At 37.1% G+C, this 120,090-nt stretch overlaps 4 protein-coding genes across 7 annotated transcripts; 2 read left to right on the top strand and 2 right to left on the bottom strand.

Annotated features, from left to right (window-relative positions):
* Positions 1-15,079: 15,079 nt before the first annotated feature.
* On the bottom strand, positions 15,080-46,588 carry LOC139139802 (transient receptor potential cation channel subfamily M member-like 2). 3 transcript variants are annotated; one of them, XM_070708732.1, is made up of 17 exons: positions 46,435-46,588; positions 41,217-41,308; positions 38,017-38,067; positions 37,389-37,511; positions 36,478-36,534; positions 35,796-35,964; positions 34,077-34,229; positions 33,826-33,922; positions 30,298-30,529; positions 30,025-30,153; positions 28,042-28,185; positions 26,868-27,104; positions 25,322-25,505; positions 23,650-23,746; positions 18,533-18,828; positions 17,295-17,387; positions 15,080-15,982 (listed from the first exon to the last, which is right to left on the bottom strand). In XM_070708732.1, exons 2-17 carry the CDS (start codon positions 41,250-41,252, stop codon positions 15,918-15,920), a joined length of 2,163 nt encoding a protein of 720 aa, XP_070564833.1. In that variant the 5' UTR covers positions 41,253-41,308; positions 46,435-46,588; the 3' UTR covers positions 15,080-15,917. The 3 variants fall into 3 exon arrangements, with proteins under 3 accessions (XP_070564833.1, XP_070564836.1, XP_070564835.1); XM_070708735.1 differs by having other exon boundaries at positions 28,051-28,185; positions 46,435-46,582; XM_070708734.1 differs by having other exon boundaries at positions 41,217-41,345; positions 46,435-46,544.
* A 2,594-nt stretch (positions 46,589-49,182) lies between these two features.
* Positions 49,183-59,555, bottom strand: LOC139139799 (uncharacterized). The gene is made up of 6 exons (XM_070708720.1): positions 59,059-59,555; positions 57,792-57,849; positions 55,964-56,104; positions 51,915-52,057; positions 50,408-50,486; positions 49,183-49,697 (listed from the first exon to the last, which is right to left on the bottom strand). Exons 1-6 carry the CDS (start codon positions 59,461-59,463, stop codon positions 49,468-49,470), a joined length of 1,056 nt encoding a protein of 351 aa, XP_070564821.1. The 5' UTR covers positions 59,464-59,555; the 3' UTR covers positions 49,183-49,467.
* A 4,495-nt stretch (positions 59,556-64,050) lies between these two features.
* LOC139139798 (galactosylceramide sulfotransferase-like) lies at positions 64,051-70,045 on the top strand. The gene is made up of 3 exons (XM_070708719.1): positions 64,051-64,237; positions 66,844-68,499; positions 69,109-70,045. The coding sequence occupies exons 1-2, from the start codon at positions 64,092-64,094 to the stop codon at positions 67,928-67,930; spliced, it is 1,233 nt and encodes a 410-aa protein (XP_070564820.1). The 5' UTR covers positions 64,051-64,091; the 3' UTR covers positions 67,931-68,499; positions 69,109-70,045.
* A 22,991-nt stretch (positions 70,046-93,036) lies between these two features.
* Positions 93,037-116,735, top strand: LOC139139797 (phosphopantothenate--cysteine ligase-like). 2 transcript variants are annotated; one of them, XM_070708717.1, is made up of 6 exons: positions 93,037-93,220; positions 97,149-97,237; positions 98,765-98,895; positions 101,682-101,890; positions 106,812-106,997; positions 114,791-116,735. In XM_070708717.1, exons 1-6 carry the CDS (start codon positions 93,062-93,064, stop codon positions 114,959-114,961), a joined length of 945 nt encoding a protein of 314 aa, XP_070564818.1. In that variant the 5' UTR covers positions 93,037-93,061; the 3' UTR covers positions 114,962-116,735. The 2 variants fall into 2 exon arrangements, with proteins under 2 accessions (XP_070564818.1, XP_070564819.1); XM_070708718.1 differs by lacking the exon at positions 114,791-116,735 and adding an exon at positions 108,625-108,844.
* Positions 116,736-120,090: the final 3,355 nt, after the last annotated feature.

The following is a 120,090-nucleotide window of genomic DNA, read 5'->3' as shown; positions in this document are numbered from 1 at the left end:
TACGATGGTATACATCAATTTTAATTAAAATGCTAGTTCGCCTCTCTCAATCAAGCATAGTTTTAAAAATCATTTACAATAAGAACTGAGATACGTGAGCTTTTAAAGGTAATTTTCACATGTTAACAACAGTCCAAAGAATTCTCTACGCATGAGATACATGGAAGCTCGAATTTGCACATTGTATCATCAGTGCAAGTACTTTCAATCATGGCAACCACTTGGGTCCCGCAAATGCTGCTTGCAGATTTAATGATTTTATTCCTTTTGTATTCTATGATAGGTTTTTCTCGAAAAACTTTGGCCAGTGTTTGATTGGCTTCTATTATAGAAAAAGAGAAATATCTCGTATCAAACAGGATGTTATTCTTACAAATTGTCAACGATACGTCATCGATAAAGATGAGGGGAATGACATAAGAACAAAACTGGTTCACAACGACCTTCAGTCCTTTCATCAAAACCAGGCGAATCAAACAATGTCCAGTAAACAATGGGTTATAATAGAATTCGATCAAAGACTGGCAAAAGGTTTTTTCCACATAAACCTATCATAGTATACAAAAGGAATACAAACATAAAAGACATCGAGTACGAAGATAAAAATTAACACGAACAGTCTGACCAACAACCCACTCAAAGTTCACACCACAACATAACCATACTGGCATCTCTATTTGCTAAACAATGGCTACCATCAAACTAAAACAGTTAAGACGAATCACTCTAATATGTAACCGTTTTTTCCCCGGGGACCCAGATCACATGACACGGGTCAAAGCACTATCGATTCACAGGTGTCTCGCCATGTTTCTCCATATCATAAAACCACATTGATCGATTGAATATACCGCATCACTAACAAAGGTAGAAAACGATGTGTGAAGTTGCCCTCACTTTCCTTCATATTTTGTTTATAATTCAAGTATGCTGAATCCAAATCTACTTTATCCAAATTCAGTTTGACTTTTCAAATGCCAAAATAAACAGACTGTTAATTAGGCAGTGGGCAAGGCATAATATTTGGATATTAATGCAACATCATGTCATCAACAACATATGCCAGCGGAGATGTAAAGTAGAAACATTAAGAACCTGTAACTAGTGAGGATTTTTTTCCTATAGGCTAGGCAGGTGAAATTGAAAATTGAACACCCTAAATTTATCAACGATAAAATGTGAGTCCCTTTCAACAACATCTCTTTCCAGCAGATATTGGCAATTCACATATGATGTCCAAAAATAAATATTTTTTCGAAAAATTAACATTAACTTTATGAAACTATGCATTCAAGAACAATGAAAAGAACAAGTCATTGTGAATGACATAGTCCCCGCCGAATATAATTTATCAATGTGCAACGGTGAAAATGTACAAATGTGATCGTAACTACTGTTTCCAAGTCCAGAGGCGCCAAAAACGAAAATCAATATTTCCCCTTTCTCTTTGAATAGAAGTGGTGACGTATGCTGAAAGTGCCCTATGTTCATTTAGACAAATGCAATCAGAACATCGAAAATACACAAATGGCTATAGAGGGCGCTATCACATTCAATCTTTAGTGACTAATTGATTATGTTCATAGTGTACTGATTCGGGAGCACTTGAATGTGCCTGTGGTATGCTGGCAAAATAATTGTTTTGGCAAGGTAAGGTTTTGTAGTAGTATTATAGAAATTGAGCCAAGTATATTGCAAGTATTTGTGGATATTTTTCAAATAAAGAGATCGTACAGGGCGCTATCACGTCTTATCTTGCAAGAGTAGCTGGCGATGTGCTTCGAGTGAACTGGCTTCGATTGACTTGAATATGCCTGTACAATGCTCTTAAGTGAGACGGGCTCCCAAGGTTTTGTAGAAGACGATAAAATTGCAGTAAAATACATCTGAGATAGAAATCGGCATAAAAAGTACCAATTGTATTAACGTATGTTAATGTACAAACATGCATTTCACTATACTGCATATGTGTATAGAATATATTTAAATACATGGTCATCAATACCATCACCACCACCAACAACAACAACAACAACAACAACACAGTTCTGTCATCATGAAAAACAATACGTGTCATTGATTATGCAATGTAATTAAAGTAAGAATGAAAAAATCACAACAAAATAGCTGCCTGGCAGCCACATAAGATCGTACCATGAAGACATTTGGCGTGCATATGTATTTCATAGTGTTTAGACATTGTGCCAAGTTGAAACGAAATTTGTCAAGGCATGTTTTAGTTATAACTATGGACATGAAAACATTGCAAGAAAATGGCCACCTGGCGGCCATATTGGACCGTATCATTAAGATATTTGACATTTTTGCCAATTTTAAAAGAAATTTTCGAGGCTTGTCTTATTAATTTCTCTTGACATCAAGAAAAATGATTATACAATGGCCACCTGGCAGCCATCTTGGACCATACCATGAAGACATTTTATGTGCTTATGTAAGTCATATTGTGTTGTCCGTGTGCCAAGTTCAAAAGAACTTTGTCGAAGCAGTCTCAGAAAGGGTTCTGGACATGAAAAAATCGCAAGAAAATGACCGCTTGGCATCCACAGTGGATGAAATCACAAAACTTAGGGAGCCGTCATTATCTCAAGCCTGGGGGTCGGAGGAATATGAGGGTGGTCATTAAAAATGACAACTTCAAGGGTGTTGCTCAAAATGTGGAGAGGAAGAAGGAGGGGTTACTCAATTTTTTGTGCAAAATAAACTGAAACACCTCTCAGATTGCACCATTGCACACATTAATTTCTCAAAATTTTCGATGCGAGAGGGGGAGACACCCCCTCTCGTGCTTTCACTCTTGGGGTGTTCTAACATTTTCACTTGAAAAAGACAAATTGAAAATACCTCTAAGATTGCATCAGACTCCACCATTGCACACATCAATTTCTCAAAATTTTTGCAGGATCTAGGACAAAACTGAACTGTTGTGTATTCATCCTTTATTATCACAGAAACATTTTAATTGACCTCAGTTCAATAACCATTTTGACGTTTAAACATACCATATTGAGGCTTTTCATTAGAAGCTGGCAGCTGCAGAAATGACAAAAAAAGGTCGCAGATTTTCCATTCCTGCATATTCATTTGTCTTCGCTCTCTGGCAAACTGAGAACTGTTTTTCACAAAATGTATCGTCATTGTTTGGTTGTTAATTATTGTGATTCAAATACTGATCATGCAAAAAACGTAATAAAAATAACAGTGTTCAATGTCATTTTCAAACAGTTTTACCGAGTGCAAAATAAATTGAAACCCCTCACATTGCATCAGACTGCACCGCTGAACACATTAGGGACGGACCATTAGATCTTGGGAGGGGGGTGGTCAAAAACAGAAAAAAAAATTTTCAGAGCAGAAAGTTAGGAAAAAAAAAATCTTCAAACTAGTTTGCAAAATAAAAAAAAAATAAATAAGAAGACAAAGGCGTAAAAACAAAATCTGCAAAAGTCTTTAAAATTTTGAATTTTTTTTAGATTTTACCGACAGGAAGCAACTTTCTGTATTTTTTAGTACATCCTCCAGGCACATTTTAAATTTTAATTTATACATTTAGAGTGACTGTATCCCTTATACTGGAAGTTGTTATTATCTTATCTTTTCAGGACTTTTGTATTCTGATCACTTGAAAATTATGAAATTATAGAGCCTGTTTTCTACTTGTTTCCTGCGTACAAACCAAGCAGGTACACTAGGTAAAACATTGAAACTATGGTATGGTTGTCAAGACAGAAAGTTGTATTTGCCTTTTAAGATCAAGGTAAACAGATGCAGGCCACATCAGTTTCATTTTTTTCACAGCATTTTTTTGCAATGATGAATGCAAGAATGGGTGAACAAGTAGAAACACGTCAATAATGATAAAACAACATATCAAGTCATTATGTATTATTTTGCTTTTAAAAAGGCAATTTCAATTCTTTTTTCTCAAAAGACAGCCTCAAAAAAACAACAGCAACACATGTTTTAACATTCAACAATACACTACGTAGAATGCCATCTATCCAACAAATCCCACACAAAAACACACAAAAGGGTTGAACTTTGAAAGTTTCTCGATAGCAAATACTGAATAAATCTGCATGAATAATCGTTTGTGTGTAGCAAATTTCAAAGAAATTGGACAAGCCCTTTCAGAGAATACAGATTTTTGACCATGAATAACATAAATTGCCCTAAAAAGACATCTATACACATCCAATCAATTTGGACATGCCTTACAGAGAAATAGATGTTTTGCTCAAAAAAGGGCAACAATTGCTCTAAAAACACAAATATGCAAATTTAACTATATTATTTAGCTTATTTTAGCTTCTCAGCTTGTCAAAATCAATTGTAAATCATGAGATATGCATGATGTTTGGTGGGGTGAATGTAGGCATTTCACCACGCAGTAGAAAGGGAAGCAAGGAAACCAAAATAGTCAATTTTCAAAACTATAGGAAGCTACTGAGGAGCAAGAAGACCATGTTTCAGAGGAAGATGTGTAATTCGAAAAAAATGCTCCGAAAGTGCCACCAAATAACACCATTTTTATCTCTATTTTTCAAAAGCTCCAACAGCAGGAGGGGGACACCCCCTCCCCCCCCCCAAAAAAATACTCCCCAAGTGCCACCAAATAACACCATTTTAATCTCTATTTTTCAAAAGCTCCAACGGCAGGAGGGGGACACCCCCTCCTGACCACCCCCCGCAAAAATACTCCCCAAGTGCCACCAAATAACACCATTTTAATCTCTATTTTTCAAAAGCTCCAACGGCAGGAGGGGGACACCCCTCCTGACCACCCCCCGCAAAAATACTCCCAAGTGCCACCAAATAACACCATTTAATCTCTATTTTTCAAAAGCTCCAACAGCAGCAGGGGGACACCCCTCTCCTGACCTCCCCCCCCCCCGTGACCGCTTGCGTGGCCGCTTGTGGTGCTTGGCACCACATCTTTGCCCTCTTTATCTTCAGACAGCGACGAACTAAAAAAAAATTATAAATCTGAAAGTTTAATCTGAAAAAAAAATTTGCACAGCTAATCTCAATTGGAAATAAAAATTTCAGAAATTTACAATAGTAAAAAAAAAAATTTCACAATTTCATTGTGACCACCCCCCCTCCCAAGGTCTAATGGTCCATCCCTTATCTCAAAATTGTCCACGCAAGATAGGGGAAAGCCCCCTATGACACTCCCCCCTCAGCCTCTCGCGTGTTCTCTCCCTGTACTCTCAAATTCTGCCCAGTCAGATGTCCTAGTGAAATCCCTGTCATGATACCCATCGAAATTAAACAATATAATATATGGTTAAATACTGGTTATAGCGTTAGCTTTCGTATCTGCATTATTCTGTTGTGAGTTTGAATTTCCCAGAGTTAAAAAGAGGGTTACTGAAATTCATCATGGTTGGCAGGGAGTTACTGTGAATTGCTTTGAAGCATTGGCATTAGACGAACTAGACATATTGTCTAAATCGAGGTGTTGCCAACACTGTCAGGTGCAATTAAAAGCTAAGCGGTAACATGAGTCGATCATAAAAAATCAACTCTGCAAAAGTTGAAACATTGTTTAGCAGGAGGTCAGACGTAGTCTAAACAAAACCACCACATATGTCTAAAGCACTGTCCAAGTCTTATCACTTGCTTTCAGGTGTAGTTGTTTTGACTACATCTGACCTGCTGCAAGACAATGTTTCAACTTTGGCAGAGTTGATTTCTCTGTGGTCGACTGGAATTACTGCTCAGCTGATAATTACACCTGACAGTGTTGGCAACACCTCGATTTAGACTATGTGTCTAGTTCGTCTAATGCCAATGCTCCAAAGCAATTCACAGTACTCGAAATTTCGGTGTTTCCCTTGGAATTCCTCCACCCCCTGTCGTTAATAATAATGACTCCCTAATCGACGTGCATATGTATGTTTAGTAGTTATCATTGTGCTAAGTTTGAAAGAAAATAGTGCCGGGCATGTCTGAGATATCTGCATGAACGCAATGACTGACGCACCGACGGAGCCAATGGACTTCATCCGCGTGGACTAAATTGCGACTGTCAAGAAATATTACAACATCTTGAAAAACACTTTAACGACTGATACAACATGCTGCAGCAACAGCCATGCATCCAAAACAGACAATGTTACCTAAGCAATGACACAGACTTCACCACACCGGCGCGTCGGTTGTCTTTCGCTATAAGGCGTATCGAACCCGATTCTTCTACAATGTGAATTTCATTTCAGCAAATAACTTCTTCGCTTTGTCTAGTGTTTTGTAAATAAAGGTATCGAGGGATGTATAATTTTGATTTTATTGTATTTGGTAATGAAATGTTGAAGAACTTAAGTCGTACGCTGTTTTGTTATGGCTATCTTTCGTCATATTTAATTGATGGTGGTCCTGCCTAAATTTCAAAATTGAAGGTGTAACGTATTCTCCAATATACGAATTGCCTAGCGTTAGTGTAGACCCTTTCCATGTGCTTTCAGTACATAATATGTACTGTTATTAAACTCACTATTAGAAATCAAAACAGAGGATGACCTTTCCAAGTTTGGCACACGTTCAAAGATGATTCCGTTATTTTATCTGTAATGAGCAGAACTGCTCCAATGTTGTGAAACGTTTACTTCTGGCCACGGTCAGCCTTTTTATCAGACTCCTGGAACGGACGAAATTGGACGGTTTTAAAAGTATTTTTGCTTGCTTAGGTTACAGATATTATTTATAGCGCGGACTTTGCACACATTGCAAACGGTATATCGAGAGGCATCATCATACGTAATGTCATTTGGTCAAAATATGAACATCCGTTGACAATCAAAATTCGTCACAAATCATCATCACATATACACCAACAGCTGACACAAAGGCTGTTTGAGCTCAGCAAACACTATAGCCGTTTATTAGAGTGTCAAAAACGTCGCTCCCTCTGATATCAGTTTGCTCAGAGTAAGCCTGTCTTCTATAGGAGGTGATTTATCATACAGTATGACAAGGTATCGAACGGGAGGTACAAAGGCCGGAGACTACTTCACTCCATGTGAGATCAGTGTACTGTCCAAGCCGCATAACCTACATTACATCATAAGCTGAATGTAGTGTCCTCTTTTGTAACCGATGATGTCATTGCGACGCAGCATATTTTGCCTGGCCCCATTTGAATATTAGTGAGTATGTAGAAGGTTGACTCAAGAGAGAGAATCGTCGGCAATATCACTGTAAGATTTTGCGATGCGCGGAAAAGTCCTGTCGTTGAAATAAATATCATTTTAAGTATGTCGGTGACAGTGCTAGGCAAATTTTGAGCATCTTTGTACAGAAAAGCGTAACCCCGAATGGCATTTAGGTCATTATCCTCCATGACCTTGAGTTTAATAAGTTCAGATTCGAACTTTCGAAAAGGTCAATCATGTTTACTACATGTGAAGATGCTTTTACGATAGCAATTAGCACATCAACAGAAATATACTAGATTGTTCTGATATCTTCTGGATATAATCATTTAAGTATAAATACGGGACGGTACAGATTTTCAGACTAGACTTTCGGGATCACTTCAGTGATTTTTCAAGACTATTTTGGACCTTCACACTCACGCTGGATTTATTCTGTGAACTATACAGGGACCACCCTCAAGCCTGCAAGCTAAATGACTTCCAAACACATCAGTGTACCTGTCTCCACCCAAATATGTAGACTGTGCGTTTTTTGTCGTCAAAGCTGAGATAAGTAGCCTGTAAAACTTTTATAGTTTGTACTTTATCACTTAACTTAGTTATTAGTTTTAATAAATTGTGTATAAATCTCGTGTTTGGGATTTACAATGTAGTCTTCATGACGTTTACAATATTCTGACAAAAAGTGTAAAGTTTCCATTGTAAACCTTTAAACTCATGCTATTTCCTTCGCAAAAACAATAACAAAATTATGACAATATTAACATTTATTTCAATTAACTTAGTAGGGGACTGGAGTTAATTTGTTGATAGAGGAAAACTGCTACAGTACAACTCCGTGAGATTTCTTTGAAATTAACTAGACTCTGTATCAGGGTCGTTTAATGCTATCGGCGCCACCGTCAATAAAGTTATATATCTTCCAAAATTTTAGGAGAGGACAGGAAGGCACCGCCACTTATAAATGAAATATAGATTTTATAAATGAATTATCAAAATGCTTGCTTATCTTCTAGGAGACTGGAATGTGTCAGGCCCTTGTCAATATAGTGCGCGTCTGATTCTGTGAAATGATAATGCCATGTTTTACGGCCCGCCTTATCATCATCAATTGGGCATTAGGAGTTGGCGTTTTACGATCATAAATAATCTGAGGGATCAGTCGTGTTTCACTTATTTCAAGAAACTTTATTTCAAACTTTATTTCAAGAAACTTAAGCAACATTTGCCTTGTCTTTACAGTAGCAAAGTCATGAGTGGGTTCCTAAAATTCTGACGCAGGGAGTGTTGAATAAAATATACGATTTGTTTACACCATAAATCTTCAATTAATGGTTAGTATGACTGATGGAATTTTTTATTTACTTTTATGAATACTAGTCCCTCTGCCATAAATCTGTGGGCGTGTCACATTATACCTACCTTATCCGACACAGTGTTTTGCATGTTCTAGGAGGCATGTCTCCACGCCTAGGATTTAGCGTGCTCAATAATTACTGATCCCTACAATCAAACACTGTATGATTTCAGATAAACAAACTACGCAATGGAATATATAAACATTTTAATGTATGTTCAGCTGGTTCGACTTCGGCCACGATTCACGTAAGGATTATGCGCAGTGACCTTCTAAGCCTAAAATCTGCATGACTGCTGACGTTATTCAACTATTTTATATGCGTGATCGTTTTAATGGTAAAGCATGACCTTCTGGACGATAGAGATCCGCAGCAGTATTGGCATACATAACAATTGTTTGATGAGTAATATGACAGAACCCCATGGCCGGTGAGTGCAAGCGCGCCGTACTAGCGGTATTTGCACGAGTGCTGCGGTGTATTCGGCGGCAGTCCTTTCACGAGCGAAGCGAACGCTTTTGATTTTTTACATGTTGAGCTCGAAATTCTTCTAAATGATCGATACAAATAACAGTTTGAAGATTTTTACGGGAAATTTAAGAGTAAGATACGGCAAATGTAATTTGTCGAACGATCAAATATCAGTGTGCACTGTGGCACACAAGCGCTCACTGTTATCAGTAGCATGTAGCAGGACACACAAGCACAGAATAAACTGCATGCAAAAGTGACATTCTATTGTAAACAGGGAATACCCGCGCCGGTGAGAAAACTACAGGCAAAAACGACTCTGAAAATGTCAACTATTTAATTGGCTCCGCTGCGCCCGCAGTTACGTGTGTTTCGATGTATGATGGCCGCCGTGGTACGGGGTACGGCGGCCACCGTGCATTCATGGAGCTAGAAACGGACGTCGCCCGTTGTCAATGTATTTGCTTCGCTGACAAACAAACTGCTCTTCCGGGTACTAAAAATCATCCTCACACTATAATAAGTACATGCAATTTTCTTTGTCGTAGTTTTTAATCTGTAATGTCATGCATTTTACTATAACGAGCATCGAACAAAAGTGAAATGAAATCTTGTAGACGGCATTTTTTGTGTTTACAAACAAAAATAGTTCCGGGTCAAAGTTGGTAAATACTCATTAACATAAAGGTATATGGCATAATGTTTTTGGTATTGCACTGCAGTGCAAATACCGGTAGTACGCGCGCGCTTCGATGCAAGTAATCTGTGGTACATATGTAATAATGAATAGAATAAAAAACTAAATAAAAGTTGGCTAATTTTTCAAAGCAAACATACTGAAGATCATGATGTGACAATGATTTCCAGTCTTAATTTCCAAAAGGAAGTGAATATACCATATTTGAATCCAAGGTTATGGTGCGTTCGCCCCGCTGTTGATCTCAGTCGCGGTGTCTTTCCCTTGCATGTGCACATTCGCCTCCCCGAAAATATGTTTTTGTATAAAAACAGCTTTACAGTGAAGGATGTTAAACTTTGGTGTGTATGCAATCAATCATCATCTGGCCACTGGCTCGCCTTCATATGAGGGACTGTGCTTGGAGTTCACTACAATTTGACGTAGGATTCGATTGAGAAACTGGAATCACCTGGATGTGTGCATCGTACTGATCGTACACGGATCCGGCCGTTGGACTAAGTCGCGGTGTCTTTCCCTTGCACGTCCGCTTTCTCGAAAATTTGTTTTGTATAAAAACAACTTAACAGTGAAGGACGTAAAACGTCGAAGCTACCAGTGCACGTGATGATTTGATGCGCGAAGACGCTCTGTTAGCCAGTTATTTTATTAGTTCTCAAAACTAGTGAAAAATATTCCGCGACACTCATCGATTATGTCTCCTCGTCGTGAACGCCCTAAGAACTTGACCGCGACCCTTTGCTTGATGCATTGGGTAGTTGAGTATACGGATTGATAGATTAATGTACCAAAATATAGACAGATTCACGCGACTAAGTTGTCAAGTTCTTGATAGCTCACTGACGTTTATAGCCGAGAGGGCGAAAGTCTCAGGCCCAAGCAGCGTGCGAAATTCACCCTAACCCAATGGCCCGAGACCAGCTATTTTCATGCCGGACCAGTAAATCCGGAAAGATGTCCTGCTGTTCCAGAAGACGCGGGCCAGTAACTTTCACTATATGGAAATAAGTTTACCCAAACGTTTTGCTAAGCTAAATACCTGACAAAATTATTGAAAGATACGAAATTTATTCTTTCAAGATTTTGTAAAACGTGAAATTCGCAAATAAAATCTGAACAGACTGATCGGTACATGTACTGCATCGAGGGGAAATACCTTACCTCATTTTTTCTCGCGAGGGTAGCGCTATTCAATATGCTCACCATTTGTTAAGCATGTGTTCGGTTCGAAATCTCATTGTGGTCATAAAAAAGTCATTGTTCAGCGTATCGACCGTGTCGACTAGGGTAGACTGGCTTTCCAGGACACCGCGACGTTGCACTTTTATATGATGTCGGACATTCACAACTACTAGACAACACAGTATCGAAAGTAGAATTGTTTGGTCAGATATGTGAGTTGGCGAAATCTCCAATTTAGGATATTTACCCACCGTTTTAGACAAGTCAAGTATCGTATAATTTAAGTTAGAGTCGGACTACAGAAGTCGGGCTTGGCCAGACCGCGGGGCCAGATCTGTAAGGTATTATCCCAGATATTGACAAGTATAGTATCGTCTAGTATTGAAGTTAGAGTCGGATTGAGGAAGTCGGGCTTGTCAAGATCTGTGAGGTTGTAAAATCTCCGATATATTATTGGATATTTACCCGCGATTTAAAAGTCTACAATCAACTAGTATCGATATTAGAGTTCCGAAATCGCTGATAAACGTCGGCGATTTTACATGGACCAGACGTGCCCTAGACACAAGGCAAGTCATTCTAATATCGATATTAGAGTCCCAATTGCCGATAAATATGAAGTAAATATCTGTGATTTCACAGATCCGGCGTGTCGAGACGCAAGGCAAGTCATTCTACAATTGTCTAGTATCGATTATTAGAGTCCCAGAAATCGCCGATATGTATCAGCCTGAGGTAAAATATCGGCAATTTAGCAAACCTGGCATGCTGCGACAAAAGGCAAGTCACTCTTGTGTCCTCTAGTATCGATATTAGACCCGATATATAGATTGTTATGTATGACATAAATATTTTGGACGTCAAACTTCGATACTAGAAAGTAAATGTCCGATATCTAAATACTGCTAAAATCGCGCCTTCATTGTGATTTGACCTTGATGGTCATTTGCCTTGGTCCGAAAAAGATTACATTTTTGTGGTCCGTCTTTTAACGTGAGTTTCGACACTTCAGTATTTTTTTCTTCATCAGCTACCCTAATTGTTGTATTCCTTTCCTTGGATTTGATGATAGTCATCTTCCCTCAAAGAGGAGAAGCCAGAATCGTTTTTGAAAGAGTGTGACTCCATTTGCGCTTGATCCGGTGTTTGTGGTGCCAAAACTTCTCCAACCCTGATCGGAGTTCTGGACGCTTAGCTTTTTCGTTTTGGGACACTAAACTGAAAGCCCACGCTAAATGTTAGAAATTTTTGTTATGAAAGGCTGTTTTAAGAAATAGAAAAGTTTTATGTGTTTGTGCTTCACCTTTCACTGATTTCATATGTTTTTTGGCACTGACATCAGTTTCCCAAACTTGGCTTTGATAGTCATCTTCATTTGCTTTCCTGAGAAAGAATTAATAGGCACAAAAAAAGTTAATCTGATTAAAATCAGATGTAGAGTACGGCGACGTCTCTGTACTTGCGCGGTTTCTCTTGCTGTCGCCTCTCACTACAGTGAGAGGCGACAGCAAGAGAAAACCGCGCAAGTACAGAGACGTCGCCGTACTCTACATCTGATTTTAATCAGATTGAAAAAAAGTTTGATGTTAGGATGTTGAAGTGGTGTCTTTTTATTTTTTCAATCAAATGTGCTAGCCCCCCCCCCCCCTCCGAGCGCGGGTAAAAAATTTGCTTTATATTTGGATTTGACCTAAGGATCGAACCAGTTGATTTTCTTCAGGGTCAGTGATATTTTTAAGTTGTTGGTCCGCTTGGCAAGTAGAGATTTTGTGTGAGTTTCGCACACTGGGCCCAAGGGAGCATAAGCATTGTGCAGTAAATTACATGCTTTCTGAGAAAGAAAAGCCGGTTTCCTTTTTAGCTACTGTGCAAAATCCGGCTTGACTAATGTTCTAGTCCTGTTTCCGAGAATAACTTTCGAGCAGCGTAGCTAGTATTGTTGAAGTCAAGATGTCCGAATCTTCCGTGTTCGAAATGCTTCTTGATTTACAGAGAGAATACTCGACCGTTCTTGCACACGGGGTCAATTGAAAATTCAAAGCGAAATACCACGGTGTCAAATCTGCAGCCACGGTCGAATTCACCGACCGATAACCCCGCTCATATTGTCGAGCACACAACCGAACGGCACATGATATATCGCTTTATTATTAAAAAAAAGACTAATACCAAAGTGATGTATATCGCAATTGATAAACTGAACAAGCTGAAGGCAAACATCGAGTTAATAAAGCCTTTTCCATTCTTGTTCATGTATGTATGTGTCGGTATGTTGCCAAATACAGCACTTGGTGTTCTAAATTGATGAAGACCACTGATATGATAACATCTGGGACAAAGTTATTGTCAAAATAATCAAGAAAATTGCTGTAAACTGGATCATTTATGGTGGACATAAAAGAAGTATTCATGTTTAATAATTAACTTTTTTTGGAAATTTACAACCTGATTTGTTCATTACTAGCCTTCCCAAAAGTGTGCCACTTGCAGTCCCTGGAATCCATACTTTCTATGGCCACTTAATTGTAAAATCCCCTAACCTCCCCTGGAAGTAAATTCTGAACAGTCCCCGAGTTTCATGTATTTTGTAATCCTTAGACTAACTTTCCCTTTGTTCTTTACTCTTACATGTGGAGGATCGAGGTACAATTATACTGTGGTCTTAGGTAATGTTAAAAATCAAAGAAATGATAATTGTTTCTGATGCCGACACTTTTGTCTGCTTTTTTGGCATGGAGCACTGTAAATTCCCATTGTGTCATCTGTATACAATTGCAGACCCAGGAACAAATCTTACCCATTGAACTTTCACTTCAGAAAATTGAACGACCTAACAAATGTATAAGCTGTACGGAATGATGGTAATTGAATAGACGGTCAAAAGATCAATGCGTTGATTACAAATGCATAAACTCGTTAATTGAAATCCCATATTCCTTGATGTGCATCTATTTCTGTTCATATGTATTCACTTTATTGTCAGTTTCCATCACTTTGGAAAAATCAAACGGTATTTACCAAATCACAGCCACTTTTTGCATTACGTAGGCCTACCTTAGTTTTGCAGTTCTTAAGTTTGGCGATTCACATATCTGTTCAAAAGTAGAATTAGGTTTATTTTCTTCACAACGGCATGTTGCAGGGACTACAGTTAGATGACAAGAAATATGATGAGTTAAAGGTGTGTTCCCGTCCTACATTTTGAGAGTCATCATATATAAATGCACCTAACCCTTTGATAATTGCGCAGCTCACACTAGTTCAAGCCCAAATAGCTGAGAGTTTTTTGCATTATTTTATTTTCATGATATTATGTTCAAACCAATGTGGGTTCGTGTAAATGTGCTAACTGAAAGACATGTATAGAAGTACCATTGCTCACTAATTTGGACCATGCCTAAACGTTTTAACAGGTTAAGTAATAAGCGGGTGCCACACTCATAAAATGGTGCACCCAACGGAAAAGTACAACCAATGCAGTATTTCCTGCACATACACATCATGATCATAAAGGAAACAAGCATGATGCCATTTACTTGAATGCACAACACACGATGGCCAACATTTTGTTGTTGTAATCTTTATTTTCTCTGCCACATGATTAGCTTGATTTGTTTTGCAGGAAATCTAAAATGATGTTAAAACGTTTGAATTTACAATTTGCCACTTTCGACACTTTATGACAGTGTTATACACTTTTTCACTATTGAATGGGTCTACTTTCTTATTCAAAGAAAACCCTTGGATATTTTGAGATCTGTTTATTACACATTTGCAGCTATTAGGCTTTAAGGGATGGCCAATTTGATTTCTGGGGAGGGGGCTGGAGGATTTTCGAAAAAAAATTGTTGCCGGTAAAATGCTGGGAAAAATGTCTTTGCAGAAGGGTAGGAAAAAAATTGCTTCCAGGAAGACTAAAACAATTTGCTGTGATGTACCCTTTGGTGGTAGACCAGCACTCAGTGGCAGCATTTTTGAATGGGTATCTATCTAAGAAGCAGAAACCTCTTCTCAGTAGCATGAATCTTGGTCACTCTGTGTGGAGCTGACCGCACATGAATGTGTACTTGTATTCTGCTGCTGCACTCCCCAACTGCAAGGCTGTGCTATAAATGCAATGCTGCCAGTGTTACAATAAACGTGATGACGATTGTCAAGTCTACAAAAGAGATTGAAATCAATAAACAAATAAATCTCATAAAGCAGTAACACTTTATTAATAGATGCAATACTTTATTAATAGATATATGTCTAATAAAGTTAAATATTTTGTCATAGATTTTACTAGAAAACAAAACAACTGGTGAATGCCAATGTCATTTTGTATGCCATCTGATCAGATTATTTCATGATAAAGAAAAGAATATTAATCTCCCATTCATATCTGAGTAAATATGTATGATTTGTGATATTCATTTGGTGTGTAATTGCTTTAACTCAAGTTTTCAGTCTCATTTGTTGACATTGGATTGGTGGTACAATGACTGGAACTGTAAAGGATATTCTTTTTTTCAATTTAGAATAAGAATCATGGGTCATTGTGCAAAATATGATACTAGAAAAACAAAACTCTGAACATCTACAGATATTTAAATTTCAAAATGGCTGTCATCCCTGTGTTAACTCTATGGGGAAATAAATAAAAATGTTCTTTTGCTACACCAAGCAGGTAAAAACCTATCCTTATAATATTGTTGAGAAAGAGCTATAATTGCCTGCTACAATATCGACAAAGAATACCCTATCTGTCTGACATGCGATTCCAGTGAAATAAAATTTCAAACGAATAGTAATATAATCTATACAAGATTCTAAACAAGATTTACTGAAGGGACAAAATTAACAATGCTTTCATAATAAATAGCAATACTACTTAATCTATATTTTGTTATCTATATTTTGTACGTCTTGCGTTTATAAATGTCCCATACATGAATTTGTTAATTTGTACTTCCATCTTTCTACCAGCTCCCACATGTTTGTGTCCATCCACACAGGTACAGTAGAGGCCAATTTATTTCTTCTTACTGTTTATAAGCTTGTTATCTTGCTTACCCTCACCATGGTTTGCGTGTCTGGTAAAGTCTGATCCAACTCTAAAAATAGAACATTCAGTATTTAATAATAAAATATTAATTAATAAATCAATATTTTGAATTTTTAGCATGTCTTATGTAACGACCGTCAGTTAAATAGCTGCATAGGGTAGCAACCGAGATGTACATCGTGTTCTGAGAAATGTTGAATCTTAAAAGTAGCATAATCAGAAAAAAATGTTTTGTCCTTTGATAGAATAGATCATGCAGTTGTGGCAAGGAAATTACTAGTCCCCATACAGTGCACATCCTAAGCTGGATAAATTCATAGATAGTGCTTTAAACTCCGGAGCTGCTAAAAAGGCAATAACAAATTACTGCAGTGTTTTGGGAACGCGTTCCATGTTATGGGAGTAATTTTTTTGTAATTTTTTAGAGTGTTGCAAAATACCAATTTACACAATGAGTTTTTCATGGGAAATAGCCGAGTTGACGCAATTAGGACGTGTCCTCAGAAGTAAACTTCCGATATTCAGCTATGGCTTCTACTATACTACGGCGCGGCTGTTACTAGGCGATAATCCTAATAATTATCATGGGTAACTATACATGACTTGATTAGCTTTTCAAATAATTTAGCTATGTTGAAATTCAAGATCGAAAATTTCTTATTATTTGCCTTCCGTTTCAAGGCGTGTTATTTAAGCGATGATTCTCAAATAGACATTTTCTGCCTCAATATAGAAAGAAACAAAGTCCTTAAGACTCAAAATAATTTGTCAGCTACTACTGTGCAATAGTCGTCTACAGCTGATATTCCGTAATGCGTTCCCTCTTAAATAAGACGAAGCAAACATCCGATCTGAGTTTCATATGGTTTATTCTAATATAAGCATGTCTTCCAGAATGAGAATGAACTCTCTGAGAATGATGAGAACGTTGTATTGAGAACGTTCACGTGTTGAGAATTTCCAACTTTAACTAATCAAGCAAATATTAATAAATCTGATGAGAACTCTGCGATCTGTAGTATGACCGACAGCGACACAAGGGGGCGCTATTGACTCCGAACTGTAATACATCAACTTGAATGCAAAGTGAGCAGTCACAAAATGATTGTTTACAATCTGCATATTTCGTAGTTTAGATGTAACTATCGGGTTGTCGCTATTCAATATTCATGTCACATTGGAACAGTTTCAAAAGTATGCAAAATAAATTAACGCATGAATAATGAAGTGAATCGAATAATTTGCAGTGTTTCGAACACACGCTACGGCGACTTGCACCGAGCACGATCTTCGAGATTTATTTGAGACAAACTGTGAGTGTGCAAGCAAAACCGTACACTTAGAATGTCTTGTCATCTTACCTTCCGTTTTTTCCAAAACTATTTGCGATTTACGTCTGTTTTTCATAGTAAGATCAATAAACCGATCGATATTTTCACGAGATGTACTTTTGCCTGAAGTTAAAAAACATTCCACGTGGTATTTAGGTAAACTTAACGATTTACCACTAAGATCCATAATTGAAAATTAAAAAGTCAAGTATATATATATGTCATAATTTTGTACCAATAACATTCAAAAAACATTGTGTTGACGGACAAGAAGATGGAAATGTATTATTTTACAATTAACCCGAAGAGTTGAAAATTTAAACAGCCTTGACCAAAGTAAATGCTTGTGTATAAAGCATTTGGTTGATGAATAACATAACTAGCAGTATAAGACCAAGAAAAATAAAAAGTTTGTTTCTCATCCTACACATATTGCAAAACTGATGCTGTGATGCGGTATTTTCTTCTCATTTTTGTTGTTCTTCAACCAATTACGTGCAAAAAAATACAACATAGGAATGCATACAGAGATAAATGCACGGCAGTGTTGCTTTGGTATTTTTGTACAGCAATAGTTCTGTGCTTTGACTTTTAGTGGAGCAATGCACAGTTTTGACAGCTTATTATAACAGTGACATATGTGTACAGTTCTGAATGGAATGTTAGTCAGTTATTTGTTTACAGTCCTGTTTAATACAGCACTGTGTTATGCACTATCGTCGCGTATTTTTGCGGCTTTTTTATTTCCTCGTGAGCAGAAAAAAAAGGTTGACGCGGCGGGTCGGAATTGACGCGGGCGAGGATGAGAAACAAATTTTCAATTTTCTTGGTCTGAAGAGTATAACCGTGTGTGTACGTGAAAGATGTACGTGAATGGTCAACTTCAAACTCGTATAAAAATCACGAGGTAAATTCAGGATATTACCTCTTCAATTCCAATTATATCAAATCCGAATGCGTAGAGTTTTTGATCTGCTATAATGCATAAATAACCACGAAAAATCAAATGAAAACAATTGAAAATGATACAATTTATATGCCCGATAATTCCTCGTCCAATACCAATAATTGAATTTGTCTTGTTGTCACTGAGTTGATTCTTGCAAACTTAAAATGTAATAAACGATTGCCAGAAGTCATAGTTTGACATACACAGTGAAAAAATGACTTTGTTCAGAATTAGCTGTCAATCGTTGAGTATTATCATTATTATAACAAATACTTCTCTTTCCGTCAAATCTGAGCTCAATAATAGTAGAAAATCGTACCAATTGGCCATGAATCATCCAATGATGTTTTAACACTTTCGCTTAGCGTAGGCATCAACACTTTCCCAAACATTATAACTTTGCCGAGAGTCCAGAAATATTGGCTGTTGGGCTTCTTGTCCTGAAGACGAACCCATAATCCGTAAATAATCCATACCATTGGACGAATTATTAACCATTCTAGAACATTGAAGGGTATTGGCAATATTGGAAAAGCAAGATATTCTTCAACCAAAAAACATTCGATGTAGCCAGCAACTTCTGAAGATTTCTTTGCTATTTCAGTATAGCCTTGGCTGTTGGCATAGGAAAAGCAGAAATATTCAAGATTAATAGCATTTACAACGAGAAAATGAAATGAATTATACTGGATGTTGATGAGGAATAATTTGCACTGAAACTCATATAAATTGAACGGACACAAGGACAAAGACGGAAAAATGCAGATATGCACTTGGACAACTCCAAGTAATGTCACCTACTTAAAAAGGCTTACACCACTGTGAGAACTTGAAATAAAATGACGATTTACCTTGATACTTTTGTATAAACGAAAAAGATTTGAAGGATACGAAATCCGTCGTGGCATGAGAGATAACTCTACGTGAATCCAAAATAAAAACAACAAAAAGTAATGTTTTGGAGATGGTATATTGTTATGTAGGTCATTTCCCAATGACCGCATTAATCTGAAACATTATGAATGTCATTTTTACTACAAGTGAAGATATTTTTAGAACAGTAATTAGTATATCAATGGAAGGTCTAGAATTTTCCAGTGTTCTCTGGATAGCCTCCTTTCAGTGTAAATACGGGGCAATACGGGGCGGTGTAGATTTCGCCAGACCTTGGGATTTCCCAACAAGACCTTCACGCTTGATTTTGCTCTATGAGCTCTGTATGGTTCAAACCCACGTCAAGCCTGCCGCCAGAGGACTTACTTCCCCACTCGTCACTATCTGTCTGGGCTCAACTCCTTGGAATTTTGTGTCATCCCACTTAAGTACAGTAATTTTTGTACAGTTTTGTATTTTCGCCCTAGATTTAGTTATTAGTTTTAATAAATCGATTTTACAGAAAATCGCTGACTTAACCGCCTTTTTCTGTCGTAACATCATCTCAAGAATAGGCGAATTTTGCATTAAGGCTTCCCTAGATAGGGCCAAATTGTGAAATGAGGCGTCTAAAATGAAAAGATATCCATGCAATTTGTATTGGTATTACCAATTACTTTTACTCTCTATCTTCGTGAAATAATGTTTTATATAAACTGTCGAGTTACCGGGATTCATAAATACCAATGAACAAAAACAAGAAGAAGATGAAACGTTAAAATAACTAGACAATTGGTAAAGATTTTCACCGAATATAGGAATTTCGGGTCGAAACAAAAAAAATGATATCTGCTCTGTTGCTTTATGTTTCCATGACGACCATTTTGAGATTGAACGTTTCAAATGTTATAAAAAAGTCATTGTAAATGGTTTTATTTGCAACGAACATTGCAAAATCAGGGTTTTTTCCTCTCACGGTAAACTATACTGTCGTCTATTTTGAAGCCATTAGTTTCAACAGCACAGCCAATTTAGTTTTTGTAAACGAGAATTAAAAGAAGATTAAATTTATACTCAAATTTTACAATTATGGTGATCTTTTGTGTTGAAACAAGCAAAATTTATTTCCACTTTTCTGTTTTGGTTCTATGGCACTCACTATTTTGGGCTCAAAATATCGGCTTTCCGAAATACAAGTGAAAATATCCTTGATTAATATGAAAGTTCCACAAGAACGAATTCTGAAGTAGCAAAATACAAAACTGGTCTCTGTTTTCATGATGCAGGTTTCCATGGAAACCAGTGCACTGATAATATCAGCTTTTCCAAAGTCATAGTATCTAGCTTGAACTGCTACAAAACGACTTATTAGACTGGTCAATACAAGCCAATACGGGGAATTTAAGGGGCAGACCAACCTTACTTAATACGGGGCCCTAAAGGATTACCTATGCTGGTGTTTTAATGGGTATGAATGAATTCTATACACTATCAGTGCAATGTGAAGAAAAATTGGGTTACCATTATTTAGTTGCTAGACTTGAAAATCGTTTTGGCTAGTGGAAAATTAAAGAAGCAACATACATTTGAAACTCCCCTAATCACATCAGAAACTCTTGAAAGTTGGTCAAATGGTGATTTTATTACTTGCATGTGCGTGGGTTTCAAGACCTCTGGGATCACTCTGATTAACTGGCGGAAATGAAATTTTGTCAAGATTGCTAAGACTGGGAAGCCTATTTGTGGGCGACTAACAAGTGACTATCATATATTCAGGAAGCTAAAGATCAGGTGCAATGATTTCAGTATGACCATCTTGAGATTTTTGGTAGCAAATCCGTAAAGCATGGGGTGCGCAGTTTAACGTAGCTTGCGGGTAACGCGAATATTCGTACTGCGCATCGTATCTGCGCACGCGTACGAACGTTCTTTCCGCGAGCGTTCTTTCCGGAAGTGGTCTTTTTGTCGCGATATAGCATACAATTACTTTGCGGTGCGACTTTCAAATCTGGTTTGTCAAAACAGTTCACACCAAGATAGCAAACTCTGTGTAACAGGCCCGTTTTAAGTGTGACAAATGTGGGATTATTTGCAGTATTTAAGTGAACTAAACTTTATTTAATACCTATTAAAAAAGTTTCGAATATATCAAACTAAACAGGGATCTGTCGCTAGAGGGCGCTTCAGTGTAGCATTTTTTGTATTAAAAATGCCCATATCTTAAAAAATTGTGCGGTGACCCCCATTTTTTTCGCTTGATTCGAAATCTATATATTGTTGGGCTTAATTTACGAGAGTTTAAAGAAAACGTAGATTTCAGATCATGACATTTGTAATGAAAATATCAAAATTTGGCCAAACTTTGCTCTTTTTATGAAAGCACAATTCATGGAAACGTTGCTGTATTTTCGAATATTTTCAAAAGTAGATCACAAAACTAATATATTACAATACAGGGACTTGTGTTGTATAAAATCCGTCAAATTGCTTTTACTTTACTTCAGTTTTATTATTCAATAACACTAGTTAATCGAATAATACAACATTTTAACCAATTTCAGCGAAATGTTTTCGGGGGACAACGTAGAGAACGCCATATCTCCAAAATTTGCATGGGGACCATATTTTTTTATTTTACTATTTAACATATCTATCCCAGCTTGACATCTGTACAAAGTTTCAGAAAAATCCTGATTTCATTTTTTCTTACCAGCAAGCCACCTTAACGGACAGTAACAACGAAAATATAAAATTGTGATTACGGTCCGCAGTTAACGGACAGTAACAACGAAAATATAAAATTGTGATTACGGTCCGCAGTTGAAGAGTAATCTGAAATGCACGCACTGTCAAAGTTGCCTGACAATCGATACAGTTATTCGAAAAGGTGAAGGCTGGACTTCAGCTCAAGTTCAGATGGGCATATTGTCAAGCTTGAACAGCCAATGAAGAGGTTAGATTCAAAAGTATAAAAATACGCTCCCTTGTACCATCTTTGAGGCCATGGTTGCATAGTCAAAGGACTTAAATCTGACAGTCGCAAGGTCGGCCAATAGTTAATCACCATTTCAGCAGCATATAGTATGAATGGTTCGGTTGTGGAGAAGTTGGTCACTTTCGCAATGACTCTCCAAATAGTAAGACGGCTACAATCACCAAGAAGGAAAAGGTTACTTTTTCAGGAGAGTTAAAAGACAATGGATTCAGAGACCCAAGTGTGCCTAGGCTTTAACTAAAACGAAGCAACAAGCCTAGCAAATGAAATTGACGCCACACTAAGGAACCCAAAGCAAGGTCATTACGTGTGACTTTTTTCTCAGAAAACACAAAACTTCCTACAAAGCCTCCTATCAAACATTGATAATTTGTGTATCAACCTCACAAACTATTGTCCAAGGAGATATACCCAATACCTCTCATCAGAGAGAAGAGGATCAATCCTGTACCATTAATAAAGAACAATATGGCAGAATTTTGCAGTGTCCGGGATACCTGGACACAGGTCAGTTGGAGAAGTCCATGGCATTTACCTTGAAACAATTTAGACTTTGAACCTGTTCATTCTACCATTCCTGAGACATCACTTGAAATAGAACTTGCTCATGATTTTTGGAGGAAAACGAAAGCATGTCATCAATTACAACTTATCTACTTGTGTCAGGCTCCATGTACAATGTGCCAATATTTCTACAGGAACTGAGGTGCATGAGGCTGCATATTAAAGCTTAATGTCAAGAAAGGAAATGATGAAACAAGAATACGATATAGTGTAAATCCAAAAGCATATACAACATTGGGGATTGTGTCTACATTCTTGACACTGCTACACCGAAGGGAGGGTGTAAGAAACTTAGTGTGCCCCTATCTACCCCCACCCTCGTTTAAAGGCTCATGGAAAGCCCTAAAATAATTTGTATAAGGTTAAATAGAAAAGAGTTTGAAACTGTAGTAGTCTATGAAGCATGATGTTGGGCAGGGATAACACACTGCTAGACCAGATTCACTAATACTAGGATTGCTTAATGGTGAGAAGGTAATGAGGGTCCTCGTAAAATGAGATATTGTAAATGTGTAAAAACCTAATGAAGGCACATTGATGATCCAATGTGATAAAAGTTCTGATTGTTTCATGCGTCTTGTGTTAAGGATGAACCATTATGGAAAAGGTATATCCATGTGTGTTCACATGCTGTGTCAGATACGATGACTTCTAATTTTCTTCCATTCTGTTCTATTCCAGTGTTCTGGATTTGGATATGGCTTCTATATAGACAACGTTTGGCCGTGTTTTTGATAAGTGTCTTCAACCTTACCATCGTCGCTGCAATATACTTAACACTCACCAAAGTTACGCTTTGAACTTTTGTCCCATGCAAATTACACATATGTGTCCGTGCAACAAATGTTACGTTCTCTTTCGAGGGCGCGAATGTTTGATACGTTTCTATTATAAATTCAATCGTTAATAACCTTACACACGTTGAATTTTTCGGTACCTCATCGAAAAACGCATCTCTGTTCTCCTACTACATCTGCTTACTATAACTTTAATAGTTCACTTACTTGAAAACGGCAATTAAAAGGTTTAACAGCAGTATGTTTGAGATCAACATATAGACAGCTGTCAGCATTTGAAGCATATACGGGTTTGTCCTTGTTGCTGGAAGATAAAATAAGTATTCTTGAATATATTTGAATTTGCTCTGGAGATTTACCATTATTATATCTAAATGAGCTGAAGATGTCAAAAGAACTAATGCTATGGTAATATAGCTTTCCTGCACATGCGTGACTCTCTCACCGATAGAGTGCAATTCAAACTTATGTCGGGATATAAAACTACATACTCCGTATACAAGAACGACTCCGTGGCATTTTAGGCCAACCATAAAATATTTCGATGTGCAAATCAGAGAAAAACATGATAAATTATGTCTAAATTGCATTTTGTTACGGATTTCAGACCTAAGGAAATGACGTTTTCAAGCAATTTTTACATAAACTCTGCGAATTTGTGAAAGAATTCGAAACTTTAAATTGTGCGAGGTGCGCGATACATTTTGCGGCCAGGAATTTTCTAGTTTGGAAAGAGAAATCATTTGTGTGGAATCGGCTACAATTGATGTTTACTAATGTTGACTAGCAATATTGCGCATGGAGTAGTTGCTCTGGTGTTCTGTCTTATGCTTGCAACAAAATCGAATATTGCAATTTGATACACAGCCCCTTATTTCGGATATGCGATTTCCGATATTGGTTTTGACCCGACCATGTTTATATTTTTAGTGATGGTCCCGTCTCACTTAGACTGATACATTTTAGACAAAACATCCGCCCGCGCCTATATTGTCGACGGTTTTCTTAATAGCTGACGTCTAAAAAGTGCACTTCTTCCTGCCGTAGAACGGTAGTGTCTTTGCTGAGGCTGATCTGAAAGTCTGGCACAAGGACCTCTATGGATCAAAAGCTGTACGTCGATGATAGTTACAGAAAGGCAATTCTTGATCCCGGGAAAAGTGAAAAAATAAAGCAAGACAAGACATCGAGCTGTAGCTGCAAATCAATTACGAGTTTATTAACCCCCATCAATTAATTATTTTATTCTGAATAAGGAACACATCTAGCTTAAAGTAGGTACCCCGAAACTTTGTCCACTCTGTCACACGCAAATCCATAACATCTCTATTGGGATAGGAGGGGCATGGTGACCATGTATCATATCCTTTTCGGAAACAAAGCAGATTTACTCGTTTGTATAATTAAATATGCCTGACTGAATAAAGCTTATTATGTTTGGCATAGCCGTCCGACTTGTGACGCAAGGTCAAGGTCAACATTAAAAATGAAAAATTGACAAATGAAACTTTCTGTTCTACACTAAGTTTCGATATTCGATTTATTCCAAGCATATTGTAAAGCGATGGTCTTTGCATCTTCTCACTTATTTTATGCGAACAATGCATATGGTGCTGGATTTCGAGACAATACGAGTTTAGTTCTCTAATATCATCATCAAATATAAGCTGGCCGCGTATTGCACGGCGTTACATGTAAAATCCGATGCTGGATATGCCAACTCTAAAACGGCAATCATGGAAAGAAATATAACGATATTTCAGAATTGCTTCTTTGATTTCGACATAAAAATTCGGTTGGCCTGAAAATGCCAAGGATTTGAAAGCCTCTGAATTTTTAGTTGATAAAAGGTTTGGAAAATCAATGATGCTTCACTAACCTTCAACATCTGTAATCTCCTCCAATTGTATTTCTCCATACAATTGCCAATACGAGAGTCCCAGCATTTCCAGTGAACTTTTCAAGGATATTGCCTCATTTGGATACAGGAACGCGTGGTATGTTACCCCAAATCCAACGACGAAGACACAAAATATGAATATGAAAGGCGGAAGATCAGGAACCTATACGTGGGATATTACATATTTGTATTTTAGCCTGCAAATATTCGGTAACCTAAGGGAGAAGGTCATGTCAATCTCTTGCATATCTTGGCATAGTTCAGTACGCCCATTAAATGAAGATAACGATTGAATTAACGAACAGAAATATCATTAACTATACACTGAGTGTTGCATTTACATTAATCTTGAGATACCTCATCATGTCATTTAGAGAGCGCGTAAGATCAAGATGATAGTGCAATTATGGCAGTTGAAATACTATTATACCGGTATGTTAGGAAACGCTGGACGAATGACTGCTGTTAAAGTCAGTGCAGCTTAAACTCTACAACAACAAAGACGTTTTAATTGTGTAAAATAGCCACTTTTAACACTCTCGGATTAAAGGTCTGTTTAGCGTTTCTGCTGGCCTATATAAGTACTTTTACAAAACTGTGCTTGAATTTTACCATGTTTTGATTCAAACATGCAAAAAATTTACACTAATTGTACACTCATTTGTCTTTATGTCTCTCAATACTGTTACTCTTCAAGATATATATATAAAAAGTAGACTCTGAGGTTCCAAAGAGCGTCCAGCTTATGATCATTGTTTTTTAAGTTGGTCATCCAAAAGTCTTTCGAAACGCACAAAAATCTCCCTTTACACTCTGCAAAGAAACTACGTTGCGAGCTGTGTTGATTTCGGTTTTGCGACAAACTCATAACAACTAGATGTAGAGAGGTTTTAGTCCCAAACAACAAAAGAGGACAGCAACGAACAAGGTCTAATTGACGTTGTTGACATCTCATTCTAATAAAATAGGCAACGCTATTGCGTTCAGTCAGTTGTCATCACTGTCAATGACGTACTATCAATAACAAACGCTTTCAGTATTAAAATAGTCCATAAAGATATACCCATTGGGGAAGCTGACGACAATTGCAAGATTTGGTGAACGCGTACATTGAACAAAACGAGGGAAGGGCACGTGCTGTTATCCATAGCTCCAAAATTGTCAGTGGATAAGGATTCGTAGAACGCTATTTATCTGATAGATGAACGGACAGTGATATCGGTAGTATAAGGCACTCAAGTAATTGTACAAACTCGGGGTGTCACTGTGGAGCTGCAGACAAGGACAATCGCTTTCAGAGCTACATAGCACTGGGTGTTTTCAGTATACTAGATACTGACGAATGAAGAACTAGCTTTTTCTGAGACCCTGAAGTGTATCCATTCTATGTTCATAGTATTTTGTGTCCTGTAACAGACTTTTCAATGGCTTGGATATATCTTTTGATTCAGTGTTTTGCGCTGCCTGTTTGCGATACTATTTTTTTGTTTGATACCTGTAGAAAGGGAGAACAGATAAAACTTACCAGCATCATCTGTATCATACTAACTTTCTTGCCCATGTAACGATGAATGGCGGAAAACTGAATTAAACGGGTATACATGGCTATAAGAGCCAAACAAAACACAAATTTTGTCCAATGAAGATGATCAGCATCAAGGGTAAACCGTAAGATGACGCCCAAAGCGTAGAGAGATATTATTGTCCAGTCAACGGTATTCCACTTTGAAAGGTGACTACTGTATAAGCATGAGTACAGAAACTGAAACACAAACAGCACACAATTTTCAGGCAATAGGTACTTCGAAAATGGTGAACACCGTATACTTTGCAATCAACTTGATAAGAGTTTGCTTTGAAAAGTTTTACATTATTCTCTTTTACAACAAAAAAATAGGGTGTCACTTCACAAGTTTGTAGGATTTGAGAAGTCTTATATTTGATGCCTTGAATATTATAAGGTTATTCACAAAATACCGGGATTTATGTCAGGGTATATCGTGCATCAGAGGTATTATCAAAGACGCGTAGCGTGGAGGACAATACCGTAGCGTACGATGTACGAGGACATAAATCCCGGTATTTTGTGAATAACCTTCTTATTATACACCTTTATTAGTCCAATGTTACCGGGGGAAAATCAAAATTGAAGCGTTTTTTTGATTCCCGTCGCGCACTGCACTGAGCGGTCGCGAGCAGACTTGAGACGCGTTCAGCGTGTCCCGGTCCGCTAAGCGTACAGAACGAAATTTCAACCCGCGCAGCGCAATGCACGCGGTAGAAATTGTAGGTCAGTAGCATAATTTCCCCGTGTTGACGTAAAGGTGTTTTGAGGTCAAACGTCAAATAGCTTCCAATAACACCTAAAGCTATTGTACTCCGTGTCAAAGTTATTGGACTCTGCGTCTTCTGATACCGAAATTTACTGTACGACAAAACTCCATAGGTTACAGACGCAGGTGTATAATAGTGGTTTATATTTCTCGGTAGAGTTATTTTATTACTACGTCAAGATGATCTAACTTGGTACCCAACATGTAACATGGGTAAGGCTCATATTCCTTAGACAGCTCTCCGGAAAGTTGACTCACACAAAACCAAGATGAAGGTATCAAATGGCCTGCTTACAATGGATCTATTTGAATAAAAAACGTTTCATAGATGCACGGTCATTAAAAGTCAATTTTGGGTGTAATTACCTGTCGTACCTCTTCCACAGTCATGCCGACCATCATCAAAAAGGCAATCTTTTCATTTAAACTGACGTGCCTCCAGTTTTCCACATGATGGAAGTGTGTCATAAGAAAGTTACTAACCGACACGATAATAAACAAGTACACTAGCTGGAAAATATAAAAAATAGGATAATTCAATGTTTCATAATTAATTTAATTGATATGCCGTCTCATTTGACCGATTGTTTAAATATGGATATTTTAAATAAAATAATTATTGTATATTATCATGGTAGATCTTCTTTTCCACTCTGTAACACTCGAAAACTCACCTCATGGGCACTGGTCATACTTGACACAGCTATACATGGCATGTCCAATACAATATTTGTGTGTACATAAAGAGAACGTGGCCAACTCCAACTCCCCGTCACCTCTATCTACATGTATGTTAAAAACCGCAGTTTTCATCACTCTTACATATCACTTTGACATATCTCCACACCAGGACTGATGACTGATAAGTCGTAAATCAAATATAACTTGTCTGGCAAATTTCGAATGGTAGCCTATAGCTACATGAAGTTATCACTAATGAAAAGTAACCATACATCTTAAAATTTAGTTTCTCGCAATCTCGGCAGTTTTTAATATCGTCATCTGTAATTGTTAGTGACAGATAATTTTTTTCTGTTACCGTAGACTAATTAGTATAAACTATGCCAACTGACATGGTAGAACAGTATTATGAGCGCTGACGAACCTTTCAACTGTATGGTTAAACTGATAACCACGCCGGGCAACCACATTTTAGCTTCACCTCTGAACCTAGACGACTCGGCCAAATTTATGTGGTCAATTATCATCAGCGAGTCGCTCATTAAAGGTAGCAAGTTACTGCCAACTCGGCTTGACTTTGTGTCGGATTGGTAGAGTCATCAAGTCAAGCTACCACGCCGAATGCCAAGCATGAGAATGAATACCGAGAGACGGTTGGGGTGTGACGTTAATTGAACAACCACCGAGCGTACGAAAAAAGATAAATTTTAAGACTTCATATGACATTAAGAGAGATAGCTTCACAGGGCATCATTCAAAGTGGGTCAAACGACAGATATTTGATCTGAGAGTTCGATCATTACTTCTACAGTGGCGACATGGCGAACTGGATTGTGAGAGTTCAGTGCCAAAATCGAGTGCTCGTGATGTGTTAATGGAGTGGTCACATATGGCTTATATAATATATACGGATAGTTTTCAATCGGATTCGAACCCACAACATACGGCATCAGTCGCCTAGCTGAGAGGCCAGAGACAGAACCAGTCGGCTAAATCTCCACTCCCAAAAAAGAGTGGTTCAATAGCCGGCTAAGTTGTTACATTTTTCTGACTGAGACCGCTCAACACGTTGTAGAGTTCGTGAAGCACTCACGCACGCATGCTCACTATCATACATCGCACATACACACTACATCGAAGCGAAGAAACGAATTTCATCGCTTTAACTGGGCGAACGATAACCTCGGGGACAATTCTGTCCACCAGCAGTGTTACCAACCCAGGATAGAAAATACGGATAGTTTTCAATCGGATTCGAACCCACAACATACGGCATCAGTCGCCTAGCTGAGAGGCCAGAGACAGAACCAGTCGGCTAAATCTCCACTCCCAAAAAGAGTGGTTCAATAGCCGGCTAAGTTGTTACATTTTTCTGACTGAGACCGCTCAACACGTTGTAGAGTTCGTGAAGCACTCACGCACGCATGCTCACTATCATACATCGCACATACACACTACATCGAAGCGAAGAAACGAATTTCATCGCTTTAACTGGGCGAACGATAACCTCGGGGACAATTCTGTCCACCAGCAGTGTTACCAACCCAGGATAGAAAATACGGATAGTTTTCAATCGGATTCGAACCCACAACATACGGCATCAGTCGCCTAGCTGTCTTTTACTGTATATACAGAGATATTTTATTTTGTGTCTGATGATACACTCACCACATACAAAGTAAATTTGAATATAGGGGCCGTATAATATGCTTGCCATCTCTTATCATATCTGTACCATGGGGTGTCTTCTTTAAGTTTCAGGACACAAGCAAAGATCGGTAAGAGTGCTATTAATATCTGTAAGATAAAAGTGACAATTAATATCTGATTTACATCTTTCCAGCGGAAGTGAAACTAACGGATATACATGTAAATGTAATCAAAGGCAAGATTTGAACTTGCTGTCACATATGATGCATTCCTTTAAACATACATACTTACGCGAACATGAAAATATTTTTCTTCATACTTCATACCGCCAGCCCATGTTTCATTCAGCAGTTGTACAAAAATATTCTTGCGAGGATTTTTCTCTGCAGTGAGGCAGCTTGATTTGACTAAGGAACTCTCCTTTCCCCATTCACGACGATAACGAATCAACATAGACTGTGTGTGTATTTGACGTTCGTCGAAACATACCCTTGTGGCGTGGAGAGCGATGGACTCGTAGAGGCTGAAACATGAATAATAGTATTGTCGCCACTGTTTAAAAGTGTTTCCACTGTATGTATTTAACTAAATATGCCAATCTTGCATTTCTGAACTATTGAAAATATGTTAATTTACTTTACTTCCACACTCACACATAAATAAATAAATAAATACTCGATAGTAGTGTCTGGTCAGAAGTTCTCACTCCTTTACTGAATATCCAAAGCTGTTACTACCAATTTTGTCATTTCATCACAATTAGTTAAAAATACCGCAATTATACGGTGTCGCTCAAATTTGATCAGAATGGGTATATACCAGTATGGGTTACCAATGGTCAACAATGAATGTTGTTTCTATCTGTTCAGTAGAGGAAAATTCTACGTTGATGTTATGGCAATGATTTCTGCACAGTACAACCAGAAAAACAACAAGAAATATTTAAACCAGAAAAACCAAGAATGACAAAAGTAATTAAGGTCTAACTTTAGGTACTGGAGGTCAACTTTAGCAACATGCATAGCAGAAACAAGCCCCTCTTAGTTTAGTATAAACGGTCTTCCCCCATCTACTGTCTATGGTTGCAGCTGGTCTGTTGATATGTAACAGTTCATAAACAATGACAGGAAATGAGTCAAGATCAGTGGAGTTTGCCTGTTTCTCACTGGTATGCATCCTGCACATTTGCAGGATTTCACTTTTTCTTATCTCATTTGCACATTTTTGACACTGATGTGTTCATTTGAACAAATTTACATCTCAACCCCTGCATCTACCTATACACCAAATACTGAGATGGTAGCTTTGGCGGTATGGGAGCCTTTGTGTGTGATGGACATACATCCGCACATACCCACAAATATACAGACATACAGACATGCAAATCAGATGCAAATGAACTGATTCAGCTTATACGATAACCTCACATTGGTACACCAAATGTGAGCTAAAAACCACAACGCCCTTTATACCAAATAGGAAAATTTGGTTGAGTATGTTATAGCAGAGTTTCGTTTACATTGAGTTGGTTTGGGGACAATTTAGTCCTAAATATCAAAAATCCGGTGTACAAATTATCAAATAGATGTGAAATAGAGGTTAACGTTGTATCCTTAGCTCTATTGTGACAAGTGTAGAAAATCAGCTATAGGCTATGTGATTCATAAATACAATTGACAAAAACAAAGATAGTGTAATATCATAGCAAACACTAGAATCATGTTTGTTGCCATTTGTATCAAAGATCTTGATCTCAGTGGGGTGTGTGTATAAAAAAGCAAGGGCTTGCATTGATACGAGTTGAATCTGTACGGAACCCCAGCCACAGCCAACATCCAATACTGTGAATTTCTTAGTGTGCCAGTGCGTGCTGGAACTCTTTTGAAAACGTAACAATTTCCATCTTCAAAACAAACCAAAAATGTAATCAATTAAATAAAGTGAACATCACTGCATGGAAGGCTAAAGTTAAAAGTGAAAGAGTTGCAAGTTGTAGGAATTGCATTATGGTTAATAAAACGACTATTAAGAAAGAGAGTAAAAGCATCTAGACTTCACAAATTACGTAATCTAAACATGTCATACAATTTAGGTCGTGATAGACCTTTCTGTGATTAAACAATCAACATTTAACCAATCAGTTGCCAATGGCTCCAAAAGTTTTTATGTGTCTGTCCGTGAATACATTTTGTTTTTGGCTACTCATAACTCAAAACGTTTTAAACTGAAGTCAACGCAGGTGGATTAAGTAATATATATTTCTTTCGCCAACACATCTCGACTTTGCAATACTTGCTGCAGTTCTTGGGACACTATCCATCATATACTCGCTCAATCAACTGTGGAAAAGTATTCAGTGGTGTAACATGAAGTCATAAAAAGAAAATGTCTAGCATATCCAGCCAAGAAAATACAATGAGAAATACTGTAAAAAATTGGCCGACCAGCGAGAGATAAAAAAATTGTTAAAAGGCTGAGGATAAAAACTGCAACAAGTTAAAACAAATACAGTAAAAAAATGACCGACCAGCGGGAAATAAAACACTTGCAAAGCGCAGAGAATAAAAATGCAGAGAATAAAAACGCAGACGTTTCGGGTGCAACCCTTCGTCAGTACTGACGTTTCGGGTGCAACCCTTCGTCAGTACTGACTACTGACGAAGGGTAGCAGCCGAAACGTCTGCGTTTTTATTCTCTGCGCTTTGCAAGTGTGTTATTTCCCGCTGGTCGGTCAGTATTTTACTGTATTTGGTTGGCCAATTTTTTACTGTATTAATTTTTACTTGCTGCATTTTTAGCCCTCTTTTGAGGTCGTTTGTAATTTCAATGAGAAATACCTACGGCAGGGGAATGAAAAATTACAAGTTTGCAATGCTTGAATTTTATGCCACGCCTTCTCAGTGTATCGCAACACAATGGAATGCAGACGTAGTCGCCAGACCCTTGACCCTTACCTCCTCGCTAAGACTATTAATATAAATGGCCTACTTTGCCTCGGTTACCGAATATGCTTTAGCGAAGCAATGGGGTTTGCAAAGCGTGACTTAGTTACGCTTCCGTGCCTGACAATAACATATATGTACTTGCTTAGGGTTCGCAACAGCAACGATCCTCGATACCATGTGTGTGTGTGCATTTATACTAACAATAAATTAATACTAAGCCCGTGACATATATTATTATGTAAGGATTTATCTTGACAGAATACATTTAATGGAAAAATGTAATTATACACTAAAATATTTATAGATGCACTGCTCCTGTGATATGTTTTGCGTTAAAATATAAGCAACAAATGGCCATGAATCTAATGGATCATTTCTATTGGATCTCAATAGCTACAAAATATCCGCCAAATGAGCGTCATTGTATGCTGATAGCCTGAGCATTTAATTGAATTAATTAGATTCGTTTACCCCTCCCCCTTAACGGTTTTAATCATGAAAGTGTGTAAAATGGCAGCATGATGGTCATATTGAATAATACCAACTTTGAAAAGTATTAGTGAAAGTACATCTTATCATTGGTTTCGGAAATTTAAACTTGTAACAAACTGATCATGGAAGGCACAGCTACACTGTGTATGTTGAGCTATACATAAGACCAATTATATGTGAAAGAAATGATCTACAATGATGTTTATCACAATTTGCAATGAATAACTTGATATTGATAAGTCTAATACACCAGTCAGTTCTAATCCTCACTGAATACTTTTGTTCATGTAACTTTATTAAATCCCTGCGTGCATAAGGACATGTTACAACAACAGGCGATGTATGAATGCTGGAGGTAAATTGAGATGTCGAAATAACTTACTGGGCAGTGTCTCCAAGTTCAGATGACAGAGCTGGGGAGTCGTGTACTATTCTAGCGGCAAGTTGGTTAAGAAGTCCGTAACCCGTCAAGCAAGCACCTTTCAAACAAAATAAAACGACAAATCTCTGTCAGAGAGAATATTCTATAACGAATAGAGCTGGTGAAGTGGAATTATTTATCCATTATTTTGTATTTGATACCCATTCAGGGAAATATCAAGGAAAAATAAAGGAATCAATTCTCTATCTTACCGATGATAGCAGCTATTTCAGTGGATTTCCAACCTGTTTTCAATATTTTCAGTGCTATAACTTGTCGATTGCTGATCAATGCCCAAAGAAAAAGGTCTCGTGCAGGGTAGAAATCTTTCAAGTCAGGAATAAATTTCCTCAGTAACAGGGTACCTGTAATTGAAGGAAATACATCGTGCAATCTGCTATTATCATATTGATACAAAATAAAAAAACACTGTTGTTGCTGCTATCTGACCTGCCCTGTTTGACATCCTGATCCTGTAACACACAATCTATGACCATCACAATCTATGACACAATCTATGACCATCACATGTTTTCAACCGCAATGGCGTACTACCATTCCACGAGATATTGAACGGAGACCAAATGTGCTTTGCCAGTACAGAAGCATACCATTGTCACATTACTCTGAGTAACAAATACACAGGCATGTAATATTCATTGTGTTTTCAATCAGGTTCGAACTCACAACGCACGTCACCCAGTCACATGGATGGTAACAGACAATGGAAATAAGCGTGGCGCTAAAGATGATTAACACTGTACTAGGATAGATTGTGTGTTTTGTTTTGAACTGCTGTTAACCTGGGGCACGCCTGTCCGAATTGTAAAACAACAACCAATTTTTTGCAACACAACGAGCAAGAAATCGTAATATATGTTCTATATTGTTAAACTGACAGCAAAAAGAAATGTATTTATTTTAGCTTTTGATCATAAACACATTATTAATCAAACGTTCGAGGAGAGAAGACTTTTAGTCGTTGAAAGCTACATCACTTTCACTAAAAAAGGGTTGTCTATATGAAAATAAATTTCATCAATTTGAGTATTGTCTCGTCTTCAAACTATCCGTGATATATTCGTTCTCAATCTGAACCTTGTCTGATCTGTCAGTTGTATATAATAAATTATATCATGAAACCGCATATTGATGGCACAAATGCAGCGATATGATTGGTCGAGACGCGAAAACAACCTTGGTAAATTCGCGATATACCACGGCTAGCACACGCGCGAGCTCTCGGTAAAAGCAGAACTCCTTTTTTGACGTTCCATGCCAGAATTTTAATATAATGTTACGATATAATAGCAATAAATCACACCCAGCGACGGCATACCACTCGATTTTGACCAGCTCACTTCATATATTAACTCTCTATCGCTCGTGTATCGTGGTCAAAATCTCGTGGTATAGCCTACCGTCCCCGGGTGTGCTTTATTGCTTAAGCAAGTGATACCAAAATAACTCTCAACACTTGCACATTTCTACATTAAAGGGACAAAGTCGGCCATTTTTCATGAATTTTGTTTGATACGAGATACTACTTAATATATTGCTTGACATGTTGAAAGATACTGAATGAATGGGTGACGATGCATATATTCAACCCCGATTTTAGACACGATACATGAAACCATCGCGAAATGTAATGGTCATGACCAATAAATTCATTTTCGCGATCGTTTCATTTAATTTGTCTAAAACCTGGGTCGAATATATGCATCGTCACCCATTCATTCAGTATCTTTCAACATGTCAAGCAATATAAGTAGTATCTCGTATCAAACAAATTTCATGAAATATGGCCGACTTTGCTCCTTGAAGTAGTTTTCAGCCCTGTGCATTGTTGAAGGCCTTGCCTACTTTAGACTACTTCATCTATTTTCAACGAAGACTTCAAACAAATGCAAAATTAATAGACTCTTTACCTATATTCATCTTGGATTCATGCCTTTTCCAAGATTTATACACGTTTCCAAGATGTTTTCGCTTCGGATACTGCATAGGTAGTAATTTACAGATAAATTTCCCGATCCATTGCAGAATTGGACTTTCGACATGTTGTTTAGTTCCATTCGACCTGTTATTTCCATCTTCCTGTTCCCAGTAGCACAGCATGTAGTGAGAATGGAAGAAGACATCTTGAGATGAGTTTAGACTTGGTTCAAGTCGGTGACTTTCTAAAAAACTAAAATCATTTGTACTAATTTCTCTTGTGTCTCTCCTATTTCAGTCAAACCCTGTTTGGAATTTGGCAGGCCAGGTCTTCCTAGCCTACTTTGAGTCTGCGCAGTAGTGAGTTCGTTTCCGCCGGATTCGTGTGATTATAGCGTTCACCCCACTCATCGCGTTCACCCCACTCACGCATTTCACATGAAAACAGAACGCAAATCATCGTGTTCACCCACTCAAACATTCACAAATCACAGACTTGAACCAAGTCTAAGATGAGTATGGTAATGACTGTTTAAATTGACCGTGTAAGATCCATTTACTTTCATAAGCTTAGTGTCATCACTTTCTTATGAATTAACATGCGTAGGTTGTTAGATGTAAACTCTATTAACAGTCACAGACGTCTGTAAAATATTATCAGCTTGCTTGACTCACCATTTCAATATGTATCTTCAAATATTCCAGCCACGGTGGACAGTCCTGACTTAATACCTGCAATAAAGCAAAAATGTAATATAATCGTGTCTTAAAATTAGCAGATTAGAACAACGCACTTGGCTTCTTATCACAACAAAAGTGAAGGTCGAGTGGCTGTTCATTAACGTAAACCTACGGCAGACAGAACAAATTGACAGCTGAAGCGAAGCAAATAAGATCACCTTACTTGTGAGCTATAAAAGTATCTGAACATTCAAATACAGCCTGTCGACGTGTGTATTATTGTGATTCCGACTGTGTAAATAGTACAGTAGAAAAATGCGACAGTGATCGGCAAATTTTTGCAACTTGCATACTACTTAAACGTGAACTTCATTAAACGATTAAATTGAAGCTAAATTGTACGGGGCAACTGTTTTGAATAGGTTGCTAAACAGCGCTAATTTGAAGTTATTAATATGGATATTGCATTCAACCGAGTTTACTTATACGTATATGCACATATGTTATAGTATGTCGTATTTGTGCCGTCTATCTTCGAGAACATTGTTAAGGAAAGTAGAAACAACATGCGTCTTGAGCAAGGTGTATGAACAACAAGACTGTAAAATTGCAATAGTTAATTGTTTCACATAACAAAATGAGAAAAGAAAGTGAAATATGTGCTTCTTGTAAATTGTTTCCAAAACACATGAGGACAGTTGGCTAAACTTTTCCGCATTGTTTTCTGACGGAATACAGAAAACATATACTTTTGACATCGATGTGTGTATGAATTGTGGTGGAGGTAGATCGGGTTGCCTGAAAGGAATGGCCTTTTTTCTTTTTTAATATGTCCCGACACAGCCGCCCTTCGATATCGATAATTTTTTTTAATAAATTTGATTTTCCACAAAAAGCACACTTACATAGCAATATAATTTTCCAAGGTGTGCTTTGAAGTCCTCAAGGGTAATTTCTTCCCAATCAAAATTACATAGTATACCACCAATATCATCCACATTGTTTTCCCGCAGAGCTTTGCAACATTTCTAAAATAAAGCAGAAACATATTTAGCAAAGGGGCCAATTTAGTTTTACAAATTTAATACGTCATATATACAACTGTAATTTTACGACCATTACCCTTTTGCGTACAGATATTTTTTTTCGGAATTTTGAAAACTTTCATGTTTAAATTTAACATAAATACTAATGAAAAAAGTTTCATTTTCAAAATTTGACAGAGAGAAAGCAGCACGCTTTATCAGGCTTCTTAAAAACAAAATCGAAAAAACATATGAAGAAATAGTAACGCTTATATACGTGTACTTAGAACAGAAGTTTGCATATTACGGCTATTTCAAGCAATTTGTTTTTATGTGTGACTTTTTTCTGGATTTTAATAAAAGAAGACGAATCCGTTATGTGAACTTTATGAGTTTCCAAAGTTATTCTTGGCGGGGAATAGACAATAGTCGCTGTTGATCAGAAAAAAACTAAATACTAGTGATACTAGTAATAAATAAAAAAGAACAATAAAACAAGTGACATTACCTTCAGTTGTTGAACGTCATTTACACTTGTTGACACATTGATTTCGGACATCTAGAAATTGAAAATCAGGAAAGAGCCATCATGCATCGAACAATTTGCGTTACACTGGAAGTATTGAATGGCTTTTTTATAATGAAATCCACATGTACACGTATGTCTTGCTATGAGAAGTGAAAGCATATATACCACGAAGTTCTTTGAAACTCGTGGAATATATATGATCGACTAGCGAACTAAACCTCCACATATCAAATGAAAATACTTTTTTCAGTTGGTGTACTTGACATTTCAAAACAGTAAAAATTTCGAGAACATCGAGATTAACAGTTTAAATATAGACTGGGATTTAAACCTGCACAGATACTAAAAGCCTTAATATTTAAACATCTTAGAAATTGGAAATTATACACATGCAGATAAGTGTTTCCTCGACGAGACATAGGTATACAAATCGTTACTCAACTTAATATTTAATAATAATATTTATTTCTTACACGCACTACACATACGTCTCAGTGCGATTTACATATTATAAAAAAGAAACAAACAAATACTAAAACCAGCAACAGCAATAGAAGAAAAGGAAAACAAACAATGTCAAAATCTATCAACACCTGTACCATTCTCTTTCAATAAACAAAAGACGGTGATAAAAATGTAAAAAATTAATTGATAAAAATAAAATAAAACAAAAGACTGTGATAAAAAATCATTACGAAAGCAGCAGAATAAATTGAAAATCCCAGTTAAAAAATCCCAGTTAAAAAGTCCCAGTTAAAAAAACCATACAGAAGATGATGATCCTAAAAACTCAATCACAAATAGCACTGATTAAACAGATGAGTTTTTAAAAGACGTTTAAAACAGTCCACAGATCTGGCGTTGCGAATCACTGGCGGCAGCAAATTCCACAGAGCAGGTGCACAAACTGAGAATGCTCTCTGCCCATATGTCTTATTAAAGTTTCCATGAGGTGGCACCAACCGCAAAGAGTCAGCTGATCTGAGATCTCTCACTGGGGTGTAAATTTCAAGCAAATCGATTAAATACAGTGGTGCGAAGCGATGAATGGTTTTATAGGTGATTAAAAATTTTGAATTTGATGCGAGCACCAACTGGCAGCCAATGAAGATCAATGAGAACAGGTGTGATGTGATCGAATTTCCGAGTCCGGAGACGAGACGAGCCGCAGCATTTTGAAGTGATTGTAGGCGATCCAGCTGAGTCTTATTAACACCATACAGGAGACTATTACAATAATCAAGCTGAGACGTAATGAATGCATGAACCATCTTTTCCGTTGTAGGTTTGTCCAATAATGGCGGATCTTGCCAATTCTAGATAGTGCGAGAAACCTTTCCTGCAGACATGGCTAATATGATCAGAAGCAGAACCGTCGTTGTTGAGTTTAACACCAAGATTGCGAACTGAAGTGGACGGGGCAATATCAAACTCGCCTATCCTAAGGCTTGAAATTTTCACCGCATCTGATCTCAGGCGTGACGAAAACTGAATCACCTCTGTCTTATTGTCGTTGAGAATCAACATATTGGATCTCATCCACCTGCGAATTTCATCTACGCATATCTCAAGAGAAACTTGCACTTCATCAGGTCTCTTGCACACAACATAAATCTGCGAGTCATCCGCATACAACATATAGTTGAAGTCATGCTTGACAATGATGTCTTCAAGTGGCGCTGTATACAGTGTAAAGAGAATTGGTCCCAAAACAGAACCTTCGTGGACGCCATATGTCATATTTGTGCTGGGTGATGTAAATAAATCTATCTTTACACGCTGATTACGATCGTTGAGATAGGATTAGAACCATGATAGAGCTTTACCAGTGATGCCAAAACGGAATTGAAGTCTGTGAAGGAGTACATTATGGTCAACCGTATCGAGGCAGCAGACAAGTCCAACATGATAAGGAGAACATCTTTCTTTTCGTTGAGAGCGAGCATGATGTCATTATGCACACGCAGAAGGGCAGTCTCTGTGCTGTGGTGAGCGCGATACGCACTTTGGAACTTGGTTAGCAGTGAATGGTTTGCCAGGTGAATGTTCAATTGTGAAGCAACAACCCGTTCAAGTGATTTTGATAGAAATGGCAGATTTGACACAGGACGGTAGTTCCTTAGACTGTTTGGATGAAGGTCTGGGTTTTTCAGCAATGGTCGAATGATCGCAGATTTAAAATGACTGGGAACGACACCAGATAATAGTGATGCATTAAAGAGATGCGTAATGAACGGTGCAAGAACAGAGGCGAATTTCTTGATATAGTTTGTCGGGAGGATATCCAGATCACATGATTTTGGAGCTGCCCGCTCAATAAGAGTACGGACCTGATGCACGGACACCTCATTGAAATTTGGTAAATTATGAGATGGTAAGGTGTTGCCGGTGTCGGTACTGTAACTAATGAGGCCTTCACGAAGTTTGGCAACTTTTGGAGTTGAAATAGCTCAGGAATCTAGATGGTAGTTCCTTCAATGGAATCTCACTGGGTAGAGCTTTAGCGTTGATAGCTTTCGTATCAGATAATTCAGAGACGATCTTAAACAACTTCTTGTCATCTGTTTCTTGGATGCGAGCGCGGTGGTAGTCGGCCTTTAATTCGTCACTTAATTTTATCCCAGCAATTTTCTTTGTCAGTTCGCTATGTACTTGCAGAAAAAGTTTTTATTTGCAGAATAGCAACACTTTGAACACGTTATATATCAAGAAACATAAACTGTCGTCTTTCATTACGTCAAACTAAGTCTTTGTGCTGATTTTATAAGCATTAAACTGGGATCTATCTATTTAATGGTAACTTGACAATACAAAGAATTAATCATATACATAAACACACACACATACATACATAAACACACACACATACATACATACATGAATACATACATGCATGCATGCATGCATACCTACCTACCTACCTACCTACCTACCTACCTACCTACCTACCTACCTACCTACCTACCTACCTACTACCTACATACATACATACTACATACATACATACATACATACATACATACATACATACATACATACATACATACATACATACATACATACATACATACATACATACATACATACATACATACATACATACATACATACATACATACATACATACATACATACATACATGCATACACATACGAAAGTGTATTGTGTCTCCAACCTACCAAAATTTCGCCTTCTTCACCCCGGTTGACATCCATCGTTTTCTCAGTGTTGTATTCAAATTAGTTAAGTTTAATTTATTGATCTTGCATTCCTGTAAGGATAATTTATCTTGAATGGTCAGTTGAAACCTAAGAAAGATTCGGAAACGTGACATTTACCGTTGTTTATTTCCTTTTGCAGTCAGATCGCACGGCCTTCATTTGCACGTTCGTGTATGCAGCAACTGTTTATTTTCAAACGGACGGCTATAGGGCAGTTTTCATGAGCATTTTCAACTTGATTTGTACAGCATCAAAAGCTGTCCTGCCAGGTGAATGAGTTGCAGAAGAGGCCCCATTTCTTCATTGTATACATACAATAAAGTAGTGTGTAGAATAGTTTTTGACGTGTTTGTGGCCATATGTCATTGCCAGCAATATGCAACTAAGCATGTAAGTACAGAGTGTTGAAAATAGTGACCGATTAATATGTGACTGCAAACTTCTACTCTTAAGTAACATTCCTGCTACACTGCTCATCGACGAAGCAGTCGCTATGACAACGTTTTTTTCCTGTACTCCTCTAACTAATCGGACTAAGATTATCATAGCATACGATTTAATGCTACCTTATACGACCTTAATGGGGTGGTGCCTCTAGTACGTTACGCTGACAAGGTTACGACTATATTTGAGTTTGTAACTAATAAATAACGACGAACCAAACCTCTTGTCTACTATACCATCGTTTCTTTTGTTTGTTTTAAAGAAACATGTGCTCTTTTCATTATTATAACTTTGATGAAAAAAACATCAAATAAAAATAAGTTTCAAATGACACCGTTAAAGTGATATTTGTTTGTAAAATCAATAATTATCAGCCCTTTTTTGTACACTGTCAGTAATATGGAGGTCCTGCACACACAAGATATGCAATTTCACCGACAATGCGCCCTGGCATTGTGTCCTCGTCAGAAAAAAAATAAATTTAAGTGTTGGTCGATAAAGATATTTTGTGCATTATAAATATATTCAATAGTCTTAGAGACTTTATTGTTGTTATGGAGACAATGTACCGTATTTCTGACTGTATATGGCATTGGAGACAATACTGAAATCATAAACTTTTCATTTTCGTCAAGTAATATACCATATATGCTTTAGCTTAAGGTGTATACATTGCACAGCTCCTTGGATACGGTAGACCTTGTAAAACTTTTAACGACTTTTGAGTAAAGTACAAAAGCTGGTGAGGCGATAATTCTCGGAAAGTATATTAGTTACTATAAGATCTTCGTAGATATGGAAAATGTTGTATCGAAGTAATACTCTTTTTCTAAAATGATGAGTGACTGAAATCATGGCCTTGACTAACAACAATAACTTGAATAATTTAAGTCCGCCGCACACGAGAAAAAATAGCTGAGCAAAATTTCATTCGAGGCTGTTTGCTCAGTTAGTTTACTCTCGTTTGCGGGTGATTTTTCGTGAGTTTTTTCTTCCTCTCGAGCCGTTGAGCAAAATATACAACATGTTTGATATTTTTGCTTCGCGAGGCAAATTCCTTACCGTGTGCGCCGAAGAAAGTGATTTTCCTCAAGTCGCGCGTGCGGAGGTCACAGTCATGACAGTGCAAAATGATCGCCTGCAGCCTGGCCCGAAGCATTGAAAACAGTCCCTTGTGGTTCGATAAACGGCGAATGCTGTTAAAATACACGGCAGACAAGATAGATTGGCCTAGCTGCCTAATGCGTACAGCGGTCTTCGCTGTGTATCAACCGACTGTGTTTTCAGTGCTGCGGGCGGTCATTTTGTACTATGATGTGATCTCCACATATACGCGCTCAGTCAAAAAGACGAGAGGAAAATCCCTTTCTCCGGCGCACACGGTGAGGAATTTGCCTCGCCAGGCAAAAAATATATATACAAAAGTTGAATATTTTGCTCAACGGCTCGAGAGGGAAAAACTCATGAAAAGTCGCCCGCACACGAGAGTAAACTAGCTGAGCAAACAGTCTCGAATGAAATTTTGCTCAGCTAATTTCTCTCGTGTGCGGCAGGCCTAACCGGGTTACATAAACTTTGTCACTTTCGGCCAATCTGGACGACTGTACTTTGCTAATAGGATATGTTTGCCTATTCCGGACGCCAGGTACCACCCCTAAACAGTGGTTCCAGACGAAATTATTTTGAACATTTTCTATTTGTTCCTTCGACCTGTTGAATTGTTTATGTGCACTGAACTATAATGATTATTGGTCCTTTTTCGATGCTTTATTACATCAAGAAATGTTTCACTTTTGAATAGAAATGGACATTGTAAAATTAGGGAAGAATTGGGTCACAAACAGCATGGGAGGACGTTAACCTAAATATTAGCATAGGGAATAAAAGTTTGGTTGGATTGATAATTGAAACCTCATCCTTTTGTCCAGAAGTTGTCATTTCCAACTTATGGCATGAATATTATCAATATCAATTTGATCTTGCTGACTCATTTCCCCAATAAATAACGACATAATGAACGAGGATCAATACTATTTTGCATATTGTATAATTCAACGGTGGCTTGAGACGAAAACATCTGCTTTATTAGTAACGCTTTTGTTCAGATTGGTCCAATTAAAAACAGTTCATACCTGGCTATATCTATACACGTGGACAAGTCTCACTTTCATTTGGGTCGAGATCTCGTGAAGGATGGACGTGATGCACTTCTCTGACATTTTGAGAGGCGAATATGACGGTAACGTTGAGCAATATTTTACAGGTTTGACCTTCTCCAGTTTGACAGTGTCTCCAAAACTTAAGACTTACAGGAAGATTTCAAACCAACAAAAACTCAAACCTATCAGATTTTGCCGAAACAGTTCGTGAAGAGATATTGAATGAAATTGAACGTTACGTGTATATAGAAATACTAGAAAATCTACAAATTGGGGCGTCACTATATGGGATTCGTAGGGTTGCCACAGATATCAACGTACATTACTAATATGGGCATAAAAAGTCATGAAATATTTGTACTCGTTATACAATCTCTTACTGCAAATATCGAACTGAGTGAGTTACGTTTTGGGTGTGTTGTTTTGTCCACGTGGACGCTCAAGTTTAGTAAAGACGATATATTAAGGAGTCTACAAACGATGGCATTTGTATTTGTGTAGAGCGTGATTCAAAACATTCACCATGACATTTTCACAGTTGTAGTCAATTAAGATCAGCAGCTTCGTCCAAGAAAACTGTGTCCTAAAATTACACCTGCTCTCCAGTTTATGAAGATGGAATTTAAGGTTGTTATACGTCTCGTCAAAACAGGATGCTGATGACCGAGAGCAAAGATTTTTATGATACTTCCTTCCAGACCCCTAATTTTTTCTAATCAAGTACCTTTCAAGTCGGTGAGGAAGCCATTCTTAAATATCTGAGATGTCTCCGATGAACATGTACATTTTCTGACACTTCGGTAGTTTCAAATTCTTAAAAAGTTCTTTTGACAAACCATAACATTTGAAAGCCATAGAAACAATATGGTTAATTTAAGTTCTGCAGATGTTCACGTGTCAAAATTGTTTATGGCTACGCGCTTGACAAATGTTTAGGGGAAAAGTGATAACAGTTCGTTTTATTGAAAATAAGATCGAGAAAGAGTTGTTAAAACCAAGTGATAATTTCCATTTCCCTGGCCAATTTACAACTCAGATGATGCCATGTCAATACAGTCAGATTAATCACGACCATTTATGACTTGCAATCAGCATACAACGAGAGAAGTGAGTAGTTGAGATATTCTGATAACTTTTCGATATAAGGTACAAAAAATAGAGGTTTCAAGATAGACCTTTGAGGTACACCCGATGTGACAAGATCCAATGATGACTTTAACACTGGGTTCGGAAATCAAATCTATTCACACAAAATGTGTAACTGAGAAAATAGATTCGCATTGCTTCTGCATAAGGAAAATAATTCCATGCATGATTGACAACAGAAACGAATTGCTGTTACAGTAGAGGAAAAACAATTGCTACCATACCAACTTCCTCTATTCCTCGGGAAATCAAAAAGAAGCCTCTAATTCCAAAAGTTTGGTTTTGCAGGTGTTGTTTCAGCAAACCCTATGACCGAAAAATAATATTGTGGAACCCTTGCGCACATGCACCTCACGTGAGGCCTTGGTAAAGAAGGGATTATTAAATTCAACTTTGCTGACGACCAAACTGGACCTCTGAAGAAAACCAACAGAAACGATAGCAAGTTACTAACTATTACGTTCATCAATATCTTGTTCTAAACATGATCAATTTATAACCACTGACCTTTGACCTGCTACTGTGCATTGGCGTGTGCCCATATTGGACTACAGGACCAGAGCCATTCTGAGTGGAGCAGAATTTCGTTACTATTCCCAATATATATTTTAAAAACTTATTTTTAAAATATTTGTACTCTCAGTACTGGTATGAAAACAGACTGGTCGAGAAAGAAAAGGCTCGCTGTATAATATTGCTGTTGAAGCACAGATAGTGCTGGTGTAAACAACAGATATTTGATGTCTTGCTAGCTTCTCCTCTTACTTCCCATTCAAAAGAATGATGGATTGCATTTTGTGCGTCCTGCAAGAATCAATGCACTATTAGCTCTTACTTTATGTTTCTATTTTGTTGTATGTATGCACTGAAAATATACACACTGCAATTGGCCCAAGAGTAGTATGTACGAGCTTCTTTCGTACGTGGTGGCTGTTATTGAGCCGGCCTTGATTTTCACTGGCGAACAAACTGAAAGATCCGTTGCTGCAGGACACTCCCTACGCGTAGAGAGCGTCCTCGAGCGACGGATCTTTCAGTCCATGGAGAAACACTGCTGGTAGATTTAGCATCACAATGCCGGGTGGTGTTTGTGCAGCGATTATCTCAGGGGTCAAGATGGACTTGTTCGAAGGACGGCCGTGGGCATCTAAATATCAAAACAGAATAAATTGAAGGCATAAACTTCAACAGACTCGCGCTACTTGGTAGGCTGTTGCAAAGTCAGTAACTGCTACCGAATAGCCAGTCGACTGTGGGCCTGTCTAACACTTGCTTGTTCTCATTTACATGTATGTGACATTAACTTTGTCTGCAGCTTACAGGCGGGCAGTGTAAAATACCTGATCACTAACACAACAAGAAATAAATAGGCGAAAGCGAAATGATGTTTGCCAAAATTAAGATTTGAAACGGAAAAATTAACTTACCCGCGTTATTGGTCGAGTAAAGAAGTGGGAGTAACTTCGGGATTACAACCTTAATAAGACCACAGTCTTTCCCAAGACACTCTCTGTTCATGTGTACAGTTTCTCAGTCAAGTCACAGACCATGGAGGTACGCACCTCTATGTCACAGACCAAGGCTCCTTGTCTGTGGTCTAGCGTACAGAAAGGCTATTTTGTACGGCCTTCTGTTGTAAGTTTCTCATGCGTATCATACCCGGAGACAAAAAGGGGCGACCATTGAGCAGAGGGGGCTGGATAGTAAACACTGCAGATATCATCTTATCCGGTAGAAATTGTTGTCCGCGCCATCACCGGGAAGTCCACAATTGCTGCTCTAAGGCACGTCCCTTCATAATCCGTGTCTACAGGCAAAAGTGAAGTGTTGAAGACTACGTCACGAGAGGAGCAATGTGTCAGCATTTCTTGTGTGTCCTATTACGATGATACTAAGACCCAAAAGAGTAGCGTTGCTCTTATTTGGCATGCTATGTATCGCTCCAAGAGCCGGAAAACGCTGTGAAAAGTTTTGTGTTAGTGAGCGAATACGTTTTGCAAAGCCTCCCCGCAACTAGAATGGTTCTTACCAAATGAGAGCAGTAAATCATAGAGGTAGCATTGGACTATGCGCAGACAAAGCTTTTAAATTGTAAAGGATCCAAGGCGTGAAAACAGAGCATCTATTGAGCAAGGTCAGCACCTAGACTTACAAAAGTTTCATTTAAAGTAAAGTTCTTCTTTAGGGCCCCGCATGAAGTATACAGTGAAATAAAAAGTAAAGGGAAGAGTGATTGATTGAAATTCTTTTTGAACTTAATGCGCAACTGTTTTTCTTTCTCTTCCCTTTTCTTTTGTCAATTCTTCTGTTCTTGCAAAAAATTTAGGAGAGCATAAGCTAGAGTATTGGTAAAAGAGTGGACAGAACTAATCGAAAGAATACGAATTCTTATTGTCCTGTCTTTTTTTGAAATAAGATATTTTAAAGGAAAAAATATTCTGCAACAGCACTACATACAACATCAAATATTACAGAGATAAATTCTCATCATTTTTAATGGCATTCTTATATGTATTTGATACTCTGAAAAAATTAAATTGTCTGTTTTTTTCTTGTTGTGTTTTTGTTTGTTTTTGCATAATGAAAACAGTGTTACGCGTAAAGCTTGTTTGCAAATGAGAAAAAAGAGTGCACAGTATGGAAACACAAAAACCATAAGTAAAAGACATGTTAAAGCTATGTTTCACCTACTTTCCTAATTTTAATAACTTTTATTGAAAAAGCAAAGAATACTTCGCATATGAGCAATGTTCATCTCCAGCGCACGTGTACGATGTTTGCCGATGTCATAACGAACTGGAAAGCTTAAATGGCAATGATATTATGGATTTATTACAATTTGGTAGAAGAGTATTACATTTATATTTATTTTTTATCATTATATTTATGATTGCTGTGTTTTTTACAATCATGGTTGGTGTTTATTACATCAATGGTTGGTTTTTGTAACATTATGGACCACATGACAATCATGGTAGTGTTTTATTACATCAATGTTGGTTTTGTAACATTATGGACCACATGACTTGTATGGATGCAATTAAAGAGGCACTCCCACTTTGTAACATTTTGAAAACACATTTTTTTAATGCCAACGGTCGATATTTGACTTGGCGACTGCGCGCGGATCGCGAGATATCGATAAAAACATGTCATTTCCCGAGCGTATTTTTCACATCCCGAAGTTTTACGATCGTTCTAATTTTGACTCGAAATCCCCCGAAGGTTTGTTGTTGTGCTGATTGACGATATTCTAGGAAGTCTACAATAAGTTCGAACGACGCAATTAATTTACTTCCCACTGCAAAGACTTTATATACAGCATTATGCCTTTACCTCAGGTAAGTTTTTAAAAAATTCTCCTTAGTTTTTGTCGTTTTCATTATTCTAAATCGGTTGTATTATATTTTTAACCAATACCACATAAACATCAGTTTTTACATGTCAAATATTAGCCGCCTCCGATGACTACATTTTGTCGTCTGCCACACAGTACGCCGCGCGCGTGGTATGCGCGCGTGGTATGCGTCTATGCATATCACGCGGCGGCCGCTATGTATCAACCGCACGTAACTGTGCATGTCACCTTTGCCAATTCTGGTGGAATCAGCAAAATTGTTTTCGTTTGTACGCCTAGTCAGTAAGACTCGGGTTTCTCCCACAGGCCATGACCGATCACCGACGCCAGTGGTACTGTGGCGTACAGCAGCGTCAGTGTAGACTCGTACTCCATAGCTTAGTTGACAATGGCCCCAGTGCCGAACGTTCGATGTTCGGAAGCTGAATTTAGGTGGGCCACCGGAATTCAAACTTTTACTTTTTTGAAGACATGTTTTTATCGATATCTCGCGATCCGCGCGCAGTCGCCTCGTCAAATATCGACCGTTGGCATTAAAAAAATATGCTTTAAAAATGTTACCAAGTGTGAGTGCGACTTTAATACAGTTATAGTTGGTGTCACAATTATGGAGATTATACATTTATAGTCTTACAACTGCATCGACAAAGTGTGTTGTCAATTTGTCATTTTCACCACTCTTGGTTGTCCAGAAAGCTACATTTGCCCAGGGTTCGTGGTTATAGAATCAAATCAGCATTTGGTCAACGTTGTATTGACGAAGTATGCGATGTAAAATACTTTAATTCGGAAGAATAAAAACAAAGTCAAGAGTATGAACAAGATAAAAACACCTTTATTATACTTTTACATACATATAGCTGGCAGTAAAGTTAGGCAGTGTGTGTATGGCAATGTTTGATTGACACCGTTGTTAAGTTTCATTTCATCATCTCGAATACGTAATTAGCAAAAGGCCTAAACGATGATGCAAACGAAGCAAACTACGACAAAAAAGTCAACAAATATTATTCAAAAGACTAAAAAATCATGAAAGCTTATCTAGAGGTTCCACAGTATAACATTGTGACAGAATATAATCAATGTATATATTTGCTAATTACTACCCATCATCACTGACCAGATACAGTCCCATATACGTTGCATCTTGGCGGCAGTCTAACTTAACCTCGTCACTGACAAGATATACTTTCATATAAATCCTGTCTCCTTCTCTGAGTCTAAACACGCCAGCGTGAAAACTGCTGTAATAATACTCGGAGTTGTCCCTTCCTGCTTTGGTACGTCCACTCTTCATTAAATTGATAGGTTCTGCAGTATATGCCATATTTTCTTTTGAAGAAAAAAATATCATATATATGATTAGGTTAGCTTGGATATGTTAAACGTTTGAGTTACAGCGATGCCATAGAGTTAATCGTTGTCTCTTACATGATTGTGGTATCATTTCCAATTTGTTGTTTGATTTAAAACAAATTGCTCGAGAAAACCGATAATCATCGTCATCATCATCATTATTATTATTACAGTAAAATTAAGACTATTTTATCAAAATCTTACATGATGTATTTCATGTGCTTTATCCGACGGCTGACACTTTTATATGGTCAATATAATATGAACACAGATTATATCAACTATCTACAATATGATAGAGTTTATACCAACTTGTTGTAATTGATGTTTAGCCTTTCTACAATATAATAACTTCATAAAATCATACATACATATGTTACAAATATTTTTAGTGATTCTCTACCATGAAGACGTTTCCTCATGCTATAAAATTACCTCGCGTCAGAGTCAGAGGCGTTAACGGTGCTTGCGTAATATCAAATACAAAACATCAAATCACTATACCTCTGTGTTAGGTGATTATCTTTAAAGTGGAGAAGCATAATTGCCTATTCGGAGCACGTTGCTCAGTCACAATGCCCAATAATCCATTGAAACAAAATAATCGTGTTTTCTAACCATAAATTTTGGTTGGCAACTTTTCTCTAGAACACGAATTACTAATATGACAGAACTTCAAGCCTTACCAAGTACCGTGTAGTGCAAATATTCAGTGATGTGAAAATCCCCTTTCTCAACGTCACCTCGTTCATCTCGGAAGAAAGCCTATATTTATCAATTAAAGAATAAATATGTCATGAAATTTGCTATTGCTGTATGTGTTCCAGCAAACTGCTTACGGCTAGTTGTTATTTCATAACAATGACAAAAAAATTAGATGTAGACGGCAATACAGAATGTGACATCTGTGCGATTATAAAAGGTCGCCTGTGATTTATTTTATTTTCTACGGGGAATTTCAAGCAATGAGACTAAGTAAATTAAGATTCAGAGACGCAAGTATATCCGTGTATCAATCTTTCTGAGTGACTCATGACATCGAGAAAGTACAAAAGATTTACTACTTCGGTAAAGATCAAATGTCGGCGGGATTCAATAAGGGATGAGTTATTGAAAATTTAATTATCAGTTTTGAGTATCTGTCGACACACAGACTGCGACCTTTAGCTTTTATATGATTTTTAACAAGAGTTACTGATCTTTATGGGATACAATTTCATTTCTCCAACTGCTGCGTGGGTTGAAACCCCCATGGGAACGAATAGATGAGCCACAGAGCTGCCTCGAGTGACACTCAACGCTGCTTTCGGTTCCTATCCCTTGACAGTGATTTGCAATAAATTTATTAACCAACATTAAGATGAACCTTTAAATGAACTATGAAAAGAATATAACGCTTTCAGAAAATCGTGTGAAGGCTATGACTATTTACATGGAAGGACCATGCTCATATAGCTGACTCGGATATCAGATCTCAATGACTTGATCAAGCACCTCACACATGAAGAAAATTCTGTAGAACAGGCCATGAGCATTTGAAATGTTTGGCAAATACATAGTAAGACAAGTAGCATTGAATATAGGGATAAAGTAAAAAGAATCGATATAAAGCAAAGCCTGGGTTAGGAGAAAGTCCTCTAATCGTGAAGGTTTAGATCTCAAAGAATTCACTTGTATGAATTGTCCTTATCTTATTATTTTTTGATGATCAATGAAGTGTATGACGTGTCAATTTGAGAGTAGCAGTATATTTGCTACGTTTTTAACAGAGTTGATACAGAGTGTCAGAAGTGTATGACGTGTCAATTTGAGAGTAGCAGTAATATTTGCTACGTTTTTAACAGAGTTGACACAGAGTGTCAGAAGTGTATGACGTCAATTTGAGAATAGCAGTATAATATTTGCTACGTTTTAACAGAGTTGACACAGAGATGACAATTGTTGTACCAGGTCACAGTCAGTCTCTGGCCACAGTGATAACGTTGCGCCTGTGTATGGAAGCATACAATGCATACAATATAAAATATGACGCCGTACGATGGAATTTGAAATCACGGTGTTTTTCTCTGTTGAGCTAAACTCCCACTGTTGAATTATATCATATGAAATTCGATTATTGACTGTTTGTTTAGGCTTCCGAAATCACTTTATTTTGTCGCGGTCAATATCTGAACAAAAGTAAACTTTGCTCACCTGTGAGTAGATATAGTATAATCCGGATTTTGGAATGATTATATCGAAGTCGTCGATTCCAACATGAAGGCTGAAGGATTGCCCGTATAGCGATTCCCATGGTCCCACTTTAAACTTACCTGTTTCATTCCGGATTTCCATGTCTAGAGAAAGAATGAATAGATACCAACAAAGGAGTTATTTTCAAAAGTTATAAACAACATCATTTATATAAATGCTTGTCTTTTAATCGCGCTTGTTGCCTTTATGTATTCAGAGGAAACTTACAAGCTTGTTCGCAAATGAAGTAAAAGTACACGGGGCATGTCGTATAGCGTATTGCCTTACCTCGGCCAAAGTTGCCAGAAATTGCTCATTTGCACTTTGCGAGCGTAATTGGCAACAAGGCGATATGTTTACATGACAGATAATACATATCTTGCATTCAGATATAAATGAAATAACTGAAGAGAAAGAAAAATGCGCAGAATCACCGTTAGTTTCACAATATTTTGTACGCTGAAACGGCTTTTTGACGTGTTGATAAAAAGTAGAAGATCTTAAGTTTTATAGATATTCATTTGACATATTCTGTTTTATTGATGTAGAGTACAAATTCTCCTCCCGTGTTGTGTGAAACTATTGCAAATGTTTTAATGATCCGACGACGTCAATTGGTGTCGTGCTGGGAAATGTATAACATGAAATGTAACCCATGGTATGTGATACCAGGTTATAGTATGACCGTGTAATTAGAAGGAAATGCGTCATATCTAGCTACGATGTAGTCATCTCGGTCGACCTTCAGCTTTAACCTTGTATTGCAGTCGCTTTCTAGCCAGTAAACGCTAAGCTATCGAAAAACGTTAAATATAAAGGGAATGGCCAATTAGACCTGGGAGGGACGGTCACTATCGGTAAGAAGTAACTGCAGTGACAGTTGTTTCAGATTATTAAGAAGTAAACCGTGCTTGCTCTTGAAAACACTCATTCAATACTGATGGTGAAAAAGAGGTTTCCATAGTTTCTCGGTCCGGTGAATCCCTTCGACGTTTTCTAACCAAATCTGTGAATGTTGCGGTATTAAACGCCGTTCTAACTACCTGCCCCTATGGTCCTATCAGCCTCCTCTAACTATGCCAGCTGCCAACTGCTCTGTGACGTCAAGATTCGAAAGCTCTCTCAACAAATTGAACTGGGTAAAGTATAAGTGTCGTCATGGTGACTAACAATATGGCTAACTATTTCTCACACTGATTGTGACATATAATCGCACGGCAGGTGCGGTCATCGTGCCTCGAATGCACAATGCCCGAAATCAGCAAGTAAGGATACTTGGTAGTGGATACTCATAAGACCTCCCAGCGTCAGCTGATCATCGGGCAAAGAAAAGTGATGTTTGAGATTAAATGAGTTTGACAACGTTGCATATCAAACTCTCGTGTGAAAATAGCCAGAGTTTGAAGGTGTTATGCAGACAACAAGTTTCATAGTTTTCACAATCAATCAAATACTTTAGATTTTCAGTTTTTCTTTATTATTCTCAAGTCATCCGGCCCCGGGTCTCCTTGCCAAGAATCATGTAAACTTTATTACATGCCTTGATGTGAGTGCAAATCAGTGCATTGATTTGAATAGGAACATCCGGGGAGTTAGCGGGCCGTGTGAACGATGTACTGACCGATTTCCATAGTTTCTCGGTCCGATGAATCCCTTCGACGTTTTCGACGTCAAAGTAGACGGTTAACGTTAGATGTAAAATACCCAAGCGTGCACTGCTATTTTGACTCTGTTTGATGCTGGTCGATAATGGTAAAATTGTTTGAGAATACCTTGCATGTAACTAAATGTTATATAGCGTTAACTGTGAAGAGGCATGTAATAAAAATATTATTGCCTGAATACATGGGTTTATGTGCCCTCGCAGCAGGAGATAATTTGCCCTCCTGGCGTCAGGCATATTGTCACATGCTTCCAGGCACGTAAGTCCATGTATTCAGGCATAAGCTTTACTGATTCTGGCTTCAGCTATATTCCCTCCACACCATGCGCTTCGGCCGATCCTACCAGATGGGTGGATTTAGGGACCGTTCAGTTTTTACGGCCGGGGGGCCCCCGGCAAAATCCAGGGGGGGGGGTTCATCGTAATTTTGGAATCCGCAAAGGGGGGGGGTCATCGCTTTTTCACTGGTAGGAAAGGGGGGTCACCACATTTTCAAAAACATAATACCAACAATAAAGTTCACTTTATGCCATGGCCATGATCCGACCCTCTTTACCGGCGGGCCGCCTCCGGCGGCCCACTACAATAAATGGACTTTATGTAATACCCCATGGCAACCTTACTGTAAAATTCCCAATTGAAGCCGCGGCTTGTATTAGAAACATTTTTAGGGACCCCTGGGATCACGCACTGAATAATGGTAATGGCCGCGCACCTTCAGCGGCCCTGTCCAGTAAAGTCTACTTTATGCAATAGCCATGATCGACCCTCTTTACCGGCGGGCCACCTTTGGTGGCCCACTAGAATAAAGTTGACTTTACGTAATGGCCCATGACCCTCTTAACCGGAGGGCTGCCTTTGGCGAACCACTCCAATAAAGTTTACTTTATACAATGTCCATGGACACGAGTTGTCTATGGAAATGAAGTTAAAAATTGCCTTGCAGACGTCGTAATTATCAGAAGTTTCAATGGATGTGGCTGAGAAGTTTGTGCACTGGCATCTCTGCTACATGAATAAAGTGCGCCGCGTACCGGAGTTCAAATCCAAACCATGCGAGTAAATTTGACATATGGTTTTGGTTATTTTTCAGGGGGGGGGTCATCAAGTTTTTTTCGTCGGACAAAAGGGGGGGTCACCTTTTTTCACAAAAAATGCAGGGGTCTATATTGTTTTGAACACCGGCGACAAGATTTTGCCGGCCCTCCAGGCCGTAAAAACTGAACGCTCCCTTAGACAAAGTGCAGTTTAATAAACTGTAAAGTGATTGAATTCGTATCAATGGTTAACTATGTCACTGTAATCATACATACTTCTATTACTGTGATATTTTGTCTCTAATAAACAAAGTTATGGAATGGATAAATCTTCACATATCTCAAAAACAACTGTCATAATTCAACAGATTGAACCGTTGCTATGGTCTCAATTTCATCTACCCTATCAAGTTAGACGGTTATGACTGTCGATACAGCCACGTAAATCACATAAAAGCTGCACCTGGTCTCCCTTTCACTTTGCATGTATGACCTTTTGACCTTAATGGCGTGATGTCTTCGTGAATGTGGAAGTTGAAATGCTTGTCGCATGCATCAGTCCATAATACGCAAACAACACAGGTAAATTCCCCGTCAGTTCACGTGAGGAACACATTGAGCCTATAGGCATAAAAACAGTACACATGGAAGTCGATTGCCCTTGTGTCTTTGTCAGAACACATTGCCAAGGGTTTCAGAAACTATAGCAGAAGACGTGTTAATGAGTATGTCGTATCCCTTAGGTGAAATGAAAATATATATAATTGCAGAAATATTGAGTATAGTCAGTATGCTAGAATTAAAATAATATTATTAATATTATGCATGGCGACAGGCAGTCAATGCAAGAGTGGATATTTATGTATACAGACCTAAAGACACAGATGTAAAGATAAATAAAGATGAATCAATGGCTTGATTGATTGATTGATTGATTGATCGATAAATAGACTGAGTTAAGTCATTACTGTCTGTGAGCTACTCACTAGTAAGAGAGGAGAAACAGTGAAGCAAAACTGTAAATACTGTAAATGTAGGTCAAGTTTAGTTGGTGTCCGACAGCAATAGCGTATTCGCAAGCTTCAAGTTAATTATACAATCTACATTACACTGCTCGTTGTCGTCAAATGGGAATTTTTTCATAACAAATATCTTACAAGTATCTTACTCGGGGAAAAGAGCGAACACTAAAATGAAGAAAACAACAACAACGCATAAATTTACGTATACCCTAATTATGTATACCACAGTGGAAAAAGATAGGGATCGAATCTCCTGGCAACGAAAGTGAAAACATGAAGAACTCTTACTTGCAAAGAAACCTTCAGGTCTGCTGGTCAGATGAACAGCAACAGGAAGACCCCTCCAGGGCAGCTTTGTGAGTCCGCTATGTGAATGGTTTCCAGCTATCGTTTTGACGATGAGTCTCTCTAATGCGCCAAGAGTTACACCTGTGATGGGTAAAGACAGCGTACATTTAATAGGAGGACGGCATTGTTTTCCGTTTGTATGTGATGATGTAAATTTGAGATTGGTTTAATTAAGGTCGTAGTTGACTCTGGAGGTAATATCTCTAGCAGTCTAGTTTTTCATGCCGGTTAATTTCGATATTTTGAAGTGTTCACGAGATTATGTTTCAGCCTTTCTTCGAAAAAAGTGTTAAAGAAACTTTAATTTGATGAAAAGCAAAAGTGATATTAATCTTACTGTGGAAGTAAATGATCTATAAAAATAAACCAGTATTTGCGCCATCAGTTATTTTTAACCAATTTGTATACCATTACCTTTCGACCTGTAGATCTATTTGCATCTTTAGAATGACCAATTACTAAAGATTTATTTTTATATAATTTCAATGTATTTTACATGTTTTTATGTGTGTCGAACGACATTCACACCTGTACCGTGGTTTTGATCAAAATAAGAATTTTAAATCATAATCACGGGATGCTTTAGCGACAATAGAATGCTTGAGCGTTATGTTGACGTCACGATCGAGATTTATATATGAATAATTACTTTTATCTGGATGTATTTTTGTGTATTTTTCGCTGTGTTGCTGGTTTTTTTAATGTGAATTCTCCTGTCAGTTTGTTTACGTTATAACTGTTATATATTTTTCGTTTTTGTATTATATTTTTATTTTCAAACGAACCTGTTATTGGGGCAACCTGTTGGTTCGAGATTAAATAAAATAAATAAAATGATAAAATTAGTATGCTGTATATCAGTCAGTCTGTGCGTAATGTCACCTATTGACCTAGTAAAATTATCTGGTACGTAGTTAATAACTGACAACACACTACTTTGCATAACATCACTTATATTTCATCGCTGACATAGTTGTCAGATATACGAAACGCAAAGTGTTTGAACCAGATAGGCATATTGCATTCATTGAGGAACCGTGTTTTATTGATTAGCGACCTCTGAGCTATTTCATTTACAAACGGGTTTTTTGGTCTACTATGTTCCATTCAGATCTTTTCCCTAACGCTGTGAGCTTTTTCCTGGAAATGGCTGTCTCTAAGTATGGAAATTTCAAAAAACCTTACGAATGAGTTTTGAGTAGTATTGGCTGTATTTGTCCCGCCTCAGGTGTTGTGAGGTTATTCGAAAGGAATTCGGGTTGCAAAAGGTCGTAATTTGACATAGTGTAAATATATCTAAATATATCTCGCGAACGCAACCTGTGGAGATATATTTAGTAACCAAATCTGCTTCCCCTTCGCGGAGTAATTTAAATTCTTCTTCTGTGTTACTTCTATAAATAGAATCTTGAGTTACTTGGTTATGCTAAGTGTGTGTTTTTATCAGGAAACAGCGTAGTCATTTATTTTGCTTAGTAGTGGAGTTAGCGTTAAAAATACTTTGAAAATCTAAAGTGAATTCAACTTAATGTAAACTTAAGTTTTATGGATAAAAAGTGGTACACATAATGTAAACCGTAAATTTTACAACGTACAGTGACTGTCATCTGGTAAGCTTATTAGCTGTTTCGGTTGCTGTTTTGTTGAATAATACGAAAATCCCATGGACCATCAATATATATATATATATATATACCGCTAAGGCATTGTTTTCTTTTTTGATATCAGACAAACAGTAAAATTTAAAATGAAAGAATAAGTTGCTGACCTTGATTGTTTTGCATGTTTCTGCGACGTCTTTCTTCGTAAATTATTTTTAGGATCTCCTGAAGAAATACATTAAAATTATGAGATTATATTGAAAGAGTGACTTCCTCAATTACAGTGCCATTACTGTACCTCAAGATTCTATGAGTAACCACCGCACGTCACATTTACAAATTTTATTTGTAAAGAAAAGTGTACCTCTGTGCGTGCTTGAGCCGGCGCAGGTTAAAATTAAGAAAACTTAGTTGTACGATTGAAAGACGTGGGGTCAGAACTATTCATCTTTGAGGAAAAATCTTTGTATCTGTGTCAAAGCAGCTTGTAAAAACAGGAAGCCACTCACAAAGGGGAAGTGAAACAACACTGTGCGGGATTTGTTTATGAGACTATAACTTCATGAGTCGGTCCCTTTTGTAACCGGAAACCAGAGCTCACATGCAAGCAAACGTAATTCCAGCATTTCTAATGAAAAGCCAGGCACCAATACCTATGTGTATTGCAGATTCTTAATCTTATCAAATCACTTTATTTCACTTTGCCACGGCATTTGAAGTATAAATCAGTTAGGGCACCTCTGGTAGCAACAAACAGATTGTGTAGCAACCGACACCGTGACCATTGCTACACATTGAGATTTGAAATTTCATAGAGTCAATCATTATGCTACCTATGGAAAAATCCTTAATACTTTGTTGTCCTTAAAACTGTCCAGTCAATAGGGCTTTCTTGTACCAAATGCTGTACCAAATTAAGTAACTGTTTGGAAAAAATGCTCATATTCTTTGGATACGTCTGAAAGAGTATCGAACATTTAATATGAAGGTAATTCACCTTAATGCAGACTTCAGCTGGTAGCCTTATCACTTGACCTGACAAAGTCTATCAACATATATAAAAAGCATGCAAAACATGAAATAGCATATTAGCTAAACTTATATGGACGCTTTGCTGCTCAAACCAGACACGAACTAAGTCTAAGTACACACGAAGTACAATTTCGAACACTGGAAGTGTTGTCGCCGTGATTCGTCACTCAGAATTTCACATTAGATGCAAGATTTGTGTTTTCGGATCATTTGAGGACAACAGTTACTGCAATAGTGTGACTCTATTTTCCCTCTGGAGGACAGTGCAATAGTGTGACTCTATTTTCCCTCTGGAATGACAAAACCCTGCTTACCGTCCCGTCCATGTGTTATATAATTAGGTCGTAGGTAAAATTGAAAAACTGAAGTGATGATTAGCTCAGGTGTTAATAAATAATTTACCATTCTCAGTTGTTTTAGTTGCTGCTCCGAACCACACAGCTCTTTCGAGGCGATATTTGCATCACTGCCACGCTTAACGCTGTTTTGATAAATTCTGTCACGATGTACACCATCCTCTTCGTACCACTTCAATCCAACGTCATTAATGGCGCCCACATTGCTTCTTCTTTGTGTTTCTATGCGATTCAGTCCATGAGTAACTACGCCATTCATGTCCTGTATGGCTGCGTCTAAATCGGCGACATCTTGCTGAAACTTCCACACGATCATGCTAAAAATGTAAGGGTAAATTATCAAAACAACTAACGTCTGTATTGAAAGAATCACAATTATGGTTGATGAAGATACGTCTCTGAATCTTTGCGTTACAGAAACCATGGTGACTGGGGAGGAGGCTGCTCCCATTTTCGTGTACGCTGGCTTGACTGTGAGAGACAAACAGTCTTTCAGTAGCACGCGGCGCTCTACATACACCGTATTTGTTAGGAAACTTTGACCTGTTTGTTAATTATTCACAAAGATAGGTCGGCAGGCTTCTAACAGTGATGTGTGCGGTGAATCTCACTATAGAACACAACACAGGAATTGGATTTTCCCTTTCTACTTTTTCAATTTTCATAATGTGTAAAATTACACGTAAAATGATATTAATTTATTAGACCACAAAAATACAGCGCTATATGTTTAAAAAGAGTAATATTAGCTTTATGCTAATGAAAGCCACCTCTGAAGCTTGAAATATGTGATATAAATCACTGATATTTTTACAAAACATTTCATACATTTGTCATCCAAAAAGGCAATTAACTTATACATCATGGTATTGGTTCGTTCAAAGCATGTAATCTTATGATGTCAAGAATTTTCTCTTTGTCATAGAAATGTAGATATCGATGACGTAGCGATGTTGAATATCCAATTTATTATGAAATGTGAAGGCTTGAGAAAACGTTTTTCAAGAGCAGTGAAACACTGTATTTCACAGAAACGTTTGGTAAATTTGACATCGTCTCGTCGCCCTTGGTGCAACATCAAGCAATTGATTGAGTTGATTATGTATTCTCCCTAGAGTGACACTACTGCTAAAATGTTTTTTAAAAGGCGAAATGGACAAACTAAATTCATTTAAATAGACTTGTTCTATTTCTATTGTTTTAGGAGTCAGGAACCTCTTCCCTTTGTAGTGTGGCTCTACAGTCTTGTTAATTCCTGATTCGTCAAGTTTGTTGATAACCCCGACCACTCTACAGCATCATCGATAAGGCTGCGTTCATAAAAAATGGTGGGGGATTCGAAAATTCTGGGGATAGCAGAGTGCTCTGCCTACAGGGGGTGGGACCTGAAAATAATTTAGTTCCAAGCATTTTGATGTTATCCAATGGTTCTGATGTTAGAAATAATTTAACAAAATCTATAACTATTTTGTCGCATTGTATGCATTTTATCACGAAAAAAAATCTAAAAAATTTATGAATGCAATTAAATTTTCATAAAAACAACAAGTTTGGCTTGTTGTAACGGGGCAGAAGCTGCAACTGTTGATATTTTTTTTATATTTCTATGCAATGTATCAGGTACAGTTACTTGCTGTCTCTCTACAGCGTGCTGAAACACAAAATATTCAGTCTGTCAACAAAGCCTGTATATCTAAATATTGATGATAACTGAATTAGAGTCCAGACTGAAAGTCATTTGTGACTGATATAAATGCACAGTAAACGTATAAAGACTGTGTTGAATTCTGGAGAGCTCAATATGCTGTAGGGAATAGGACAAGAACGCAGTTATATAAACTGAACCAAAATATTGTCAAAATTATCAAAGTTAATAAAGCCACTGCCCTGCTACTGCCTACATGCAGTGTCACTGTCACTGTACACGCGATTCTTTCAGTCTCAATCACCATTTTTGTGAACGCAGCCTATTATTGCCAAGAGCTGTTGATATTGCTCTCCTTTAATACTTTTGTTGGGCCTTGTACTACGTGTTGATGATGAAGTCTTGATAAATATCGGTACCAATGAATATTCATCATCGTTCCAGCGATAACACCTACTAAGGGTTTCAATAATGTTTCTTACGGTGAGGCCTATTGATCATTTAGATGGAGGATATTGCAATTGTACAATGTGATTGAAGCGAAAAGTTATGCAAGTGTCGCCGAGTCATCTAAAAATCTTCATACCATAAACCCTTTGTCTGGTGACACACCATTTATTATTAATTTGCAGCAGTACACTCATTTTGTCGACCCGCTACTATAAATTATTGTGCAAAGTTTCTCCAATAAATGACAACAAATACTTAACGTAGTTAACATTACATGCTGAAATTTGTACCACTGATTATTTCATTCAGTGACTTCTATTTCCTATACGTGTTCCAATCCGATATGGTGGGCTATTTCATGTTCAAATGCGCCCCCTTGAGTTGTGAGTAGCATAATGCATGTGCTCCGATATTCCCTATGCTATAAATGTCGCTCAACTGTCAACGACGCCAATGTTATTCATTAGGCAACTATCCATCGCCTATCAATTCTACATTTTGGTTTTGAAAGTTCTACAAAAAGCGATGGCCTGATACAAAGCAGTGCTTGAAGAAGAATTGCCCATGTTTCAATTTTTTGTCCTTAAAATACTTCTTTGGATTAAATTCTTTAATTGTATCTTCAAGTTCTTTTTAGACAGTGGTGTTGCTGGGGATGAAAGCATTTCCAATCAGGATATTTTATTTGTGTTTGGTCAAAACATATATTTTTTCTTTAATAGCACTCGTCCGATAGCTTTAAAATTTGCTCTCTATTTCTTCAGAATTATTCTCGTTTGCGTGAATGATGATGAAGTTTGCATGTTTTCGATATAATTTTACTTCCCAGCTTCGCATATCGATGAAAACTCATGCTCTTAAACTGCACGTCAGATAACTGAAATTTAGAGAGGTCTGCATATCCATTTCATGTATTCATTGACAGCGATGATAAGGTTGATGTATGGTTTTTGGTTAACTCCATATGCCCGTTGTGATCACATTTGAATCGTATGAACTTGATTGTGTATAAAGCAGATATGAGAAAAGGATGTTTGTAATTATTTCATGTACTCTTCTTGTAATTTATATTTTTGTCCTGTAAAGTTGCTATTTGGGCTGGAGATCTTTCAGAACAAAAAAGATATAATTATAATTTTCATGATAAAAAATCAAAAACAAGTGGTACCTGTAAACCTCTTTCTGATTGGTCAGCTGCTTTGGCTGATACGCAGATTTGAATGTGATCTCCTATAGTAGTAGATCTGATGCAGTGAGGCGACAAGAACAAGATCAGCACAGACGAAGCAACAGTGGAAACTTCGCCATCTCTGCATCTGATTTTGATCAGACTGCTCATATACGTGTTTCGTGAGTGTGCTTAGACCTCAAACATGTCCCTGACCCCAAACATGTCCCGATATTTTCAGTGTCTTTTTAATTCCAACCTTAACTATTAAGTATGAGCAATCAGTACGACTTCAAAACACATCCGTACATCAAAAGCCATGTCTTCAAACGAGTCCCTTAATTTTGTACTGGTATATTTTTGAAAAACAGAGGTCCTGTTCTCCGATAATTATGTTTCAGCCCCCAATCTTATATTTTCACATTAAATAGCAGCAATCAATGTAACTTCAAAAATTTGCATGTCTACGAGGGCATCTCTTTAAATGGTAGGTATATCCCTCCCCTTTGTTAATTCTGCTCCTCGCCCTAATCGTGTATTTTTATATCTAACTTTAAGAATTAAATAGCAGCAACCGGTATTATTTCAAAATGCGTAGGTCTTAAACAGAAAATGGGTAGGTATATTTTTGAAACAAGCTTAACCCTCCCCTTTATTGATTTTGTTCAACATCTTAATCTTCTATAGCCAACTTAACGTACGACTTCAAAACATCGATATAACTTCAAATGTGTCCCATAATTTTTGGATAGATATATCTGTAATTATATCATACCAGTATATTGATAGCGGAAATGCTGCGATCTGATTGGTCGAGACGCGATAACAACCATGGTATATTGGCGATATACCATGGCAGGCATGCGCGCGAGCTCTCAGCTTGAGTAAAAGTCCGCTTTTGACGTTCTACGCCAGAATTTCAATATACTCTTATGATATAATAGCAATAAATCACACCCAGCGACGGTATACCACTCGATTTTGACCAGTTCACTTCATATATGCACTCGCTATCGCTCGTGCATATATGTCGTGATCTGGTCAAAATCTCGTGGTATACCATCGCTGGGTGTGTTTTATTGCTTAAATAACACTAGCCTTCCTCCTTCACAATTCTTTTGGAGCTCTGATCTCCCTATAAATGGCAGCACCAACTATTACTTCATAAATGTGCAGTTCTTCAGCAATATTTCTTTACAGGGTTGGTATATTTTTTACGAAGGTCTTCCTTTGTTAATTGTTTCTAAATCCTAATCTTTTATTTTAGTATCTACCTTGAAGAATTATATAGCAGCAACTAGTATGACTTCAAAAATGTCCATATAACTTCAGAAGCGCCCCATTATAGTGTAGGTATTGTCAGATTTGACTCTAACCCCCTATCTTACTGCACTTTTAGCAAGGGGACGTTTTGAGGTCAGGGACTGTTTGAGGTCTGAACTTATTTGTGAGTACCACACCGTTCCACTGCCACGTCGATATCACTGCAAATGTTTCGATTTCTTGGTTGAGTCAACTACGGGTAAATAGGTGAGAGGAAAAAGATGGACGACTTATTGGTTCAAATGTATCTAATACTAGATATGAAAATTTTAAAGAATGAAAAATAAAAATGGTGCTTTGCAAAAATGTTAGTTTGCAACTTTTTGTTGTTTTCAATACAAATCGTTAACTAATGCCGTTTACTACGCAAGGTATGTTCTCCAGTGTACCCACTTCACAAAATAGAACAGCCCAATAGACGATTAGAAAATTCCCGCGGTAACATCGTTCGGTGGATAAAGTTTTCAGCTAGTTAGCAACATACTACAAAAGCATGGCAAAGAAAACATACTTATGTTCCATGGTCATTTTGATCAGTGTCTTTGTAGTGTCATGGTTGATATTTGGGGCACAGAGATACTCCAATGAAGTTAAATTGAGTGGCTCTTTGGAACAGACTGGTCGTCCAAAAAAGCTTTGGTGAGTAACAGCCACGAGGATTTCTTCTCATATGAATACGTGTAAAGTATTACTAAAAAGGACAAATGAAAGTCTTGAATCACAATGATTTGATTTTTCTTCCTACACTCTAATTTTGCGAATCAATGGTATTGACGTAACTTATCTTATAAGATAAACAAAGATGTCCTTTCTTATCTGAATGTACCATACTCTGACCTTCTGTACAAATATGGCGATTTACGTGCCTTTGAGTATAATATGACAAACTCTGGCTTTAGGTAAAAACAGGGTGTAATTTTCTGGTCGCAAGAAGTATGAAAAGACGGTCGAGACAACTAATATCATTCATTCAATAAGGTGTCATCACTATTGAACAGTTCAACGATAATCTGGATTTGTCTAGGACTAGGTCGAAACACTTGCGATGTTAATGTGAAAAAGAATATATTTATTTGGGAAATTGGCAATTGGATGATATTTAACATGTAAACCTAGCTCCTTTCTTTGTTTTAACTCAATGGGAAAATCAAGTTTTCGATTGTCATACAAATTGGGCATGTTAATTTGATGCTCTCCACAAGTTTCAAATGAATCCACACAACCTCGTAAATTTAAGATTTTAATTGTGACTGTTTCAAAATTTGTGAAACGTTCTTCTGTGATTTGATTAACGAATACGTTCTTAAATAGGCCACCGTTGTTTGCAATTATAGTTACTTATTATATCGTACGTATTACAAACATTCATTTCAAGTGTTTCGAGTACTTGTAAATTGGAAACACTACACATTACCGGTTGTCGTTTACATCATAAAATGAGATGAAATGAGAAGATACGGAGTGTGAAACAGAAACGTGGCATTGCCGACTGGTTTAGTTGAGCTACAGAACTCTGTAAACATTTGTCAATATATACACTGTTATTCAAGCTGAAGGATGATTAAAATCTCTCTGTAGGACTTCAACGGATACACGCGACATATTCTGTCAAAACTGAGTCAAGCGACTACGAGGACGAAGTAGTGCTTGAGTATTTTGACTTTGATAAATAAGGCCCCGGCCCCCTAATTCTGGATTCAGTAGTTAACTCACACGTCACCCACAAGCATACACCGGCAGAGGGTTACAAAGTGCTACTTGAATACAGCAGTATTTTTTCTCTCAGTCTGCATGAGTTGTCCTTCCACATAGTCTACTATCTATTTTAGCTCACGTAGCTGACGCCGGCGCTGCAGTCAGCAAGTACTTACTGATACACCTACGTCAATTTTAAACGAGTGCATGTGTTAAGAATTTTTCTCTTGACACTCAAAGTCGCTGACATTGCTCGACGCAAGTTTTCAGCTATCACGAATCAAGCCAAAATACGTAATTCCTTTGATCGAAATTTGCAAGTGCAGAAGTAAATGCGACATAGAAATTGAGATACATATGACTGTATAAAAATATCGATATTTTTGTCGGACCGGAAGATGCAACATTGATGGACTAACGGCTTGTGTCAAGGGTTACCATGCTTGCACGATCTACCCTAGGACGAAGCATCCTGTGCAGAGTCAAGTTGAACCTACGTACACAACAAATCTGGACGAAGACATAGAACAAATATATCTTTAAAATGTTTTATCACGAAATATGCTCCCATCGACCTTGAAAAGTATGCTGACACTTTAAATTGAAATTGTGCCCACAATCTTACTCATGGCTATAGGGTCGTCCCTGTTGTGCAATTATCCATGAAGAAAATATCAAAATTCACACCTGTCCGGCAACATTTTAGCCTCCTAGTTTACGTGGATGAAACTGACTGATACATATTGGTGATGTGCGCTAGTTACTCTATCAGTAATGAGAAATAATATATCTACCAGAAAGTGGTGTCATATCTGACAATGAGGAATCGGACTATCAAACAAGCAAGAAAACAGTGACAGGATTTTCAAACACGTTTTTAACCTGTATGGCAGCCAAAGAGTTTGAACATATTTACAACCTCAGCCAGAAATATGGGAAAGTAAATGGCGTCTTCGATGTAGCAATGCAGCATCCACTCAACTGACTTAAACTCATGGACAATTGATCCACGGGTACGAACGAAGCTATAGGGCCATACCCAGCAGAGATTTATCTGTTTTTATTCATCGTGGGCGCATTACTGCACTCAATAATATAAGAATTGCTCAAATATAACGAAAGAATCAAAGATCATACGCGGATACTTATCGCTTTTTCCAAAGAAAAATTGTGAATCCATAGTATGAACTATCAATGGCTTCAGTACTATCAATGGCTTCAGTCTGAATTCATTTGTAGAAAACGAATATTGATAAATTCACCAGAGTAAGTACTTGGTATTGGTGAAAGAGTCAGATGAAACAGATGAATACAGATGTCCTAAAAGTACTGCAAAGAAAACCGGATATCTACAGAGACATCTGTTTAATCCAGCAACCAAAATCTTAGATTATAAAGGTCACTCTGAGAGCATAAATTAATAACTATCTAATAAGATTCAAGACAAACTATTCAGATATAACGTTTCCGATTAAATAGTAATTAACAATCTCTGTAGTGTGACAACATCACTGTTCTATCCACTAAATTATGGACCTTATCTGTTGTAGGACATTCACTGAAGACGACAGAGAACAAACAGTACAACGTAGAAATGATCAAGTTTGGAAGAAGACAGCAGCGATAATGGAAACATGTGAACCTACGAAAAAAGTAGTGTTTATAAAAACCCATAAAACAGCGAGTACTACCATAGCATCAATCATCGAACGATTTGGGTATACAAGAAATCTGTCATTTGTGGTACCACCTAATAGAAAGGTAGCAGATCATATCCTCTCCAGTGACAGCAGATTTACACGAGCAATGCTGAAGAATAGTCCGTTACCGTTTAATGGCGGGAAATATTATGATATGCTGACCAATCATGTGCGATATAATCGCCCTGAAATGGACGAGGTCATACCGAATGCCACATACGTCACAATTTTACGTCATCCGGTGAATCATTTTGAGTCTGCCTTTTCATATTTCGGTTGGGACTTGTCGATGGTAAATAAAGAGAATCCAATAGAAATATTCATGGAAAATCCTCAAACATACCTGGACAAGAAGGTGTACTTTTGGTACCAAAGTCATAATGGTCAACTTTTTGACCTCGGCATGGACACAGCTGACACTAACGACGATAAGAGAGTTGATGCTTATATTCAAAAATTGAATTCAGAGATGGATGTGGTTCTTGTTGCTGATTATTTTGACCAATCATTGTTGGTGTTGAAAAGACAACTTTGTTGGACAATGGATGATATTCTGTACATTCCAAATGGCGTCAGAAGCGAAACGAAACGCAGAAACGTTACGGATAATATTCGACAAAAGATTGTTGCGTGGAACAAATCGGATTTCAAGTTATACCAACATTTTAACAGAACACTTTGGCAGAAAATTGATCAATACGGAACGACATTCGAGCAAGATTTACAAGAATTTAGACGAAAGCAACAGAAGGCGATGAACGAGTGCATCGACCACACTACATTTGTCAAAGGCGATCCACGAGAAGCAAGATACAAGCTGAAGGCAAATGCTTCAGATTTGTGTCAAAATCTTTGGCGAGGTGACGTCACTTTCACAGCCTTGTTGCGCGATAGACAGATTGAAGACAGAGTAATTCATCCTCCAAACAACCAGTAAAGAAATACTTCAACTGCTACGTTATCAAAGACTTTAGTCTTGTTCAATAAACGACCTGGACTGTGGCTGAAATTAGAAATGATTTCTAAATTTATATATGAAAGTCTGTTTATCGAAGTCAGAGCCAAAATTTATTCAGTTTAGATACATATCGGCGTTGCTATATATAATGTGTCTAGAAGACAGATATTTTGACGCTCATTTTCTTCCAATCATTCCAATCATTGTGGGAACCCATTTTACAGTTCTTGGAGTTCGAAAAGTTTTAACCGTCTTATTTTTTAGAAAATCGAAAGTTCTGTTTTCTCTACAGAGTTGACACTGGGATGGCAGCCATTTTGAAGTCCAAATATTAAAACATTTTGGGTTATTTATTTATTTAGAAGCAACATTTGCGCGGTAACCCCCAATTTTTATTCATGATGTTGAAAGAGAATGGTTGAAGATTTCTTTGCGGAAAGTATGAACAAAATTTTAGTCTTTCTCAGGTTCTGTGCGTCTAGGAACTGAAGTGGTAAGTCAGTCGATAAGTATATGATTTCCATATGATGTTGACAAACGGAAGTTTAGTTAAATAATAACACACGCCAGCAAGGGCAAGATCACGATTTGTTGCCCGCCGAGCCGAAGGCGAGGGTATCATCAATATTACCGTCATGAGCACCAGCCCGAGGGCAGGCAACAAATCGTGATCTTGCCCGAGCTAGCGTGTGTTATTAATTTTATTACACCGAACAGACATTTGTTTTCGAAACTTTGCTCAGAATGCAGTCAAGTGTCGATCGAGACTCGCCACAGTGAAACGTTCTATTTGTTGCTCGATCGCAATGCTACATGAAGTTGAATTAACGTCTAAAAACGAAGACAGTGTTGTTCAAGATTTTCTCATTTAATGTACTAAACGTCGTCGTGAACTTCAGGTCGAGCTAATTTCTTGAACCTTTTCAAAAGCCATTGCTTTACAGAAAATAGCAAGCAAATTTACGCGATGATGTGGTACGCGCAGAAAGTATACGCGCGGTATTCCAGAACGTGGTAGCGGGCTATATCACTGCACGCGACTGGGCTATATCAGCGCACGCGACAGGGCTATATCACCTTAGCCATGTTCTATCACTTTTTGTTCTATATCACGTGAGTGAGGCTCAGCCAATCACAGTACCTGAATTATACGTGAGGTGTAATAATATCTTATAATGTCAAAATGTTGTAGACGCTTCATTGTTTCATGGCAGTAGACGATTTATACGAGCCTTGTAAACCAGTCGCACTACAACTTTCTGGAACAGTCATGATGTAAATGTAAAACACATTACATCATTTGTTGCGTTCTCTAGTGAGATATTGATTGTGATATCCTGGAAACACCCAACTTTATATGAATTTAAAGGAGAAAATGTATTGTCAGCGGTGTCTCCTGCCGACCTACACTGCTAGTATGGCTACAAGTGAAATATTAAGTCACAGTAACAGCATCCTTCTTCTACTTAGATTGTTCTGACATTTATTTTCCTATAGCCCTGTTTTAGTACATGTATGTTGGAACGTGGCACTCTAAGAGCGGAATATTTTTAAGGCAAGTAGGTGTCCAAAGTGACAAACTATTCACAATAAACAGCCCCGGGCAAGGTACTAACTCGATTAGGTTCTCGTTGGACAACTTGTTTCTGGTCGACTATGAAACTGTGACGGTTAGGAAGGTACCACGATACATGAAGTCGACCTAAAGATAGGATGGAGAATTTCCATTCCATCAGCGCTGCATCGGTTGACACTTAGGTTTTCTTCGAAGGAGCATAGTCATGATGCTTTTATGAACGTATCAAAAATAATTCGCCCGTCAAAGGTGTGAAGAACAATCGTTGTCTTTAAATTACCTTCCTTTTGAAATACGTTGGAAACATTCTATAAATCGTTTTCCCACTCACTCTAAACCTAAAATACCCTTTTGATTTGTTACAACTCGAGTTCATCATCGCCACATCCTCATCTAGGGGTTGCCGAACAGACTTTAAAAACATGGATTCTTCCAAAATTTGGTCCATTCTTTAAGATCTGATCACTACATGTATTTTGAATAGAACAAAATATAAATATCCTTTGTTTTAAAATTACCATGATGATTATTGGTAGTTCACTTGACTAGGCATTAGGATGTCAGTCATTGAGTCGTTGAAGGGCTATATTTTGAGTTGTCAAGGTGCACCGTCGACGAAGAGATTAATATTTTACAGACATAGTGAATGACAGTCATGAAAATGGCCGGAAAATAGGTCACAAGGTCGAGCTATCGCTAATTTTCTTTGATATCCTCTCAAGGTAATTGCTCTATAAATATCGTCATTTTGTCGGTTGAAAAGTCGTCGTCGGTGAGCGACGGTGATTTCCACCATGATCGACCCGTTCCACGGTATTTTAAATCGTCTTGCGTGTAGATTGGTGGCACGTGAAGAAATTGGTACAGATGGCTACATATAATCAATTTAGTGTTATCAAGTCCTGTATAAGTGCTGTCGGTGCATGATCTTAACATTCTACAATGGTGTTTCTAGACTCGAGGTCGAGAACTGGTTGTGTTACATGATAGTGTTATAGTCGTATCTCGCCGGTCTGGGGAGTGTACTCACTGCTGAGAGGTACTTCGAGATCTTTGACAGAGTAGAGACTCACAGAGTTGTTGGATATCAATGATGGTGGTTTATTACCGAAGTGTGAAGTTTACACATCAGAATGCCCAGCTATCTCCCACTGACGATAGTGGGTGATCATCCCTTTTTTTAAAAGAAATTGTAGCATCCTAATTAGATTAAATTAGTTAAACCTCCAATCGCTAATCGACTAGTATTTCTTGATTGGTTCAAATAATTAAAATATTCTTCCCTTCAAGAAATACATTACTAAACTTTGTCTGATTGGGCATCGATCATATAAAATTTTACATAATCTGCATAAGTGACATCATCGTTATACAACATTTCCCTTATGTAACGTCCCAGGGTCCTGTCTGGTATTGATGATACGAATTCACTCTACTGCCTTGACAATAGATGTCACTAGTACAAGTTTCTACCTGTATCCTTGATACTTAGGTATCAATGACGCAAATACATTGAATGTCCCTGACAACGGAGTTTTAACCAAGATGAAGGAAAATTCGTAATGATCATTAACCCTTACACAGACTTGGAAAGTTCAGCCGTCTCGTTCATTGACCTTTGTACAGATTCCGAAATTACAAAAACAATATCAATAAGCCAGAGCAATTTTAGTCTGTAACACTCCCCTCATTTAAAGGAATGCGTCCCGCATTCGAGTATACTAAAACAATTTAACATACAAGTAAATATTATTAGATAAAGTGAATAAATGCAATAAAAAATACATAATCGACAAAGTGTTTTGTTAACATACAACATTCAAAAATAATAAAACCCATAAAATACATGTCAAGGCTAAAATATAGATGGTATACATACATATAGGATAAGACTGAATATATATCATGAAAGTAATAAAGTAACTTAAGAGACTGAAGTTATTTCCCTATTCTTTCTTAATGGAGTGGTCGAGGAAGTAATTCAATCGAGGCATTCGCTTCAAGACTTTCATCCATTTCGAAAGGGAAAAAACAACTACTGAAACTGATATAATATTTCCAAGGTTGAACTTAATTTAACTTATGTAAGGTAAGTCTGTGTCTGACCTTAGTCAGCGGTACACACTTAGAAGTTAAACACCCTGATTGTAAACAGTCGAGGTATTGCTAATTTAGATCTGAATCCAAACAACAAGAAGTGTTATGTAACTCGCAGGGTCAAGGAATTGGGTCATTACATCCATACACTCGGTCAAACTGGAGCGCTCCATTTTCACAAACAAACACACAACGATTAACGCGAAGTCAACTTCTTTTCACTCATTCACCTGACCACAGTTCCGAGGCCACTCAAGGTAAAGTGAACTTGTCTAACATACCTGGCTATTACGGGTTTGTCTGCTATTTTACAGGATGTCTCTTAAGAAGTTCCGACAAAAGTATCTTTCAGGTTCTCAGCATATTCCATGTATTTTCTTTATGGAACAACCCTTTCACTTTACCAAATACATGTCATTTACCATTTCGATACCGGCTTATCAAAACGTTATCAACTACAGTCACAAAAATAAAATCGTTATTGGAGGCAGAGTGAGTTTTATCGCCGATTTCTCAATTCATAGTTTCAGAGAATGACAGCTTAAACTATTCCCGTCCTTTTAACCTCGTGCTCCTCCCTTTTTGCGGGGGCGTAAAAGTTCTCAATTTCTCTCTTTCCCCTTTTTGGAAAGCTATTTATAGCAGAATAGCAAATTCAATACAAAATAATTTCTCGAGGTAAGTATTCATTAAACCATCAAATAATTACCACTCACAATACACATCGTTTTCTGTATAAACAAGACTCAAATCAATAATGTCTTAGCTGCTACACGTCGATGCTTCAACAAGTGCATCCTCAAAATAAAAAATAACACATATAAAATCTTCTCTTACATGAAGTTTCTCCATAACTTCGTACACAAAGAGTCACTTTTACTCGTCGTGACTGTATAAAATTCCCTTTAAATCTCTTAAACTCGGCTTCTAAATAAACTCAAAAATACCAAGACATTATTCTTTTTTCAAGTACTGTTTACACAGGCAATGCATCAATTACAGAAATACGTTTCGCATCTGATTTCCATAAAACATTAAACATATGAATGATAAAAGTAATTGGCGAATTACAACCAAAGAAATCCAAGTTAATTCAGCAGGTAGGATTACACTACACACAAACATTCATGCTGCTAAGCCGGCCTCATAACGTGTATACAGTTGAATCCTTCAACGCATGACTTAATATCGAAATTTCTCATGCTTCAAAAGTCAAAAAACGTTTGTAAATTTGCTATACGATAGAAAGCGCTCTTTGATAACGTAAAGCAAAGATAATCTGTCATGAATTCCAATCATACATGTATTACAATCGGCTAAACGCCGGAAATGATATCTCTTACCTTATAAGTTATTACACACTTTTTAACTGTTCCATCAAAGAAGAGATCGGAGGTATTTCAATAATTGAACCATAACCGTAAAATACAATATACATCATGAGTCTTCGTGCGAGTCGTTTGCTTAGAGTTTATCGAAAGTTAGTCAATTATTTCATGCATAGAGTCCTTGATTGATGCTTCGAACGTCGATACGTTACTCACGAATGTCTTCACTGAAGAGGCCGGTGATGTGCGCGTCCGATCGGTCTTCGCCATCCGGTTCATGCTGATTAGTGTTCCCATTTCGTGGCCACATCATCGGTGTTTTTTAATAGTTGTTCTAAGTCGTTCCTGGAAGTTGACATTTTTCGAACGTCGTCTGCTCCCTTTAAGTTATTTGTTGAGCTGGTAGTGTCTGTCATTTTCACAGAATCAGTTCTTACCGGAGTCTTATATTTCGCAGTCGAATTCCAAGCATCATTTTGTCGTTATCGGGTCATGGGTCGTCGTCATTGTAGTCGGCTGCCGGTTTTTGGACCGCCATCGTCAGATAGTGTCTTCCATAATGAGTTGTCATATACTTCACGATGTGACCTTGCTTGTTACCCGGATTCTCCACCAAGTGTTATAGTCGTATCTCGCCGGTCTGGGGAGTGTACTCACTGCTGAGAGGTACTTCGAGATCTTTGACAGAGTAGAGACTCACAGAGTTGTTGGATATCAATGATGATGGTGTTTATTACCGAAGTGTGAAGTTTACACATCAGAATGCCCAGCTATCTCCCACTGACGATAGTGGGTGATCATCCCTTTTTTAAAAGAAATTGTAGCAACTTAATTAGATTAAATTAGTTAAACCTCCAATCGCTAATCGACTAGTATTTCTTGATTGGTTCAAATAATTAAAATATTCTTCCCTTCAAGAAATACATTACTAAACTTTGTCTGATTGGCATCGATCATATAAACTTTTACATAATCTGCATAAGTGACATCATCGTTATACAACATTTCCCTTATGTAATCGTCCCAGGGTCCTGTCTGGTATTGATGATACGAATTCACTTTACTGCCTTGACAATAGATGTCACTAGTACAAGTTTCTACCTGTATCCTTGATACTTAGGTATCAATGACGCAAATACATTGAATTTCCCTGACAACGGAGTTTTAACCAAGATGAAGGAAAATTCGTAATGATCATTAACCCTTACACAGACTTGGGAAAGTTCAGCCGTCTCGTTCATTGACCTTTGTACAAAATCCGAAATTACAAAAACAATATCAATAAGCCAGAGAATATTTTAGTCTGTTACATGATAGCAGTGAAATCAAAGACCCGTATGTGAAATGCTGATACTTGATCGAGAAGAGTAATACCTGATGCGATACAAGATGTTCTAAGACTGTAAAAACGACTTCAGTGAACATCGTCCTCCAGTCTATCGAGCCCTTGGCTCCTCTCAGTGCAAAGATGTATAGCTAAAGTCAATAGGAAGATCGAAACTAACATTTTCTTTCATCTTTCGCCCAGTAAAGAGGTGTGTTCATTGCGCTGATAAAATTTGTGTGCGATGTGTGGTAGCGAGTATGTAAGTTCCAGTGCTTCATTAATTAAGGTAGAACGTGCCTCGGGACAGATATTGAGACTCTCAAACCTTTTCAATTCTTTTCTGATCTACCACCTCGTGGGGTTCATACTAAAGCTCTTAGTGTGAGAAACTTTTTCACCGGCTTATTTTAGGAATGGCGGCCATTGTGAATTTCAAATATCGGTAAATCTTGAGTAATTCCTTTCTCTAGTTCCAACATTTGTACGGTGACCCCCGATTCTTGATTTAGAAAGAGAATGGTTGCAATATCCCATGAAGAAAGTTTGAGCAAAAGTTTAAGTCTTTCACTTTGGAGGCGCATACTACCTTAACTCTACAGCGTGTGGAGGGGTCGCACCCAGAAAAATTGTAACAACTCGGTTATTAAACCACTCTGTTTTAGGGTTTAGATTTGGCCGAGCGGTTTTGACTGTGATGTCTTCGCTAGGTGACTGGGTGCTGTACGTTGTGAGATCGAATCGGATCGAAAGTCTACCGAATTTTAAAAGTAGTAAATCGCTGTATTAATATCATTAGATATTTATATCAAGGCTCTTTTGACAAGCAATCAAACTTGTGTCACATGCTCTGATAATTGAAACTGAAAATATATTAATCGCCGTTCTTCGTCTTCTATGAGGAGAGTGAAGTTTGTGATCTTAATAAACTGGAACATCGATGGTTTGAGACATAAAAATGAATCGACGAAAGCCAGATACTACAAGAAGAGTTAATTATTGCATTCAAAATTTTGTCCTGGTGGCGCATTCTGCCTGAAATTGAACAGCAGCATTTCAACGATCGGATATGATAAAACTTCATCTTTAGCATTTACAACTTCAATACACATATATGTGTGCAAACTTACTATCATTAAGTTGGGGCGATAATAGAATGATAAACAACAACGCAACATTAAGTCTTAAGAGCCTTTTTGACAAAGAATTTACCAGTAAAAGTCCAGTAGTAAGGGAGCCGTCATTATTTAGGGCCTGGAGGTCGGAGGAATGTGACAGGGTTCACTCAAAAAATTGAAAACTTCAAGGGTGTTGCTCAAAATGTGGAGAGAAAAAAGGGAGGTTACTCAATTTTTGTTGCGAGATAAATTGAAACACTTCTCAGATTTCGCTTTTGCACACATCAATTTCTCAACATTTTTTTTTTATGCGAGAGGGGTGACAACCCTCTCATGCTCTCCCTTTGGGTGTTCTAACAGCTTTACATAGTAATGATGCAAACGAAAAACCTCCCAGATTGAACAATACTGCACCGGTGCACATATCAATTTCTCAAAATTTTCCACTCAAGAAAGGGGACACCCCCTCTGACACTTTCCTCCTCACGTGATCTCCCCATGTCCTTTCAAATTCTTCCCAGTCAGATATCCTAGTGAAAACCCTGTCATGATACACATCCCAATTAAACAATACTATAGCGTGAGCTTTTTATATCTGTATGTGTTTTTTATTGTCATATTGAATTTCATTTAGTTTGTTTCACCTTTTTCAACCGTCATGAGATAACCGATGATAATCTAGCAGGGTATATCAGGATTTGAAAGGTCTTGTCCATTACTGCATTTTTGTGGGGGGGGGGGGGGTCAGTCAAAATTTCTGAGTTACAGAGGAGGGTTACTCAAATTCATCATGGTTGGCGGGGGGGTTACTCGAAATTTCAGAGGTTCCAATAAAATTGCTCCGACCCCCACCCCAGACCATAAATACTGACGGCTCCTTAAGGGTTCAGTCAAGACAAAATACTTCGCCCTCGGAAATCATTTGTTGTAATAAAGCGAGCAGAAATTGAACATTCTATTGTATTCCTGATCTCCATTTTCTACAAAAGTGTCAATGTTGCGAAAAAGACAGAACGCCGGAAAGTCTGTAGTTATTGTTGTAAACACGGTCAGACTTTCCATGTCCAAGGTCTGTTGTAATGTTGGTACAGCTCGAGGATTTCTCCGTATGTGTTCGTTTTGTATTCTTCTCTAAATATTCCTGTCATCTCCATTGTCGGGATTAAGCAAGCCACTCTCTGAAAAACTGACCTCATCTCTGTTAAAAACCTAAGTTGCCGTAAAAGCTTATTTCACGAACATTGCTTACAATGAAGAAAGAAGTGTGCACGAGCGATAGCGATTGCGTATATGAGGTGAACTAGTTAAAATCGAGTGGTATACCGTCGCTAGGCGTGATTTAGGCCAATCGCTATTATATCATAACAGTGTATTGAAATCCTGGCGTGGAAGTTCAAAACGGATTTTTGCTCAAGCTGGGAGCTCGCGCGTATCAGCCGTGGTGTATCGCGAATATATCAAGGTTCTTTTCGCGTCTCGACCAATCAGATCCACAGGCGCTCGTTAGCTGGGTAGTCTGCTAAATCGATCGATTTTCGGCTCGATCTATCGATCCCGTACTCGATCTGCCCACCACCACAACCTAAATACCTAAATACTAAATACTTTCAATAATGGGAGTATTTAGGTTGCAATGGATTTTGCGCCATCAATATACTGGTATGACATAATTATTGTAATTGTGTTATGGACATTTAGGAAAATCAAAATAACGAAAGCAGTAAATGTCCTTTGAGAGAAAATGTCGAGCATAAGCGTGAGTGTTTCCACTGTGGCTTAAATTTGAAGCAACCCATCGTCGTCAACTAACGCCCCTTTACGGCAACAGCTTGGCGCTACCCGCAAAGAGGAGCGGTAATTATGCCCTGGCTCGCGAGAATCAACCAAACTTCAGACATATTCTGTAAATCAGCTAAGTATAATAAATTGAAACTAGCCTTTACTCGTTTACATTGCGACAGAGGACTTTACGCGTCATTCAGTGCAGTGATGGCCAATTTATTTTCAATTGATGAAATGCAAGAACATGTCATTGGTTCATTGTCATTTTGCTTCAAATGTTCAAAAAGGACTCGGGAGGAGGAGCAATTTTAAAAATGTATTCAAACAGTGATGTCACCAGACTATATTTAAAGATATATATTATTTTTCTTTAAAGAAAGTAACTAGCAGAAGATGCGGGTACTTTTTCTGAGTGCGTTCAAGACATTGGGTATTTTAAGTGCTGGGTCAGGAACTCATTTCTTCCCTAAATAATGAAACAAGTATCTGGAAGGGAACGTTCCTGACTCCTACCTTGAAAGGAATCACAGTAATTTAATTCTGCCTCAGGTCCATACTTCACTGAAAGCTGAACTTTGTGAACTTTGTCATAAAGAAGTGTACGCTACTTAAAATCCAACGGTACGATTTATTTTGATGCAATGAATCTTACACATAAAATGGAAACACGACTTTTCCTCTCAGTGTGTTTTTACTCGCTGCTACTTACAAAATATGACCTTGTAGAGAAAATTACCATATTATTACTTTTGCATAGACATTCAACGTATGTTGTGTTTTGTTCTGTGTTAATATTTTTGGTCGTTGAAAACACATGTCACGCCGTTTTATGTCCACAAATATTCACTTAAATGAGAACATTAAAATGGCAGGGTGTGACTATATTTATTCCGTTTTGAGGAATATATATTCTATCGTTTACATTGAAACTGAAAAAAATATCTGATAATGCTGGTTTCGTCAATGGTAAATGAAATGTTCAGTTATAAGTTGTCATGTTAACCACGACTACACAGTACAATTTTCTGACATCAAATCCACGACAGAAAATAACAGCACGACATGGTTTAGTCATACTCAGTAGTAACAAAAAGTGCAGGGACAACACAAGAGGACCTGAGTCAGTTCATCTAGACAGACTGTAAATCAGAGATTGTCCTTCAGAATAAAGACTGACCATAATCATGTTTGTCGGATTCTATCTACATACAACTGATATTATTTTATTAATTAGAATAATGCCAGCCCTACTCATGGATGTACATCAAACTACACATTTTGATGATAATATAGAGGTTTAAAAAGTGCAGTATTTTTTACCATGACCGACTAATTATAATTTGTGGAAATACTCCCATTGACAAAATTGATTACCCATGAAATGACATAACAGGTCGTCAATATGACTCCTATGATTGGCCAGGTCAAGCGAGTCCTGTACAGAAAAAAATTAAAGAAATGATAATGATGTGTCTGCGTGATGAAAGAATACTTTCCTCCTAAAACTGTTTTGCCATTTCTAGTGAACATCATATCGCGGCGTTCTGGCTGAAATGGGATTCGTGTGTCCCTGTGCTCGACATACCTTCTGTTGTTGCATGAGCATCGCCTATTTGTGAATCTGACTTGATTGTTGGATGCGTAGGGATATGTCATCGTTAGCCACCGGTAATACACATGAATTTCCTTGATGAGTATATGACGAGACATTCATCGACCGTGAAAGCTAAGCAGATCCCAAGTCGACAGAGTGGCACACAAACAGTTGTACGGTGAATATACATTTGTGATAGACGTCGCTTGATTGTTGAATTCTGAGACGTAGCCATGGAAGCAAGTGGGAATCTGAGTTTCATGACATCTTTGAATGGAACATCTGATTATAAAGACCCTGAAATAGCTGTGATAATCAGCGTGTTAGCTGTAATAGGTATTTTGGGCAACTTACTCGTTGTCAGTATAGTGATGAAATACCCTGACATGCATAACGTAAATAATGCGTACATCTCCAATTTAGCCAAAACCGATATTTGTTTCTTGGTTGTCTGCGCTGTTCCCGCCGTCGTTCAGTTCATTAATGGTGGAGTTTGGACATTCGGTGACTTCTTGTGTCGGTTTGCTGTATACATGCAAAACGTGAGTAATAATACTCTCCATTAGCTTTTGACTCTTTAATTATATATGATGTAGACATAATTCAGTACAAATAACATTACTCCAAACTCATCGTTCGTAGATATTAGCAACGAGAACTCCATGTTAGTAGTACATCACAAAATCGGACATCATTGCTCATCAAATTCGCTTCTGTCATTCATTGATAAGGATTATGGGCATAAAAATGTAAAACTAGAAGTGTATCAACACATTCTTGTCGAGTTACAATTCGATATCGATATCGATGAGTAACTGGCGCGCGTCAGACGACTTCATATTATAAGTTGTATGATTTTAAGCGTGTGAGTAGAATAAGATCAGATTTTAACAAAGGGACGATTGCTGTAACTTTTGATAATATTTTAAACATTTCTATTCAAGAAAATTTGTACATTTTCGTCTTTTTCCTTTCCCTGCCTGGAGTATATTGAAATGCACAGGCGACTTTTCGACATGGATTTCAGAGAAAAGAAATATTGTAATGTATTTGACAAACAATAGTAAATTAATATACCATATATAACACCATAATTTACAAATAATGGAACTTTGTTGTGTGAAAAATAATTATAATTATAACAACAACAATAATAACAATATCTTTTTATGTCATCACAGGTGTTGGTGCAAGCGACGTGTGCCACTTTGACAGCAATGACAGTTGATAGATGTATTGTAATTTTCAACCCTTTAACAGCACGGATGCGCAGATCAAGAACAACGGTTCGAATAATTGTCTCACTGATATGGATCAGTAAGTAATTACTTGCTTGTACATCACGGCCAGTCAAAATCGTCATTGTCCTGTATGAATATGATAGTAATTTATTGATGTTAATCCCGTAGAAGAAAATTAGGGTATTCAATGTCAACTTGAGGCGATAGGCCTATTGAAAAAAGAAAGGGTCGAAACCATAGGCATAAATATCATATTGTTGATAATTAACAACTTGAGTATCGCCAAGACTTGTTCAATGTTTTATTCTTCTCTTATGTATTAAGGTAGAATGTGCCTGGGGGACAGATATTCGGACTCTCAAATTTTTACAATTCTTTTCTGATCTACCACTTGTGGGGGTTCATTTTAAAGCTCTTGGTGTAAATAAAAGTTTTCACCGCCTCATTTTTTCAAAAATTGAAAAATTTATTTTTCTCCATAGAGTTAAAACGGGGTTGGCAGCCATTTTGAGTGGCAGATATCAGTATATCTTGGGTAATTAGTTTCTCTAGTACCAACATTTGCACGATGACCCCGAGTTTTTATTTGTGACTTTGAATGAGGATAGTTAAAAGATTTCGTGAGGAAGTTTGTGCAAAAGTTTAAGTATTTCATTTTCGAGGCGCATACTATATTAAATTCTGATACCGGTGAGCGCGAGGGAGATGGGGTTTTACAACTGGAAGAGAGATGGAAAGAGGGCTGGCAGAGACAGATAACAACAGGCAGAGACTGAATGATTAACATATAAACAGACAGAAAAAGAAATTGGTTTTGTTGACGGCTATTAATGATAAATGTCTCAATGTCTTACAGTGCGAAAAATTCGAATTGCATCACAGCAGATTTTGTTGAATCTAAGATTCTTGCCTCGCAATGACAGTAGGCCTACGTAGTAACTTGGATGATTGGCCGCTTATCGAATTATTCGTGATAGAAAGAAAACGTGAAATCATGATTTATAGCCGTTTTATTCTCTTGCCGCCTGATTACACTATAACATGCATCAATAATTTCTCTATTGAATACAAAAGGCATGGCGCCGATGGTCAAATTTATGCCTATAACGAGTGATACAGATCTCACTGAGTTTCTTTGGTGTACAGAAATAATAAAGAACATAAGAAGTTTGCATGGTCTGTGTTCAGGACTCAGCAACATTTCGTATTAATCGGCGAATTTCACAAAAAGTATTGTCGATCTTATCTACGCTACCTTACGTTATCATCAGTGATGCATGAAACTGTTAGAGTCTTCCTTGGTGATTATGCTAGGAGGACATTATCGAGATGTACATGTATCTTTGAAGTCACATGAAGCCCTGCATTCACGTTCGCCTATTTCAGTGTCTTGTACAACCTCTAACTCAGTCCTTCGTAGGAATATATGGTTTCAGCAGGGATGGCGACCTGCGGCACCGAGAGAGAGAGAGAGAGAGAGAGAGAGAGAGAGAGAGAGAGAGAGAGAGAAAGGACAATTTTCTCTTCCTTCAGCTATTGTGTTTAACATCGTTAGACTGAATGAACTCTCAGTCTATCACTAGGAGTAGTCCCCCTGATTATCTCAGTTACCTTTTCGACATTAAACCATGTGTTCGTTGATGAATAGTATGAAGGTATGCCATCTGCAAATTGATTCTAACTTTGAAATGGGGTGATACCACCAGTTTGCTCGTAAGGATGAGATTACCTTATTCATTGAACGTGACAATGCGGATTTATGAGAACTTAACAATATTATTCCTGGACAAGGTTGGGAGCGAAAGGTAGGCAGATTTAGAATATGCGCAAATGGCGTGCTAGCAGAACCCATTGAGCACGCAGACATGCGAACCGTGCCAGCTGACCGAACTTGTACAAGTGCTATGAGTATAAGCATGACTAAAACCATGCAGCTTCAGTGTAAGAGAGACCCCTTTTTCTACCTCAACTTTGTGAAACGCGACCCTTCCCCTGATCCCTGTCGTCATAAACCACAATTCTCGTTATCGAAACGGAGTGGAAATGAAGCCCTGACTGCAAGGTGAGAATGCAAACGCCAACAATGTCATTTTTGAAAGCCATCCCCCCCTCCTCTATAGCGTGCGATGGTATGATATACATTTATTGGAAGACTGTAATCATGCACAATTAAATGATGCAGCTTGTGTGGATTGACAAATGATACTGAAAGGGAGACAGTCGTCGGAACTCTGCTCAAAGGCTGTCAGAGACCCCTACGACCGATGCAAACACTGTATCTAGGGCACGTCGGCGATTGATGAAAGTTTAAACATGTTTGTTGACAAGGAATATCGTAAAATTTAAATATTGCAGCTATGTTTATTTGATGCATCATCATGCATGAAATACAATGTTTGTAAACAAGAAAGTCGCACAACCGCAGTGCAGACGACTGCCACCCTTTAACATTTTAATAAAGCCTATGAAGGCCATTCAATAGAAGTTTCTATGACATCTTTTTGCAGGTTCTTTTTTGATGCATTTGCCGATGGTAACCTTTTACGGTGTTGTGGTTAATCCAAACACACTGGCTCCGGTTTGCGTCCAGAAGTCTACGCAAGTTACGTTGAAGATTTACACGATCTACGAGATACTGGTGATGTACTTCATTCCTCTTTCCATCATTTTAGCCAGCAACGTGTGCATAGCGATAAAGATTTTGAGATCGAATATGCCAGTCAAGTTGAGAAAGAGCGTCGGCAAAGCAAGTGATGAAGTGAAGTACAAGTACAAGCCGGACAAATGTGCAAGGAGGAGCCGTACAACTCGGAAAACTGGAAAACATGGAAAAAGCCATAAGGTACGAGTGACAGTAATGGTAACAATCGTAGTTATTTTCTTCGGCATCTGCTGGGCACCAGTACACGGAATACATCTCTACATGATGACTCATGACACGTATGACCACAATCTAATGGTGAAACTTAAAAAAATGGCGCTATGTCTGATTTACTTTAACTCGGCGATGAATCCTTTCTTGTACGCTTTCCTCGGGAAAAATTACCGCCAGCATGCCAAGGAGATCATATTGTGTTGCAAAAATCAGCGTTTACAAACTAAATATTCATACATTCACAATTCACCAGCAAAATCCATCAAATCCAATCAATCAAATAAATCGTCGGAGACTGCTATATGATTGAATAAAGAAAGTCAAATAACATCTCGTGGGGAAATACATTCTCACAGGTTGTAAATGTAAGCGACACGCCTTGAAGAATTGTGTTGAATTAGTACTGACGATATTATCTACTTATGAACTTATTTGGTTCCTCAATGAAGACTTGGTCGGAAAATAATTTGAGTTTTGTCACTATCAATTGAATTTTCATAATTTTTCACAATTATGTCATTGTCATCCATAGGACTAGACCAAATTTGAGATGTAGTTTAGTATCAAATGATGTGAAACGCTTGTTGTGAACCACTCTTTATTCTTACAAATCCAAGTTTGAAGAAATAATGTAAAATAGGGCACGAGATCGGTATGTAGGGATTTTGGACCCTTAAATCTCTCCGCAAGTGTCCAGGGAAAGTAGAACCAGTCCCCTATACCAAAATTGACCTTTTAATCACTTTTAATATTTTATTTAATTTTTAACACGCTATAAAAACTGACTGGCGTGACACCGTGGCGCAGTCATTAGAGACAGAATTCCAACGACAATCATGTACTTAATCCTGATACAAGACAAAAATAAAACGTTTTAATCTTTATAGAAATGAATACTACAATTAATGCAAGGCGTGGACATTGACAGACGCTATTAATTATAAGAATGTCTATGATGCTAAATGCTTGCGCGTTTTCTAATTATTTCCCGCTTTTTGTAAATTGACTTTTCTTGACGTGAGTCTGTCATGTTAAAATGTTATCGAGAGTAAACATTACCATTGTATCCAGTTTTCGAAAAGGTATTTACTCCGTTACTTTAGATTCGGTTGAATTGGATTTGGTCAAATAGTGTCTCAGTGTTGTTTAGAGTTTTTAGCATGTTTATCTCCTACCCATCTGTCATGGATTGTTAGTGATGTAGCTAATTGCAAACAATAATGGAAGCTCGGTTTCTGCCGCAGGTGCTTAATTTGTCTTGCCCAAGCATCGTGACTAGTGCAGTCTCCCTAGCATTAAAATCTTAATCGAAATCATTTGCAGGCGGAGAAAGTTCTCTGGATTCGTGTCGAATTCCAGTTGTATAAGGTTAATCATGATCGCTAAAGAAGTGGATTATTTCAGAAAAGTTTATAGATATTCATATGCTGACATGATAAATGTGACCACGTACATTAGATGTGTTCCGTACGGATTTCATACATGTATATGTCAGAAATTCACTTTTATCATGAAAGAAAAGTTTAACAGTGGATAATTGTATTTGACATATTTATGTGATTTCCTCCTTTGTAAAATTTCTGAACGGATTTTCATACCCAACTGCAACAAGACAGCATCGATAGGATGTGCAGGATGACATTCTGATATCTCAAGTTCTGTCTCGAACTTCCTTTGTCTCCATGCAACTTCAAGTGGCAGTTATAAGTCCATGCTGATCGCATTAGTGCTTGTTGATATTTTCCATTTACGATGCTAGTCCTTTGTTACCCTTTAAAAGTTGTGTCCAGTTAATCAATTTATTCAGAGATAAAGCTGATAATCTTTACTAATAATCTGCCACTGTTTGTTAGATGTTTTACTCCAACTTATTATCAAGCACAAAAGCCAGAAATTTATGTTGAATTGGTAAAATGTTGGTCCAAACTCAACAAAACTTTACCTTCATGGATTTTTTTAGTCCTTACCTATCATTTATTGGCGTCTCTACGAACACAGTTGATATCGTGAGTAGATTTTTTCAATTTCACTTATATGTCTCACACTTAAGATTCTATTTATCGATGTACTATTGCAAGTGTTACAATCCAGATGAATAAATGTAAATGAGAGGGTGATCAACTTCTCATATTTCTCGGCATTATTCGTTCGGCTTGCTGAGTGGTACCTGGGATCTTCTTAACTCCACGAAGACGCTAAGTTTACTTCAACTACATTGAAATTGTATATCTGGGTAAACGAGTTTATAGATACCATCGCCCCAGATACAGCATCTCACATTTCCAGGTGTGTCTTGGAACAAAGGCAATAAAAAGAGCAAATGCCAGTGTTTTTTACAGTTTGTTTTTAAAAAATACCTGCAAGGCGTGGTTTTAGGCATACAATAGATAATGATTAAATATCAAAGAATTTATCTAATCATAAACGACAATACAACTCTCAGAAGCTAAAATTCACGTCACAATTATTTCTCAATAACTGACACGTTACAAAAATATAATGTAAAAATCTCCGAGTCATGTTCTGTCATAAGGTTTAGACTACCCCCTGATATTGCACAACATTCCCTAGACAAACAAGAGAGAAAAAGTAACGAAAATTTTCGAATCGTGTTAAGGGATCGTTCATGTACTATGGCCGGGGGTGGAGGGCAAAATCCAGGGGGGGGGGCACCTTAAATTTGAAAACTGCAAAGGGGGGTCATGTATTTTTCAAACAGCTCAAAGGGGTCACTTAATTTTCATAAGTATCCGTCTCGTCAAAAAATAGTTTCAGTGTTCGAAAAGAAATATTCTGGGAGATAAAAATGATTCGTTGCATGATTTCATTCTCTGAAGTTATTCACCTGTAAATTTGAACACTGATCTGTCACATGAACATCTTAACTAAGCAACTTTGAGGCTTGTCTTATTGTAGATCGAGCTCACTGAGGGCAAAGAACAATTCCTATTACTTACACATTAGAAATATAGCAAGTTTTGTCAGGGAAATTATTTAACAGTTACCCATAGACTACTAGTACCATGAAAAGATAACACTTTTAGGTGAAATTCCAATATCATAATTGTTGTCAACATCTGAACTTTCAAATACCCTATTTGAATCAAGTATATTTGTATCAATTATCAAACACCTATAAAAGCACAAATTAATTTACTTTAGCATTGTAAAAAAATTATTCATAGTTTTCTCATAGACTCCAATGTATAGTGAATCAACATTTGGGTGAAATTCCAAAATCCAATTTCTTGCACACATTTCAACCTTTAACCATCCTAGTCTAACTAAGTACTTTAAAATGAATTATCAAAAGTCTATAAATACACAGATTTAGATAGTTTTGTATTGGAAAAAATATTCATAGTTTCCTCATAGACTACCATGTATAGTGAATCAACATTTTGGTGAAATTCTAAAATCCAATTTCTTGCACACATATCCATTTGTAACCACCCTAGTCTAATCAAGTACATTAATATTAATAATTGAGAGTACATAAATACACAGATTTAACTATTTTTGTATTGGAAAAAAATATTCATAGTTTCCTCATAAACTCCCATGAACAGTGAATCTACATTTCGGTGAAATTCCAAAATCCAATTTCTGGCGAACACATCCATTTGTTTCCACCCTAGTCTAATCAAGTACATTAATATTAATAATCGAGAGTACATAAATACACAGATTTACCTATATTTGTATTGGAAAAAATATTCATAGTTTCCATGTATAGTGGATGAACATTTTCAGTGAAATTCCAAAATCAGATTTCTTGTACACATAATATGCACCTTTAACCATCATATTCTAATCAAGTACAATTATGTTAATTATTCAACGTCTGAATATGCGCAAGTATAGCAAGTTTTTAATTGGAAAAAAATTATTCACAATTTTATCATAGACTCCCATATATAAGCTTAATGACTACATTTTGGTGAAATTCTTAAGTCAATTTTTTGTCCACATACCAGTTGTAACAACCCTATTCCAATTAAGTACATTTATGTCAATTATCAAATATCTATAAATGCATAGATATAGTTTTGTATTGAAAAAGTATTACATAGTTTTCTCATAGACTACCATGTATAGTGAATCAACATTATCAACAGCTGATTGTCAATTAAATCAAAATATCAAATTTTGTACACACACGCTTGCGCAAAAATATTGCAATCCACCTGTAATATCTGTCCATTCCCTTTGAGGGTTATTTTCAAAATTACAGCAAATCACATTAACAACTTGTCAGTTGTAAGGAGGACCATTTGAAAAATCTGAGAATCTTTTTTTTATTCTATCGCCCCCCCCCCGAGGTGTTTGTGTGCAGTTTTACTCAAGCGATGTGGGGGGTCATGAAATTGTTGTCATTGTAAAAGTGGGGGTCATTAATTTTTTGGTGCAATGGGTAGGGGGTTCATTTATTTTGACTGAGGCGCAGTTCAAATTTGTTCAAATTGTGCAGGAAGAATTTGCCGGCCCACCTCCGGCCGTAATGACTGAACGCTACCTTATTAAGATAAAGTTATACCATAATCTAATCAGGACAACATAATCTTTAAAGGCACAATTAGGAAGCAATCAAATTTCTCAGTCAAAGTTTTAGAAATTTGTAGAAAACACTTGTCTACGAAAGGCAATATGTCTGATCTCTGCATACGTGGTGTGGGTTCTAATCATATTTACCAATTTACATGCGCATTGAATTGTACAATAAATTATTTATGAAATGTTCCTAAACTAATTAAAAGCGCTGAATAATGTTTTCAGAAAAACATATATCTGCTTTGTTGTAACAATGTAATGCCCATCTATTATTAAAAATAATCACGGCACATGGGAGTTAATTGAAGTCCTTCCGTAAGGTGCAATTTATTTCTTTAAAGATTCGTCTTTGTGGTTTTAAGATATCTTGGCTCCAACATCTGCAATTTAACTGTGTCATTTGTACTTGCGCCTGCGGTGACAATTTTGTTATAATGTCAGAAGGATATTGTGTTCAATTGCAAATAAAGATTGTTGCAGACAGTTTGCTGTGAATTACGTGCCGACAATCGAGATATCTGATTTCTTTAATGTGTTGATGACAGCGAAGAAGTGACTTTGTTGGACTTGTGACTGCAGAGAATATTGGTTAAAATGTAATCGTTTGTTTGCAGCTATTTTCGCAAGCACCAGTTTGCGGCAAAGCTACTAGCACGACTAAGAAATATGTGGTGATAGAATTCGACAGTCGTACCGAGTATCAATGGATTACGTGAGTCCCATTAATGATAGGGTGGAACTTTAGCCACTTGCCGACTTAATGTATCACTTCCGCAAAATGACTGAGTATCATGGCCAATACAACTCATCATTAATCGATTCTTGACAACATGGTTAATGCTGATTAATGTGATTAATGTTCAACTCTAGCCTTCCGCCACATAATGGCAAGGACCGTAGATGTAGCCTTCACCATTCTCTCCATACTGACCTATGCTTACGAATATGACTGCTTCACTTTTAATTTCCGGATTAACACTCAATCTCATTCTGGTGTAGAACACAGTTCCTTGATGGTCTGCATCTGCATCTGTGTACTTCGTATACAGCGAACTGTACTATACTTTATGAGCTATTTCTGTATGGAATTAGATTCTGGTAGGAGATATAACAAACCGATATCTATGTCTTTACATCTTATTCATCAAGATGTGTACTTGTAATATCGATCAGACACAATTTAGTGTCCTATGGCGTACTTTCACACAAATCGTCATTCGTTTATTAGCAGTCTTATTCCCAGAGAGTGGTAGTGATTAATGAAAGAATTCTCGGAAAATCCCCCATCCTGCAAATCATTCGATCGATAATTATCCAAAGTCAAGTCGACAATGAACAAAATGTGCTGTTTATATCATCACGCGAGGACATCGTTCCCCGGATATACATCAATTCCTATTGACTGGGGATTGTATCTCCACGTTAATTAGAAAAGTTCTCGATGGTACAGAAAGTTAAGGATGCCGCACTTCTTAATTATATAAGAACGTCAGTTCATGGAAGAGCCTGGTGATTTGTTCAGCTTTACGGTCAGATCTCACTCTAATTTACCAATTACGTACTTGAATTGTAGTGACTGCTGGGTAATCAACTATGAATAGCAGCACCAAATGAACTACATTGTCTATTATCATTTCAATCAGACTTCTAATGAACTACATTGTCTATTATCATTCCAATCAGACTTCTCGTTAAGCTTATTTTAGGAAAATTTCATTAAATGGAATAAGAAGATACTAAAATTCCACTTTGTCTTTATAAGGAGAAGCTGATGCCATATAAGGCAATTGCAGAAACTTTCTTTATGCCTTTCATTTTGCAGCTGTTCAGACCTTTAAACGTTATCATATCGCTTTTGAGTTTGTATATTATGTACCATTTCAAAATATTTAATTGCCTGTTTTGAGAAGAAGCATGTTAACTTAGTTGGCTACGGTATAATGTGGGTTTAAAAAGTCACTGTGTTGTGTGATAAAAATCGCTTCCGTGTAAAAGTGTCGATTTTGTGAATAAACCACTGCTGCAATGGCATCTATGTTCTCTTGACTTGAGTTCATCTTTTATCATCTGTTTGAAGCTGACCTAATAAAAGTTAAACTATCCTCATGCGATATCTAGTATATAAATATAACTAGTATGACTCCACCGAATGAAAACCAAATCAAAGATGCTGTTGACAATAATAGTAATACCACAACGTTTTCAAAAATTTCTGTCCACTTCTTCATGAAATATCGAGGACACAAGATCACCATTGCACCCTGCTTAGTTGCCTTATGTGGGTTTTTATGCCGGAAGTGGTAGCATCGTTTCCTAAGCATATACATATTTATACAAGCGATCGTGACTAGAACAACGTCATTTGATCCCTCACAGGTGCATGTCTACTGATGCGACAAAAGTAGAATCCCGAGGCACTGTTTTGATTGTTATGCGTTCGTTGAAATTACGACGTTTTCAAAGTAAGTAAATTCTCTGTGAACGGTCCCTTAAAATTTTGAAAGGCAGGCTTGTTAAACATATGTATATGCTTATGAAAATCACAGTTATGGATTATCACAGTGTTCGTCCGCGCACCGATCACTGATCAGTGGATGAGACCAAAGTAAGTACATTCTCTGTGATGCGTCCCTCGAAATTTTGAAAGGCAGGCTTGTGAAAGTTTATAAAACAAGGATAAAAAATCTGACACAAACTAAAACGACTTATATTTGACTGTTTTATTGCGCACATATATTTATAGCTATGAAAATCAAGATGCACTGTTTTTTTAATCTTCAATAAACATTTGCTTTTATCGAAGTTGCTGTAAATTCCTACATTCTGTGCTCAATGTGTTCACTGTCTCTATCTGGTCTGAATAGGAAACGGATAGACTAGTGAGGGTTCCTCCATTTTGATGTAATCTGCGTAACTTGTGTTTCAGCATCATTTTAATCCAGTGAAACCAACACTAAAAGTAACCTAAAACAAAACATATTGCAACAACAATCATTCATGAGATTGTGTACCCGTGAGATACTGCTAAGTGACATATTAAAAGGAGGAAAAATCGGAAGATATACAATTTATTTTTCAGGGTATTTATATATAATTAATTTATTGTGAAAAGTATGGTTTTGTGGTTTAGGCTGAAGGAGTTCGTTTTCCGTTGTGCGCTAATTTATATATTCCATTATATATGTCGACATTTTGCTGTAATAGCAACATTTCTTCAATTTAATGTCATGAAATCGTAAATTTTACCATGATAACTGGTTTTTCACGTGAAATTTGTTATTTAAAATATTAAGAGCGTAACAAAAATAAGTTTTACCCATAACAATCATGTACAAGTAGATAAAATAAAATGGAGCCTACAACGAGATCTCTGTAGAATCAGCTTTGTCATTTCTAAGATTGTCTCTTACCTATAAGTATCCAATGTTACCAAGCACTAGTCTAGCCGTAGTGGTTGTTGAATACGTATTGTAAGTAAAAGGTTTAAGGCAGAACGCGCCTCGGGGACAGAAATTCAGGCTTTCTAATTTTATCAATTCTCTTCTGATCTACCACTTGTGGGGGCTCATTTTAAAGCTCTTGATGAAAGACAAGTTTTCACCGTCATAGTTTTTTGAAAATTGGAAATTATTTTTTCTCCATAGAGTTAACACAGGCCATAGAGTTAACACAGGGATTGTGCCCATTTTGAATTTCAGATATCAGGAAATTTAAGGAAATTTGTCTCTCTGGCGGCAAATTTGCACGGTGACCCTGATTTTTATTCTTGTTTTGGTAAGGCTGAATTAACAAATAACGGTGAAGGGGCCTGGAGGAATTGCGATTGAAATCTCTCTTTTTTTTCAGACCCCCCTAATACTCTCAAAAACTTTTCAAGCCCCCCCCCCCCTCCGTCTATATGATCAACATTTTTCAAATTCCCCAATTGTCATATAACCGAATATTTATTGGGGATGCAAGCAAAGAAAGAAAAAGAAATAAACGTGTATTGGGCAGTTCTGCTCTCTGATGTTTGACACTGCCTGTTATTAGCAGTTTGAAGGGCCATATTCCCAAGGCAAGTTCTTAAATTGATTCATTTTTAAATGATATCGACGGACATTTTGATTTATCAGTCTAAGCCGACTTGAGTTAATCCAACTCTTGCCAGGTCAATGGCACCGACTGAAGAGCATACAAGATGACGATCATGAGAGCTTATGTAAATTGAGAATTCCTGGCTACATTTTGAAAAACTGAACAGTGACCTATCAAAAATCTTTTTTCAAAAGTACAAGATATATATGACTTAGATGCTACTCAAAATTGACAATACTGGGAGGTTAATATATTCCATCAAAATTTTAATCTCCGTAATTTTTGGTGTAGTAAAGGCATATTTGGTAAAAAAATGATTTTTTTTCATTCTAAACCTCCACATTTTTTCATTTAAATTAGTCTTTACTGTTCAATGTTTTACTTCTGTGTTATTGCGATGAGAATGTGAAAATTTTGAAAATCATTGGCATGGCATGGTGACCTATCCTTTTTCTTTAGTATTTGATTATTCCCATGCGACAAAATTCCAAAATCCCTTATAACTTGCAATTCTCCTGGTCTTCCATGTGTTGCTCTCTGACCTGATCTTGTGTATAAGTATGTTTCACGATCATATGCGTCATGGGACCCAAACTCTTCTTCACTGCATAAGAGTCAAAGCTATCTCTGTCACTGACAGTATGCAGGGATAGTTACACTGCCGTAGGCAGTAGCAGGGCAGCAGCTGCATTAACTTTAATACTGTTGACAATATTTTTGTTCAGATTATACGACTGCGTTCTTGTTCTACTCCCTACAGCATGTTGAACTGCCCCGTATTCAGCTTGCCATTACAGCCATTGTATGTGTAATGTGCATCTCTTTCATTGACAAATGACTTCAAGTCGTGACTATAATTCAGTTATCATCAAGGGCTATATTGTGTGTTTCAGCATGCTGCAGCGAGACAGCAAGAAACTGTAATTGACATATTGCATAGAAATATTGAAAAATTATCAACAGTTGCAGCTTCTTCCAACCTGTTTCTTTACGAAAAATAATATATGTTTAGATTTTTTAGTGATAAAAATCATGAAATGTGGCAAAATGGTTCTCAAAGATATTGTTTACATTGTAAGAACTAAAGGGAGCCAAAAAAATTCAGGTCACCCCTATAGGCAGAGCAAAACTTTAAAGTCCCCCCTCTACTAGCCCAAAAAATTTCGAAATCCTCCCCTCCCCACCCATCTTTCACCGTGTTTGTGTGTGGGGGTGGGGGTGTATGTGTGTGTGTGTGTGTTTGTGAACGCAGCATAGCGGAAGAGAATGGTTGAAAGTTTCATTGAGCAAAGTTTTAGAAAAGTTTTTTTAAGTCTTTCACTTTCGACGCGCACATTACCTTAACAAAGATCGTGCCAAAATTTGGGAATAATAAATTTTGGTCCCATACTAGTGTTTATGCAAGAAGAGAACCCGCCCCTATACTGCATGCTGGTCAGCCCAGCTGCCAGTGTATTTGGCATAGAGATGCATAGATTCAGCGCACGCGCAACGAGGCCTTCTTAATTGGAGCTGTGTTTCCTGTAACCACAAACAAACGTAACAAAATGGCGGACAAACAAACCACAGCAGAAGCAGCAGTCGAAGAATGGGAAAGCTTTTACAAAAATTCTACGCCTCCGAAAGATTACAGTAAGCTCGTCGACAAAATGAAGGATTTTGCTGTACACATTGGTAGCTTCGACCAAAAACTTGTCCTTGTTACAGTAAGTGTAGATCATCATCACACACGTGTTCGGCTACTTGCCGTGCGTGTTCACGCCTACTTCACTTCACTCAGTCCTCAGTGTGCTATACAGCACGACAGCAGGTGGGTCCTACTACCTCCATGGTCCTACCAAAGTCCTGCGTACAGGTCTGCGTGTTCCCGGCGTTATACGGCCTCCACCACAGCCCTGCAACGGTCTATGGAGATAACTGGGGGCTCTGCGGTCCGGATCCAACGAAAAAACGGTCTTTTTGGCCGAAATTCTGCTCTATCGGGGCAAAATCCTTTCCCTGCCTACCTTACCTCTTAACCGATCCCAGGCCCAGAGAGATGCGATTAACTTCTCCTAACGTCCAAAACCGCTCGTTTTCTGAAACATAACGTACTCGACAAGTTGTTTATCAATGGAGATCGCCATTTGGAATCTCGCCAGTTATCTCCACAGACCGTTGCAGGGCTGTGGTGGAGGCCGTATAACGCCGGGAACACACAGACCTGTACGCAGGGCTAGGTCCTACCACAGGTGCCCAGAGTTGCCGGTATACATGCACTGGGCACCCCTTCTCTCTATGCATGTACGTACAACGGCAACTCCGGACACCTGTGGGTCCTACTGATTACTGCCCGTCAGAAATTAACCTACAATCAATCGATATGCCAGTACCAAAGACCACTTTTCTTTATGAAAACCTACAATATATTACTGTCAAGCCCAAAAATCGTTGATTTTCGAACAAGTTGTAGCGCTGCTATTAGTGCTGATCACAGGCGCTTGGCTAGTTGTAATATTGTAGCTCTATGGTGAGGCGGTCGGTGAGTGTAGGGTTTTGCTAGCTCTGCATGGCAGGGCTGTGTGCTACTGACGTTATAACGCCGGGAACACACAGACCTGTACGCATGGCTAGGTCCTACCACAGGTGCCCGGAGTAGCTGGTATACATGCACCGGGCACCCCTTCTCTCTATGCATGTACGTACAACGGCAACTCCGGACACCTGTGGGTCCTACTGATGACTGCCCGTCAGAAAATTAACCTACAATCAATCAATATGCCAGTACCAAAGACCACTTTTCTTTATGAAAACCTACAAATATTACTGTCAAGCCCAAAAATCGTTGATTTTCGAACAAGTTGTAGCGCTGCTAGTAGTGCTGATCACAGGCACTTGGCTAGTTGCAATATTGTAACTGTATGATGTGGCGGTGGGTGAGTTTAGGGTTTTGCTAGCTCTGCATGGCAGGGCTGTGCGCTACCGGCATTATACGGCCTCCCATCGTATAACGCCGGTAACACACAGCTCTGCCATGCAGAGCTAGGGTTTTGCGACCTCGCTCACCAGTAGCGCTACATTGCCGAAGGTGCTGTAATATTGAAAATAAGCACGACTCATATGGCATTTTGATGTGAAATCCAACATATTACTCCATTTTGTCACATAAATTTATTCACAGGGCGGCCAGGAAAAAACAAACAAATAAATAAACAAATATATATAAACAAACAAACAAGCATACAAATACACAAATTAGAAACACAGACAAACATAAACATAGATAAACAAACAATATCATAGAACGTTGAATAAAACATACAAACAAACATGCAGAAGACAAATGTATACAAAATATATATAATATATATTATATATATATATATATATAATATATATATCTATGCATGTGTGTATACGTTTGTCTGTTTATATGTTTGTATGTTTATTTATTTATTCAATGTTCTATGATGTTTGTTTGTTTATCTATTTGTTTATATGTGTATGTTTATTATTTATTATGTATTTGTATGCTTGTTTGTATATTTGTTATTTTTATTTGTTTATTTATTTGTTTGTTTGTTTGTTTGTTTTTTCCTGGCCCCACCCTGTGATTTATCACTACTGAAGAGTAAACACTGTACCTTGTCGTTTATGGGGTTTGGTATTTTTTCAAACACGTTGATAGCATTTTCTTTGCTCACACATCATTGCATAAAGATCAATCAATCTGCCCTCAAGGCAGCAATATATCAGAGCTGCCCTCAGGGCAGACATACATTTCCTATCCTTACAATATTGCATAGTGTATGTCTACCAGTCTGACCTGAGGGAAGCAATATATCAGAGCTGCCCTCAGGGCAGACATACATTTCCTATCCTTAAAATATTGCATTGTGTATGTCTACTAGTCTGACCTGAGGGCAGTAATATATCAGAGCTGCCCTCAGGGCAGACATACATTTCCTATCCTTACAATATTGCATAGTGTATGTCTACTAGTCTGACCTGAGGGCAGTAATATATCAGAGCTGCCCTCAGGGCAGACATACATTTCCTATCCTTACAATATTGCATAGTGTATGTCTACTAGTCTGACCTGAGGGCAGCAATATATCAGAGCTGCCCTCAGGGCAGACATACATTTCCTATCCTTACAATATTGCATAGTGTATGTCTACTAGTCTGACCTGAGGGCAGCAATATATCAGAGCTGCCCTCAGGGCAGACATACATTTCCTATCCTTAAAATATTGCATTGTGTATGTCTACTAGTCTGACCTGAGGGCAGCAATATATCAGAGCTGCCCTCAGGGCAGACATACATTTCCTACCCTATCTATCAATCTGCCTTTAGGGCAGCAATATATTCTGAGCTGCCCTCAGGGCAGACATACAGTTCCTTTCCTTACACATTGCATAATCCATAGTGCAGTGATGTCATTAAAATGTTGTGCACATGTACATGTATGTATACTCCGCTCTGAGCTGCCCTGAGGGCAGTGCTGCCCTCGATCGGCAGCAACTTTGCACTGACCGCTTGGCAGTCTGTCTGCATTTTTGCAGCCGGAAAAAACTTAAAAGTGGCATTTTCTGGAGCATATGCCCGTGTGTTGCCTGTTTCGTGTCCACTTACACAATGAACGCCTTCGCACCTTTAACATATCTACTGGATGCCCATTGTGTCCCTGTGAACCAGTGCACTGGGTTAACATACCTACAGTATGCCAATAGCGTCCCTATGAACCAGTGCACTGGGTTAACATATTTGTTCTCAATTATTCAGTTATGAGCTCCACAAACTTGGTCTACAGAAAGACTAACAGATGGATGGACATACAGACAGACAATTCTCAACTTACTATTTCATCCCATACAATTTCGTACAAAAAGCACTTCGCACTCAAAAAACTCGCCCAAACCCATTTTGCCCTAAACTATCACCAACCATTAAAGCCGAAAATAACCAACCACTGCCATCAAAATTTTCAACATCTTTTCATCATCCTTCAACTTAAGTCTTGAGAGTGTACACATTTCAAGAAAGTAACATCGTGTGATTCTGTTCAAGGCACCTCAGTTGTAGCTTCTAGTTCTTTGTTTGTCTCAATACCATTTATGTGTGCGAGAATGAATGGTTCCTGGTAGCCAAAATGTCTTTGCATAGTAATGCTTCCAACTTTATGTAAATGAAACACTGATACATCATGGTTTTAGGCTATATACATCATAATTTTAAGACAAGTGAAGTTTGTAGTTGTAGTATAATGATGTTAATAAGAACAAAATTATTTTATTTTGAGATGGTACTTGGGGTGAAGTGGCATGCAATGGGACGAGATAGTAGTTGGGAGGAGGTGTTTTGGTACAAACTTGTTTGGAGATTAAGTTGTATGGAGCAACGTGGTTTTGGTGCAAAGTGTCTGGGCCCCAACACATCAACAGTATGCCCCTATCGTTTCTGTATCATATCTACAGTATGCCCAGTGTCCGTGTGAACCAGTGCACTGGGTTAACATATCTAGTTCATTCACTGTAACCAGTTGACTACCTTTGTACACAAAATCCGTGTTTTTGTTCAATATTTGATACACACATGTGTTTAAATCCTTTTTTTTGTCTTTTTTTTGCTTTTTTACTCACTGATTTCTGTAGTCAGGTGGCACCAGTGTTCCCTTGGAAAGCAGGACAGTACGATATTTGGACAATTTCAGTATAGGAACAAGAGGTGCTGCATCTGCTGAGTATCCTTTATCAGTACATGTATAAGCAGGATGAATCTGAGATATGGAAAATAAGGTTGATCACATATGATATTGTTCTGGGACTGAGGAGACAGTGAAATTACTGACAAATTACATGGCATAAGAACCGACCAGTGAGAGGTACAGCAGTATGGTAGTTAACTAGTGTACAGTCATGGGTTGTGGTAAAACTTGACAAGTTTTATATCTGCAATCACTTTCCAACATATCTACTACCAAAGTATGACACAGACTGAGATACACTGTCTGCTACCATTTTCTAACCTATGACAATACAGGTTCCTACAAACTAAATATGATATATTGAATATATGATGAAATCTGCAATTTTGTATTTTTGGTGCAATTTTGCCATTTTTGGTCAAAAAATGTGTTTCTCAAAAATCACTCGTCTGATGCCTTTGATATTTGGTATACAGGTTCCTAGGGGTTGTCTTAGTGTGATACATTGAAATTTGATGAAATCTTCAATTTTTGTCTGTTTGGGTCAATTTTTGCCAATTTTGGTCAAAATATTTTTTTCTCAAAAGTTGCTCATCTGATAGCTTTGATATTTGGTATAGAGGTTCCTAGGCTTTATCGTAATGTAATAAATTGAAATTATGATGAAATCTTCAATTTTGTATTTTTGCAGCTAATTTTGCCATTTTTGGTCAGGCCATCCTGAAATGAGCTATCCCCTTCTTCATCAGTACATGTGTCACAAAAAGTTATTCTCTACATAACACAGCAGAGCTCTGTTGACTGTTGGGTCGCTTGCTTTTTCAAAACCGCAGGTCAGACAGCTTTAATATTTGGTTTACAGGTCCCTAGGATGACCTTAGAGAGATAATTTCATACAGTCAGGAAATACTTACTTTTGTATCCATGTCTATAGTAGCTTCAGGGACATCAGCCTTATTGGTCTTTAGAGTTGACTTATTGCTACTTAGTTAGACGGCATTGTGAGACTGATCGGTTGATAAACTTTGATTCCTCACTGTCACTGTGAAAAAACTAAAGCTTTTTTCAAAAATCTGAGACATGGTTTTGTAGCCAATATTCTGGTGTGCAATTACTCATTGACACCTAGACAGAGCCCCCTTCTGCTCTGACTTAAACTTTTTTACGTCAGCTTACCCATTTTCTTTACACTTTCACTTAAATCTTCACAAAAATTTATCGCCCATTAACTTTCTTGATCAAACAAAACATTTCATAGAAATAGCTTTCAGGTGATATATAATACTTGGGTAAAAATACACAACTTGATGGCAAAATTCATGTTTGAAAATAAGTCATCGCAAAGGTGGAAAGCTACCTTACTACAGTGTTACAGTGAATGCAAAGTACACCAGGTTTGAAAGTCTTTCAGCCAATTCCATTATACATGCCATGATCTTAGCCTTAACAATAAAATCTTATGGAAAGTCTGTTGAAGTTGTTGTTTGCAGATATTATCATGAGAGTTTTGTTTTCTGTGAGGAATTTCACCTTAAGAGAGGTTTCCTTAATAAATATGTACAGATATTTTTTACAATGTGGATATTTTGTTATATTTTTACATCGTCATAGATCTCTTCAACCATACAATAGGCACTTACTCAGTTGTAATTTGTTAGAGTCATTGAAATTTGATCAAGAGAACAATATTACAGGTAAGTTTACCAATTTCTAGATCAAGAATCTCTTGTTATGATGTAAGCAACAGATGGTACGCTATTCTTACCAAATTATTCAATTCAATTCAATTCAGTTCAATAGAACTTTCATCATCCCTAACATTGACAATTAAAAAGTGTGGCTGAAATACAATACAACAAAATATAAAAACTATACAAAAAGTACCGATACATAGGCATAGAACAGCGATATAACAAACACACAAAATAGTTTAGGAATCATTTAAAAGCTGCAAAGTGATGGCTCTGAATGACAACTTGTGCTAGTTTGATGTGTAAGTATGTCAAGCTTTGTCAGTAAAATATGATCATTAATAGATAAAACGATTGATGGGCCTTTTCCAAGTACTTGCTAATTATAAAATGACAGACTTCCCCAGGGTATTCTTATTAATGTTCAGCTAAGTGGCACAATTATCAAGTGAACTTTTGTTGTTGACTGTCATACTATGAAACCAACAAATGAACGAGAATAAAATAATGTTTTCAATGTAAGTTTTTTAAAAAAAGGGATAAGATTTCTCTATCAACTATGAAGAAATGCAGTTTCCTTTAAAAATACAAATGTCGAAATGTTATGAATTTCAAGCACTAAGTTTCACATTTTTCCATCTTTTTATCACCCTGCTCAAAGGGCCAATGATCTAACTTTTGATGATTTTTTTCACTGTTTATTTATTCCTGTCAACTACTCCCCAATGCATGTTTTGAGATACACAGTGTTCAGCCCATCAACTCAGCCTATATAAGTGAATTAAATGCCAACATGCTTTGGAGAGTAGAACAAGGGCCCACAAATGAGATGCATCAATGGAAACACAGTTTGTGACTAATCACCATAATTTTCAAATTAGGCATTAAACATTCAGACAGTTAATCTACTTGCAACTGTTCAAGCAATAAAGCACACCCAGCAATGGTATACCACAAGATTTTGACCAATTCACGACATATATGCACAAACGATAGCGAGTGCACATATGAAGTGAATTGGTCAAAACCGAGTGGTATGCTATTATATCATAACAGTATATCGAAATTCTGGCGTTGAACGTCAATCACATCGCGTAAATTGTTTCCTTCAAGGCTGTACCAATAAAAATGTAACATGTTCAATAGAGTTCATCGTTATTTCAAAAACTGTTCCTTTTCCCATTGCTACTGATTTGTACTTGTAAACCCTGAAGGTCTCCGTGTCGAATATCAACAATTTAAGGTAATGCTATATGGACTTAGAAATAAGAGTTTTATGGCTGTCTGCATACTTCACGAATATCGTGAACTTTTTCCGAATATTGCAGTTGGCCGTAATTGCAGTCATGATTCCAGTCTCATCTGTCCCATGTGAAAGTGGTTCAGTACCCAAAACAAGATCAAAATATCGAAATGTAGTTGTCTGTGTGAAGATGTCATAAATAATCTGATGGTGATAACCATGGAAGGCCTAAGACTTAGTCGACTTTAACTTCGCAGCAGCGATGATAGAGTTCAGGCAGCAAAGACATCATCGGAAGTAGTAGACAGAAAAAGTAAAGAATTGAGTACCGTCGACAGAGAATAGACCAAAACAGTATTAAAGATTGTCAAACTCATTAATGAAAAAACATTTTCATTGCTGATATTTATTGAACACTAATTCATCGACTTTTGAACCAGTTTTCGATATCGTGTATACAGCTATTTTATAGGTATTCACATGTAGTTGTCAATGTATGCATTTTTGAGACATTTTACGCAAATAAAACATGATTTGCGTACAGCCTTACACAGATTTGAAAGTCCTAACGGAAGCTCTGATCAGTATCTTCTTAATTGAGGTTTTCTGTGTACTTTGTAAACCATACATGTACATGATAACGTCTTTCAACTGAACAATAAGAGCATAAACAGGTTCAGGGCTTGATTCAAAAACTGACACTGTATGTAATCCAATGTCTATGGTTATCAATTATCCTTTATAAATCTTTTGATTGATTTTATTTTACTCTTCAAAGTTAACACTTCTTTATTCTAAAACACTAAAGTTATTTATAAGCCTGCTATTTAGAGTGTTCAGTTATATGAGAAGGGAATTACTCAAAAGAAAGTCAGTGCCAAACCTGGTACAACGATAATTCAACTGTATCACAAAGAGGACAAGAATATAAAATCCCTCATTAAACAATCTCTAATGAAAAGTATTGTGTGTGTGAATGTAATCAACATTTTTTGTAGTCCGTTAATCATTTTCAGATCAAAAATCACTACTGCCTTCCTTTTGTATCCACTTACTTCATACTACTATCAATGATTCCACCTAGTGTGTCTGTTTACACTGTCAATCTGTTTGTCTGTGAGGTTGAACTTGGCATCTTCACATCAACAAATTAGACTTTGATTTTGATAATTGTATACACATATCTGAACATTTTGAGATATCATTATGACTTACATGTATGGAGTACAGATGGCATGACCTTAAAATCTGACAGGAAAGTAACTGATTAGTACTTCTATATCTATCAACAGGAGTAAAAATAGCATTGTATATAGGGTAGCTTATTATTCTAATGTCTTTTTCCAGAATTTTGTTCAAAAGGACTGTAGAACTAATCTGTCTGCTACCAAAGAGGTGTATCATTTATAGTTGCTTAAACACAACAAACCTCAATGATATTCCTGACTGTCATGCTTTATTTAATTTACAAGTATGCATGGCATGTCTTCTGATTAGAAGTGAATAATAACAACATTTATGTTGTTTTGTTCTGTTTTTGTTTCAGTCGATAAGAGGATATCAACCGAGCTTGAGCCAGTTTTAAGAAATTATCAGAAATTTAAGGACCGTCTTTGCTTGATAGAATTTACCTCCTTAGCAGACTATTTACATCTTTTACAAGCAGCCGCACAAGTTTTAAATGATTTTGGAAGACATGCAATGTTATACCTTGCTGCTGCAGTCTCAGACTTTTATATCCCAGCATCACTCATGGTGAGTAGGAACTTTGATGAAAATCAGTGTGCTTTCAAACAGTCACAGAGATTCTATGGTACATGTAGTTGATACGTATGTAGGAAAGGGTGAATCAGTTGTGTATTTTTGGTTACATGCACTGGTATCAACTTGAAGGTTAATCCAGTGGACTGCTTGAATCCTATGCCTGACACCCGGGTCAGAAGTATCCCATGACCATAGCAAAATCGATTGTAATGACAGATATGGGAGTGTTGAATATGTTCATACTGATGCATTTATACTCATCTGTGACAAGTGTTTCATCATTTATTCATCCAATGATGGGGAAAACACTGATCTCAATACGTAATTTGCATCAGTTTATCATAGTAATCTTCATTGATTGGGCATTTGGTCTTTCATGCAGAGTTCATGCAATTAATGAACTGATATTTTGTCAGTTGTAGTACAAAAGTGTAAAAGAGTCAGTTTTTAGCTGTGTTCCCTCCATCTTAAGGTAGAACGTGCCTCAGGGAGATATTCAGACTCTCAAATTTCTTCAATTTTTTTCTGATCTACCACTTGTGGGGGCTCATATTAAAGTTCTTGGAGAAAGAAAAACTTTTAGCATCTTAATTTTTCAAAAATCCAAATTTTGAATTTCCCCCATAGAGTTAACACAGGGATGGCGGCCATTTTGAATTTCAAATGTCACAAAATGTTGGGTAATTTTTTTCACTAGGTCGTAACTTTGCCCGGTGATCCCAGATTTTCATTATTGATTTGGGAAGAGGATGGCTTAAAGTTTCATTTATGAAAGTTTGTCTTTCACTTTCGAGGCATGAACTACCTTAAGCTAGATTGACACTGCACTGACTGTAAGAACATTACATCTACAGTAGTTTAGGGCTTAAAGGAAATTTCCAAAACTCCAAGAGTCCATTAGTGACATGGCATACTAGCCGAGAGATAGTGAAAAATCACAATTTGAGGCCACATTGTTTTATTTAGGGTCAAGATATTTTATTTCACCAACATTTTGACAAATTCAGGAATTCAACCACAGGGTAAAATGTATTCACCTACCAGTAAAACAGAAATTGAATTCAAATTACAATAACTTGGTGCACAGTGACTTAGTGTACAGTAAAATATTTCTGAGAAAAGTGAAAATGTTTGGTAGAATTTGAAAGAATTTAATAACCAATACTACAAAGCAAAAAGGGTGTTATGATTACATTATTAAAATTTGAAAATGTACTACAGTACAGTATTATAAAGTGAAATTCAGAAGAGTAGCAGAAAAATCTATAAACAGCTAAAAAAAGACAATCACAAAGATTTCTTCCTCCTATTGTTCCAAGGAATGTACTGTTAAAACTGAGAACAAAGGCCCCCTAGGTGTATCAATATTCATACACTAGATATTTCTTAGGAGAGTGATGTACATACATTTCAAAGATATCAGGATTTTATGGCATTATTACATGCAACATCAAAGGCAATGCTGCGGTTCTCTCTAGCAGAAGGGAACAGACACAACCAGCAAAACTGTGAAAGATTTGTATACTACATGTATCATACCATCCTGTACTGTATGTTCCAGCTGTTGTAGCATGTGCCTTTTGAAAATCAAACTCTCCTTCAGGGCTCGAAAATTCTCGCCGCCCGACGCCCGTGACAAGTGAATTTTGAGTCCGGGCAAGTGAAACAACATTCTCCCAGCCCGACGGACAAGTGAATTTCAATGAGGCCAGTGTACGCACGCGCTGCCACTCTCTCTAGTTCTTTGAGTGTACCGCTTTCGATATGGCCGGCTGATAAAATAGCTCTGTTCTGCTTGGTTACAAAATGGCAAAATATTGACGTCTTTGCACGCTTTTATGTTTTTTTCTTCTGATGAAATCATGTCACGATGCCTCCTCCATAGAAAACTACAGCTTTACAATAAATGTTGTAAGGTGTTGAAACATTTACCCTCCTTCCTACAAAGTTGCAATGTATTGGACAATTTACTCTCCTTTCTACAAAGTTACAAATTCCCTGGTACGTGAAGCAAACATTGTTGCTGTTCAATACTGCAATCAGGGTCCCTCTTAGTCCCTCATGGACGGACCATACTACAATACATCATGGACGTGTATCGACTGTGATGTACACTGAGGCTTGGCTTTGCCTGTGCACGGTCCGTGGCCTGTGTGAGTCCCGCGTACCGACGTCTTTTTTAGTCCAAGTTTTACCTACATTGCTTGAATCAAAATTTGGCCTGCAATTTCTCAGTTTGATAGTAAAAACCATTATTTTAAAGGAAACTTTCACAAACAGAGTCAGAATACAAGGGAAAAGGAGAAAAACTTGAGGTTTTCTGAAAGGTCAAATCTGGGTCATCTTATGTGATGTCATGATGAAGACCCCTTAAGTACACAATTATGGTGCAAAAGAAACCACCTAGGGAGGTCTAATAGGTACAATCTTATGATAAAAGGTAATTTCTTGCTTTCCAATTTAATGGCATTTAGCTTGACTGCCAGTTTTAAATTAAATTTTATTAACAGTTATTGCAAAGGAAAATTGTCAACAGCAGTTGCAGTAAGCATATCCATTTCAAATCATCACATTAATATTTCTGCAGATTCCTCCAGTTTAATGATGTAACAGTGAACATCACCAGACATTTCTTGATGATATCAAAATATCAAATGAAAATGTTCCTGGGCTACAATGTTATCATTATCATTAAAACTATTACTACTCTTTAAAACATTGGGAAATGAATTGAACAATATCATTGTGTCTTGTTTTAAAGGATTTTGACCTGACCCTTTTTGTCTCAAGAAAAATACTTATGCTGAAGATGCTATTGAGCCTGCTTGATCACAACTATGACACAACACCACAATACTTGTATCTACACTGTCACAATGCTACCAAATGCTTTCTTCTGCATAGAAAATTTGTATTTGTGTGGCTAACAAAACCACATAAGGAGCTTGTAGTGTATATGTATGATAAGTTGTCATACTGTGAACACTGACTCAATGCTGCAGAAGTATTCTGTATCTGTGGTAATATACACTTCACGTTGCTACCTGATTTTAGAATTGCTACCTAATTATTTCTTGTGGCAAAAGTTTACCACTAGAAATGAATAAGTATTTCAATCCCTTCAATGTCATAAAAACACAGATAATGAATTTAATAAAAACTAAACAAATATTTCTTTATGTAAAAACTATCATGAACACATACAAAACATCTTGATTTGTAAAATTAGGAACTCCTAAATGCCGAGAATCTGAAAGCTGTTGCTACACTTGAGATCATAAACTGTTTAAAAGTTGCTCAAAGTGGCTACAAGAGTTTTGATTTGGCTAATGAGTTGGCTAATCATTTTGGTGACTTAGGGGGCAGATCGTCCATGTAGCCGACACGAACACGAAGTGTCTGTTACCGGCTATCAAATACTAGGAAAAATAGTCAAGAATGGGCTACAAAATCACTATCAGTTTTAAGTTGCAGGTAGAATAAGTCTGTGCCTTTGTATAAAATACTATAAAAATAATAGAAAGTGAACAACCAGCTGAAAGTTAGTTGAGGAGACCTTAACCGCATATCATTTGCATCTCATGTCGGCTACATGGACTGTGTGCCACTTTAGGGGAACCCTGCAGTTTATGCACATACCACATGGTAGCAGTAAACTAAATGATACTGAAAGTTTTAACATGGGCACAATTTGACACAACACCGGTGGCCTATTATATACTTACCCTTGGTGCACCTACCTGACTTGCCTATTTACACAAGGTACCAGGTCATGATGACTCACAATGACAACGTACCGGTTTTGTTTATTGAAATACATTACATGTCCCCCCAAAATTTAATTTGTCCCCATTAAGACCTACTATGGGTCACTGTGTCCCCATGCTAGCAAAAGCTGGCTGAAACACTGTGCATGTATACGTTACATAAGATATTATTTTTGATACACAGACTAAGGACACAAATTTATCAGTAAGTTACAGCTACTGTTTCTTTACAATGACATGAATAAAACCATACACATTTACTCCTTAAATCATCTGAAATTCAGGGCAAGTGAATTTTTCTTCCGGACAAGTGAAATTGAAAATTCACTTGCCCTATGGCAAGTGAATTTTTAAAAAAATTTTCGAGCCCTCCTTCCTTTAATTTGCCCATCAATTTATTATACAGCTCATCTTTTCTTGACAAATCTGATTTTATTCAAGCACTGGAAGTAAAATAATTTACTGATGAGTTTCAAACATTCTAGTGAATTGAAAATAGCAAACCAAATAAATACTGATGTAACTACAGGTATTATTTATTCCATGAATAACTCAGCTGCTGAAAGAATGATAGAAGATTTGAGAACCAGTATCACAAGTTTATTATTTTCCTCTGTGTATTTTTCTGTCCTTGTCATTCATAATTCAAACTTTGTAAGGACACTGAAAAGCAAACATGATTGTACATGTATCTTTTGTCACTGAACAATTGGGATTGCACTGGTATATACAGTAAAACACAGGTACATTGTACAGTGTACTAAAAACTGGGTTTGAATTTAACCTTTTATCCACTTTCATGTAGTTAATCATAAAAATCTCTGAAATGAAATAGTCAATATCTACCATTGCATATTGAGTTAGACATAATTTGTTGACATTCAGCACCTATATCAAACAGTGTAACATGATATAGCATAAACATGAGATGTGTATTACCATACTGACATTGTTGCCACATTAATATAATTATTGATGCTTGATATCACATTAAATTTTGATGCTTCTCACTGACAAGTACATGTACTGTCCAGTTACCATTATGCCAATACTGACAGTTCAGCACACCATGTCACATGACAGTCATGTGATCATTGGTTCAATATACTGTTATATCACACATAGTGGTTTGTTCTTTATTACAGGTAGAACATAAGATTCAGTCTTCTGAAGGTGCTCTTCAACTTACCATGGAATTAGTTCCTAAAATGTTGAAGCCACTTGTCATGCACTGGGCGAAGAATGCTTACATTATTTCATTCAAGTTGGAAACTGATGAAAGTAACCTGCTACCAAAAGCCAGAAAAGCATTAGAAACATACCAACATCAGGTAAGTCTGTTTCAGTACTATTTGTTATACAAACACAACATTTTTACTTTTGTTAATGTTAAAAACAAGATGCTTGTCATAAACGATTTCCTGCACATTACCCAATACAGATACAATACCTAAGTTTAAATGTTCTGGGATTTTTTTTTATTTTTTTTTTTTTTTTTTTTTTTTTTTTTTACATTTCTTTGTGGCATCGAACTGTTTCCTTATATTATGATGTATGTGTGTAATTCAAGATTAACTTTTGTCTTTAGTTTTAAGTACAGTTGATGTGTGAAAACGCCTGTAGTTCAACAGAAGTTTGCACTTTAAAATTTCCATTTGAAATCCTTGACAGCAAATTGCAACAGGAACAAACCATGCAGAAATGCAAAACTTTCCTCAAGGACAGTTTTGTTGGTGTTTTATGTGATTTTAATTATTTTGAATACACTGAAATATTGGAGAAAGGTGAAGGTACTGATGACAATATTGGCATTGTTTGGAATGTGAAGGACCTGTGCGATGCAGACAAAATGAAATCAAAGAAGTTATCAATATTCAATGGAATGAGTCTCATCTGTATCTCTCATTGTCATATCCAAGCAGAAGAAATTGTAATTTGAAAGTTTCAAATTGTTATTTCAGTCGACTAGTCGTATTGTAAAGTTCCATAAGGTACATGAATAAATGTTAGCCTTGTGGTGGTCTTGATCATTTGGTAATGGAGACCTTTAACACCAATTTACGTATCAGGGTAGCTGTGGAAACGCAGCTATCTGTGTCGTGACTTTGACTGGCAAAATAAACCAAAGTGAGTGTAATTCAATAAAATGACCTATACCTGCCTGAACTCTGATTATTGCTCATTCCCTAACTCCTTTTGTAAACAAAATCTCTAGTTCATTTACGTAATTCGGCTGATTTTCCAAGGAGTACTGAAGATTTTCACTCCAGCAGAGTACTTTGACTTCTATTGATATGCTAATAGGGTTGTCGCCCGTTGGAACGTGAATAGTGTGACGACTGGTCAGAGTGAACCTCTTGAGTACTCCTTTGAAAATCAGCCAAATTATGTAAATGAACCAGAGATTTTGTTCACAAAAGGAGTTAGTACCAGAAGTAGTATCACACCTGATGACATCATAGATCATGTGAAGACTTTGTTATGATTGGTCATATTGGTAAAATGTCACAGGTCAAATCTCAGACGCAAATTTTATTTGATAACATTAGGCCAGTTACAACCCTTTGAGTTGCTGAGTGAATAGTCACCGATTTTTCACTCTCATTTTGACAAAATTACTTAAAGAGGCAATTTTCAATCCCTGGTTCTTGCATTAGAGGTTGTTGGCACTGACTGTTTGCGTGATTTTAGTCCTGTGTTCCTGTGTTCTCCTTAGACAATTTGTGCACAGTTAGTCAATTTGTGCACAGTTAGTCAATTTGTGCACAGTTAGTCAATTTGTGCACAGTTAGTCAATTTGTGCACAGTTAGTCAATTTGTGCACAGTTAGTCAATTTGTGCACAGTTAGTCAATTTTGCTCAGTAATAAAGCTGATAAAGGACTTGCCACTTTAAAGTTGCTGAATGACATCTATAAGCAATGTTTACAATGCGTTAATGCCGTTGTCGGTCGTGTAGAGATCTGATATCATCACTTTGAACAATGGCCACCATCATCACACCCTGTGGACGTGGACTAAAGTGATCATTTATACTTCGGTAAGTAAATTTTCAGCTTGCCTCTTCGACGACACGCGGATGTAATTTTTTTCTGTTTTCGTTCAGTGCATTTCTTTAGTAACATTGTTCAAATGAACCCTAATAAATGCCCGGTGACTTGCGAGGTTGAACATAGTAGAGAGTATGTACACAACAAATGGAGTTGCCTACTGCTGATACAATGATACCGTGTTAGTGTCTACCATAGACTCTCGAGAAAAACGGGACAGGCAACTCCGATAGAGAACAAAGGGTCTATGGGATTAGCAGCGTCTGATCTATCTTGGAATAATTAAGAGGTTTTAATGGGTCGGGGAAGGAATGAAGCTGGGCCCGATCGATTGCACAACGTCCGGTTCATAGACACGTGCATGCGGGTATACGGTAATGTTTTCGGATTACAAGTTATTCCGGATTACCCGCAAGTCCATTTTTAGAAATAAAAGTGTTACAACTATTTTGAGAAGAATTCGTCAAAATGGTTTTAAAGTACTTTTTACATATTGGTAGCGAGATTCGATGCAACTAGAAGTCTGCAGGGAGTCAGTATGTTGCTGTAAAGTGACAAAGTTTCGAATAGAAATCCGAAAAACATACCGCTGCAGTTCCAGACTTAACAGCAGTTGACATCACAGAGTTGTTTACATTCCGCAATCGTCCGTGTATCTCCGAATTTTCCCTCGTTTTTGCAGTTTTTTAACCGTCGGAATATTTTCTGTGCGAGGAGTGCTCCATGATTCGGTAAAGTATGTATGTTATCTACTGAAATGTTGTTGTTTGAAAACTGTGAACGGCCAAATTTACGAGTACAGCGTTCAGCTTTGTGTAAATGCATGTCTACCTTACCGCTTCTGACTCCATCAACCGATGGATAGTCCCGATTTATCGCGAAGTTTCTCCTGACAGCGAAAGTCAGTGTTACAAATGTATTTTCTAGTACTTTGCGGATGTAAACATGTGTAGCTTATCCGAACTTTGGTGTTTCTTTAGGCTAAAACAGTACCAAAATGTTAGAGGTCGTTTTTTGAGCTCCGATGGAGTAGTCATTTTTTGTGTTCCCTGATTTTCGTCAAATGTTGCGTGACAGATGAAATAAAGGTCAGATTTTCGTTTCGCAGGACTGGGGAAGTGTAAACCTGTCTAACTTGTAAATGTTTGTTGTTTCGGAGATTTTTATGGTAGGAATGTAAACTTATATTGTCGATATCTAGCAAGAGTTTTCTGTAGCGTCTATGGCTAAATGTACACTGTTTGCTAATGTACTGTTTTTATCGTCTGGTTTTTCCCGTTGGCTTCGGCTTGAATCCAAAATGTGATCTTCATCGTTACCGGAACATTCACCATGACTAATATCAAAAACCCTCAAAATTCTCTGTGTCATTACTCGGAACGTGCCATGCAAGAGCAAAGTGTACATATTCAGAACGTCAGTTTGATCGTTAATGAGATTCAGTGTTAAGTACGAAGTATTGTTGTCGGAGACCGCTTGGCAAATAAACTTTAATGTATTCAAAGATAGATCGCACAAAGAAACCTCAGCAGTTGCCTGTCCCGTTTTTCTCGAGAGTCTATGTGTCTACATACTTCTTTCTTGCATTGGCCGTGGTGAAAATATTTGTTTGTGTTTACAATTTTCACTTGATATACAATAAAAAATAAAGAACGATACAAGTAGGAATTGTTCTGCAAGAATTTTTTTAAGTTCTCAAAGTTTTACCTAGTTTGGAGGTGTACCTGCCTACATGTATGTATTTCCAAACTTGGTTTCATGTCATGAAATATTTTGTCATTTACGTTTGTCTGTATAATAGGATCATTTTGAATGTCTCTGTTTTTGAAATTTGACAGTTTCTTTTGAAAACTTTATTAACGTATTTTAATATGTGTTTACTTTACATATATATGTCACCTGTAAATATTTTGCTGGCAACAGTGGGAATCAGTGATTGATTTACAATATTTCATTAAAGTTCTATGGGAAATCTTACATCACAAAATATGCATACAACATTTTTGTTCATTTTATAGCTGTGGATCAGTGATGGATTTGTCCTTCCCCTTTGAAAAGTAATTTTGATTCACAGATATATTATCAGTAAACTAGTTTTCATGTACACATACATGTTCAAAATCACCAAATGTATTTACTGTGGACCTTTTACTTCACATTCCTCTTTATTAATATTCCGTTCCTTTTTTATCTGCAGCTGGAAGTGATGATATATCTTTGTGGTAGTTTAACAGATGCTGAGAAAAAGAATGCTGATGACAACTGTTGATGAATTTCTGATTTCTTGTGTTTTGTGTCATTTGTTAGCATTTCCATCTGCAATAAATGTAAGGTAGGAATTCAATGAAAAAACGGGTAAGTTTTTCTTTTGTATGTGAACGCATGAGAGTTTGTACCTTTAGATACATTTTGAAAAAACTTATATGAGCACAAGAATGAGTAATGACAGCTAGAGTGTGAATGATTGTGGCCAAATGGAAGCTGGTGGGTAAGTGTCAATGCCATGTGTGTGGTGTAGAGGTAGGGGTATGCTGCTGGGGAGGAGGGGGAGGGGTCGGCCATTAGGTAGGATTCAGTACCAGTATATATACCACAAGACCCCTGTTCGCGGCAAGTATACCACAAAAAAATTTCTCCAAAGCTAGAACTATTGCAGCAAACATACCACAACATGCAGGAGTGTTGCGGTAAGTATACCACAGTACATGTACGTGGGCCAGAAAATTCATTAATATGTAAAAGTATGCACTGTGCATAAGTATGTCACAACTTGTTGTGGTAAACATAAGCAGGTGATTGCGGAGACATTACCACAACAATGCACTGGAATGTAAAAATGCAAATGGGGTAAAAAAGGTAAAATTCATAAATTGCCAAAACTCTTGATTCATAGCTCAGATTAGGTTGATATATGATCCATAGATACTTTCACAATTCCTATTCAAATGTGTAAATTTTGTGAGGATACTTTTAATTTTGTATTTTTTGCTCACGTGTTCACACACGTGAGCATATGGTTTAGCAATGTCTGTCTGTGTGTCCGTGTGTCTGTATCCCCATTATCTCAAAACGGCTGAACGTATTTCAGTCAAATTTGGTAGACATCTTCAGAATTCAAATGGCTAGAACTGAAAAGGTTTTGGTGGGCGTGGCTTGCATATTAATGAAGTTATCACAGTTTTAATTTTTCTGATACATGGTAGTCTATGGGAAGCCGGTATCTGTGGTTTGAGGGCGCTATCCCCACGTTACACTCTGGCTAGACGATGCTGAAATTAGACTCGGTTTCGGATTCGGTTTCGGATTCAGTTTCGGATTCGGTTTCGGATTCGAGAGACTGAAAGAAATTTTATATTTTCAGCCAATTGTTACACTGTGGAATACTGGATTTTCCTTACTTTCCCTGGACCCTTTTTTCAGCTAAAATAATATCTAATCACACTAAACAAAGTGAAAATAAGTATATAGGGATAACTTAGCAATACAAATTTTTTGACAAATGTCATGTGATCTCGATGACCTTTGACCTTAAATATGAGTATATGTCCATAACTCAGTAACCACAAGTGCTACACCCTTCATATTTGGTATGATGGGAGACCTTATGACATCACATCCTGTACCTCATTAATTATGCACATATCTAATTCTGAGCCAGCCAATAGAGCTAGAGGTCTGATTTTTGGTATATAGGGATAACTTAGCAATACAATTTTTTTGACAAAATGTCATGTGACCCCAATGACCTTTGACCTCAAATATACATATATGGCCATAACTAAGTAACCCCAAGTGCTACACCCTTCATATTTGGTATGATGGGAGACCTTATGACATCACATCCTGTACCTAATTAATTATGCACATATCTAATTCTGAGCCAGCCAATAGAGCTAGAGGTCTGATTTTTGGTATATAGGGATAACTTAGCAATACCATTTTTTGACAAAATGTCATGTGACCCCGATGACCTTTGACCTCAAATATACATATATGGCTATAACTAAGTAACCACAAGTGCTACACCCTTCATATTTGGTATGATGGGAGACCTTATGACATCACATCCTGTACCTCATTAATTATGTGCATATCTAATTCTGAGCCAGCAAATAGAGCTAGAGGTCTGATTTTTGGTATATAGGGATAACTTAGCAATACAATTTTTTTGACAAAATGTCATGTGACCCCAATGACCTTTGACCTCAAATATACATATATGGCCATAACTAAGTACCCCAAGTGCTACACCCTTCATATTTGGTATGATGGGAGACCTTATGACATCACATCCTGTACCTAATTAATTATGCACATATCTAATTCTGAGCCAGCCAATAGAGCTAGAGGTCTGATTTTTGGTATATAGGGATAACTTAGCAACACAATTTAACTTGATTTTAGTCATTGAAACTTGCTATATACATCAAAGATACTGTGATATAACATTATTGAAAGTCAAAAGACATTTTTACTTCAGCCAATTCCTAATTTGCATATTAAATGAATTTTCATACTTAGGGATATTCATCTGAATTGATCAAAATTGATGTAACTTGCTATGTACATTTCAGACACTGTAATACAATATTATTGAAAGTCATTAATCATTTTCTCTTCAGCAAATTCCTAATTTGCATGTTTAATGAACTTTCCTAATTAGAGATATATATCTGAATTGACTAGACCAAAGTTGACAAAACTTGCTACATATATTGCAGATACCATGATACAACATTATTGACAATCATTAAGCATTGTTACTTAAGTCAATTCCTAATATACATATTTAATGAACTTTGCTTATTAGGGATATATACTGGGATTTACTTGATCAAAGTTGGCAAAACATGACAACATTGATGATTATACCTGGTTAAAACAATATCGAAAGTCATTTCACATTTCATGTCAGCTAATTTACAATTGCATATCTAATGAGCTTTCACAGCTCGGCATATATGGCTTGAAGGACTTGGCCAACGGTAATTACACTTGCTATATAAATTACAGCAGTCAAAGAACTTTAATATTTTTATTTCAGCTAATTACATATTTGTATACTTCATGACCTTTGAGAATTAATCAGCGGTGATTATTGTTCATTATGTTGATCATAATACTTTCAATGAAGTTGCAAACATGTGGCAAAGGTTCAAATTTATACATAACTCTATGAAACACGTGAGCATTTTCAGTTCATATCTGGTTTATGAATATTTTTAGGTTTTTTTGCTTATGACGACCTTAAATGACCCATGGCAACATAAAACATTATTAGTGTAACATAGTCATAATTGGTATTGATCTGTATTACGGTAACCCTTTTAGGCCTAAATCCCTATGTACATGTACCGGTAGAGGGGTTGCTCTGGTAAGTTAGCAAAAAGTCAGGCTTGAAAGGGTTAAAATTTGCTCAAGAAAACAATTCTATGGTAATGTTTGATCCCTACATGTATTTATACATCTTCCAGTCCACTGCAGTCTAATTGCTAACCCTTCCTGTCCAAATAATCCTGTAAAATTGTATGTGAAGTGTCCTCTATAGCCACTTTTCTTCCATGTTCCAATCTCATTTACTCAAATGAGCACAAGGCAGTTTCAGCATATTTCAATGCTTGTATCCTGACAAAGTGTGTACACACACTTGTGACTATCACCCACTACTGGGCCTGTGACTTGAAAGTGCATTTACAAACACATTTTCACCGTAGTACATTGACAAAATTTATATTTTGCGGGGACTATGTCATTGAGAATGACTACCCATGATACATCATATACTACAGTCTTCTCAGTGAAATTTGACAATATGTATTTATGGTACGTGTGCTTTGGACGATACACTGTACTGGAATGTTGAAAAATATCCATAAAAATTAGAAGTTGATGGTGTAAATAGGCAACCACATCTTTCAGTTTGATATGTTGCTACATGTAGGAAGGTTGAGCAACTGTGACTTTTGAATATTAATTGAATAGTTATTTGCAGTTATTATGATATTGAATGATTCTGTATCATGTCTTGACACTCTAATACATTGATGTGTAACTGACTGATGTGATTTGTTACAGGTTGTTATAGGAAATCTTCTAGAAACTAGAAAAGAAAAGGTTATAATGGTGACCAAAGGACATGAAGATTCTGTTGTTATGAGTCCAGATGAAATCATTAAAGGTCAGGAAGTTGAAGAGAAGATCGTGGAAGACTTAAAAAACAGACATGGACAGTTTATCGCATCATAATTCCAGGATAAGCAAGAGTCCCCAACGTATCTCTGTCACTGTTTCATATGTACCTAGTAACCTGTTCTCAAAACCACATACATAATAACACTTTGGTATCGCAAGTCATGTCAAATGTATTTCCTCCTACTATATTAAAGAAAATTTGCTGTTTTTTCAAATGTGTATTGAAAAACTGAGTCAACTTCAGTTCAGCTTTCTCTTGGTGATACTCTCACTGAAAAGAGTGATTGTATGCATGTATGCAGCCAGCTGTCTTTGAGTTAATACTGTATAGAACCTGTCTGTAATTCAGCAGTGACCTTTGCCCTTTTGTACAGAGGAAATCAAAGCCCAATGAGTGCAATGAGAACTCTTCAACTCAGAAACTTAAACCTGTCTATCAAGCAAGGCAGACAAGGGAAGGTATTAGCTTGAGCCTTTCCTACACTAGTATAATGTGCAGAATTTTGCAAGGTCCGATTAAACATGTTTTTAGTCACCACGAACAAAGTCCAGGGGGACTTGTAGATTTAGTTGTATCCGTGCATGCATCTATGTACATATGTGTCCATTAAGCAAATTTCTCAGTTATGCATAAAACGTGATTTCTTTAAGACATGATACAAGGATTACTTCCTATGTCATACATATGCACAACAATGAAATTTGCAGAATCTTCATACAAATCTGAACCAAATTTGGATAAAGCTGTCATATTGACAGATATAATTAATAGCCCTGTATTATCCTTTACGCCTAGCACTTTCAAGTCACTTCACATTTTACTCTCGTGCTTGTAAAACTGAATTTCATTCATTGCCAGGTCAACAATTTGGAAAAATTTTCAATATCTTCATACATATTCAATGTGAGGGACTTCTAGATCTGTCAACCCATAGCCATTTTTATCATAAACCAACACTCAGACTTCATATAACCACATTGCAACCATTGATCACACACCCAACTATTTCTCAACTATATTTCCATTCATACATTAGACATCAACTATCAACTACACATACACATCAATACAATGTTTCTCCATCATTTTCTGGACATCTGTTGACCAATATCTCTTCACCATCATTTCCGTCAGTGGTTTCCAAAGTCATTAACCAAGTGGGGACTATGTCATTGTCAATGACTTGATTCAAATAACCTGAACTCTTTGTATAGCTGTTTAAGATCTTTTAGCCATTGCAATTTGTTTATGGTAGTGATCAATTTAACTTTAGCATTGCATGCATTACTGTGTTTCTCTCAGCTGAACATCTATGAACCAAGATAAAACGATTTCTTCTCTTCGTAGATCCTGTATGATGATAGTTGTATTAAAAATTGATCTCTGCATTGAAACTATGACTTCTGGTGCTAAACTCATTTACATCTGACATATGGCAAGCAGGATATCTCAGTAATGTTTTCGCATTGCATTGATTTCTTCATATTTCACGTTCAAGCGTTATCAAGAAAATAAAATAAGAAACCAAACTTTTCAAGATGTTATTTTTGTAAATTTCAACAACCATTGTGTGTTTCCCATCAACACTTCCCATTGTGATGTCTTTTGTTTGATGTCCTTTATTGTAATATTTTCACAGAGAGGTTATTATGTGTTTTCAGAAGGGATCCACCACGATCCATGTTCAACACCTTTAAACATTCCTTTGAAGACACAGCTTTACTCAGGATTTTTCTGCAACTTTTTTACAGGTGCAGATTGAAGAAATTGTTAATATTGAATTTCAAATGTAAATAAAATGGGCATTATTTCTGCCAGGAACATGTACTTGGAGTCGTAGAATTCATGCATGTTGTGTGTGTGTGGGTAAGGGGATTGTGGTGTCAGGTGTCCTCCGTCAAATCTGCTCTTATTCTCAGAAACCACAGTTCAGAAATCTTTCATATTTTATGTACTAGCCACTCAGGATGACAGTACCTTGGTTTGGTAATTCGATGAGGATGTTTACAGTTTGGGCTAATTTCTTATCTTTGATCAAACATCTTTTCTCTAGATACTACTGGTCAGATTACTGTCAAATTTGTTATGTAGCTTTGTAGGAATGCCTTTATCAAGATATATAAAAATTACCACAAGAGTTGCATATTTGAATTTTTAGCTCATATTTGGTATGTATAAAAAAACCAAAAAGAGCTTATATGGTGAGTTGGTGGCATCTGTATGTATGTATGTATGTATGCATGTATGTATGTATGAATGTATGTATGTATGTATGTATGTTTGTATTGTATGTATGTTTTTTTTGAAGTGACCTCGTTCTAATTTTTACCTGTCATGCTGTCAGTGATGTATCATCTGTTTGCATATGAATGGTTACTTTCATGAAGTTGTTTTAAAACAATTGATGTTGCATTGCCTTGTTCAGTTGAGAGTCCCTGATTTCAAGTTTCAGTGATTCTCTGTATCCATTTTACATGCAAAACTGCAGGGGTCTTGTGATAAATTATGATTAAATATGATTAAATATCATTTGATGCATTGTAATATTGGGGAACTTTGACAACATCATGGTAATTAAAAATCAAATTGATTTTATTTATTATAGTTTATTTGAAAATGTCACCACAATTTGGTAAACAACCTTTATGTCACAGAGGATGAACGATGAGGGCTACCAAGGAACTTATGTGTGCACAGATATATTAAGAAGTCTTCTGCAATGCTCAAGGATATTCTATTAAAGTGTTGACGGGATCAAAATACCCCTGCATATACAGTTGCCCTACTACTAGAATTAAAAAATAGAGGCCATTCAATCACTTGATTTAAAGAGATGGATTTATTTATCCCCTAAACCCCATAAAGGTATCCCAAGAAAAGATAACACGGTACCTTTACACCATGTGCCCATAACAAACTTTCTGGTACACTTTATAGGGGGAAATGAATGGTTTAAAATACTACAAAGCAAAACACACTCTGTTTCATGGCAATCTTGTAGAAAAGAGTTCAAATATTGCTCACTGAGGTCTGGTTGAAAAATTCACAGATATAGTGTTTTTCATAAAAGAACAAGAGAAATATCTGAACATTGAAATTGGTGTAACATTTCTGGAAAAACTGCCTTTTATATTCTACAGATGTACAACTCCGCTGTTGAAATATGTGACAAAAAACTGCCATGTATAGTCTCTAGATGTACAACTTCGCTGTTGAAATATGTGACAAAAACTGCCATCTATATTCTATAGATGTACGACTCAGCTGTTGAAATGTGTGACAAAAAAACTGCCATGTATAGTCTCTAGATGTACAACTTCGCTGTTGAAATATGTAACAAAAAGATCAGTAAGAAAATTTTTACAAATGCTTAAGAATATATTTAAATGATCAAAGAACAACTTATCACACAGTGATGATTTCACGCTAAAACAGCGAAGTACACTATCTGTGCTGTGATTATGGTAATTTTTAAACATGTTACATTTAGAAAAGTAATGATCCACAACTTTTCAAACTATCGATTGGTGGACAAATAAATGACAGTGGATAATTATCATATCATATGTGACGTACAGCTGACAAATCACAGTTGTCAACACTCTATCAATGTGACAGGATAAACTATAGCTTGTGGATCACTTCGTAGCATTTGTTAATGTTAACAAACAATCATTAAACCTATATAAGGAACAAAATACAGAGAGATATATCTGAATAACCTGTTCAAACCAACTACTGATAAATGTTGTTCAATCTATTTACCTGTAAAACTTTCTACCTTATACCAGAGTAGGGATGACGTATTTCTGATCTGTTCAAATTGTGTAGAAATATGCAAATTTGTATTTTTAAGGCAATTTTTTTCATGTTTGGTGAAAAATTTCTTTCACATAAAACTTGTCTTATAGCTTTGATATTTGGTATACAGCTTCATAGGGGATGATCAAAATTGGATATATTGAAATTATGGTGAAATCTACAATGTTCTATTTTTGAGGCAATTCATGCCATTTTTGGTCAAAAAAATTGTTTCACAAAAACTGCTTGTCTGATAGCTTTAATATTTAGTAGACAGTTTCCTATTGGTTACATTAATGTGATGAATTAATATTGTGATGAAATCTGTAATTTTGTAATTTTTGTGGCAATTCTTGCCATTTTTAGCTCACGTGTGTAAACACGTGGGCTATTGTCATAGCGATGTCTGTCTGTCTGTCCGTGTGTGTGTGTGTCTGTCTGTCTGTCTGTTTACACGATAACTCAAAAACGCCTGAACGGATTCAAGTCAGATTTGGTACACAGGTACCATATGCTACTTGCAAGAACTGATTAGATTTTGGTTAGTGTGGCTGCATATTAATGAAGTTATGCAATATCGTTTTTTTCCGTACAATGGTTTCCCTATGGAGACGGTAATGACAGTGTAGACATATATCAAGAAATACTGCACAAAATTTCATGAAACTTTTAACAGATGACAATCTCAGAACTTTATGATGATACTGTGAGTGTCATGTCAATTACCTTCTCATTTGCATATTTAATGAACTTTTGTTATTAATGAGATAACTCTGAAATTCCTGCACCAAACACTTGATGATACTTGCAACAAATATTGATCTGATATATATCTAATTATACTTAGAAGCATTGGGCAGTGTCAAGTTAATAAATAGGTCATTTGCATATTTTATGAAGTTTTGTAATTAGTCATATAACTCCAATATAACTTGACCAAATGTGATGAAATCTGCTGCAGATACTGATCCGACTGATATCTAACTGTAGTGTAAAGCATTAAGTAGTGTGAAATTAATTAAGGGTTCATTTGCATATTTAATGAAATTTGTAATTAGGTATATAACTCTGAAATTACGGCACCCAAGTCTTTGAAATTGGGTACAGATATTGTTTTGATAAATATCTAATTGTACTGAGAAGCATTTGGCAGTGTCAAGTTAACAAATAGGTCATTTGCATATTTTATGAAGTTTTGTAATTAGTGATATAACTCCAAAACAACTGCACCAAATGTGATGAAATCTGCTGCAGATACTGATCCGACAGATATCTAATTGTGGTGTAGAGCATTTACTTGTGTGAAGTTAATTAAGGGTTTATTTGCATATTTAATGAACTTTGTAATTAGTGATATTACTCCAAAATTACAGCGTTAAAT

The sequence above is a fragment of the Ptychodera flava genome, chromosome 9 (genome assembly GCF_041260155.1).
Source record: "Ptychodera flava strain L36383 chromosome 9, AS_Pfla_20210202, whole genome shotgun sequence".
NCBI classification, from domain to species: Eukaryota; Metazoa; Hemichordata; class Enteropneusta; family Ptychoderidae; genus Ptychodera; species Ptychodera flava.
Note: the sequence above shows the minus strand (reverse complement) of the source record. Positions and strands in the feature narration are given on the sequence as shown.

Coding starts and splice junctions, on each gene's coding strand:
- LOC139139799 (XM_070708720.1), bottom strand. CDS start 59,463: ATGGGAGCAGCCTCCTCCCCAGTCACCATGGTTTCTGTAACGCAAAGA. Junction 57,850..59,058: donor AACTAAAACAACTGAGAATG/GTAAATTATTTA, acceptor GTATTTCTTCAG/GAGATCCTAAAAATAATTTA. Junction 49,698..50,407: donor TTTGCACTACACGGTACTTG/GTAAGGCTTGAA, acceptor TTTCTTCAAAAG/AAAATATGGCATATACTGCA.
- LOC139139802 (XM_070708732.1), bottom strand. CDS start 41,252: ATGGATGTCAACCGGGGTGAAGAAGGCGAAATTTTG. Junction 34,230..35,795: donor TGAATCCAAGATGAATATAG/GTAAAGAGTCTA, acceptor CTTCAATTACAG/GTACCCTGTTACTGAGGAAA. Junction 17,388..18,532: donor GGATGATTCATGGCCAATTG/GTACGATTTTCT, acceptor TTTTAACTTCAG/GCAAAAGTACATCTCGTGAA.
- LOC139139798 (XM_070708719.1), top strand. CDS start 64,092: ATGGCAAAGAAAACATACTTATGTTCCATGGTCATTTTGATCAGTGTC. Junction 64,238..66,843: donor GGTCGTCCAAAAAAGCTTTG/GTGAGTAACAGC, acceptor TATCTGTTGTAG/GACATTCACTGAAGACGACA.
- LOC139139797 (XM_070708717.1), top strand. CDS start 93,062: ATGGCGGACAAACAAACCACAGCAGAAGCAGCAGTCGAAGAATGGGAA. Junction 97,238..98,764: donor AGAGGTGCTGCATCTGCTGA/GTATCCTTTATC, acceptor AAATATGTACAG/ATATTTTTTACAATGTGGAT. Junction 98,896..101,681: donor TCAAGAGAACAATATTACAG/GTAAGTTTACCA, acceptor TTTTTGTTTCAG/TCGATAAGAGGATATCAACC.